This window comes from Rana temporaria, chromosome 2, assembly GCF_905171775.1.
Source record: "Rana temporaria chromosome 2, aRanTem1.1, whole genome shotgun sequence".
Classification (NCBI taxonomy): Eukaryota; Metazoa; Chordata; class Amphibia; order Anura; family Ranidae; genus Rana; species Rana temporaria.
In genome coordinates, this window is record NC_053490.1 from 292,813,004 (window position 1) to 292,920,898 (window position 107,895).

The 107,895-nt window shown below is 43.2% G+C and overlaps 1 protein-coding gene across 1 annotated transcript; it reads right to left on the reverse strand.

The window, feature by feature from the left end:
• Nucleotides 1–2,268: 2,268 nt before the first annotated feature.
• GNL2 (G protein nucleolar 2) lies at nt 2,269–70,623 on the reverse strand. Its single transcript, XM_040337219.1, has 16 exons — nt 70,437–70,623; nt 56,176–56,260; nt 45,427–45,521; nt 45,169–45,308; nt 40,843–41,027; nt 40,478–40,544; nt 34,131–34,289; nt 27,803–27,916; nt 25,944–26,072; nt 24,990–25,094; nt 22,210–22,368; nt 21,621–21,728; nt 20,068–20,498; nt 15,844–15,923; nt 9,281–9,360; nt 2,269–2,440 (listed from the first exon to the last, which is right to left on the reverse strand). Exons 1-16 carry the CDS (start codon nt 70,498–70,500, stop codon nt 2,303–2,305), a joined length of 2,139 nt encoding a protein of 712 aa, XP_040193153.1. The 5' UTR covers nt 70,501–70,623; the 3' UTR covers nt 2,269–2,302.
• Between the last annotated feature and the right edge of the window lie 37,272 nt (nt 70,624–107,895).

A 107,895-nucleotide genomic window follows, 5' to 3' on the forward strand; every position in this document is an offset into this window, starting at 1 on the left:
TCCTCTTCACTCTTGGGGTGTCTGCATTATAGGCTACCTGGAAAATGTGTTTTTTCACCCTCTGGAAAAGATCAGGTCCCTCTGCTCTCAAGCACAGATACTCATATCCAGACATCATGATGCACTTGGTGTGCTTTTGCACTGGAGTACTGGGACAGATGGTAGACTCAGCCATGGCCTATATCAACTATTAAGGATTCAACAGAGCAGCCAAGAACAAAGCAGAACCGATTCTGACCTGGACAGTGCGTTTCATGCCGACCACGACTGTAGTACACATTCCAGGTGTAGAAAATTAGCAGGTTGACTTCCTCCACCATCTATGTCTGGATTACGGGAAGTGGTCACTTCACCCAGAGGTGTTTCAGAACAAACTGGATAGGTTTGTTGTTATGTCCAACAGACTCATATGACGTTGTCCCAGAATGAGGTGATCCCACTCGACATAATTTTACTATACGGCGGGCGGGAGGCAGTTAACCAGGACATCATCCTATCATGTTTTTGTCCAGCTCCTATACACCAAAGAGATATCTCTTCATTGTTTGGATGTGGTTTGTGTTGTACGTGTTTACCCGTCAGCTACAGCCTCCTTTAGTCTTACAAATTTTCTCTCTTTGCTTTTCAAAGGCCCCCACAGGGGACATCCTGCTTCTCATTCCACCATTGCTAGGTGAACTAGGTCATTGTTTAGGCCTATACCCTATAGGATAATGTTCCTCCCTTTTCGGAAAAGGCCCACTCCACTAGGTCTGTGGACGTTTTTTGGGCCTTTCAGCAACAAGCATCGATTTTTCCAGATTTGTAAGGCTGCTAGTCTTCTAATCAGATGTTTACCAAGCTTTAGCAGGTGGATGTTCATGCCTTTTGTCTGTAAAGTGCTGCAAGCAGTTGTCTAGTTAGGGTCTTAAACCCTTGTTTGCTTTTGCTCTCATGGCCACCGCTTCTTTTTATGTATTGCTTTTTGGAAGTCACAGTCATCTAGGAAAATGCCTGTGTCCTGTGCTGTATGATCATGTGGAAGTTCCCTGACAATACAGACATATTTCTCAGTGGACACCATCCCCAACTGCTTTATAAACTAGGAAACCCATTACCTACCCATTAAAAGGGGTTGTAAACCTTTTGTGTTTTTTCACCTTAATGCATCCTATGCATTAAGGCGCAAAAAAACCCCTTGCAGTGTTTGGCCCCCCGGCTCCCCTATTTTACTCCCAAATTTCTGTGGGCACGATCCCACCGTCGCTCTCTTCGCAGGTTCTCAGCTCTTCATTGGATAGATTGATAGCAGCGCAGCCATTGGCTACCGGTGCTGTCAATCAAATGCAATAACGCAGGAGCCCGGTCTTGCATTCGGCGGCTATGGACGCCGAATGCTGGACACGGGAGCACGCCCGCAAGGTAACCCCCTTGGGAGAGCTCTTCCCAGAGGGGGTTATCTGATGCGGGAAGGAGCCAAGAGAGCTGCCATGTCAAAACAAGCTGCACAGTGGAGGTAAGCATGACATTTTTTTTAAACCTAGCAAAAGTATCACTTAAGGGCAGAAATAGTTGAATGGGACTTTATGTACCACCAAGAAAAATCACAACTTGAAATAAAATACATATTTATTTTATTGTTTCCATATTTAAAGTTCAAAAGATAAGAAACTTCATAAAAAAACAATAATCCTCAGTATTTAATCAATGTGTGGTCTCTGCAGGGCTATCTTAATGCAAGGCTCCACCAGGCACAGCCCAGGGGCGCCATGATAATCAGACCCAATACAAGCCATGTAGATCAGTAAAAACAATTAAGTTAAAACTAAATCACATACTTGCTTTTTTGCTTGCCTTCAGTCACTGGAAAAGTACTGAAGCCATTAGAATACTATTTTGTTGGTGCCCTTTGCCTTCTTTCAATTCTGGAGGATTTGTTTTCTTACAAATTTCTTGTTAGTAACCCCTTTCACGACCAGTGTTCTACAGTTTTGCCATTTTTCTTCACACCAACATATTCATGGTAAGCCACAATGCATTCCACACTGCTTTCTGAGCAAATAATATTTTTTTTTTAGTAGTAATTGTTGATAAAGGCTGAGATGTGAAATTTTAGACATCAAAAACCAAAACCATACCATACCACACAAAAGATATGATGGTGTTCTTTCAGGATCAGCAAGTTTGTGCACTAGGAGATCTAGAAAATATTTTCTCCTTTATCAGAACCAGTTTGTTGAGATATTTTTGCATATCATTTTCAAAGTAAAGAAAAAAATAAAACCACAGTTTGTAAAACTAGAGCATTTAATGAAACACAAAATCAATGTTTCTGCTTTGATTTCTTCTTTTGGGATTGGGGATCCGTCTTCTTGTCGCGATTTTTGTTTTTGACATTGTGAGTGTCGTAGTACCGTACCCCCACTTTTTTTGAATGTTGTTGCCGATCTAGCCGCCTCCTCTATTTGAAAAAATAAATAAAATAAAATCAGCATAACAAAAAGCATAAAATACCTTGAGGCTTCATAAACCATCATAAGTCACAAAAATTCATGCATTTTTTTTTGTTCATTTGCGCTTGGTAAGTAGATTGAAGCACTGAATGATGCCTCCTAACTTGCAGCATATAGGGGTTGTCTTCTTTTGCCAAAGAGTCCAGTTTTAGAGTATTATAGCAAATCATTAAAGAGGAACTTCAGATGCCGCCTCCACCCCCCCCCCCCCCAATATATTGTTCCTGCTTACCCTTTGCTGCCTTCTGCACAGTAAGCATAATCACCTAGCCAGTGGATCCAGCATTGAGCTGCTGGTATCCTCTCTGCAGCCGCTGCACGGTCCAGAGACAACATGTTGCCTGTGACAGCTGCTAGCCCTTCAGGTGCCGCTAGGCCCATGCCCTCCTTCTTAGTGAATGGGGAACCAACCAATATATAAACCCCACTGTGGTTGGGGGGGAGGGGGGTGTTGAGGATGAGAGTGATGTGGTAGGGTGAAGGTCCACTACTGGCATACTGTCTGATTTGGTTTACATTCTGCCTTGTTGTGAAGTCACCCAAGGCAAAGCAGGATGGAAACAGAGCCAATATACTTAAAATGGGCCCAACCCTCAGAAAAAGTAACACATTAAAACTGCTCTTTTGGGACAAGTAGAAATCCATAATTAACAGTGAAAAGTGCACTTAAAGTAACATCAGATGGCCACACCTGAAATACAGGATTTTGGTACCAACCGTTTAATACTTTCCTTTAAGTAAATTGAGGGACAAAGGAAATCATTACCTGCCACGTTATACTGCCACCTACAGAATTACAGCACTGGACACTGACTGGCAAACAAAAATAAAATAAAAAATACAGGCCCAGATAACACCTCCCAGTATGTTACAGTTTGCAGCAAAGCAGTATTAAGAACTTGAACATAACAGAGGGGTGGGATCTGTGTCCCTCACTGGAATCCAAGAAAAGTATTTTATGCAGAGTATACAAATCCAATTTTCTTTTCTTTCTCGTCTATTGAGGAACACAGGAAGTCATTAACTGTCAGGCTCAACTGACTGGTGGGCAATAGTCCCAAAAACAAAACTGTCTGCAGTTTAATAAGCCACCAGAATGATCTCATGTCCAAAACTTGCAGAAGTTCAGGCCTGAACATCCACCTTGGAAACCGTAAAACAGAAGACCAGGAAGCAGCCTTGCAAAACTTGAAAGCAGATTCCTCTGTACTGAAGAGCCCAAGTGGCAATCACAGAATTAGTAGTTTGTGCCTTGATGGGGAAAACTTTTTTAAAAGACCAAAAGCTAGGATAGTAATCTGTCTGAGCCACTGAGAAATGGTGGAATAAGAAGCTGGCTCACCTTTACGGGTACCATCCAATATTACGACAAGAGTCAGTCTTTATAAACAAAGCAGGGGGGGATGTCAACGCACAGTGCACATAAAAGCCTCACACCAAGCAAAGTATGCTTTCCATGTTCAATGCAAGGAGTAGACTGCCTACATTTTAGCAGAGTGGGAATAACCAAATTTAGAGAGAGGTTTGTCTCAGAAACTGGGCTTCAAGAGCGGTGTTATTAAAGTCAGTGAACGTGAAGCAAGATAGATCGTATTAGAAGACAGAAGATCCGGATGCTTCAAAGAGCCCACAGAACAGTCACCAGGAATCTTATCAGATCATAGTAGGACTTCTGCCTCAGGAGCTATAAAAATCAAGGGAGTGCTCTCCACCTCTATCCTGCCAAGACAAGGAAGGAGTTCCAGTGGAGCAAAAGCCTAGATCAGAATAGCAGTCCCACAGAGCACCCACTGCTTCAACTAGAAGATCCCTGTATATGAAGAAGAATCTGCCTGTCCCAGCTGTTGAACCTGGAGGTCCACATCCAGTGTCCCTCACCAATGGCAGGTCCTGGAACACCTCTGGGTGAAAGGATCACCCCTCTGGGGGCCAGGTGCTGCAGGCTAAAGAAGGCCGCTTGACATTTCATGTCTGTAGGGATAGCCAAATAGCCTGAAGCTCCAAAATGTTCATTCAAATCCTCTGCACCGACAAAGTGCCCAGGATTCCTCCCCAGCCAGACTGGCGACCGTCTGAGGATCTTCCAAAATATGAAAAGGAAAGACTTCAACTCCAAAGCTGGGTTTCTAAACCACCAAGCAAGCCAGGGACACCATGGTAGTGTCAGGTAAATCAGCCTGCCAAGAGACTTCTCCCATGATGATATAACACACCATTCTAGGGGTCTGGAGTGGAACTGCCTACAATATTACTACCATCAACCTCAGGAATCTAATGCAAAAGCAAAGAGGTGTGTAATTACTGAATTAGGAGCGGAGAGTTCAACATTTCTCTTGTCCAGGACTAGAGCCACATACTCCAAAACAATGAACTGGTTCCAGCACCAATTTCTGAAAGTTCAGGATTCAGCTAAACCTCTGCAGGGTTTGGACAGTCAAGGCTACATTGTCCACCAGAAAACCGCACAGATCACTCCCTCAATAAAAGGTTGGTTATGTTTTCCAAAATGGGAATACCTTTAAAAAGGAGATCTAAAGTCTTGTTTTTAAAAAACATACATTATACTTTCCTCCTCTGTGCAGTTGGTTTTGCACAGAGTAGCCCCAATCCTCTTCTGTAGTCCCTCAGCCGCTCTCCCTCGGGGCACACGTGCAGGAACGCTCCGTGTCCTGCTATCGACACAGACAGCAGGACTCGGCTCCACCCCCTGGCTCCCACGTAATTGGATCCAATTGACAGCAGCGGGAGCCAATGGCTGCACTGCTATCAACATACCCAATCCAGACCTCAGACCCCATCTGAATCTAGTGTGCGCGTCCCCGTTGCCGGAATGACTGAGTTCAGGTAATTAAAAAGGGGGGCTCCTGCATCACAGGAGGTTTTTCTCCTTCATGTATAGAATGCATGAAACCTTGAGGGTTTACAACCCCTTTAAGAACACAGTAAGGCTTCCAGGGATTCTGGAAACAGGTGGTGCTTTCCTTCATGACAACATGGGGTCTCCGCTAACTCTAGACCCCAAACCGTGCCTATTGGGTATTTTTCCCCAGACGCTGACAAATATATCAAAACCTTTATGCATGAGACTATTTTCTGCCCGAAAAACAATCGCTAAACTTTGGATGAGGCAGACTCCCCCCAGACTATCTGACTGGAAGACTAAATATAAACATCACCGAGAGATAGATAGATTATATATATTATATTCATCAGTTTAGGCCAATATGTATTCTACATATTTTTGGTAAAAAAAAAAAAAAGAAATAAATATCCCAATAAGCGTATATTGATTGGTTTGCGCAAAAGTTATAGCGCCTACAAAATAGGGGATAGCTTTATGGCATTTTTATAAATTATAATATATATTTGGATATGTATTATAACAAAGTAAAAAAAATAAAAAAAATAAAAATAATTTATATATAAAAAAAATCAAAATGTGCGGTCTTTTCTTTATAGCGCAAAAAATAAAAACAGAGGTAATCAACTACTGCCAAAAGAAAGCTCTATTTGTGGGAAAAACAGGACATTAACTTTGTACAACGTCGCTTTACAAAAAATAGCGTGTCATTAACCACTTATCCCACAAGGACGTCATACGACGTCTTCGACTTTGTGCAGGGATATCTGAATGATGCCTGCAGCTACAGGCATCATTCCGATATCACCGTCTTCTGCCGGCGATTCTGTGCATGATAAGAATGATCATAGCGGCAGTCCCGCTGCTTGATCGTTCTTATAGTCTTGATTGTTCTTATAGGGACATCCGCCCCTCTGGCAGCCATCCGGTGCTTCTCCGGGCTCTCCTGTGCCCGGAGAACGAATTGCCTGGCGCCAGCTCATGACGATAGAGATGACTGGTGACCAGATCTCTATGACTGACAGAGGCCCGGGCGCGATGTTGAGACGTCACGCCCAGGTACCCGGAAGTAAAGCCATAATCGCGGTTGCCGGCATGAGTTTGGTGAATTTTTTCACAAGCTAATGCTTTCAAGCCTAGAGGAGAGATGTGGGGTCTTATTGACCGGTGTCGGGTCTTATTGACCCCACATCTCTCCATAAAGAGGACCTGTCACAGTGATTCCTATTACAAGGGATGTTTACATTCTTTGTAATAGGAATAAAAGTGATAAAAAAATAAATAAAAAAAAAAGTGTAAAAATAAAAATTATTTTCTTTATTTTTAAACGCCCCGGTAGCTCGTGCTCAGAAGCGAACACGCATGTAAGTTCCGCCCACATATGTAAACGCCGTTCAAACCCCACGTGATTTATTTTCAAAGCATCACCTATCGAAGTTTGACGCCATTCCATGAGTGTGCGTGACAGGTTAGGTGTCCATTCACTCGGCGTAACATCTTTCACATTATACAAAAAAATTGGGCTAACTTTACTGTTTTGTCATTTTTTAATTCATGAAACTGAGAAAAAAAAAAAAAAATGTATGTATGTATGTATGTATGTATGTATGTATGTATGTATGTATGTATGTATATATATATATATATATATATATATATATATAAAAACATAAATAAATAATGTTTGGGGGACAAGTGGTTACATTTTTCTGGGGCTGAAGTGGTTTAAGAGCAAACCCCCCCCCCCCCCCCCTTAAGATAGAGTAGGTGAGAATTATAACCTCAGTACATTCTAATTTTGCCATCTGTGTTCCATTGGAGGATTTCTCTTCACTTCCTGTCCCATCACCAAAACAGCAAGTCAGAGGAAATCCCAGTGTGTCACCAGACCTAGAGTTCCCAGATGCCCTCTCTATTACTGTTCTGATCGCAACCCAAAATATTTGATTTACTTTCAAAGAAAACGGAAAAGAAAGAACAAAGAAGGTGAATATGGGATACTGACAGCAAAAAAACAGACAGGCGTTCAATGCCTCTCTACTCTGTCCAAAACTGTGTGCAATTACACTTTAACCACTTCAATACCATGAACTTACACACCTTCCTGCCCAAGCCAATTTTCAGTTGTTGCAATTTGAATGACATTTGCGTGGTCATGCTACATTGTAGCCAAACACTTTTTTTTTTTAAATTGTTCTTACAAATAGAGCTGTCTTTTGGTGGTATTTGATCACCTCTGTGATTTTTATTTTTTGCGCAACAAATAAAGGCTAAATACGTTTTCTTCAATGATGGGGACTGATAAGGCGGCATTGCTGGGGATCACTTGACCTTGACTGATTAATATTGCCATTTGTGGGCACTGATTGGCATGTATTGGGCATATTTTTTTATATGTGGATGTCAAACGTGAGTGAGGAAAAGCCGATCAATGGCTCTTCCTGCTTACATCGTGATCAGCCATGATTATACATGGCTAATCAGGTGGTAAAGAGCCCGAGGTTCTTTACCGAGATCAGTATAGCGGTGTGTTAGACCGACACACCATTGATCGTCGCGATGCGCACCCCACAGGCGCGCGACGGCTGTTATCCTGCTGGACATCGTAGGACGTCCAGTCAGCATAATGCAACAATCGCCCGGCCATCATTTTGCTATAGGCCGGACAGTAAGTGGTTAAACAGACGCTCACCACGTTCTTAAAACTCATTAAAATGCCATCAACAATGAAAACTTCCACAGAAAAAGTGAGCACCACTGTTTGAAAGAGAAAACACTGTTCAAAAGGACCCCCCACCCTCATCTTTTGCTAGATTTTAAATTATGCATGGACTAAAAAATACACAGGTATGCAAAAGGAGGTCAATACAGAGACTCAATCTGCGCTTACACAAGTGTCTCTTTATCCAGTGCCTTGAAAACGTATTCATGCCCCTTGAAATTTTCCATTTTTTGTCATGTTCCAACCAAAAACATAAATGTCTTTTATTGGGATTTTATGTGATAGACCAACACAAAGTGGCACATATATTGTGTAGTGGAACATAAATGGTTTTCAACATTTACAAATATGTGAAAAGTGTGGCGTACATTTGTATTCAGCATCCTTTACTCTGATAGCCCTAACTAAAATCTAGTAGTAACTGGAGGAGCTGCAGAGATCCACAGCTCAGGTGGGAGAATCTGTCCACACAACTATTAGTCGTGCACTACACAAATCTGGCCTTTATGAAAGAGGCAAGAAGAATGCAAACAGGTGGTGGAAAACGAACACTGCACATCACCCTGGACACACCATCCCTGAAACATGGTGGTGGCAGCATCACGTTGTGGGGATGCTTTTCTTAAGCAGGGACAGGGAAGTTGGTCAGAGTTGATGGGAAGATGGATGGAGCCAAACACAGGGCAATCTTGGAAGAAAACCCAAAAAGACTTGCAGCTGTAATTGCAGAGAAAGGTGGTTCTACAAAGTATTAAATGAATACAAATGCACGCTACACTTTTCACATTTGTAAGAACATTTTTTGAAAACCATTTATCATTCTTTCCACTGCCACTTTGTGTTGGTCTATCACAAGAAACCCCAATAAAGTACCCTTACGTTTTTGGTTGCAACATGACAAATTGTGCAAAATGTCAAGGGGTATGAATACTTTTTCAAGGCACTGCAACTACCATCCAAGATCTAACTTCATCAAACCAGGAGTAAGCACAAATGAAAATAGTAGAAGACCTATGGTGGCAAGTGGCAACAAAGTTCAAAAAGGTTAGATTGTTTACAGCACATATATTGTTAGTCTCTATAAAAAATAAAAAAAAATACAGAAACAAAAAGGATTTTTTTTTTTTTTTTACACTGAAATGGGTTTAATCTACAAAACCAATTCAATGCATACCCAATATTTCTACTGACCAAGCATATACATACCTCTTTTGATGTTAGTTTTTTCTGTGGCTTTTCATCCTCCTCTTCAAATCGTTTCCTTTTCTTACCCGCTTTATTCTTCCCTGTGAAAAATAGTTTATTAGTGTAAAGCTTTATGCTCTGCTACCGAGTAGTGTGACAAATAATTTAGGATCCTTTGCTATCCCTCACAGAATAACAAATATTACCAGCAAGAAAAAAAGTACAGTACAGGACTAGCAAGTCAGACAGAGGGTTTTATGCTGTTCTCTTCAGGTGATTGGTCACGGACAAAAGCTTTCCTTGGCTACACCCCCCCAGTGGATCTCATAACCCCATCAACTCTGTGTGACTTCAGTTATGTAGCAAGCAATAAAGAAGAAGCAGATGATGACAGAGGGGGAGGGACCTTTGCCCTGTACTCCAAAATATAGAATTTACATTCAAATTTTAAATGTACAGTAGAAGACAGGACATAAAGTTAGACAGACGAATGTCCACAATATTAAACTGATGGGTGGACAACATAGCAAACAGGCCCACATAAGGAAGGGTCAAGGGACCCTAAACAAAAAAAAGCATGAAGAGAAGACTAGGTGGCAGCATTGCAAATTGGTGTTTGATGCAAAAAACTAGAAAGGCCTATAGAATTGCATAGCGGGGGTCCTAAAAGGGAAAGGAGGAACCCTTTCCTTGAGGGTGTTAGCCTTAGAAATTAGCAACCTGAACCACCTAGCAGTGGTGGAAGTGTATGAAGGATGACCCTTCTTGGGGCCTTTAAGTTGCACAACAGGGATAAAGTTTTTCTGAGGGAAGATGTTGCAGACAGGTAGACCCTAACCACTCTGATTATGCCCAGGCAGCAGGGCTTGACAAATTTGCTTGGAATCTAGGAGCCAGCTAAAAAAGTTAGGAGCCAGGAACGTGCCCTGTCCCGCCGAGCTTGCGTGCAGAAGCGAACTCATACGTGAGTAGCGTCCGCATATGAAAGCGGTGTTCAAACCACACTTGGGAGGTATCGCCGTGATTGGTAGAGCGAGAGCAATAATTCTAGCCCTAGACCTCCAACGCAAAACATGCAACCTGTAGAATAATAAAAAAAAAGAAGTGTATTTTTTCCCCCAAAAAATTGCGCTTGTAAGACAGCTGCGCAAATACGGTGTGACAAAGTATTGCAACGACTGACATTTTATTCTCTAGGGTGTTAGAATAAAAAATATATAATAATGTTTGGGGGTTCTAAGAGGAGATAGTTGGACAATGCAAACAGGCAGGGAAGCTCCATTAGCATTGCTGGTTGTCTTGTAATACCAACAGCCACCACAAGAGGGCGCCAGATTCCAGAAACCAGCATAGGCCTGCAGAAGGCCGCGCCCACAGAGACAGGTTACACGAGCTGTGCCGCGCCAGGTCGCTTGTTCTAGTTGCCATTTGCGACCTGGCACCCGGGTTTGTCGAGCCCTGACTTAGAGTATATCCACATGTGACTCTCACTATAGCAAACAAAACAGTGTAGCACAACCATAAAACAGGTCCAAATATAAACAAAATTCCACCGTTGTGAAACTTTCAGTGACAGTTCATAAAAGTCCAGTTACTTAAGCGACCACCACCTCTAGCTAGAATGCCTGCTCACTTCCAAAAGGTGACCCCCAGTACAGAGTCAAACACACTGGTTATATCCCTTAGGATGCCTTGGGAAAACTCCTCCTCCTCCTGGTGTTCCTGGACAAGACAGACCTCTTCTCGGATTCTCACTATGTAGACCCCTCAGTCATGTGTGGCCATATAAAAACAAAGACAAACCATAGTGCTCTCTGCTAATAACATTTATTTTATAACATGCATCTGAGCTTCTTCAGCAAGTCGAGGCCGCATCGAGGCCTTCTGGTAATGACTGCGCTCCCAATAAGCATTTTAATAAATAAATAAGTGACACTTGCTGAAGAAGCTCAGAGCGCAACACGTACAGATGTGAGGTGTCACCATTCAGGACGTTTTCTCTGTTTACATCATGATATGCATGTTATTCACATGTTGTATGTGAGCATTTTATCACCAAGTTACAGTTTTAATAAATTTTATTAGCGCTGCATCAAAAAGTAAGCTTGCAGTAGAAAGCATATGGTGTGAAGCCTTAGCTTGCTCCATAAAAGGGAGACAAACAATTCTAGCAGGGTAGAGAGAAGTCAGACATAGTTGCAGCGAAACCCGCTTTTCTCCCATAGGCCACCTGTTGCGTGCCAAGAGGCAGCTAGAATTAGTGGAAGAAATCTGTCAGTATAGGACCTTACTCCAATACAGGGCAACAACTATTGCCCTGAGCATTTTGCTAATTTTCCGCAGCATTAGGCTTTTTTTTATATCAGCTCCTCTGCACCTTGTCTGCCATTGTTAAATGAGGGGGATGCCTTTTGGGGTACTCACAAATGGATAAGGAATTCTTATTCCACATCTTCTTGTCCAGAAAGGGAACCCCTACATGTAAAAACAGGGAAGCCCTCTTTATCCACACTGCAGATACTGTATGGGACCAAACTTCACCTGTCACAGCAAGCATACCCCCCCCCCCCCAAGCCAAGGGGTTTTCAGTGTCTGGGTGCGATAGGAATGAACTATGTATAGCACCCTGCAACTAACTACAACCCCAATTCCCAAAAAGTTGGGACTGTGTAAAATCTACAGAAAATCAAAATACAATAATTTGCAATTCTCATAAATCCATATTTTATTCACAATAGAAAACATCAAATCTTTAAACTGATAAAATTTGCCATTTTAAAGCGGAGCTCCACCCTAAAGTGGAACTCCCACTGATCGGAACCCTCCCGCCCTCCGGTGTCACATTTGACACCTTTCAGGGGGGGAGGGGGGGTGCAGATACCTGTCTAAAGACAGGTATTTGCACCCACTTCCGGCCACAGTCTGCGGGAAGACTGCTGGCAGGACGTCACCTCCCGTCCCCCCCCCCCGTTGTGCTCTGGGAACACTCAGCTCCCAGAGCACAGCGGGAGCCAATCAGCAGGCGCAGCGCAACTCGCGCATGCGCCGCAGGGAACCGGGCAGTGAAGCCGGAGCGCTTCACTTCCTGGCTCCCTCACCGAAGATGGCGGGGGGGCAGCAGAGTGACGAGCGATCGCTTGTCCTCTGCTGCGGACGGCGCTGGACTCCAGGACAGGCAAGTGTGCCGATATTAAAAGTCAGCAGCTGCAGAATTTGTAGCTGCTGACTTTAATTTTTTTTATTTCAGCTGACATCCTCTTTATTTATAAAAAAAAAAAAACACACACACCAACAAGGCAAGTTTGATATTCGCATACTGCATCTATGACAACCACAAGGTTTTGTAGTAGAAAAGTCTGGGTACTCAACTGGCCTGCCTGTAGTCCAGACCTTTCACCAACTGAAAATATTTGGCACACCTTGAAATAAAAAATACAACAAAGACGACCCAGAACTGTTGAGCAGTTAGAATCCTATATATTAGACAAGATAATTTACTCTCCCAAAACTACAAAAAACGGGTCTCCTCAGTTCCTATATGTTTAAAGCGTTATTAAAAGAAACATGGCCCTGTCCCAACTTTGAGACTTGTTGCGGTCATTAATGTCAAAATGATCTTACATTTTTTTCTTAAAATGGTACAATTTCTCAGTTTAAACATTCACTATATTGTCTACTGCGAATAAAATATGGGTTTATGAGATTTACAAATCATTGTATTCTGCTTTTATGTAGATTTTACACAGCATCCCTAAGCTTTTGGAATTGGGGTTGTACACTCATTGCACCATATGCCAAGGATCCAGTGCCTGAAGCAAACATTACAGTACAGCCCCATGGTTTTGGGGTCCGGTTCCCAAGATATACAGTACAGACCAAAAGTTTGGACACACCCTCTCATTCAAAGACTTTTCTTTATTTTCATGACTATGAAAATTGTAGATTCACACTGAAGGCATCAACACTATGAATTAACACACGTGGAATTATACAGAACAAAAAAGTGTGAAACAACTGAAAATATATTTCATATTCTAGGTTCTTCAAAGTAGCCACCTTTTGCAGAAGACACATCTCTAGAACTGTTAAGAGGAGACTGTGTGAATCAGGCCTTCATGGTAGAATATCTGCTAGGAAACCACTGCTAAAGAAAGGCAACAAGCAGAAGAGACTTGTTTGGGCTAAAGAACACAATGAATGGACATTAGACCAGTGGAAATCTGTGCTTTGGTCTGATGAGTCCAAACTTGAGATCTTTGGTTCCAACCCTTGTGTCTTTGTGCGACGCAGAAAAGGTGAACAGATGGACTCTACATGCCTGGTTACCACCGTGAAGCATGGAGGAGGAGGTGTGATGGTGTGGGGGTGCTTTGCTGGTGACACTGTTGAGGATTTATTCAAAATTAAAGGCATACTGAACCAGCATGACTACCACAGCATCTTGCAGTGGCATGCTATTCCATCCGGTTTGCGTTTAGTTGGACCATCATTTATTTTTCAGGACAATGACCCCAAACACACCTCCAGGCTGTGTAAGGGCTATTTGACCAAGAAGGAGAGTGATGGGGTGCTACATCTTGAAGCTCATCAAGAGAATGCCAAGAGTGTGCCAATCAGTAATCAAAGCAAAAAGGTGGCTACTTTGAAGAACCTAGAATATGAAATATATTTTCAGTTGTTACACTTTTTTGTTATGTATAATTCCACATGTGTTAATTCATAGTTTTGATGCCTTCAGTGTGAACCTACAATTTTCATAGTCATGAAAATAAAGAAAAAAACTCTTTGAATGAGAAGGTGTGTCCAAACTTTTGGTCTGTACTGTACATTGAGGGTAACCAATCGGAAAACTGCTAATGAGCCTTGAAGCAATCAGTAGTTGGATTGCGATTGAAGTATCAGTTAAAATGGTGAAGAAAAAATAAAAAAATGTTAGAGAATAAAATATCGACTAAACGACACTAGCAAAAAAATAAAAAATGGAGTCCCACTGAGTGGACATTGTTATGAGAGGCTGCAGTGGGGATATCGTTAGAAATGCTTTTGTCAGTGTTGAATCATCTGAAGTAAGTGGCATAAATGCATGGTCTACGATTTGCTATCTTGTGCCCTTGTACTGTACGATTAAGAAAAAAATTAACAGCAACATCTTTAAAATCTTCATTGATGTGCAAGCTGAAAATAATCACAAGGCAGATCTGTATAAATACCAGAGTCAGTTTCAAAGCAACAGTATACAGCATATATCTGGGTCCCTGGTGCATCCCTTGTGAGCATCCTATAGTTAGAGATTCTGAAGTTTCCAGCAACACCAAAATGGATAGCAAAGATCAAGATTAAAGCTCTGGCCAGAGAAATGTAATAGATTGCCATTACTGTTCTGCAACTGTGCAAGCATGGGGATCTTGATTTAGAAATAAAGTGTGTTGACAATGAAGTCAAGTGGACTCTCTTTGGATTATAAAGTAGCCTTAATGTGTTAAAATTATGCACAACTGTTAAAATTAGTTTGAAACAATTAAAACATTAAAGTGTGACTAAAGGCAAATCTTTTTTTAGTTTTGGATAGGGTGAAGAGGGATTAGAACACCTGTCATTTTGTATTGCTGCCTCCTTTAGGGAGATCCACTCTCTCTATGCCTTCTTTTTAGCATCATCATCGAAAGGGAAAGTAAATATTTTGGGTTGACATCAGAACACGAACAGAGGGGAAATCTTTCAATGGGGACCCTAGTTCTAGTTACACTTTAGGATGCATCTGTAGCAGAGCTTTTTTTCTCAGAAAATAGGTACAGGAACTCTACCACGACCTCGTTCAGATTTTACAAACAGTAGAAGGGTCTTGAAGGGGCATTAAATACCAGGATTGCATTACATACAGAATACAGAGTTCAGGGGGTTACACACAGAGTGCAGAGCTGTCACTTGTAAACATAGAAACCAGACTTCTGTGTTTACAAGTGATTGTGGTGAGCAGACACCAAAGGGTCTGAGCCAAAGGTGGTGGAACTGAGTTCCCCCAAGTTCCCCCTGAAAAAAAGCCCTGATCTGTAGGCATAAATATATAAAATTGGCAACACACTGTATAGCAAGCACCTACTGGTGTCTATGCCTTGGATTCTGACTTCTTATAGTGAGCAGTCAAACCTACGGCCCCCAGTTATTCAATTAGTGACCAGTGCCAGCGGGTTCTGGTCCATAGCTTACATTTTGTTTAGGTCACTCATCATAGCGATGGTTTGCGGAGCCTATTTTAGGGACACCCAACGCAATGAATGTGAAAGTTTGAAACGCATGCAAGGACAACAGGTTTTCTGCAAGTTGTACAGAGTTAGTTGTTTTTTCCCCATCCAAAAAGGAAAAATATACAGTAACATACAAAAAAAATGTGCTGTGCCAGTTTTTAGGTGGATGAATGGCAGGTGGTAATTGCATGGCTGAAATAGTTCAGAAAATAATTAACTTTAAGCAGTGAAGTGTAAAGGCCAGGTAATTAATGGGCATTAATAGTTAGAGAGCATGATAAATGTGGGTGGCAGCTCTAAGCAATCTGAGGAGATTACTAAATTAAGTGTAAAAATTACCTTCATTTTGTCGCTGTTCTTCAACTTCATCCTCCTTTTTGGGTTTTGCAAATAAGTGCTCACATAGATCTTTAGGAATTCTGAAAGTAACATTTGATTTTTTTTTTTTTAATAAAAAAATAATAACAACACATATCAATATTGCATTTAGTAGTAAATTGGCACCAATGTTATAATTTCATGTTGGGAAAGAAATCAAGTATATAAACTATTTGGTAACATTTATTGTTTTTCCCAAAAACTTAACAACCCTATCAAATTCCTCAATACCAACAATATTTGAAACACACTTTATTCAGAAACCACAACTTTCAACAGCATACAATAAGTCCCTAGGCACATACCACAGCCAATCTTCAGAAAATATGCACCTCAGCAAGCACAGGCTCCTGTTAAAAATTTCACCACACATACAAACTACCATTCTTAGTTAACCCTTTGCACACTGATAGATACTCGTATGCTCTTCTAGCTAAACCCTATTACTGGGATAAAAAAAACACAACACCTCCGTTATTAACCACTTACAGGCCAAGCGCAATTTACATGCACTGTCTCCTGCCAAAATTGGACACAGCAAGATTTTGTCAGCAGGTTTCAGCCAATGATTTATGACTGAGAGCTGCTGATCAGCTGTGTCCAATCACAGCTCAGAGCCCTGTTGGCAAACACAAAGGGCTCTGTACAGAGAGAATTGTTTCTTCTCACTGCAAAGCACCAAGAGGGAACAACCAGATTTTTTAGTAAATAGCAGCACATATTACACACATTAACACCTTGATTACCCTGAAATGGTAACCCCTTCCAAGCCAGTGTCATTAGTACAGCAACAGAGTATAGTATCACTGTATTTGTGTCACTGGTGTTGTCAGCGAGTTTGACTACCTCCCACCCGTTGTCAGGTAATGTTAGACTTTCTGCTGCACTATCACAGTCCCACTAGAAGATGCTGATCACTGCCATTACTAGCAAAAAATAAAATAATTGGAGTATACACACACACACACACACACACACACACACACACTAAATATATATATATACCGTATTTATCGGCGTATATCACGCACTTTTTTGCCCTGAAAATCAGGGCAAAAACGTGGGTGCGCGATATACGCCGATACCGCTGTGTTTGAATGCCTGCGCCGACATATACCGAGCGCAGTACACTTGGGTACATTCGGCCGAATATACCCGAGTGTACTGCGCTCGGTATACGTCGGCGGAGGCTTCAAACTGAGCGCGGGAAGCGGGGATTCGACATAAGGACAGCGCGGGAGAAGCCGGGAGGACACCACTGAGGCCGCAGACGGATGCTGGATCGGACGAGGCCGCCGGGCAAGACACCAAAACTGTAAGCAGTAAAACGGAATATAATTTTTTTTTTTTTTTTAACGGATTTTGGGGTCAAAATTAGGGGTGCGCGCAATACGCCGGAGCGCGCAATACCCCAATAAATACGAATATATATATATATATATATATATATATATATATATATATATATATATACACACATACACACACACACACACACACATATACACACACATATACATACATACATACACACACACACCTGTCAAAGAGCTATTCTAATATTTGCACCATTCAAGCGCTTTGGATAAGGTTAGCCCAATTTTATATAATGTGAAAGATGAGGTTACGTAGAGTAGATACCCAATATGTCACGCTTTAAATTTGCGCACTCGTGGAATGGCACCTGTGGCAGACATCAGCTGCTTTAAGGGATTAGTTAATAAGCTCATGTTAATTTATGTTTCTGGTTACAGGTGTATTGTTAGAGTAATATGAGTAGGGGGGGGGGGGGAACAACCCCCTCAACTGTATACAAGACTTGTATTGCGGTCCTAACAGTTCATGTTTCGCAAACAAACTTTAATCATTCTATTTGTTCAAGAATAAATGTAGATTCAAATTATAATGTATAGTTGCAAAATACAAATACTAATCTCCAAAATAGAATGGCATTTCTGTCACAGTAACATCTGTTTCATTCTGCAGGACTGGTTTCCAGGAACAGTAAATTGAATCAAACAACTGTGGAAAGCTCAATCTTTAGGAGAGTAAAAAAAAAAAAAAAAGTGTTTTTCTTCTCATTTATTGTTCCGTGCATATTACTATTTAACCAGCCCCAATGTCCTAATTATACGTATCCTTTTAGTATATCTTTAAAAAAAAAAAAAAAAAAAATGCCAACTTTTCATTAACCAATGTCTTGAAGCAGACCCAATGGCTCCTGTCCCAAGGCTTCCCAACATGTGGTTCTGGATATAGCCTCTTGCACAACAAGTGCTAACGAGAGAAAGGTTACTTATTTGAGAACTGGCAAGTCCTCAACTGAAAAAAAGCAGTGAATAAGAATATAAAAAAATTGGCGTTTTTAAATCCATTTTTTATACCTCTAAAATCATGTACATAGTCTACCCCCTTTTTCTTATGAATGCTAGGAATCAAAACTAACCATTTTCACCAACATCTGTGCCAGTCCAAAGCCCAATGTTCTACCCCATAATATAAAACAGTCAATAAAATCAAATGTAGTGGCTGTGTTAGTAATTCTACAGAACAAAACAGATGAACATGACAAAAAGTGATTTGTACCCAGGCAACAGAATGTTCTTCCTTAAGACACTTCTAAAGTTAAATGATAAAATGGTGTCACAGGCAGGGGAAGAGATGGGAAATTGCCTAATATATATTAGTACAAATTTAGACACGCCAAGGCTCCTTTCAAACTTGTTGGACTTGGAGCCTACTTGTGAGACCCAAAAATCGCAGGACATGTGAAATGCCATGTATCTCCATTACATTCCAATTGACACTGGTAAATGCAACTTCAGGTTCCTGCACTACTTTGACACTACTTTAATGCCAGAGTGTCCATGTCAGACTGCAAAGTTGCACTGAAAATTGTGCAACTTTGGACTCGGCTAGTGTGAAAAAAAGTCTAAAACTGTATTTAAAACCAAAAATCCAGTCCCAAGATGTAGTGGCTGTGTTAGCTTTCTTTAGGTTTTGTTATCTGGTAATCGTACCAGTAACACATTTCCTTCCCATCTATGTAATTTGGATAAAGGAAGGCCTGTCTAGATTTCATTTGACAGTACCAAGGTCATTTGGCATTAATGACATTGTATATACTTGGATAGAAAACAAATGTTAATAGTTTTGGGGGTCCTAGTAGATCTAACTCAGCGATAGCATGCAATGCAAGCAAGAAAAGACCGCAGAATAATTATCTTAGCATGCATTAAAAAGTGTATTTGCTCCAGAAATACAACCAATTCTACCACTTTACAAAATGCTGGTTCAGCCTAATCTTGTGTATGAGATCCAGTTTTGGTCACCTGTGCTCAAAAAGGAAGAGCTTGAAATGAAGAGGGTCCAAAGGAGGGCAGTTAAGCTAATGGGGGGGGGGGGGGGGGGGGAGGAGCGACCAGTAAGATTTGAAGTGCCATCTAAGAGAAATTTGGGGTATCGAAGTTTCAAGGGCGGCCTGACAGGTCTATCCATTCACTAGTCACAAAACCATCGTTTATATCTTACCAAAAAAAATTATATTGTGTTTGTGTGCCCTAAAACTTAAAGCGGTGTTCCTACTAACACAAAAAAAAAAAAACACATTAACTGCAGCTGCTGACTTAATAAAATCGGACACTTACCTGTCCCAGGGTCCAGCGATGCGGGGGGGGGGGGCAAAGCCCTGCTCGTCTCCCCCTCCTCTCCACGGCGCCGGCATTGACACTGTGGGTGCCCAGCTGTGGCTGCAGAGCCAAGCACGCACTACGCACCATGACTGGCCGAGCAATCATCTGGGACCTGCGACGTGTCCCAGATGATTGCCGAGAGCGAGGTGGAAGAGGAGAACTTCCTTCCAGCGCCCAGGGAGGAAGTGGGAGCTGAAACCCTCTAAAAAGAGGGCCCCCCCCCCCCACAAATGTGGAATGTCAGGGGGGTCACCTTCCCTTAAAGGAAAAAGTAAAATTTTGGGGTGGAACTCCACTTTAAGTGTATTTTTGCTGAAAAGTTTACTCTGTCAGAAAATATGTTTGGGGGCTGTGCAAACAATAGAATGTGCAAGCGCAAAAATAGAAAAATGGTTCTAGTAGCGAACAAGTTAATCCCATTTACCAGGTATGTAAAATATAGTATACAGAAATCCATCTAGCCACTGAAACCATTCTTTTCTGATTATGTTACCTTAAAGCAGAGAAGCGTTTTGCTTTGGCTTTATCCAGGAATTTCTTACACTTTGCTATTCTGTCATCCAACTCTTTCAACCGTGTTTTTGAACTTTGCTTTTCAGCCTGTTGATCAGTAAGCTCTGTACTGTTGTCTGTGTGTACAGGGTTAGTAACTTGATCTTCCTCTTCTTCCGATTGTTCTTCCAGCCCTGTAGAATCTAGGTCTGAAATGTCTGACATGCCATCCACTTCTATTGGCACCAGGTCTTCCTGTGAAAACTCAGGTGCCACATTGATCTTGCCAAAATTCTGTCTCACGTGTGAGATAATTTCCTTTATTTCTAGCTTTTCTGAAAGTGCAGCTTCCTGTGCATCTGAAACGGAGCTTTCATCCTCACATTTCTCATCATTTACAACATTCTCAATTGTTTGTGATGCTTGCAAAGCCTAGCAAATGGAAAAGACGTGGAAGTTAAGCTATAGTTATACAGTTATGTCAAGATAGAGAATATATACACACACAGTTATGTTGAGAACCTAAGCTAGTGTCAATTTACCTCTTGCTTGCCATATTTACTTGGTATGAATGTAAATATTGCTGCCCAGAGCAACTAGATTCCAACTGTTAGCCATTTAAAAAAAAATTAACCTATAAAGTGGCTCTGGTAATGCAGCTTCTCTGGTTATCCCCAAACCGTTATCCACATGATAAATTACAGCAAGCTGGCACTATATAAAAACTATTAACCGATTAAAACAAGGCAAAATGTTCTCCGTTTTTGCAGTCGAGTCAGGGTGGTTCATAGCAACAAAATAATTTTCTCATGGCCCATTCACAATGCTCAGGTGCGTTAAACGCTCACCTGTTAATTCAAGTTTAAGTACAAAGTAACAGACATTACATCCAATGAGACTCTGCAATAAGAGGTTTGAGTAATGCATGAATGGAATATTCACATATTTGAATAGCTTGACATGATTAGATGCAACCAAATGTTTACTATTCCATTTCTCATCTGTTTATACTGTTCTAGTTACCGAAATGTTTCTGCAAGAGTGATTAATCCTGCTCGACTGTCTTTGTACTTTGTGTATTGTTTATAAAAATGTGGAATAAAAAAAAAAAAAAAACCCTAGGACTAATTTCTTTAAATAGGCTGCCTAATGCACCACAATGAACCAAAAGTCACACATACACCATTTTCTCCATTGCGCAGCAATGCACGGTTTATTCCGAATGGCACCCCAAATGCACCAACATGTACTATGGTGATGTGCAAGTTACTGCAGTACATTGGTATGAGCGTGCCCTTATGTTTTTCATAAAGTTGCCTTAGCATCAAACTCCAATGTTTGGCAGTATGCTAGCAGTACGCCATGCTCTTACAGTACTGTAATCAAAAAGGGAGCAGGAGCTTTGCTGAATAAAAGGCGTGTTACAGCATTTTGTTTTCATAAAGGCTCCTGCACACAAACAGTAATAAACCATTTGTTATTTTCAGCCATGTGGGCTAGATTTTATTTTTAATTTTTATTACAACAATAAAAAACATTTATCAGAGATGTTACCTCAGGGGGCTGTTCAGCATTTGGTGGTTTCACAAAGAATGGTATTCTTCCCCTCTGCCAGTCATTAAGAACCATCTTTGACACAGTTTGTCTGTCTGGTTCTCCACCCTGCAAAAAGTAGACAAAATATCATGTGTATAAAACATATTCAAGGGGTTTATTTGCAACATGCTACTAGAAAAAACAGTGTATTTTAATGTAGGGTGAAAACCAGGTACCACTGCCTAGCAGGGAAAATAAGCAATCTTGTGTCTGCCTCAATTCCCTACAACTAGGAGGTGCAGCTGGCGTCCTTCGCTTTATATACAAATTTTGACTTTCTCAAAAGTTTAACAGCCATAAGCCATCATCCTTTTACTGCACTGGGGAGGCAGGAAGATGAGAGGTGTCAAGTGTTTGATGCGAGTTCCGCAGTGATGCAACAACCTAATTTACCATGACATGTCAAGATAAGAAGTCATTGTAAGGGGCTTACAAAAATATCAAGAATACCCTTGATGTTTTTCCTGCATTATTACAAGGTGGCAATATCCAGCAAGTGATAGACCATACATTTTTGTTTAACCTCTAACAAAGGAAGTATGCTAACCTTCAACAATTTTCCTGTTTTATAAGCTAGTTTCTCAAGGAAATCCTCATCATTTTCCCAGGAGTCTATCTTGTAGGCCTTGCTTATGTATTCCGTTTTGGCTCTCGCAAGAACAGCAGCTATGTGATCTTCTGGGCATTTAATCTTTTCCACTTGTACCTAAGTAGGGAAGAATAGAAAGAAAAACAACTTAATTTCCCCAAAATAATTTAATTAGAGGTTCTTGACCAACACAGGAGTAACAGCTGAAATGCAATCATATATTCTGGCAAATCCTTTCACAATATGTACGGTATTTAACGCCACAGTCCCCTCTGTATACCTGCTTATAACCACCCCTGCACCAACACACACACTTTTTTTCAGCGGTTTTGCGTCCAGTCAAGCAATGTAATTTTTCTTCAAGCATTGACAAATGCTACATACTGCAGATTGGCACCGCATATGATTCCACCCTCTGCAGATTTCTGCTAGAAATCCAGGGATTAACTTTAACGTCCTGGGCAAGTGCCTTTTAACCTGGGATTGGCATGGCACTGCATCTCTGAAAATGTGCCTGGAGAACTTAACTAAACTATAGTAGCTGGAGCCACTTTGTTTTCAGGAGCTGCCAGAGGACCCACTTTTTTCTTTAAAGTGGTATTAAACCCAAAACTAAAAAATGTAACATATTGCAGCTTACCAGTCATTAGACGTAGTCTCTGCATTAATTTATTTTTTGGTTTTCCCCCCGCTCCATTTTCCTCTGATAACATGGCCAGTAACACCTCCCGTCTTAGACACCACTCTGGATGTAGGAACACAGGGGGACATATTTGGCCAGCAGCACTATCAATCTGGGGGCAGGGGAGTGTTAGATGTACTAACAGATTTACATACAATAAAAAAAACTGAAGCCAAACTCCAGTTAATACCTTATAGTCAGTTACAGCAAACAGTTGTGTTCATTTGGGGATAAAAGGTTTTACATAAAATAAAAGCCGATCATTTTAAAAGCACCCTTGCCAGTATTAAATGGTTAACCTCATCCTTATAACTGCAAGAGAAATAAAGCAAAAAATTTAAATAAAAAATTCTGTTCCCTTAAAGCATGTTATACAGCACACTGCTTGTGCGGTCATTTGGCCCCCTGCATCACCTGAAATACCTGGCTAATCGTGCCCTCCCCCCTGGGGCTGGCAGATGGCATGCAGTGCAAGGTTACAAACACTTTAATGCAGCCATCACATCTAAGAATTGGTAGACTGCAATATAATAAAAGGTTTCCTTTTGGGTTCAATACTGATTAGGTAAAAAATGTTATGTCTGCAGCTCCCCCAGCCCCCCTGCTATTAACTTATCTGAGCCCCATCTCAATCCAACAATGTGCACAAGAGCAACTGCTCTCCTGGCCATCTCCCTCCTCATTGGCTCAGACACAGCAGTGGGATTCTTTGGCTCCCATGCTGTAATTTTTTTTCTTAAGCATCACTTTTTCTCCATCTTCCGCTGACAGACATTCAGAAACAGTTGGTTATAATGCTGCCTACAGGAGATCGGGACACTGAAACAGAAAAGGTTGTAAGCCAAACCCCATACGCTCTATCCTGTACCCAGCATACACCAGTTTTGTGCTAGTGTCCTAGGAGGTTAGACACCTTTAATTCAGCTCTGTTAAAAACTTTTTTTGTTCAACACACATTTTTGCTAGCATTCTCAATTTGTAATATTTTTTTTCTCTTTAATAATTATGCTACCAAAATTAGTGAGTGCTGTAAATTGCCTCCAGCATTGCTCATGTTTCCTCTTGTTGGAGACTGCCATTTTGTTGAAGCCCAGAGCCCCTGAACAAAACTAAACCCATCAATTTAACGGTTTCAAAAAAGTAAAAATTCCAGAATGCCCGGAAGTGCCAACTGCCACATTTGATGGAGTCCTCAACCAAACTGTCAAACTATCAAATGGCTGGTGTCACAATTTTTCACATGTGCTTCACCATGGCAGTTGCTGATAGAAACAGAAGTAGCTTCCATGGCTGTAAAGGACAGGAGGGTTTAATTCTGCTTTAAGGCTGTCAGCAGATTTGGCCTCTACAAACTCGGAAGTGCTTTAAAATAGAGAGCAGGGTGAGGCTGTGTATTACTGGATTGTAAACAGTAGTGGCTTTCCATTGCAAATGGTCAGGTTGGGCATAACAGTGGGAATGGCTTAAGGGGGGGGGGGGAGATGAAACAGAACCGACCCTAGTCCCTGTATACATATGCCAAACTACTTCTAATTATTGTGCCACAAGTGACAGTCTCAAACACGCATAAACCTCAGGACAAAGGATCATTTACAAAAAAAAAGTAAACTTAAATTTAGATACGCTTTTTATCCCAAGGAGGTGGCAAGAGGTGGAGTGCCCCTTAATTTGGGAGTGGATAGATGCGGTTGAAGAAACTTATAAAATGGAAGAACTGAAAGAGGGCATAGAGGGTAACAACATCTTACAAATCACGAAATGGGATAACTGGAGGACTTTCAAGCAATCATGGAGTTACGCGGAAAAGTTAAGGGAAGATACTTAAAAGATATCTTAGAAGAAAATTAGAGAGAATTAGGAGGTACAAGAGATTGTTTAAGGTGAGATAAGAGGGAGGGAGGGGAAGGATAAAGAGGGCGAATATGTAATTGTAAATTGTTGTGCTCCTTAAGCAAAAGGAGATATATTTAACAATATTAAAAAAAAAAAAAAAAAAAATATGATATGCGTTTTTTGCAAACACAAACATATAATTTATAATGATTGCTATACTTACCACTCCTTTCAGCACTATGTCGGTTTCGGAGTCTCCAGATGGATAAACTACACCAGGGCAATCAATTAGAAATATCCGACGCATAAGGGTGATATACTGCCAAACCTAAAAAAACAAAAACACATCACGTCAAAAAATGAAGCTCATACATGGCATGCAGATGTTCCTCATCTATCTATATAGCGCTCTCTCTCCTTTGATGTACTGCACGATGAAGGTATACATTATTGTTTGGTGTTGTGAGATCACTAAGTGTTCAGCTTGCAACCATAATTGTGAAATTGTGAGCTACTTATCTGAGCTATATAGTTTTTAGGTTCACATACATTGAGATAAATTGATTGCGCCGATTGTCAATATATACTAGATTTCTTTTTTTAAATACCGTATTTAAAAATCGGCATATAACCCGCACTTTTTCCCCCTGAAAATAGGGGCAAATCATGGCCTCCTGGCACAGCTCCTAGCATAGACATTGCATGTCCTGGCACTGGACCAGTGTTCTGTCTATCATAGGAGCCGAGGCAGGACTGTGAGTGACTGCGAGTACACATGAGATCCCAGCACTGTGTAATCCGGCAACGGTGAGGCTACAGACGGGCACTGAGCAGGCTGCATTGATGGGAACTGACCCTTATTTTGCTTCAAAGTTTCAATATTTAAAATTTAAGTTTTTTTCCCCAAAACGTACATCTTAAAATTAAGGTGCGTGTTATACGCCGATAAACCTGGTAATCAATTTTAAGAGTAGATAGTTAAAGCCTTGAAATTTCACTTTCAGTGTTAAATCACATAACAAAAAAAAAAAAAAAGACAGGTACCACAATCTCCTTGATATTTCAACAGCAACTTAATTGTGTGCCAGAAGTACGGATTTCCGTGGCACACCCAAATCACTATTTGGCAGGACATTTTTTTTTTTTTAAATGTGCTTGGTGTACTGAAGTTGCTTACCTTTGTTTCACCAGCAATTGGTGCCACATTGCAGACTTTCTTTGACCGTAGTGTGTTGATCACAGAGCTTTTTCCCACATTTGGATAACCAATGAATCCCACGCTGATTTGCTTTTTGTCCGTGTGCAGCTGTGACAAGGACAGGACAAATGAAAAATCAGACAACCTAATACAGGTCAAAACTACAATGAACTAAAGAGTCAGAAATTAGCGATCTGCGCTTACCATAAAACGCATTACATAACATGCCTAGATTCTGGCCATTTAAAAAGAGAAGACCACAACTGTTGACTGAAAATATAATGAATAGTTTGAACTGACAAAAAGATTAGCTATGAAAAGCACAATTTGCATTTTTGGCACAAAGAAAGGCTGGGACTTGGGAGCTTGAGCTTGGGATGCCAGTAGATTTTACACCAGTCACCAGATAATCACTAAGTGCCTGCTCCTTTGAAGATCATCTGTTTTCTGGTAAGCATTACAACAATTAAACTTGGATTGAAATTGCCAAAATGCAGTACAATAGTTAATACCTATGCTGTGTAATAATTGTAAAACACTTTTTTTTTTGCTTTATAGGGCATTTAGGGCTGCAGTCCATAAAAGAACTGTGGGGTTTATTTACGAATGCTGGAGTGCAAAATCTGGCACACTTCTGTGCATTAACCAATCAGCTTCCAGGCATTCTTGCCAAAGCTTAATTCAAACAGGCTGAAGCCAATTGGCTACCATGCATGCACAGGTGCACCAGATTCTAGTAAATCCACCCATGTGTTCAATGTCAAATGAGTTTTGTAAAGCCTGCCAATCACTGGACTGACATGTTAAGCGATTGTATGCATTGCATACTAGCATGTTATGCTAAACTTGCCTTAAAATGAAGCCCTTCCAGCGCCAAGATGTCAGAGCTGCATGTGCTCCCATCTTCACCCGTCTTTGTTTTGGGTTCGTAGACTCTAGGCTGTGTGAGAGGCCAGAGCCACGATGAGGTCACTCCCGCACATACGTGCACGGGTTGCCGCTCCTTCAGAGCACATGCACCAGTGAAGTCACTGGCTGCATGTAATGTAAATCTCTCCTAAGCAGTGCACATTTAGGAGATATTTACATTACCTATAGGCAAGTCTTTCTTTAGGCAAAAGTCAGAGATAGGCATTTACTCCCACTTTAAGCAAGCCATAGATGGGATGCCCCCATCAACAAAGTCAATTTTGATGGGGTAATCAAATTTCTATTTAGTTTTAATCATAGTCTTGACTAAATTGCCATTCTAATTTCAGTCGTATTTTAGTTGACTAACTTTGTGTTAATTTCCTCAACAAAAATATTTTAGCTGATCAAATGAACACTGCCAGCAGAGCCATTGAGTTCTCTTGTCGGGGGCAGGGAAGCCGCCCCTGCCAGAAGAACACAGCGATTATTGCTAGTGGCTATATCTGCTGGCAATAATCACATTTAAAAATCCCTTGTGCTGGTTGTACCAAAAGTTGATCAATGAATCACCTTGGGTACAATCAGCCTGCCCATAGATGGTCCAAATGGGGAGAGGGGATATAGAATCAGAAGTCTCTAAAAGTGTATGAGAGGAGCCTGGGAGAGGTGTAAACCCCACACAGGAGTTTTCCAGACTCCCTTTAAGACACTCTGCTACAATGTATTTTAAAAACAAACATTGTATATAGGGTGCACCTATTCCACCAGCATTTCTAAGAGCACAGGTTTTTCACAGAAATTTTTGTCCCATGAGAATAAAACAGGTAGGAAGAAATTGAAGGCAGGAGTTACTCTTTCTTACATACTAAAACATTACACATTCCAATTAAAAGTACAAGTGATGGTAAAACTCAGGATTGCATTACTTTTCCAAATTGCCTGAGAAGCTGGATGAAAGCACCTTTACCAAACGGATTGGTAAGGCTGGAGTGAAAGGCCAGTGTTGGATACTCCTCCGATAAATGGGCCACCCAGCGTTTCTGAAAGAGAACAGATATTCATCATATGTTATTTCATGGTCTATTCCAGAACCTCTAAGATTCTACCTAAGAGCCTGCATTATAATATTAGTGCAGATGTCCCAGAATGCTTTCAGAATGAATACAAAAACCCTACATTTAAAAGCAGAATAACTAAAGGCAATTTTAGTTTTGAGTAAAACGGAGAGGGATTAGAACCCCTGTCAAGTTTTCATTGCCATCTGTGCTCCCAGAACAAAAATAAACCTTACAGGTGTTAAATAACTCTCTTACTCTACCCAAATAGAAAAAATAAAAAGTTTTGCCTGTAGTTCTACTTTAAGCCCCCCCCTTTAAATATTCAAAATACAAAGAAATGGACTGGATCTACACTTCTAAAGAAAGCATGTTTGGACAGATTTAGCCTTAAAACAATAAAATCTTTTTTTGCAAGATGAACTGAGGATTTCCAATTATTTTCCTGTGCAGTGAGATCTAACCGCAAATTAAAAATATCTATAAAAATGTGGCCATTTAATAAATGCTATAACCTGGGGTTTGTTAATCCCATATTCACGTAAAGCAAGAGCATCAACCACAGTAAAAGCAAATTTTGCTAAAATGTCAAAGCCCTGCTGTGCTCTTAAAACAATCCAATTAATTTACACTAATACAAGACAGACATCCATTGACAGTCTTTCTGCATTAGAACTGTTAGTTCTATGTGTAATAAATAGTTTTGAAAAACAAATGTAAGGAAAAAATGTATGCAGACAGAAATGGGTGTTTTTACATGATAGTCATGGCAGACACATGAATCCCTTAGACACACACAATACACGTGCTGCACATAGCTTTCTTTACAATACAGCACTTCATAGGAGCCACAAACTTTAGAGACCTTACTATTCAAGTATCAAAATAACATGCTGCAATGTTTGGCATGACACTTCATTACTCAATGAAAAAAACACCACAGAATATCCACTATATAGCCAAACAGTTGGACACCTGACCATACCCTGCAAAGCATAATGGCACTAAAGCCTCGTACACACAATCGGATTTTCCGCAGACAAAGCGACAATTGTCGTCCAACAAACACGAATGTAGTGATGTACTAGACCAGTGGTTCTCAACCTTCTTGTGCCGTGACCCCTTGATAAAATTTCCCAAGTTGTAGGGACCCCCAACAGTAAAATGTCTTGCCATGGATGCTGAAAACCTACAAGTAATTTGCGCCCCTAAACCCACAGATATTTAGCGCTCCCTGAGTCCCTTTCACTCGTACAGTATTAAAACCCCTTATGGTACATTTTTTTCTCTTTTGATCTTCTTCTTTCTTTCCCTTTTATCTTTCTCTATCCTAATTTCTTGTTTTTTCCCCCCATACCTCGCCATTTTTCTTGTTCTTTCTCTCCCTTTCTCTTTGTTCCTCCCCCTCTTTTCCATGTATTCTCTATTTTTATTCCTTCTCTTACTCCTTGGTGGGGATGTGGGCGGAATGGGATGAGTGGCAGTGCTGGGGGGAGTTCTGATCAGCCAACTTGGATGCTCTTGATCAAGGTCGTCTGCTGATCTGAGAACTGTAGTGGGGACTTTTAATGGCAACTATAATAACAGGTAGCGTTACTCACAGTGTCTCCGACTTTGTGGTGTCTTGTAGCAGTGACACCTATGCTGAAATCAGGAGATAGGGTCTCCCCAGCCCCTCCCACTTCACATTCCTCACCAGTCTGCTGACCTCTAGTCTCTGCCTCCCGGCCATGCAGTGAACTGAATGGGCTGCTGCGAAGAGGCTTAGTTGGCGGCCATGGGTTCCAGGAACAGCCCAGCTGGGCGGCCATAAAAAGGCTGGAAGAGCAGTGCAGGCTTCAGGAACAGCCCAGGATTCAGTGACCCCTGGCAAATCATCATTTGACCCCCAGGTTGAGAATCACTGTACTAGACGTACTACATGGTTTTTCAGCTCTTTAGCGCTACCTGTAAAAAGGAAAAACGTTTTTTCCCTAAATAGCTTCCTTTACCTTAGTGCAGTCCTCCTTCACTTACCTCATCCTTCCATTTTGCTTTTAAATGTCCTTATTTCTTCTGAGAAATCCTCACTTCCTGTTCTTCTGTCTGTAACTACACACCGTAATGCAAGGCGTTCTCCCTGGTGTGAAGTATTGTGCTCGCCCCCTCCCTTGGGCTGCAGGAGAGTCAGGACACCCACTAACACACAGCTCCTTTATCTGCAACGTAGAGAACGTCCTGACTCTCCTGTAGTCCAAGTGAGGGGGCAAGCACGATACTCCACACCAGAGAGAAATCCTTGCATTACAGTGTGGAGTTACAGACAGAAGAACAGGATATGAGGATTTCTCAGAAGAAATAAGGACATTTAAAAGCAAAATGGAAGGATGAGGTAAGTGAAGGAGGACTGCACTAAGGTAAAGGAAGCTATTTAGGGGGAAAAAAAATTGTACCTTTACAACCCCTTTAAGGCACCTTCTGCTAATGTTGTGTTTAATGAGCATTGCTTCCAAGCATGCGTGTTTGTACTTTGGACTTTTGTCTGACGGACTTGTGTACACAAGATTGGAAAATCTGAAAACAGACTGGTGTCTGCGAAAAATTTTAAAGCCTGCCATCCAACATTTGTCCGATGGAGAGTACAAATGGTCAAATTTTCTGCCAACAGGCTGTCACACAATTCCGATCGGGTGTACGAGGCTTTAGGCCACTTTCACACAGGAGGCGCTTTACAGGCGCTATAGTGCTAAAAATAGTACCTGTAAAGTGCCTCTCCTCTGACTCCACTTTCAGGGCTTTCACACTGGAGCAGTGCACTGGCGCGACAGTAAAAAAAAGTCTTGCAAGCAGCATCTTTGCAGTGCTGTAGGAGCTCCCTAAAGTGCCACTGCAAATTGAATCAACCCCTTTTTGGTCAATAGCAGGGGTTAAAAGCGTCCCACTAGCAGCTAAAAAGCGCTGCAAAACTACGGTAAAGCGAAGCTAAAAAATAGAGGTGCTTTACCGCCGACACCCGCCCCAATATGAAAATGCCCTTATCCAAGTTATGGAGCCCAGTCATTAGGCCCCTTTCACATGTGCGGACCGTATGTCCACATTTTCATCCATCCGTTGCGGATGAAAACGGGACATACATTGGTCCCTATGTGATTACAGGTGTCAGCGGATGACCATCTGCTGACACCCGTAATCACCCGCCTCCGCTTTTGCGGACGGAAGAAAATCCTATTTTTCTTCCGTCTGGCGGATCAGATCGGGTGAACACGGGCATACGGTCCGTGTTCATCCGATCCCCCCAAAATCCCAGCTGAGCCGTTGGCTTACAGGGCGGTCCCCGCACACTGTGCAGGGACCGCCCTGTAAGCCAACAGCTCAGCTGGGATTTTACGGAGCGATACCCGCTGAGCTTTACGGACACACAGAGGCGGATCATTATTGATCCGCCCTGTGTGAAAGGGCCCCTACAGTGAAAGATACTATTAATTCTATAGCATACAAACAAGTTTTAGATAACTGTATGCTTGCAAACATTTGGCAACATGCACCTTTGAGTGGCCAGCATATAGCCCTGAACTCAAACACTTGAGATGAACCACATCACCAATTATAAGCCAGGTCTTTGTATCCAACATCAGTTCCAGATCTCAGAAATTCTCCCTTTGGGGAAATGTGCACAAATTCCCCAAAACACTAAAGGGAGGGGGAGTGCAACTCTATATTAAATACCCATGCCTTTAGATTAGGATGTATAACAAGCTCATGTTCAAAAACCTTTAGCCATAGTCTATAACTGAGGTCCCTTTCACACTTGTGCGACTTTTCCTGCAACTTTGGACATCAGTGTCACTTGACAAGTCGTACCCCATGATAACCATTTATATTTGTGCAACTTCAAGTCGCGCCGATGTCAAAGTAGACCCTGTACTATTTTTATGCGAGTTCAGGTCCATTAACAAATTTACACAGGTATTCCCTTAAATTGCGTCAAAAATCACGTAACTTTCAAGTGTGGCAGTGTGAAAGGGGCCTGAGGAAGGCAAGTGGAAGGGAAGGTGCTTCCATTTGAATACTGAACATAGGCAGTTAAGTTTGTGTGGAAGTGAGAAGTTTTGATATAAAAATGAGCAGCACAGTGGCTAAGTGGTTAACACTTGTGCCTAGCAGCACTATGGTTGCCGGTTTAAATTCCAACCACACAGCATTACCTGCCTGGAGTTTGCACGTTCTCCCTGTGTTGGTTTCCCCTGAACACTATGGTTTCCCCTCCCACACTTCAAAGACATACTCGTAGGTTAATTTGCTCCTGTCTAAAATTGTCCTTAGTATGTGTATGTATAAATGGTGATTTCAGGATCTTAAGACTAACGCTCCTTGAGGGCAGGGACTGATGTGAATGTATAATTTATATGTGAAGCACTGCGTAAATTAGTGGCACTCTACAAGTACCTTTTTTTGCAGTAAAAAAAAAAAAAAAAAAAAAAAAAAAAAAGGACACACAGTGCTTGCCTTCTAGGTCTCCTTCAAGCAGTTTAAATATGAGGGAACAAGTGGATCTTTGTGCAAACCCACTTCTCAGTGCATGTATTGGGGGGGCAAGGCAGAACAGCTCTGTGCCAGCTTATCTCTTATTCTTTCTGATGTCAGATCCTCTGTTGCGGTTGCCATGGTCTGCCTTAGCTATGTAGAAAGGTCAGCTTTAAAGACAGGCTTGGAAGTACTACTTAAAATTTGCAATCTTTAAGAGATGGTTTAAGATATTCGACCAAAATAGGATTTGGAAGAAAAAAAATATAAGAAATGAAAGAAAGCCACGCATCAAACAAATTCTGAGGTTTCACAGAGAGAAATTCAGGGGCAAATCTATTCTTATCTACCATGAAATTACAGGTTTTTATGACAATATCTATGTAAGCCACAAGGCTGGAAGAATAAAAATTGTCATTATAAAAACAGAAGCTTTCCGGGCCAACACTACTAATATATTTTAATCACAGGAAAAAAAAAAAAACTGCCAATGCAATATTCTCAAAAATCGCATTGTGTAAGAGGAAGAATTCAGCAAGCGGAGTACAGTGCATGTCACCAGCATTAACAATTAAGCTAGAGAATGTTAAAAGGTATTCCCTGGACTGCGTGCTGGCCAAAGCCCAATCCTTTTGAGGTCTGATTCACACTGCTGCAATGCCAGACATTGCATGTAATTCGCAGCGCACTGCTGTTCACATCACATGCAATGTCTGTGCGATGCGATTTCAGCCATACAGATAGTTTGACTGATATCGCACCGCATTCGGTCCAAACACAAACAGGGCCATTTTTTTGTTTGGACCAGAATCGGATTGCATGGATGTTCTCACATTTGCGATCCGATTCCTGTCCAAATTGTCAGTTCGCAGTGCAACATGCAAGCTGAACTGGGGGTGTCGTTACCATTGTATGACACTCCCCAGCAGTTTGAATATGGCAGTGTGAACTGCCGTGCGAGTCGGTGCAATGCGGGAACACGCAGTGGATTCGCAGGGTTCTCGCATCGCACCAGTGTGAATCGGCCCCGAGTACATCATAACTTCTACCCAACATCCCTAAATAAGGGTACTGAGCACCATGATACTAAACTGTCTAAAGCCACAACAAATTTGATATTTCCCTTCAAATCCTGTTCTGGGGTCAACTCACAATTTTGAGAATTTCCTCTCTTTCTTTTGACAATAAACAGAGGGAGTGAATCTGCCCAGCAAAGACAGATAAAAACAAAACCCCTTACCATGCTATACAAAATGAACCCAACAATAATGTGGCTTTACACACACACACACACACACACACACACTGCAAAAGATATACAATGTGTAAATTAACAGTTTGACACCCCTCCCCCAACTCAAATTCACAAATCCAAATAACAACATTTACCATAATAGCCAAGGATGCCCTAGCATGCATGGTTACGTTCCACCATTTTTTCACATGGTTTAAAGTGGTTGTAAACCCTTACACACTACCTTTACCTACAGGTAAGTCTATAATAAGGCTTACCTGTAGGTACTGGAAATATCTCCTAAACTTGCAAAAAAAAAATCTAAAGCCCATTATGCTTTCACTTTATTTCCCTGCATACACATTCTTAAGTGATTAAACCCTTTCTGCAACCCTTCCCTCCTCCTGCCTTTGTTTACTACTTTTTACATAAAACAGCAAGGGAAGTACACAAAGGTCCTACCGTAGCCCATGTTGGGATCAAATCACACTTATTGAGGACAAACAACAAATGCTTCCATGGTTTTTCTTTTTTGATGTAAGTCTCGATGCGAGGCGAGCGAGTTCCTATAGGATCTCTGGCATCCAGAACTTGTATTATCACATCAGAGGAATCAATTACCTGTAGGTGATAAGAAAAATACACTTTAACACAACATACTCGGCATCAGTCATTTCTAACCAACATGTGACAATCAATATGAAAAGTAACCAAAGCACAACTGTAGAGCCCTATGCTGGCAGTTTTCCAAACACACTATGCAACATGGCCGAAGTGTTGGGCAGCCACTGTGTCTGGAGCCCCTCAAAAGCGCAAATAGATTGCTTAGGTCCAAACCTGGATAATACCCGAATGACAACCACTCCCCCTATAATTTAGTTGGCCATTTATTTAAATAAAATTTTTTTCTCCCTCATAGCCAATGAACATACTAGATTTGTTATCACTACAGCTAAAAATAAAGTGTTACTAAACCCACATCAGTCTGTATATGCAGTAAAGCATGCTTGATATACTCACTGTGGAACCTAAGGGGTTAATCCTCTGCATTGTGTAAAAAGGCTGTTTCATCCTGTCTGCTCTCATCCTCCCAATCCATCTGCTGGTAGACCAGAGCCTTGGGGGCACTCTGCACCTGCTCAGTTTGGTGTGTACCCTTCTCGTGAGGGTGCATGTGATCGGCACAGGACCAATGAGCACTATCCAGACAGGGGGTCAGGAGTTATGCAGCCTCATAGTACAGCCAGAGGAGAAAGAAAACTACAAAGCTTTAACCAGTGTTCGGCCGGACACTGATAGAAGTCACAAGACTGCTATATAATGCTCATGAGCAAAGGCATTTAAAAGTTTATATTTACTAAAATAATTGCATTTCTGTGTACTGTGGGAGACCAAATATAGTGAATGCAGGGTCCTAAGTTTAGTAACATTTTAAAGCATGGGTCTTCAAACTATGGCCCTCCAGTTGTTCAGGAACTACAATTCCCATCATGCCTAGTCATGTCTGTGAATGTCAGAGTTTTACAATACCTCATGGGATGTGTAGTTCCGCAACAGCTGTAGAGCTGTAGTTTGAGGATCCCTGTTTTAAAGGAACAATGAAGCAATTAAGTTACCGGGCCTAGGAATAACACTTGCCCAACTCTTTTTCTCACTTACTTAGCACATGTCAGCCCTGCTATTAATCAGAAAAACACGAACAGGCAGTCTGACTTTCTAGCTGAACTTTTTCGCACCATTTTGAAATTAGTCCCTGCACACTATTTGCTTTGGAACAATTTATCAAAACAACGTCCATTTGTTTTACATTAGTTTTAATATGATCCACTCGGTACATTCATATTCTTTTCAAAAAGATCTGCATTTAGTTAACAATTTTATTTATTTTTACTTAACGCTTGCAGCCGAGCAATGTCTGATCAAATGGCTCTACATCCATTTCACTTCAAATGACACAGAATGACACAGAAAAGCTAAATCGGGAGCATTTAAAGACTGTGTAGCAAATATAAATGTAGCAAGTGCCAAGAATGTTTCTCATTAACCATATCCTTGTACTGTCAGTGGTACAAATGCCACATGTAAAATACTAATGCAAATCACATTTTTTTATTCTGGATCTAGTTAACCATTTAAAGATCACAAAGTAAAAGGTTTACCATGTTACATGGAACGTTTTAATATTGTCTAAGCAGCGTGAAAAAAAAAAAAGTGGGGGGGACGAAGATATTTGTCTTGGCTTTCATCCTGCAAAAAAAATAAAAATCGCATCTCCTGGTATGGGAAGGGTGCCTAAAGCCTGGTAACTTTATATCAATAGTGTGACACCTAAGGCACTACTGCCTCTTGACTGCTATTCTCAGGGAATTTGAAATGAGAATTGGTTATGTCACTACTTGCTCACAGTTCTGCTTGCTGGAGGCTGACATAAAAGGAGACAAGGCTTTGCTTCCTCAAGATGGCCACTTTTACACAGACAGTACAAAACAAGGTATGGTAGGTCAATAGTGGGGAAAGATCAGCTGCAGAAATTCTACAGGCAAAACTAGTCATTTGCCTTCTCCCTACCGTGTTGTCCACAGCTTTCGGAGTCCAGTTTATCTTTAAAGATGAACTTAAGATAAAAAAACAAAAACAAAAAAGAAAACCCATTTAAACTAGGTATGTGCTTATTTTAAAGTAGCATAGGTATCCGATTTGCCATCATCTACCTGTAATCTCCTGTAAAACAGCACTCATAATAAAAAAAACGTGAGGGGCAGCGCGCTTAGATAAATCACGGCTTAAAAAGCGACGCTCCACCCAGAAATGGAACTTCCACTGATCTTGTCCTCCCCCTCCGATGTCACATTTGGCACCTATCGGGGGAAGCAGATACCTGTCAAATCCAGGTATTTGCTCCCGTTTATGCGAAAGAGCGCGGCAGATTCTGTGGCCAACTACGCCATGTCTGCCCCCCCCCCCCCCCGCTGTCTTCTGGGAGGCACACAGGTACCAGAAGACAGCGACTTGCGCAGTAGGAAATAGGATGTGAACCCGCAAGGCTTCCTGTTTCCCTTACTAAAGACGCCAGCGCCTGCACCCGGAGCCGAGGGACGGGTCGGCTTCGGGTGAGGACATCGCATGCGCCCTGGACGGGCAAGTGTCCTTATTTAAAAAGTTAGCAGCTGCAGCATCTGTAGCTGCTGACTCTTAATTTTTATTTTATTTTTGCAGGCGTAACTCTGCTTTAAAAGACAGCAAAGTGAGATCTCATTAGTGTGCTGTGCTCTTTCAAAGTCCCATCACAGACATGGCTGTGTCCTAGATGGGTTACGCTGCTTATCTGTAGTCTGCAAAGAGGTTTTGGGACCCAATTATGTTGTCTGGCAGGATTGCAAGATTCTCTAAACAAAATTACACTCATTGGGTGGTAAAACAGTTCATGTACAGTATATCAACTATATTTAGCAGTCAGACAAATTCACCTTTAACAAAATCCTGAAAAATACACTTTAACCCTATCAGCTGTGCAATCCAGAACGTGGTACCCTCACAAAATGATAAGTCTGTGGCCAGCCTCAACAACCTCCGAGCAGCTATCTTGTCACATTCCACACTGCAGTACTTTGTGTACTGCATGGCCAGAAGCGCCCAGAACATCCCACATCCCTCCACAGGGGGATGCCAGAACATCCCACATACCTGCACAGACGGAAGTTACACTTACAAGCAGTGTTCCAACTTACGAACAAACCTATAGTCCTTAACGTGTTCGTAACTCAGGGACTGCCTGTACAAGATTATAAATTATTTTTTTTAAGCTTGTATCCCATGTACAGTGCCTTGAAAGTACTACATTTTCCACATTTTGTCATGTTACAACCAAAAAGGTAAAATACATTTTATTGGGATTTTATGTGATAGACCAACACAAAGTGGCACAAATTTGTGAAGTGAAATGAAAAATGCTAAAATGGTTGTCAACATTTTTTTTACAAATGAATGTCTGAAAAGTGTGGAGTGCATTTGTATTCAGCCCCTTTAATCCGATACCCCTAACTAAAATCTAGGGGAACTAATTGCCTTTAGAAGTCACCTAATTAGTAAATAGAGTCCACCTGTGTGTAATTTGATCTGTATAAATACAGCTGTTCTGTGAAACCCTCAGGAGGTTGGTTAGAGAACCTTAGTCAGGGATCCTCAAACTACGGCCCTCCAGCTGTTGTAGAACTACACATCCCATGAGGCAGTGTAACACACTGACATTCAGACATGACTAGGCATGCTGGGAACTGTAGTTCCTGAACAACTGGAGGGTCGTAGTTTGAAGACCTTAGTGAACAAACAATATCATGAAGGCCAAGGAACACATGAGACAGGTCAGGGATAAAAAGTTGTGGAAAAGTTTAAAGGCATGGTTAGGTTATATAAAAAAAAAATATACCCCAACTTTGAACAGAGCACCTGTTCAATTCATCATCTGAAATGGAAAGAGTATGGCACAACTGAAAACCTACCAAGACTTGGCCCACCACCTAAACTGACAGGCCGGGCAAGGAGAGCATTAATCAGAGGATCAGCAGGGACAGGGAAGCTGGTCAAAGTTGTTGGGAAGATGGATGGAGCCAAATACAGGGAAGTCTAAGGCCCCATACACACGACCGAGGAACTCGACATGCCAAACACATCCAGTTCCTCGTCGAGTTCAGTGTTGAAGCCGCCGAGGATCTCGGCGGGCCGACTTTTCCCATTGACGAACAAGAAAATAGAGAACATGTTCTCTTTTCGGCCCGACGAGTTCGACGGGTTCCTCGCTGAAAAGTGTACACACGGCCGGGTTTCTCGGCAGAATCCGGCTCCGACCGAGTTTCTCGCTGAATTCTGTCGAGAAACTCGGTCGTGTGTAAGGGGCCTTGGAAGAAAAACCTGTTAGAATCTGCAAAAGACTTGAGACTGGGGCGGAGGGTCACCTTCCAGCAGGACAACAACCCTAAAAATACGGCCAGAGATACAATGGAATGGTTTCGATCAAAAGCATATTCATGTGTTAGAATGACCCAGTCAAATTCCAGACCTAAATCCAATTGTCAATCTGTGGCAAGATTGCTGTTAACAGATGCTCTGTCCAATCTGACAGAGCTTGAGCCATTTTGGAAAGAACGGGCAAAAAATTCACTCTAAATGTGCAAAGCTGGTAGAGACATCACCAAAAATAACTGCAATTGCAAAGGTGGTTCTACAAAAGTATTGAATACAAATGAACGCCACACTTTTCAGATATTTGTAAATTTTGAAAACCATTTATAATTTTCCTTTTACATCACAATTATGTGCCACTTTGTGTTGGTCTATCACATAAAATTCCAATAAAACACATTTACGTTTTTGGTTGCAACGTGACAAAATGTGGAAAATTTCAAAGGGATATGAATACTTTTTCAGAGTACTGTATAATAATTGGAAGGTGAAGCCCTCTTACTATTATAGTTAATATCTATATACAGACTCAGATAGTAAACAGTCCAATATAGTTAAAATGGATTGATTGTAATGCATGCAAGGTCTATCTGTTTCGCCAATAATTTGGCTTCTTCAGGACCCAGACAAAACAGAGAGGGCGAACTATATAAAATGGCATACAACAGTAAAATATAGAATGTACACAGTTTATATCCTCACACCGATCACTCAACAAGGCAGAATGTCCTCCCATTAAAGTCTGGGGCAGGCATAGGGGCATGCATGGCCCAAAAACCTGGGAGGAATGACAAGTCCCATCACCAATGCAGGTGCCTTCCCTGGTGACGCTGCAGTGATATGGTTGCTATGGACACACCTATACCTTGCGTGCATGTCATGTAGTGATGCGGCGGCTGGCGGGGGTATAACGGGGATTACCGTAGTTATTGATGCACTGTTATCCACATATTAGGGCCCTATGCAAGGTTTGGAGCCCCTACTGTTGGCTGGGATTTTCTATGAATTTTTTATTTCAGGACTGTCATATCTATTAAAAACTGATCCTGTTCACATCTCTGGGTTTATTATGACAATCTTCAGGGATATCCCCAGCCACAGTGGATTCTGTCAATTCAACCATTGGGGTTCCCTCTAGGAGTTTACATCTCTAAATTAGTATAACATGGGAGCCAACACCCTAGATATTGGGGGCTAGTACCTGGTAGTGATACCGTGCAATACTCCACATATATACAATGTTGTTATTTTGTCCAGCTATAGAACGCCACACCATATTTCGGGGACTATTAACCCTTTTATAGCTTGAACCAAGGCAGGAGTCATGTACTTTTACTGCATCGTTGGTAATACATCTGGTCTGCTTATTTATACTCACGTGAGTTCTATTTACTTGGATTCTAGGAGAGACATACAAACTCTGTAATTCTATATATTGTTTAATGTTGTACAATATTTAAATTTGTTCCATGTACCAATGTATGTTATTTATATAGTTCGCCCTCTCCATTTTGTCTGGGTCCTGAAGAAGCACGTTTACCTTACAGGCATTACTATTCATCCATTTCACCTATATTGGACTGTTTACCATCCAAGTCTGTATATAGGTATTAACTGTAATAGCGAGAGGGCTTCACCTCCCAAACATACATGGGATACAATACAAGCTTATGGTTTTTACCTTGTCCATTTTTAATATTGTATAAAGAAAGACTATTTTATTGGTTGCTGTCTCGCTATACTCCTACTTTCATAGGCAACAGGAGACCACTCCTGTTTATACCCCTTCTCTCCAAATGCATTGCATATTTTTTTTAAGAGTCATATTTAATACAAATATTTTTGAATACCTTGTACAGTTCACCCCAGATTCTCTTGGACTGGCCCTTTTTATATATCTCTTCCCGGGCTTCTTCTCTAAATAAAAAGAAGAAAAATATTTCACAAATAGGCATTTAGTCTGAGTTTGCATGCACTGGTCTGTGCGGACGCGTTTTAGCCAACACAGCAAAGCAGCCCTTTCATGTGAATAGGCTGCGTGAAATTCGCACGGAAAGGTTTTTATTATAGTATTTTTCCCTGTTCGGTGCGATTTCCCTCACTTCGATAGGAACATAGAGAAAATCTCTTTAATAGGGCAGAAACCATAAATAAAAAAAAAAAAAAAAAAATTTTATAAAGAGAAAGGAAGATGAGATGATTTCTATTTTTATACCTGACTCCACTATCTTCAGTAACCAAGTCTCTGTCTTTCTCCTGGTCATAGGTCTCTGCTGAGGCCTCAGCATTCAGAAGAAGTTCGTGCATATCACCAGCAATAAGATTTGGCCTTTTTCGCTGAGACTTCGGACCAAATGTTGTTTCATAACCTTCTGTGTCCAGGATGTGAACTTTGGCGTTCTATAAAAACAAAGGAGATAGATAGAATAAATTAACCTTGATGAACATATTTTACATAGTGTGAAATAAAATAAAAATAAATGAATAATAAAATGTAATGAACCAACTTCAGGCCAAACAAAAACAAAAAACAAAAACTGAATTTTGACATACCTGTAGATTGCATATCTTGGAGTACAGGACACAGGTTGGGTATTCCTAAACCCTGGGTTATATGCTATCTGCGAGTAATTGGACACTGAAAGCTTTTGGACACACCCCCTTGGCGTGCCTCTGTAACCCTAACAGGCTCAGTGAGACTTTTTTTTTTAGCAAGTAATGCCAAGTCACAAAAAAAAAAAAAAATGGAGGGTGGCCTGTGATGTGTACCGTATTCCAAGATATGGAATTTACAAGTCAAAATTGCTTTCATCCCAATTATACCAGTACAGAACATACTGGATATTCACAGACCCTGGGACGCCCAAGCAATGAATCAGAGGGGTGGGCAACAAGGCATACTGAACTGTCATCAGGCCCATCAAAATAGACAATGGTCAAAGACCCAACTCAGGGTGCTGCTGAAAGAAGCTTGTGGCCAAAGGCTGCATCCACGTAGGCCAAGACATCCGACCAGTAGAACTTGGGAGAAGGTGAGCAACAGATGCTTGATGTCGGAATGCTCAGGAGATCCACACGGATCGGGTGAAGGGAGCACATATACAGAAGCAGTATCGAATCAATGCTGCATACAACTAGGTGAGTATAATTGTTTACCATTTAAATCCCAAACTTCCCTTTTAAAAATAGTTCTTAAAACCAATTTCTAGTCAAGTCTCAATCGTAGGAAGGCCAGAATACAAGGTACTATGTAATCTCTTGGGTTGAAATGCCTGAGTTCAAACAAGACAAATAAATAATGTATTAGGTCTGATGTCTTCTCCCTTATTTTGTGGAGCTGTTGAGGAACAGTCACAGTGGGAAGGCATATAGTAACCTGAGCCGGAGTCCAAGGAATTAATAGAGCATTTAGTACCAGTGCTAGAGGATCCTTAATTTGGCCACAAACAGGGGTAACATTGTTGAACCCGGAGGCCAGGATGTCCACATCTGAAGTTCCCCCATTTTTTTTACATAGGTGATTGAGGATGTCGGCATGAAGGAACCATTCGCCCTAGTCCAGGCAGTGACAACTGAGGCAAACGGCAGAGATTGCTGGACAATGCTTCTCCACTCATTTTCTCTTTCTGCCTGATGATTGCTATAGCCCAGTAGTACTGTCTGTCTGAAGCACCTCTTGTCCTAAGGTTACAATGCTCACCAACACTAATGTATTAAGAAAACAGAAACCTCCCCCTCTCCACTACAGCAAAGGGGTGGGGCTCTGCAGTCCTGAAGTAACTATGAACCATGTAAAGGATATGGAAAAAGAGAAAACCTTGCAATTATTTGACAGACCAAAAAGAGACCAGTTAGTGTGTTAGGGTTTACAATTACATACCATTTAACTTATTCCTACAGATAATGAAAGACATTCTGGTCAGAAACAATCCACCTAATCCATATATGCATTATTTAAACATTTATTTATGTAAGAAACCAAACGCTTGTCAAACCCTAGCAGCATGCATTGAGCTTCCTTGAAGTGTTCTTACACACTATTTTGGAAAGCGTTGGGACATTTGTACCTCAGACTATGCCTTTAGGGTTCGTCTTCGGTTCTTTGAGGATATTTTCCAAGGAAATAGAAGAAACAAAAAACATAAGGGAAAACCAAGGCCAATTTTACACACTTCCTTTGCCAGCATGGTAATTCTACAATGCCAGGGTTCTCCGATGAATTAAATGTTCACTAGAGAGAGCAAAGGCCAATAAAAACCATTGTGATTGAAGGGAGACTGCCACAGGTATGATATATTTAATTAGATACAACACATGTGCTAATTTATTCTTCAAAACATAAAACCCAAGAACATATTGCAACCTATGTTTCTGTGCAGTGTTTTACTCAGATAACATTTCCCTTTTGTATTTAATGGAACACATGTGCATTAGGCTAATGGAAAAAAAAAAAAAAAAAAAAAAAAAAAACATAAAACATTGCTTTAGACGTGCATGCACAATAGAACTTTATGTTCCTAAAAACTGAATGATGAATGTGAAGAGGTTCTGAATATTTGAAACAAGATGAAAGATCCCAGCTTGAGAACAGGGTTATGTCATATTATTAGACAGTATAATAATAATAATATTCTTGTCTAATAAATCTGAAAACATATGCGGTCTTGGGTTATAAAACCAAACATAAGCAGAAAGTCAAGTCGCTAAGCTTGCATAACTCATCTGCCATTTCAGAAGATGTTTCCTATTTATAAAGTAAAATCATTTGCTCAGGAGGCAGTTTAATTAACAAAGTAATAAAACTGACCAGGCAATGACGTCCATCGCTATATTTTAGACCCATTCTACAGATTTCATAGCTCGAATCAGCAATAGCTAATGGTGCATGAACAGGAAAACTCTCCCTCCAGCAGTTTTTGTCCCATAGTTTGTCATATTACAAATTATACATAGCCTAGAGCTGCATGATGTCGGCCGAAATGAGAATCATGATTTTTTTGCTTAGAATTAAGATCAAGATTCTCACGGTGTAACATCTTTCATATTATACAAAAAAATTAAAATAAATTGGGCTAACTTTCGTTTATTTTATATATTTTTTATTCATTAAAATGTAATGGTTTAAAAAAAAAAAAAAAATGTGTTTGAAAAGACTGCTGCACAAATACGGTGCAACATAAAATATTGCAACAACCACCATTTTATTCTCTAGGGTCTCTGCTGAAGAAAATAAAAAATAAAATAAAAAAAGTGGCATGTTTGGGTGTTCCAAGTAATTTTCTAGCAGAAAATGATTTTTACTTGTAAGCAACAAATGTCAGAAAAGGTTTGGTCTTTAAATGGTTAAACCTCTTTCATTTATACGCTAGAGTTCCTTCCTTTCATGAAAGAACGAAAAGATACTTTGTTTCTACTCTTTGTGATAAAACTTGGCAGGCTGCATGGATTTTTTTCTTCCCCCAGCTGTGAGAACTCTGCACTTGTTACAAAGAATTGTGACATGCTGTTTTGAAGATCAGGAAGGGAAAGATATTGCGATTTTGATTAACGATTGATTGTGCAGCTCTAACATAACCATTTGTGAAATTACAGAAAAAAACTATACCCTTTTCTCCAACTAATGTCCACTGCAGCAGCCTGGGACACGTGTCCCTTAAAGATTGTCATTAATTTAGAAGAGAGGCACTGTAAAAGCTACTTGCTATTAAACTTGAGGCCATTATTACCACACCTCTGAAAAGTGATCAATGGTGCTTAGCACCTACCTAGGGTCATCGGTTCAAATCCCAACAGCACTACCTGCCTGGAGTTTGCAGGCTCTCCTGTGCGAGTTTCCTCCGGGTACTCCGGTTTCTTCCAAAACTCCAAAGACATGCTAAGAGATGAATTGGCTCCTGTCTAAATTGGCCCTAGTATGTGTAAGAATGCGAGTTAGGAACTGTAGATTGTAAGCTCCTGGAGGGCAGGGACTGATGTGAAAGTACAATATATTATTTAAAGTGCTGCATAAACTGACCACGCTATACGAGTACATGTAATAAATAAATAAGCAAACATATGCCATGTAAGAAGGAGGTCTGAAAAGTCCATAGTGATGAACATTGTTCAGCTCCAGGTGATGTCTGCAGGCTTTTCATATATCCCTATGCAAACTAGGTTGTAAAGGTGAGCTGGAAGCAAGGCATTTATGTCGGTCACATTTCACATATGGACCAAAATATCACCACTACAAAACTAGAAAGACAGAGTTTAAACAAAATGTATTATGCTCAGATTTCTATGTGTAAATAACCCCACCATGCTAGCTAAAAAAAAAAATCTGTTTAAAGTATTAAAAGCACAACTTTAAATTACCATACAGACTAATGAAACTATTCATAAACTTGTGCGATTGGAATAGGGTTAAACCCTACAACAGCTACAAACAGGACAACCATAAAAAAATAAAAAATAATAATGAATTGTGGATTACAAAATCACTTTGAACTGAAAATATAATAAACATATTTTTTTCTTTTTTTTTAACTGCTCAATAACTTACATGAGGTTTCTTTCGATCATACAAGAGAGACATTGGTAGTTTAGTCTGCTTCATCACCACCTTATATGGATCTTTCATTACAGCATCCATCTCTTCCTGGAACCTTTGTAAAGATGACTGCTTAATCACACGGGTATTTCCTGATTAACAAAAATAAATATGAATATCTCTACTGGACAACAGATACACAAAACACAAAACAGATACACAGTCACAATAAAAGAAGGCTGTATGTGACTTACAATGAAAAAAACGTACCAAACCATTTGATGTTGGGCTCCACTCGAGCCACTGTGCCAGATGGGACTGAAGACTGATATTGTAGAGTCTTGATCACTTTCCCACGGTTGTTCCTGAAATACAAAAGTGAGCCAAACCAATGTTCATAAACAGATTGTTCTGTTCCTAATATTAATAAAATTAAAAAGAACTCCAGCTTTTTTTTTATTTGAATTACATGGAAAAGGTTAAGAATTCTGTCAGGCTTTCATTGCTAACTGTACACCCACTGCAGAGATCTTCAGCGACTTCCTGATGGGTCACCAAGACAGAAAGTGAGCAGAATTGCTTGTAAAAGATTCTGCTGCCAATAACTTTTGCAACAATCTTCCTAATGTGAAACACCTTGGCAAACCAACTAGGAATGATTCCTTAAAGGGGTGGTTCACCCTAAAAACGACTTTTTCTTATTACACTGGCCCCCCACATTACAATACGATTAAGGCTATTATTTTTTTGATGCTGTACATACCTTTGTACAGCATATTCACCCGTGGCATCCGGGTTGCGAGTCCCGCGGGAGTGGGCGTTCCTAACATGTCTGATTGACGTTTTGCCCAAAAACGAGCTCCCCCCCGTCGCGTAAGCCGCGTCACGATTGGCGAAAGGAGCCGAACGGCGATGCACATGTGCAGTATAGCGCCGACTCGCCGTTCGGCTCCTTTTGCCAACCGTGACGCGGCTTACGCGACGGGGGGGGGGGGGGGGAGCTCGTTTTTGGGCAAAACGTCAATCACAGACATGTTAGGAACGCCCACTCCCGCGGGACTCGCAACCCGGATGCCACGGGTGAATATGCTGTACAAAGGTATGTACAGCATCAAAAAAATAATAATAGCCTTAATCGTATTGTAATGTGGGGGGCCAGTGTAATAAAAAAAAGTAGTTTTTAGGGTGAACCTTTAATGAAAAAAAGTGCCTCCCTAATGCACTGCATAAGTGTTTACCAAAAACTATTTGGTTACCTTTTACTACTGTTATCTGGAAGAGAATAATCTGTGTGCGGTCATAAAAGATGTCCGGAAAGTGTCAAGTGGTATCCTAGGCTTCTCTGTTTACCTATAATCTGGTCATGTAATCCTGTTACTCCAGCATCCCAATGTCAGAAGAGAAGGGAGTGGCGACAACAGCTTGAGTCTAAAGCCTCGTACACACGACAGGTCTTCCCTGCAGGAAAACTGCCAGGAGAGCATTTGGCCGGGAATCCCGTCCGTGTGTATGCTCCCTAGCAGTTTTCCCGACAGGAAAACAGCCGGGAATCCCGATGGGAAAATAGAGACCCCTGCTCTCTAATTTTCCATCGGTATTCCCGGCAGAGTGTTTCCTGCCAAGAAATCCGATGGTCTGTATGCTTACCTGAGTGTAGAAAAACCATACAAAACTAGTGTGGGGGTGAAGCAAGAACGGAATCAAATGCGACGAGACGCCGGGTCGTCACAGTCGATGACATCACCGCGTTCTTGCCATTCAAAAGAACCGCGGTTCTTTTGAGTGGCCGTCTTTAAATGGCTTTGCAAGGCAAGCTTGCCAGGAATCCCGTCAGGAAAACCAAAGTTTTTTTTCCTGACGGGATTCCCGGCTGTGTGTATAGGGCTTAACGGTGTCAACACAGCTCCTGCAATTCACAGCCATTGTGGAGAGTTCCCTTACACAGGGGACCGGGAGTTACATGATCAGACTGAACTGAAAAAAAAAAAAAAAAAAAACGAAGTTACTTAATGGTAACGTTCTTTCCCGGAGTCTTTCAGGACAGCCACCTGAGAGACCTTGGCTCCTCCCCTCTGTAGGAAACACCGCGCCAGCCTCCTATAAATTTCGTCCTCCCCTGCTGGCTCCTCAGTTCTTTCAAGAGCACCTCCAGTTGCTGGGGAGACACAAAAATATATGATACACATAGTTAACTATATCGCATTTCCTGTAAGGAAATCTCATGTTCTTTTAATACACATTCGGGTGGGTACCCGGCTGTCCTGAAAGAATTCGGGAAAGAACGTTACCAGTAAGTAACTTCGTTTTTCCCCTAATCGTCTTTCAGGATAGCCACCTGAAAGAATAACCGAGCACTTACCCTTAGGGTGGGACCACAGCTTGTAAGAACTTGCGTCCAAAGGTCTGATCTTTAGCTGACCAAAGATCCACCCTATAGTGTCTTTACAAATGTGGCAAAGCTGGACCATGTCGCCGCTTTACAAATCTGTTCCGGCATTGCTCCAGCTCTTTCTGCCTGCAAGGCTTCCATTGATCTTGTGGAGTGCGCTCTGATACCCTCTGGAATCTGTATGCCTCCTAACTTGTAAGGCTTCCCTTAGCCATCTCGCTATGGTGCATCTAGTGGCTCTGTGCCCTTTTCTAAGCTCCGGAATGTAAAATAAGGAATCCATCTTCCGTAGTGTCTTTGTTACCTCTAAATAATGCAAGACGCATCTCCTGACGTCTAAATGATGAAACTTTACTTCTTGTTCTTTAGAAGGGTTCGAACAGAATGAAGGCAACACGACCTCTTGTTCCCTATGAAACCTCGAGATTAAAATGGACTCGGGATTCCTGCCGAAAGTAAAAATGATGCGATGTGCAAAGATCTGACAAAAGGGGGGCCCGATTGATAAGGCCTCTATCTCACAAACACGCTTTGATGTGTTGATTGCTACCAGGAAGACTGCTTTAAGCGTCAGCGTCTTTAGGCTGCAATTCTCCAGTGGTTCAAAGGGGTCTGCTGTCAAAGTTTGCAGCACTAGTGACAGGTCCCACTTTGGAAAGACTATTCTGTATAGGTTTTTGCCTGCTCAGGGATCTGAAGAGCCCGATTATCCATAGATCAGATGCTAATCTTTTTTCTTGAAAAAACAAAAGTGCCGACACTTGACTCTTTAAAGTGCTAAGGCTTGGCCCTTTCTCTACACCACTCTGCAGAAACTCTAGGACGGCCACTGAACTCTGTGTGTTAAGTGTTTTCTGTGCACCAATTGTTAAAGCACTTCCACACTTTGATAGATCTTACGTGTCTCCACTTTCCTGCTCTTTAGCAGAGTCGCGACTAAGCGGCTCGAGAACCCCTTTGCTTTCAGCAGCTGCCCCTTAGATACCAGGCGGCCAAGTTCCACCTTTTCACTTGGGGGCAGTATATTGGGCCCTGGGAGAGTAGATCTTCCCGGACTAGAAGTAACTAAGGGGCTCTATAGCGAGTTCTTTCAACAGAGAGAACCACGGTCTCCTGGGCCAGTGAGGTGCTATGAGAATCAAAGTTGTGTTCTCTATGCCGAGTTTTCTTATCACTGCTGGTATTAGCACTGGAGGAAAGGCATAACATATTTTGAATGTCCACCTCTGTGCCAACGCATCCACCCCTAGCGCCCCATCCTCTCTTTTTAGGGTAAAGAAAGCCGACTTTGTTTTCTCTTGAGGCAAATAAGTCCACCTGAGGTGTTCCCCATCTTTGTGTAATTTGTATGAACACCTCTTGGTTTAACGCCCAGTCGCCTTCTTTCACTTGCTTCCTGCTGAGAAAATCTGCCACTCTGTTTAAATCCTCTTTTAGGTGGGCTGCTGATAGAGAGAGTATGTGATGCGTTGTCGGACTCGATTTGCAAGTGATGTCCTTTTAACTCTTTCTGGAAGGATTTAAGCGCAAGCCCTACTGCTTTCAATTCCTTCCAGTTGGATGATCTTATCCTCTCTTCCTTTGCCCACATCCCTTGTGTTATCTGGGAGCCTAGATGCGCTCCCCATCCTATGTCTGTGGTAAGGGTCTGGGAAATGTCCAGCCGACCTTTGGTTACATTCAAATGTCCTCCACCACCATAGGGTTCTTTTTACCTTTGCTGGTATTAGAACCTGAGTGTCCAAGGACCCCTGCTTGTGATGCCATATTTTTAATAGGAACATTCGCAGTGGCCGAAAATGTAGGGCTGCCCATTGTACTGCTGGGATTGCAGACGTTGGTAACCCCAGTGTTGACATAGCCTTTCTGATGGTGCATGGTAAGTTTGCCTGTATTGCGCTTATTTTTGGACTTTCTATTTTCTCCTTGGGCAGGAATATTTTTTGTTGGACCAAATCTATTACATATCCCCAGTATGTTTTCTGTTGAGTGGGTTGTAGGTTGGATTTTTCTATATTTATTAGCCATTATTTAGAAACGTCTGCGTGATCAAGGTTTTTTTGTAACCTTTCTGGAGATTCTGCAAAAAGAAGCAAATCGTCTAAATAGGCGATGGATATGCCTTGGACTCGCAATGGTGCCAGGGCTTCCGCCAGAATCTTTGTGAAGATTCTGGGTGAAGAGGAAAGGCCGAAGGGTAAGGCTCGGAATTGTAGGTGCATGGTTTTGTTTTTTGTTTCTATTGCTAACCTTAGAAATTTTTGAAAATGTTTGTGTATTGGGATGTGTAGGTATGCGTCCTTTAAGTCTAGGGAAACTAGAAAACAGTTTGGGGGTAGTAAGGCCTTGACTGAATATATGGAGTCCATCCTGAATCTTTTGTAGGTTATGGACACGTTCAGGGGTTTGAGGTTTAGGATTGGTCTGACCTTTCCCGTGGGTTTTTGTACTCTGAATATGTGGGAGTAAAATCCTTGTCCTCTTTCTTCCTTTGGCACCTCTGTGATTACTTCCCGTTTCCTGAGATCCTCTATGGCTCTCATTAACCCTTCGGCTTTTCCTTTGTTTTTTGGAAGTTTGGTTAAGTACAATCTGTTTGGGGGGTGGTTTTGAGAACTCCAGGTGATATTCATCCCTTATTGTTCTTAAAATAAATTGATTGGAGGTTATCTTTTCCCATTGCGGGAGGAAGGCCCCCAGTCTTCCTCCTACTGTGACCAATTTGTCATTTATTTTCGTAGGTTTGCTCAGGACGATGAAAAATCGCTCCTCCTTTGCCTTTCCCCTTCGCGACCCAAGGTCTTTTCTGGTTGTCTGCCTTGGGTGTTGTATAACGGGGACCTTTTGGGACCCAAGTTGCACTTTTTTGCCTCCTTTGTTCTGTTGCGGCTGACTCCAGGGCGCTTTGAGTTTCAGCGGAAATGCTTTCTTTTTATCCGCTGTACGATCTAGCACTTTCTCAAAACCTGGCCCAAAAAGCAAGTCCCCTAAAAATGGGATGCCACATAATTTGGTTTAAGATGCGCAGTCCCCCTGCCATGTCTTTAACCATAGGGACGTCTTGTGGAGTTGGCTAGTGTGGATGATCTAGCTGCCATCCGTACTAGTTCAGCTGAGGCATCTGTGATATAGGCTATGCCTCGCAGCAGTGTGGGAGAGGAGGATAGGATTTGCTCTTCAACAGTTCCTTCCTCAATGTGTGCCTGGATCTGGTTTAACCAGAACTCCATATATTTTTGGCCACCACCGTGACTGCCATCGCTGGCTTTAAACTTCCCAGTGTGGAGTCCCATGAGTCCAGTGTGGAGTCCATCCTTTCATCCATTGCCTCGGATAAGATGCCCATATCCTCAAATGCTAAATCCGTATGCCTTGATACTTGTGAGAAGGCGGCATCTAGCTTTGGAGTTTTGTTCTATATTGAGGATGGGTCATCTGAGAATGGAAATCGTCTTTTTAAAGCTTTAGAAAAAAAATGGTTTTCTTTCTGGTTCCTGCCACTCTTTAATTGCTTCTATTAACATCTCGTGAACTGGAAAAATTCCTCTTTTCCTGTTCTCCCAATCCCTCATACATCTGGTCATGCAGGGATAGGGGCTTTTTCTCTGTCTGTATACCCAGTGTGGTATATATGGCTCCCAAGAGGTGATCGACATCCTCTAATGAGAGCTTATAACGGGATGGCTTTCTGGAATCACCTTCCTGAGCCTCCTCGTCCGATTCTTGGGAACCGGACACTGCGCTGTCAGATTCCTCTTCTGCCTCCTCTCTAGGAGTTACTGAAGTGCCTGCAATGGTGGAAGGTATTCATTCCGGTATTATAACCGTCTGTACTGGAGGAGAAGCCGACTGAAGCTGTGGGATCTGAAATCCTTCAAAAAAGGTTTTAAAGGATTTAAAAAGTGTTGGATAATTCTTTAACAGATGATGCTAGCTCACTCTGTTCTGAAGTATGTTCCTGTACTAGCTTGCTAATACAATCACTACAAATCGCTTTCCTTCATGAATCTCTAAGTGTGACTTTGCAGGATGGACACTTCCTCTGAGCTGTGGGTAGGCCTATCTCAAAGACATAAGGGAAAAAGACACCCCACAGTTAGTACCGTAACCTTCCTCCTGCCCACGGCAGTGTACGCAGTGCCTTCATGTGGGCTTACCTCACTAGGGGCCCCATGAACCACCCTCTGACACTGAGGGCTTTGACTCACCCCCCCTCCCTTTTTTCCTTGGGGGAGGGGTGGTGGGTTGAGGATAGGGGAGGTTCACCCTAGGTTCCCCTAACCTTAGGATGGCTGGAGCTGGTCTCTGCTGGAGCAGTATCCCTTCCTTCTGCCTCCGACATGTCTGTCACCAGCGATGCTTGTGCTGTCTCTACAGCAATTGCAGCTCCCTCCAGCCTCTGCCTTACTCCGCTTTTCAAAATTTGCGTCCGGAACCGGAAGCCGTGAACCCGGAAGTGCACACCCCCGTCTGCTGGACAGGACGTCACCCGCCGTCGGCTCCTTGTGGTCCCGATACCTGGCGTGGCTGCGCTCTGAAATCTCCTTCCTGCTGCTGCCACACACGCTGCTGAAGCATGGGACGCTGGCTGTGCACACCTCTCCACCGCACTCGGTGCTGCAAACGGAGCCCCCCCGACCTACACCTGCACTCAGGGATATGAGGGCGGCAATTTTAACCAGGTTAGTGACCTGGCCTGTCCCAGGAGCCCTCGCTCCCTTTCTGGATGTGACTGCCTGAGCCTCCCATGGCTCTCCTAGCTGGTTCCTAATGGCGTTTCCCCTCTGGAGGAAACACAAATAACTGAGGAGCCAGCAGGGGAGGAGGAAATTTATAGGAGGCTGGCGCGGTGTTTCCTACAAAGGGGAGGGGCCAAGGTCTCAGGTGGCTGTCCTGAAAGACGATTAGGGGGAAAAAGGCACCGCCCCCCCCCCCCACGCAGGGTATGCATGAGGAGGGGGAAGGGAAAGTTTTCAAGGATAGTTAGCATTAGACCCCCCCCCCCCCCCCCCACACACACACACACACACACTTTTAAACTACACGTCATGAAAGAAGGCAAGGCATGGCAAAGCTAGTTGTTTGGCTGTGTCTGCCTTCAGTACTTTTCACATACCTATACATGATAAAGAAGGTCAGGATTCCATATCTAGATCTGTTTGAGTCTTCGTCAAACTGATAAAGCCAATACAGCAACACGACAGCCAAAAACAAACAACATTCTCATAAGGAGAGGTCAACACTAGCAACCTACATCATTTCACTCCTGGTTGTAAACATTTTTTTTTTTTTTTTTTTTAGGTTAACGAAGAAGGATCCTGTTCCTTTAAAGCATAATCACCACCACAGTGCACTGCTTGTGCTGTGTCATTTTCCCCCCTGTAACACCTGGTTGATCCTGCCTAGTTCTGCCCTCCCATTTGTAAACAGACCATGGTGTGTCATGGCTGCGGAGCCCCGTCACCGTGGTCAGTTTACGTGCCTTCTTCATCTGCTGTCTCCTCTGTCCTCCCCCCAGCTCTGTGTCCATACCTGCCCCTCCCCTCCTGCTGTTCAAATTACTATACATTTTTTACAGGATCCTTTTTATTCATGCAATCTGCCCTGTGTCTTATAAAACTAATGCAGCTATATACCTAATTTGAGAGCACCAATCGCCTCTCTCCCCCTGACAGCGGGGGATCCGAGAGGGGAGACAGGCAGCGGGTCATGTGAGCGGTGCTCTGAAACGAGGTATATAGCTGCATTAATTTTTATAAAGCACAGACACAGGGCAGTTTACATGAACAAACAGAGGATACTGTAATTTTCACTTGGTGGGCTAACAACTTTAATTGTTCATGTTACCCTAAATCACAGAGAGCCTCATTGAGGCATTTATTTTGGACATTCTTAAGAAAAAGAACCTACGAATGTCGCCAATTATCGTCCAATTTCTCTTCTCAAAGTGGACGACCAGTTCTCCAAGATCATGGCGACACGTTTGTCCTACCATGTTCCAGCATGGGTGGGTTGGATGAAGTGGGGTTAGTCACTGGCAGAGAAACCAGGGACAATAACACTCAAAGCCCTGAATTTGCATCATTGGCTTACTTCTAGCAAGAGTGTTTCTTTCTTGCAATGGACGCTGAGAAGACATTCGACAGAGTAACCTGGGATATTATGGAGGCAGTTCTGGGTGCTTTGTGGATCAGGACATCAGAGCTAGAGTTGGGGTTAATGGCCACCAGTCAGACACCTTCTCTAGCCATAATGGGACCAGACAAGGAAGCCCTCTTCCCCCCCTGCTTTACATTCTTACGCTGTAACCCCTCCTGCACTACATTTGATCCCACCCCAATATTAAGGGCATACGTGTACACATTTGGGATTATAAGATTGCAGCATATGCAGACGCTGTTCTTTTTCTTCCGTCTCCGTTGATGTCCCTTTATAACCTTATGAAAGTCCTTGATCATTTTAAGCTCTTGTCAAATCTGAAAATTAAACTACTCCAAGTCTTTTGCACTGAATCTCTCACTCCCAAAAGGAACTAGCCAAGCAATGTCAGACTAGCTTCCCTTTTCAGTGGAAGCCAGATGCCATCACCTATTTGGGTATACAACTTTCGGTAGACCTCTCAGAAGTCTATAGCAGAAACTTTTTAGCAGAACTGCGTCGTGACCTACAAAGATGGGATGCTCCCACTAGCTCCTGGTTTGGGCATGCGTCCATCACAAAAACGACAGTTCTTCCACACTTGCTCTATAAGCTATAGACTATACCAATTCGCTTACCTCCTTCGCATCATACAAATCCAGGTATATAGCTTTTCTATGGTGTAACAAATCTGCACGGATAAGTTGGTCGAAACTTGCGATTCTGAAGTCTTGTGTGGTGGTATTGGCCTTCCGGACTTGCAACGTTACTACTGAGCGGTCCACCTTGCCTGAGTGGTCGATTGGCAGGTTAATGCCCAATGTAAAGGCTAGGTGAACCTGAAACATCTTGCTTCAAAAGCTGAATTGCGGGAGACTCCTTGGCTCCCTAAAGACAATACTTTGGTAAAGCTATACTCTCACCCCGATAGGAGCTACCCTACATGCCTTTGCTAGAGCATGCGCCAAGCATGCAGTGTCTGCCAAAGATTGCCCAATCACTCCTGTGCACAACAATCCAGACTTTACTCCAGGCCTATCTGGGACCTTTCTAGCGGCAGAATGGCCTGTATACAGGGATGGTGCCTAAACATTATTTCCGTAGAGGCAGATTCAAGAACCTTAATGAGCTTGCCGAGGTATCCAACACGGATTCCTTTCTCTTCTGGGCATATATTTAACTCTGACATTACATGGACTGCCCATCTCGTAGAGTGGGCTTTACACAGTGGTGGAGTCACTCTGCTTCTGATCGTCCCCCCAAACTCATATGATTTCCGTGCTTTATGCTGCAATGTTCAAGAGTCCATCTGGTTCCATTCTGGGAGAATGGACTGGGAACCAAGTTAAATTAATCTAGCTGGGAGCGCATTCATTTATATATTCACAAAGGATCCTTGAACGTCTTGACTCAAGAAAATGGTTATAAACTGAAGATGCGGTGGGATAGAACTCCAGATCCGATTAAAAAATGTGCCCTCTTGGTGCCTGATTGCTGTTGAAGGTGTGGCAAAGAGACAGGAACCTTCCTCCATACTTGGTGGGAGTGGCCAATAATCCAATCTTATTGGCGTAAGGATCATGATACAACATTGGCTGTTTCTTCGCTTCCATTGGAATTCTCTCCAGCACAGTACCTTACCTTCTGCATCAGTCCAAGATATCTAAAAATCGCTGCTACAAATCGGTTATACATATGATCAATGCTGCTAGGTTATGTGTCCCAGTGCATCGATGAAGGAGTGGCTCCGGCATATTGATCGTATACCCGAGATGGAGGCGCTGATCCATATCACTCTTGATAAAGTTTCTGCAATATATGGACGCCCTGGACAACCTTTTGAGGTTTGCATTCATATCAAGAACTACAACTTGTCAATTGATATCCAACTACACCAACACGATTGAGTATTGTGATAGGCTTACTTACATGTCATTTATGACTCTGCATCCCTCAGTACACTTGGCAAAGATAGATGGAGTTGAGAGGGACCCAAGATGGCTACAAATTTTTATCCAGGTAGGCAGTGGTCATTCCTGGCTATATCTGGTATTGTTCTCAGGTAGCATAGGTAAAATGCTTGTTAGAAATTGTATTTGTTTGCCATATTCTTACGGGGGGGGGGGGGGGGGGGGGGGGGGGGCTTTTGTCTTCATGGTATGAGACCCTACTCTCATCCTATGGTAGATATTGTTAATTTCTTGCCTTATCTGGTTTATCATTCTCCACATACAGGACTGTATAATGTATGTGGCATATTATTTTTGTTTTATTTCTTTTAAAAACATTTGATAAAATGTTTATGAAAAAAAAAAGCGAACAAGAGAAAATTACTAAATATAAAAAGCATTGTGTAGATGAGAAAAAAAAGCAGCCTCATTAAGAGGAAGATGATAGTGCCCTTTAGATAAAAGCTGGATAAAAAGGTACTTTAAATATGAGTTGGCAAGAGAGATTTACTTAAGAATATGGTAAAAAAAGAAAAAACTTACCGCCGTTCTTTCTGGCGATACATGTTTAGGCGCTTGATGGTTGCCCGGTCTCTCATATTGGTGCCTCCAGCACCCTTCACGCGATCTGTTCACAGAAACACGTATAATTGTTACCGCCATTCCACAAAACCGATGCATGCCTTTTACACTCTAGTGGCATTTTACAAGTATTTTGTTGAAAATTATTAGGTGGAAATACCTGAAAACATTTACCACAGTGCCAAAAAGAGATTTTTAATACAGCTTACCTGTAAAATCTTTTTCTTGGAGTACATCACGGGACACAGAGCGGCATTCATTACTATATGGGTTATATGGAGTACCTTCAGGTGTAGACACTGGCAATCTTCAAACAGGAAATGCCCCTCCCTATATAACCCCCTCCCATAGGAGGAGTACCTCAGTTTTGTAGCAAGCAGTATGCCTCCCAAAATGGTCCTCAAAAAGAGGGGTGGGAGCTCTGTGTCCCGTGATGTACTCCAAGAAAAAGATTTTACAGGTAAGCTGTATTAAAAATCTCTTTTTCTTTATCGTTACATCACGGGACACAGAGCGGCATTCATTACTATATGGGATGTCCCAAAGCAATGCTTACAATGAGGGGAGGGAGAACATCTCCAAGACAAAAGGATTTAATTTAGAGATATACTCAAATCATAATAAATCCAACTTATTTGAGAAAAATAATCTTAAATTTTAAATTTAACTCAAAAAAAAAGAGGAGCCCCCGGAATCCGAGGGTCTCAAACTGCAGCTTGCAGCACTGCCTGCCCGAAGGCAGTATCAGTATTCCTTCTTACGTCCAACTTGTAGAATTTTGTAAATGTGTGGACAGAAGACCAGGTTGCCGCCTTGCAAACTTGAGCCATAGAGATCTGGTGGTGTGCTGCCCAGGAGGCGCCCATGGCTCTAGTAGAATGAGCCTTTAATGATACTGGAGGAGGCAACCCTTTCAAGCCGTAGGCCTGAGTGATCAATTGCTTAATCCACCTAGAAATGGTGGACTTTGCAGCTGCCTGCCCCTTCTTGGGCCCATCCGGTAGAATAAACAGCACATCTGTCTTCCGGATTTTCTCTGTAGCTTTAAGATAGGCCTTCATGGCCCTGACAATATCCAAGGTATGCAGCAACCCTTCCTTTCTGGAAGTAGGTTTAGGGAAGAAGGATGGTAATACCAAATCCTGGTTCAAATGAAAACTGGATATGACCTTCGGTAGGAAGGAAGGATGAGGGCGGAGAACGACCTTGTCCTTATGAAATATAAGATATGGTTCCTTACAGGATAAGGCTGCCAGCTCCGAAACTCTTCTTGCGGAAACTATGGCAACCAAAAATACCAACTTCCTTGTCAGTAGAACCAAAGGAACTTCAGCCAACGGCTCAAACGGTTGTTTCTGTAAACTCGACAGAACAAGATTTAAATCCCACGGACAAAGCGGGGATTTAACTGGAGGTTTAATACGTAAGACCCCTTGAAGGAAGGTCTTAACCAGCGAGTGGGTGGCCAGCGGCCGCTGAAACCACACTGACAGGGCAGAAATCTGTCCTTTGATTGTGCTTAATGCCAATCCTTTATCCACTCCTAGCTGGAGAAAACTTAAAACTCTATCTATGGTGAACTTGCGAGGAAGCCATAGCTTGGACTCGCACCAGCCTATATAGGCCTTCCAGACCCTGTGATAAATCACCCTAGAGACCGGTTTCCTGGCTCTGATTAGGGTAGAGATTACTTTCTGAGACAGACCTCTACCCCTGAGAATCAAGGATTCAGCTTCCAGGCCGTCAAATTTAGATGCCGTAAGGCAGGGTGGAGGATCGGACCTTGCGATAGCAGGTCTGGCCTTAGAGGCAGAGTCCAAGGGTTTCCCACTACCATCCTTAGGATTAGTGAGTACCATGCCCTTCTGGGCCATGCTGGAGCTACCAGGATGACTGGTATGTGCTCCACCCTGATCCTGCGCAGCAGGCGGGGTAGTAACTGGAGCGGGGGAAACGCATAAAGAAGTTTGAACTGATGCCAAGGGCAAACCAGAGCATCGGTTCCGCAGGCCATCGGATCCCTTGAGCGGGACATGAACCTGTCTAGCTTCTTGTTGAGTCTCGATGCCATGATATCCACGTCCGGCACTCCCCATCTTTGGCAGAGTGTTTGAAAGACTTGTGGATGCAGAGACCATTCCCCCGGCCATAGAGTCTGGCGGCTTAAGAAGTCCGCCTGAAAGTTGTCCACTCCGGGAATGAATATTGCCGATATGCAGGGCACATGAGCCTCTGCCCCTAGGAGAATCAAGCTCACTTCTCTCTGAGCGGCCTGACTCCTGGTTCCCCCTTGGTGATTTATGTATGCCACTGCCGTGGCATTGTCTGATTGAATTCTCACCGGGAACCCCTGCAATTTCGACGTCCAAGCCCTGAGGGCTAGTCGAACCGCTCTGAGCTCCAAGATGTTGATGGGTAAAAGCTTCTCTGGCCTTGCCCAAATACCTTGGCGAGTGGAACCATCCACAATCGCTCCCCAGCCCGTCAGGCTGGCGTCTGTGGTCACTATCTTCCAAGCCACTGGGTTGAAAGACTTTCCCTTCAGTAGATTCTGAGGGTCTAACCACCAACACAGACTTTGCCGGACTCTTGATGAGAGTGGCAACGGGATATCCAAGGCCTGTGGCCTTCTGCTCCATGCTGACAGGATGGCTGCCTGCAGGATGCGAGTGTGGCTCTGGGCGTATGGCACCGCCTCGAATGTAGCCCCCATCTTGCCTAGTAGTCTCATACATAGGCGAATAGTCGGTTCTTTCTTGCTTAGAACCAGTAGGATTAATTCCTTGATGGCTTTGACCTTCCTCAGAGGTAGGAACACCCTTTGTTGTTCTGTGTCTAATCTCATGCCGAGATATTCCAACTGCCTTGTGGGCTGGAATGCTGACTTTTCTCGATTTAGGACCCAGCCGAACCTCTCGAGGTATTGGACCGTGAGGGCCACTGCTCGCTCCAAGCCGGGAGACGAGTGGTCTATGACTAGGAGGTCGTCCAGGTATGCTAGGATCGTGACCCCTTGGATCCTTAGCCTGGCTAGGATTGGAGCTAGAACCTTCGTGAACACCCGGGGGGCCGTAGCCTCCATTAGGTTGGAGTAGAAACCCAGCCCCTGTTCCAGGACTGGTACCTCTACTATTACTCCCTGGGAAAGTAGATGATCTAGAGCCGATCTTAATGCGGCTCCTTTCTCCAGATCGTTTGGAATCCTCGACTCCTGGAAATGAGGAGGAGGAAACCTTAGGAACTCTAGCTTGTAGCCTGTGGCCACGGAAGACCGTACCCACTCGTCGGGAATGCTGGCTTCCCAAATCTCCGAAAAGAGTCGCAGCCTTCCCCCCACCTTCGTGGGTGGGGGCGCCCCTTCATGAGGTAGACTTGGGGGCTGGTTTTGCTGGCTTGCGAAACCACTGCCTCTTGCCTCTAACAGCCTGTCCTTCTGATCTGCTGTTGAAGCCGAAGTTTGCTCTTGCAGGAGGCCGTCGATACTGCTTGGCATTAGAGGGCCCCTGCCCAGGGGAGGACTGTCGTTTAAACGCAGGCCCCTGAACCTTCTTCTTAGTTGGCAAGAGTGTACTCTTGCCGCTTGAAATGGTCTGAATGTATTTATCTAGGTCCTCTCCGAAGAGCCGTCCTCCATGGAAGGGGAACCCTACCAGGAACTTCTTGCATGGGGGCTCAGCCTCCCAGCTTTTCAACCATAAGAGTCTTCTCATATGGATAAGGGATAACGATAAACGTGACGCTTGCTGGATGGAATCCTTGATTGCGTCTACCGTAAAACATATGGCCTTAGGGACATCCGAAAATTCTTCTGCCTGCTCGGCAGGAATAAGTTCAAGCATTTGCTTAAATTGATCTGATAAAGCTTGAGCGACTCCAATCGCAGCCACGGCTGGCTGTACTACTGCCCCTGCAGAAGTGAAGGAGTTCTTAAGTAGTGCTTCCAAGCGCTTATCAACTGGATCTTTGAAAACCTGTACGTTCTCTACAGGGCATGTTAACGATTTGTTAACACATGAGATGGCTGCGTCTACTGCAGGAGAAGCCCATCTCTTGGAAAACTTTTCTTCCATAGGATATAAGACAGAAAATTTCTTAGGTGGTAAGAACACCTTGTCTGGTTTGTTCCACTCTTGGAACAAGACTCCCTCCAATAGAGGATGGATCGGAAACACAGCACTGCTTTGAGGCGCCCTCAGTGAGCCCAAAGCTGAAATCGTCGATACCTGGAGATCTGGTACAGGCAGGTTGAATGCCTTATGGACCAAGTCCGTCAAGCCTTGAATCCACCAGCTCTCCCTCAGGGAGACTGCCCCAGACTCCTCTGTATCCGGATCTTCGATCCCTGAACCTACTTGGTCTTTGTCCAAGAGGTCGTCCAATTCCCCAGAGGAAAGGACCTCCTCTTCCGAGGGTCCGCGCACGGGTGACGGAGATCTATTCCGCTTACTACCCCGCATAGCTGCGGCTATCATTTCTCCCATGCTTCTCCGCATCTCATTTAAAGAGGTGAGCAACACCTCCTCCGTGACCATCTTAGGGTTGGGTTGACTCGCGTCAGCTCCAGCCCCAGATCCCGATGGCCCAAAGGCTCCCTGTGGGGAAAGCAGCGGCATAGCTCTGTCCGAGACCTCAGACTCTGTGGGGGAATCCCCACCTTTTGTACCCTCTGACTTGTTCTTTGATGCCATGGTACAATACCGAGGTACACCTGCTACTTATTGGTACCTGGGACTTATAAATAGTTAAATGCCCAAACACCTGTTTGGGGAATAAAAAATGTTTCCTCTACCCCAGATGACACTTTTTTTTTTTTTTTTTCAAAAGAAAAAACTTTTCTTCTTTTTTTATTTTTTTTTCAATCTAGGCAAGAAAAAACATTCTATCCCCCTGAGTAGTATTGCCAAAGAAAAGACTATGAGATAGAAAAGAAAAAACAGCCTATTCCTAGGCTAAACCACAATCTTCTGAAGACTGTAGTATTCTTTCTGGCCACTGTGTGTCCTCAGCGCCCCGTGCTTCACTCCAGTCCTTCCTCCCTCAAGCCAAAGTATTGAATGAGCTGTGGCACTAAGGAAGGGCCGCCCCTTCCTTAAACCACTGACCCGCCCTTCCCCCCCCAGCTAAAACGGCGCCAAATGCGCCTATAACACGTGCACGCGCACCGCGCCCGCCGACGGGGGGGGGGGGGTTGGGAGGAAGGGCCTCTCTGTTCCTGCAGCCGCAGGCCTGGAACACACGAGGAGGTCAGCGTTTTTGCCTGCCTTGCAGGCATGAGGAAGAGGACTGGATAGAGCATCGCCTGGAGGCTTGCAGGTAAGCATAGCTCTCTGACACACACATACATTTGTACACAAAAGGCCCCACTCACAGCTTTTCCAACACTACCAGGGAGGTCACTTTTTATGGGGAATGATAACATATAGAGCCATCCTATCTTCATGATATGTGACTGGTTTGCCAGATGCAATGCATAACCTTAGGCATGTCCCCTGTGACCTCCCAGAAAAAACTTGCTAAGAGCCAAGTTCCGCAAGTTTTCCCCTTACTTACCTGCTCCATGCCGCAGGACTTTGCCAAGCAAGAGGCCCAATCTTCCCCCATCTCCGTGGGGATGTCTAGACCTTCAGGCCCTGGGAACCTTCTTCTTCCATGAAGGATCCACTGTCCTGGACCCATACAGCACCCTGGCAAACAGAAAACATTAGGCGCCCAAAGGTTTTCTAAGTTCTGGGCCCAGGGTCCAGCTCTCTTAAAAAGAAAGCATTATGGGCTATACCCCAAGGGTTTGGGGTCCGGTTACTGACCACTTTAGCGCTCAGGCTTTTTTGGACAGAACCGGTAGCTCACCTAATCCCAAGGATGCGGAGGCAAGCTAAACCATGACTAACACCTAAGACACTGGCGTAAAAACTGAGGTACTCCTCCTATGGGAGGGGGTTATATAGGGAGGGGCATTTCCTGTTTGAAGATTGCCAGTGTCTACACCTGAAGGTACTCCATATAACCCATATAGTAATGAATGCCGCTCTGTGTCCCGTGATGCAACGATAAAGAAATACTATTTTGTCCATCTTTAAAGAAAAAGCATCATCAGTTATCAAATTTTTGTCGAATTCCCCAGGGGCCCAAATGCACTGTGCAGGAAAAGGTCACCTTATTTTCTGTTTGTGTTGACTATAGCTCCACCCCAGGTGGATTTATGGGTGCTCCTACAAGGAGAGGTACAAAACAGCACTGTAGCAACAGTGCCCTCTTTATTCCTACTGGGCTGGATTCTGTATATTGTATGTCAACTCCAAAAGTCAGTATCTGTTTTTATATAGCATGCGTATCATATAGCCCGTACACACGATCAGAATATCGTACAAAAAATGTCGTCCGAGGAAGAATCGTCCCATAATCGGATCGTTAGTACAGGGCTTTCCGTGACATTATTTCATCGGACATGCACGAAAATTTTCCTCGTACGATACCAGATCGTAAATACAATACAAATACATTACAACACGACACCACTTTCCGATTTTTCTTTCTGTCGTACGAGAATGTGACTTTTTATAACCTGTTCAATTTCTACTTGACTATTCAGCGAAAAAAAATTGTACGATCTGTCGTACGATATTCAGATCGTGTGTACGGGCATTAGAGTGCTCTAGGCAGCTGGTATTAAATTAGGCTGGCAGCCTGTGTTGTGAATGACAGAGAAGAGCACCATCATTCAAAATAACACAAGCTACTACTCTAATCTCTCAAATGAGTCCAGACCTGACTGCTATATTTGGCAGAGAAACTAGAGTAGTACTGATATTGTGGGCTTATGTGGTTGTGAATGATGGCTCTTCTCTCCAGCACACCGTCATTCACAACACAAGCCTCCAGCCAGTACTGTAATCTCTCTAGATCAGCAGGTCTCTGTGCCATGTTGTCTCTCCACTGCTGTATAAGGCCTGGCAGAGCTTGCCCTCCTCCAAGGCACCACAGGGCTGGAAAGTAAAACTGCCTCCGCTCTTCTGTGCCTGTCATCTGAGACAAAAAAAAAGGAAGACGGAAGTTGACTACTTGTGAGCTTTGCAACTAGCAACTAATGATCACATCAGCAAGTGCTCCACATACTTTGTCCCCTGGGGGAATTCCATAAGCATTTAAAAACTAACACTCCATTAGGGGCAATCCACTTTGGCATAATGGGTATGGCAAAACTGGCAAGATTGGTTTCCAATACAGCAGAGATATGCAATTAGCGGACCTCCAGCTGTTGCAGAACTACGATTCCCATGAGGCATAGCAAGACTCTGACAGCCAAAAGCATGACACCCAGAGGCAGAGGCATGATGGGACTTGTAGTTTTGCAACAGCTGGAGGTCCGCTAATTGCTTATCCCTGCAATACAGCGACCAAGCGCCATATTCTGTGGTTATTAGCCACACAGTGAGTAAACATTTTTTACTGTGGGGCGAATGTAAGAAAAAAAAAAAAAGCTTTTAAACCACTTCCAGACTACACGCTGTGGATTTACTTGGCTACTTTGACGTTAAATACCGTTGTTATGGCCAGATAGCTGCTATAACCCCCAGTATTTTCTTCAACAGCGGTCCGCTTTACGATAAAAGTGGTCTATACGAGATCACTTATCGGTGGCGGGAGAGGTGCCCATCCCCCCTCCCAGTCGTCTCAGCTTAGAGGATTGGTCGGTAGTGGCAGAGATGATCCGATCTACTCCTCTGCTAGGCAGGAAGTCAAGTGAGAGAATGATGGCCCCCACTTGAGACTATGCCATTGGATGAGGGGGAGCGACTTCAAAACATCACTACCACCCAACGGCCTTAAAAGGGCCAATTTTGTATTTTTTTTTTTTTGCTTTTAAGTGTAAATGTGAGATATGAGTTTTTTTTACCCTAGATCTCACATTAACCACTTAGTAACCGCCCTATAGCCGAAATACGGCTACAAGGCGGTTCCCCAACTCTGGGAGGGCGTCAATATACGTCCTCCCGGAGAATCAGACCTGCGCGGTCGCGCACACACGATCACCGGCGCTCGCCGAGTCCACGGGACCCGCAGCAACAAGGATCGCGGTAAGGAGCCAATGGAAGCGGTTTCTTACCACGTGATCGCGCCTACAAATGTAAACAAACACGGGCGGATGGGTCACCTGCAGGTCATCTCTCTCCTCTCCTCACACCATTGCAGCGTGAGAGAAGAGGAGAGAGATTAGTGACACAACGTAAGTGCCCACCAGCGCCATCTGTGCCCCACCAGCGCCATCTGTGCCCCACCAGCGCCACACCAGTGCCGCACCAGTGTCATCTGAGCCACACCAGTGCCGCACCAGTGTCGCCTGTGCCAATCAGTGCCACCTTTGCCAATCAGTGCCACCTTTGCCAATCAGTGCCACCTTTGCCAATCAGTGCCACCTTTGCCAATCAGTGCCACCTTTGCCAATCAGTGCCACCTTTGCCAATCAGTGCCACCTTTGCCAATCAGTGCCACCTTTGCCAATCAGTGCAAGAAAAATTCATTTTTTTACAAAATTTTCGTTCTTTTTTCATTAATAGCGAAAAAAATAAAAACCGCAGAGGTGATCAAATACCACCAAAAGAAAGCTCTATTTGTGGGAAAAAAAGGACAAAAATGTCATTTGGCTACAGTGTTGTATGACTGAGTTATTGTCATTCAAAATGTGAGAGCACCGAAAGCTGAAAATTGGTCTGGCTATTAAGGGGGTTTAAGTGCCCAGTGGTCAAGTGGTTAAAGAGGTCTTGTCATGCTTTTTTTTCTGGTAAGTGAATAAGTGATAAAACATTGAATTCCTCCACTAAGACCAATAAGTATAAATCAAAAACTAACATTAAAGGTTGCTGCTCTTAAAAGTGCATCTGCCTTTATATGCAAGTTCCACAGGCCGGAAATGATGTCCCCACATCCACTTGACATTAATTGTAACGTGCTTTTTTTTTTATGTGAGAGAAAACCTGGACATTTCTTGTTTTTTTACACAATAAACCAAAACGGAATTACACTATATTGCCTTTCTCGCCGTTTGTATTTATCCCTGGAGGTTTGTTGAGGGCAACAATAATCGTAGCTGGAGATTAGGGGTGCAACGGATCAAAAAACTCACGGATCGGATCGATCCTCGGATCAGGAGTCACGGATCGGATCATTTTCGGATCAGCAAAAAAAAAAAAAGGGTCCGTTTTTTTCATTGGTCCAAAAAAAAAATATATATATATATATATTAAAATAATATATATTTTTTTTTTTGCTGATCCGAAAAAAGAGCACAATAGCAATTCACAGGGGTGGATTAAAGAGGAAGCAGGTGAGGCTGTTTGGGACTTAAAGTACAATCTTGATGTTTTTACAGCAAAAAAAAAAAAAAAATATAATATATATATATATATATATATATATATATATATATATATATATATATATATATATATATATATATATATATATATATAATTTTTTTTTGCTGTAAAAACATCAAGATTGTACTTTAAGTCCCAAACAGCCTCACCTGCTTCCTCTTTAATCCACCCCTGTGAATTGCTATTGTGCTCTTTTTTCCCCCCTTTCCCCCCCCTCCTCTCACACCAGTGCTTCACTGCCAACATTCCCATTCAGCTTGCTAGAGCCCAGTGCACAGCGTGACACGCCTCCCCGGGGAGGCGTGTCACGCTGGGCTCTGGCAAGCAGACTGGCCGCCGCTCCGGAGCTAGGCCGAAGCCGGGGACTTGCCTAGGCTCCGGAGCGCTCCGCGGATCGCAGGGTGTGCCGATCCGAACGGGGTGGCCCGTTCGGATCACGGATCGGTGACGATCCGTTACACCCCTACTGGAGATAAAGCACGTGGGACCACGGAGCCCAGCAGTCCCTACATTATTTTCAAGTGAATCCTGGACCTCTGTAGGCTCTCTGTAGAGCAACTTAAGCCACAATTGGAGTTACAGCTTGTGGGACTACCAAGTCCAGCCACCCTCTCAAATCGCATACGAATTCTGTCACGTGAGGCTTGGATCTCTGCTGAGTAAGAGGGGGCGCACGGATTGCACTGATGTTTTACTCTGGTACTTTAAATCGCACGTTTGATTAACCTAAAGTCACACAGCAAGGTTTTTGAAGCACATGAACTTACCAGTATATATTAATTTGAATCTATGAACTTTGTCACCATCTTTTATGAATTTATTATGATTGATTCTGTGTATATGTTAGTTTAGGGAGGGGGCTGGAATCAGTTTAGGCCGATATATATTCTCCTACATATTTTTGGTAAAATAAAAACGCAATAGGCGTATCTTGATTGATTTGCGCAAAAGGTCTAAAAATCTACAAACTATGGGAAAGATTTCAGGACTTTCTTTATTGTTTTAAAATGGAGGTCCCGCGAAAAAAAAATTAAAAGCCAGCAGCTACAAATACTGCAGCTCCTGACTTTTAATAAATGGACACTTTACCTGTCCAGTGCTCCCGCGATGTCGGCAGCAGAAGACGAGCAAACGCTCGTCTCTCTGCTGCCATCCTCGGTGAGGGAATCAGGAAATGAAGCCTTGCGGCTTCACTCCCTGGTTCCCTACTTCCTTGCGGCTTCACTGCCCGGTTACCTACAGCGCATGCGCGAGTAGCACGGCTCGTTCCCAGTGGTCCCTGCTGTATCCTAGGACCAGTGTGTTTCCCAAAAGGCAGTAGGGGACGGACGGGTAGTGGAGTGACTCCCGTGGGAGTCTCTCCTGGAAGTGGGTGTAAATACCTGTATTTTACAGGTATCTGCACCCCCAGTCCCCCCCCCCCCCGAAAGGTGCCAAATGTAACACCGGAAGGGGAGGATTCCAAAAGGCAGAAGTTCAATTTTTAGGTGGAACTCCACTTTAACTAGTAGTGGCGGTGAGCTTAGATTTTTAGCGGGACTGTGACATGGCGGCAGACAAATCTGACCCCAAATTACACTTTTTGGGGACCAGTGGCATTATTACATTGATCAGTGCTATAAAAATGCAATGATCAATATAAAAATGACACTGGCAGGGAAGGGGTGCTCAAGGGGTTAAATGTGTTTCCTCAGCGTGTTCTAACTGTAAAGGGGGGCTGCCAGGGACTTGACAGATATCACTATTCCTGATGACTGGGAACAGGAGATCACTTTCATGTCTCCTGTCAGAACAGGGATTCACCTTGTTTACAAAGGCAGATTTCCGATCCCTTCAGCGATTACGGGTCATTGAGTGCGCCCGACCCGCGGCGTGCACCCGCAACTACACCTGCACAAGCCACTGTAGAGCTACAGCAATTCACACAGGAGAAATAACCTGTCGCTGTATATCGACGGTGGCTGGACGGCAAGTGGTTAAGTTATGTCCCTTGTATTTATTTTGGTCATACTCAGGCTTTAGTCAGAGGGTGTCAAAACTTAATTTCATCATGGGCCACATCAGAATTATGGCTGCCCACAAAAAGCCAGTTGTATCTGTGTAGCAGGTAGTGCAAGTCTGAAAAGGAGGGTCACCACCATCATAAGAATCTTTACTGAAGATTGCTCAGACAGAACAAGGTTCTACCATGGTGTTCTGTCAGAATCTGTGACCAGGGCAGGACTTAGGGTGGTGGGGGCCCCTGGGCTTGAGTGTTGAAGGGGCCCCCTGGAGCCGAGAATTGGGGGGATCGAAGTTGTTGAGCGGGGGGGGGGGCGAATTTAAGTTGTTGAGCGGGGGGGAGCGCATTAAAGTTGTTGAGCGGGGGGGATTTTGCAGTTGTTGAGGGGGGGAGTGCCTCTCACCTGTGCCAACTGCCACAGACTGTCATTAGCCCGGCTGTCGGCTTTCTTCCCTTCAGCAGCCACAGTCCTCCACACACCACTCCGGTTCCTCCTGCTTCCGTGCTGCCTCCTCCTCTTGCAGTGCGGGAAAATTAACCCTTTTGCGGGACTGCGGGAAGAAGCTGTCTGTGCGGGAAAGTCCCACAGAATCCGTGCGTGTTGGGAGGTATGCGCAGGGCCGCCATCAGGAATTTTGGGGCCCCTTGCACAGCTTAAAGCATGGGCCCCCTGAAGCAGAGAACCTAGGGGGGGTGGGGACAGGGCTGGACTGGGACAAAAATTTGGCCCTGGACTTCATCCAGACCGGCCCACTGGGGCGCTGCCAGGGCGTTAAAAAAAGTCCTCCAAGTAGCATCTTTGGGGCGGTGTACAAACTGCTCCTGCCCATTGAAATGAATGGCTACCGCAGCTGAAGCGCCTGCAAAGCACTTCGGCAGCAGCGCTACATGGGCGCATTTAACTTTGAATTCGGCTGCTAGTGGGGGTTAAAAGCGCCTGCTAGACGCCGAATAGTGCAGCTAAAATAACAGTAAAGTGCTGCTAAAACTAGCAGTGTTTTACCGACAATGCCTGCCCCAGTGTGAAAGCAGCCTAAGAGTCAGGGAGTGAATGAGACAGAGGGGGGGGGAGCTGAGAGACAGAGGGGGGGGAGCTGAGAGACAGAGAGGGGGGGAGATGAGAGACAGAGAGGGGGGAGCTGAGAGACAGAGGGAGGGAGCTGAGAGACAGAGGGGGGGGGGCTGAGAGACAGAGGGGGGGGGGAGCTGAGAGACAGAGAGGGGGGGAGCTGAGAGACCGAGGGAGGGAGCTGAGAGACAGAGGGGGTGGTCTGAGAGATAGAGGGGGCTGAGAGACAGAGGAGGGGGCTAAAAGAGAATGGGAATGAGAGACACGGGGACTGAGAGACAGAGGGGGGGACTGAGAGACAGTGGGGTCTGAGAGAGGCTCTGTTTTTAAAAACGGCCCACTGAGTCATCGGCCCACCGGGAAACTCCCTGTAGTCCCTATGGCCAGTCCATCCCTGGGTGGGGGTGCTGCCGCCTGAAATTGAGAAGCGTGGGGGCTGCCGCAAATTGAGAAGCGGGGGGGCCTTTACAAAAAAAAGAAGAAATAAAGAAGAAAACAAATATATATAAATCTATGTAGCCATCCGGGGCCCTGGGGACCTCTGGGCCTTTTAATAAAAAGAAAAAATAAACCTCTGGGCCCTTTAATAATAATAAAAAAAAAAAACATTTATAAAAAAATACATAAAAAAAGGGAGGTTGCCAAACCCGGGGGCCCTGGGGACCTCTGGGCCCCTGGAAACCTCTGGGCCTTTTAATAAAAAATAAAAAAATAAACAAAAATAAAAAAATAAACATTTATAAAAAAAATAAAAAAATAAACATTTATAAAAAAAATAAAAAAAGGGGGGGTTGCCACATGGGGCCCTGGGGACCTCTGAGCCCTTTAATAAAAAATATATATATATATATATATATATATATAAAAAAAAATGAAATTTTTTTTATAAAAAAATAAAAAAGGTGGGTTGCCATCCGGGGGCCCTGGAGACCCCTGGGCCCTTTAATAATAATATATATATATATATATATATATATATATATATATATATATATATATATATATATATATATATATATATTATATATATATAAAAATAAATATATAAAAAAAACATTTTTTTACAAAAAATAAATAAAAAAAAGGGGGGTTGCCGTCCGGGGCCCTGGAGACCCCTGGGCCCTTTAATAATAATAATAATAAAAAATATATATATATATATATATATATATATATATATATATATATATTATATTATATTATATATATAAAAATAAAAAATATATAAAAAAAACATTTTTTTACAAAAAATAAATAAAAAAAAGGGGGGTTGCCGTCCGGGGCCCTGGGGGCCTCCGGGCCCCTGGGGACCTCCGGACCCCTAAAAAAAAAAAAAAAAAAAAAAAAAAATTTTTTTTTTTTTTTTTTTAAAGGGGGCCCCCTATTGGGTGGGGCCCCTGGGCTTGAGCCCAGTCAAGGCCAATGGTAAGTCCGGCCCTGTCTGTGACTGATACCAGCAGTGGGTGACCCTCTTTTTCAACTGGCATAGAACTATATTCTTCTCATAAGAATTATAAGCAGATGTCCAGCGCCTGTGTCTGAAGTGTTTCCACATAATATAGACTTCACCCTCCGAGGTCAGTTCACATATGTTCATATCCCCCCAATCTAGCTTCTTCTGGGCTCTCTCACAATATATCAATGCCTAGAACCATGGTCAGCAGGATGTGAGCTCAGTGACCATAGTAGTGAGGTGTACTACGAAGAGGGCTAAGCCATCATGTCTGCTCCCAGTATCACAACACGTTTCCTTCTCCCTCCCCCCGGACTCACACACCTGGGTTAGAGCTGGAGGTGGACGGGTTGATGGTGCTCCGTCCCTTAAACTGTGGCTTCACCATCTTGGCGGTTCTCTCCGGTCCCACACACAGGTACTAAGGCTTCGAACCTGAGGGTAGTTCACACGCGGACACGGAGGAGCAGCCTCAGCTGTTTACAGGCCGCACTAAAGAGACTGAGCTGCCACAATGCATTCTGGGTAATCACATGCTAACTTCGGCCGCCATGTTTGATTTGGGCAAGTTGCCCTTCCGCAATGTGAACGGGAGATACAATTGAAGAGTTGGAACGCACCTCAGTAGTGTGTTTTTTCCTCGGGGACAAGTTTTCCCTTCCCTAGATTGCAATATAGATATATATCATACTTCCTGCCCAGGCCATTTTCAGCTTTCAGCGTTGTCACATTTGAATGACAATTGCGCAGTTATGCAATGCTGTACCCAAATTAAATTTTTATCATTGATTTTCCACAAAAATAGAGCTTTATTTTGGCGGTATTTAATTACCACTGGGTTTTTATTTTTTGCAAAAAAATACCAACATTTCTTAAAAAAAAACAGTTTCATAGTTATAAAATTTTGCAAAGAGGTAATTTTTCTCCTTCATTGATGTGCGCTGATGAGGTGGCACTGATAGGCTGCACTGATAGGGCAGCACTGATGGGCACTGATAGATGGTACTGATAGATGGCACTGATAAGGCAGCACTGATGGGCACTGATAAGGGGACACTGATGGGCACTGATAGGTGGCACTGATAAGGTGACACTGATGGGCACTGATAGGTGACACTGATAGGTGGCAGTGGTGGGCACTAATGAGGTGGCAATGGTGGGCACTCAAGGACACTGATAGGTGGCACTGGTAGGTCACACTGATTGGCAGCACTGATGATGACGACGCACTGATGAGCACTGATTGGCAGAACTGATGGGCACTGAAAGGTGGCACTGGTGGGCATTGATAGATGGGCACTGGTAGGCACTGATAGTGGCATTGGTGGGCACAGATGAGGTGGCAGTGGCTCTAGCTGTTCGGGACCGATGTCACTTTTTTTTCTCCTCACGCTGTCAGGGGGAGAAAAAAAAAAGCTGATTACCGATCTTCTGTTTACATTGCGTGATCAGCTGCCATTGGCTGACAGCTGATCACGTGGTGAGGGGTCGAGATGGGCCCCTTACTCCAATGTGTGATCAGCTGAGTCTCATTGAGTTGGCGATCACAGAGCTCACCACACGCACCCAGCAGGGGGTGCGCAGGCGGATCATGCACGGCAATTAAGGCCCGCACTGTAGCTGTCTTTCGGCTATAGCGCATGCCGGAGGTGGTTAAATATACAGCGCCTTGAAAAAGTATTCACACCCCTTGGAATTTTCCACATTTTGTCATGTTACAACCAAAAATGTAAATGTATTTTTTGGGATTTTATGTGATAGACCAACACAAAGTGACACATATATATATAGTATAGACTCACCAGACAGTTTATTAGGTACATCTTTCTAGTACCAGGTTGGGCCCCTTTTGCCTTCAGAACTGCCTTAATTCTTCATGGCATAGTTTTAACAAGGTAGAATCACACAGTTGCTGCAGATTTGTCGGCTGCACTTCCATGTTGCGAATCTCTCGTTCCACCACATCCCAAAGGTGCTCTATTGGATTGAGATCTGGTGACTGTGGAGGCCATTGGAGTACAGTGACCTCATTGTCATGTTCTAGAAGCCAGTGGTGAGATGATTTGAGCTTTGTGACATGGTGCATTATCCTGCTGGAAGGAGCCATCAGAAGATGGGTACAGTGTAGTCATAAATGGGTCAGCAACAATACTCAGGTAGGCCGTGGCGTTTAAACAATGCTCAATTGGTACCAAGGGGTCCAAAGTGTGGTAAGAAAATATCCCCACACCATTACACCACCACCACCACCAGCCTGAACCGTTGATACAAGGCAGGATGGATCCAAGCTTTCATGTTGTTCACGCCAAATCCTGACCCCAACATCTGAATGTCGCAGCTGAATTCAAGACTCATCAGACCAGAACCATTTTTCCAATCTTCTATTCTCCAATTTTGGTGAGCCTGTGCAAACTTTAGCCTCAGTTTCCTGTTCTTAGCTGATAGGAGTGGCACCCAATGTAGTCTTCTGCTGCTGTAGCCCATCTGCTTCAAGGTTCGATGTGTTGTTTGTTCAGAGATGGTATACTTCATACCTTGGTTCTAACAAGTGGTTATTTGAGTTACTATTGCCTTTCTATCATCTTGAACCAGTCTGACCATTTACCTCTGACCCCTGACATCATCAAGAAATTTTTCTCCACACAACTGCCACTCACTGGATATTTTCTCTTTTCCAGACCATTCTCTGTAAACCCTAGAGATGGTTGTGCATAAAAATTCCAGTAGATCAGCAATTTTTGAAATGCTCAGACCAGCCCGTCTGGCACCAACAACCATACCACAGTTAAAGTTACTTATAGTGGAAGTAAAGCCTTTTTTGGAACTTGTACCTACAGGTAACCCTATAATAAGGCTCACCTGTAGGTACTGTGAATATCTCCTCAACCTGCAGGGTTTAGGAGATATTCACACTGCATGCAGCCGGTGACGTCACCAGTGCATGCTTTCTGAAGGGACAACATACCTGTGCCGTCCTGTGCACTGCGGTCTGTGACTCCCACGCGTATCTGTGGGAGTGACGTCATCGCGATGACCCGCTACTTTGAAATTGTGCTATTTCAAGTGAAGTAGCACAATTTCAAAGTAGCATCAATGTGAACCAGGGCTTCTTCCCCATTTTGATGCTCACTTTAAACTTCAGCAAGTCATCTTCACCATGTCTAGATGCCTAAATGCATTGAGTTGCTGCCATGTGATTGGCTGATTATCATTTTGTGTTGCCAAGCAATTGAACAGGTGTACCTAATACAGTGGCTGGTGAGTGTATAATCTATAGTGGGCTGCATGTCTAAACCCCAAAACACAATTATAAATTATGGGGCAGATCCACAAAGATTTGCACCGGCGCAGCGTATCTAAGATACGCTACGCCGCGGTAACTTACTTGGCTTTTGTTTGAATCCACAACGAAGTGGCGCCGTAAGTTACGGCGGCGTAGTGTATCCCTCGCGGCGTAAGGGCGCGTAATTCAAATGTTTCATTTAAATGAAGCGCGTCCCCGCGCCGAACGAACTTGCGCATGCGCTGTCCCTAAAATTTCCCGCCGTGCATTGCGCTAAATGACGTCGCAAGGACGTCATTGGTTTAGACGTGAACGTAAATGGCGTCCAGCCCCATTCACGGACGACTTACGCAAACGACGTAAAAAATTCAAAATTGTACGCGGGAAGGACGGCCATACTTAACATTGAGTACGCCTCAGTATAGCAGCTTTAACTATACGCCGGAAAAAGCCGAACAGAAACTACGTAAAAAAATGCGACGGCCACGCGTACGTTCGTGGATCGTCGAAAATAGCTAATTTGCATACTCAACGCGGATTACGACGGGAACGCCACCTAGCGGACGCCGAAAAATTGCATCTAAGATCCGAAGGCGTACGAAGACGTACGCCTGTCGGATCTAGCCGAGATGCCGTTGTATCTTGTTTTGAGGATTCAAAACAAAGATACGACGCGGGAATTTTGAAATTACCTAGGCGTATCAGTAGATACGCCGGCGTACTCTCTTTGTGTATCTACCCCTATGAATATATTGCAGCTTACCAAGCATTAGATATGGTGGCTGCGTTAGTTTTCTTTTTTTTTTCTCTCTGTTATCATATGGTGATCTGGCTCAGTAACGCACCTCCTGTATTAGAGTGCCCCCACTCTGGATGAATGAGCACATGGGCACATGTGGGCAGAAGCATTATCAGTCCAAGGGGAGGGAGCACTTGATGTTTTAGCTGATTTAAATACACTAATAAGTTGAAGCCAAACTCCAGTTAATACTTTATAAGCATGTAGGCAAGTTCAGTGTATTTTCTCCACTGAAGGTGGTGCTCGACCACAGCGGCATTGCAGTTGGAGGGAAAGTCAAGAGGAACATGGTTTCTCTATGGTTTCCTGGGTCACTGGGGAAGATATCTAATTGGATGCTGTCGCCCCATGTGACTCTGGCAGCCATCTTGGTTCAGGCAGAGCTTATTTGAGGCCCTGGCTCCCAGGCTTAGCGTGCAGACGCCATTTTTTTGTTTTCTGTAATTTTGAAAGTGTAAATGATGGAAATCTAACTTTTTTTGACATATTATAAGAATGTCTAATCTGTAATTTGACAACTTTTGGAGATTTTTCCATCTTTCCTTGGCTTCGTTATGCACATTAACCACTTAAGCCCCTGACCAAAATGCAGCTAAAAGCCCAGGCCAGGTTTTGCGATTCAGCACTGCGTCGCTTTAACAGACAATTGCGCGGTCGTGCAACGTGGCTCCCAAACAAAATTGACGTCCTTTTTTTCCCACAAATAGAGCTTTCTTTTGGTGGTATTTGATCACCTCTTTTATTTTTTGCGCTATATACAAAAATAGAGCGACAGTTTTGAAAAAAATGCAATATTTTTTACTTTTTTTCTATAATAAATATCCCCCAAAAATATATAAAAAAACATTTTTTTCCTCAGTTTAGGCCGATATGTATTCTTCTTCCTATTTTTGGTAAAAAAAATCGCAATAAGCGTTTATCGATTGGTTTGCACAAAATTTATAGCGTTTACAAAAAAGGGGATAGTTTTATTGCATTTATTAATTTTTTTTTTTTTACTACTAATGGCGGCGATCAGCGATTTTTTTCATGACTGCGCCATTATGACGGACACATCGGACAATTTTGACACATTTTTGGAACCACTGTCATTTTCACAGCAAAAAATGCATTTAAATTGCATTGTTTATTGTGAAAATGACAGTTGCAGTTTGGGAGTTAATCACAGGGGGCGCTGAAGGAGTTATGTTTCACCTAGTGTGTGTTTACAACTGTAGGGGGGTGTGGCTGTAGGTCTGACGTCATCGATTGTGTCTCCCTATAAAAGGGATGACACGATCGATACGCCGACCACAGTGAAGCACGGGGAAGCCGTGTTTACATACGGCTCTCCCCGTTCTTCAGCTCCGGGGAGTGATCGCGAGGGGGCGGCTAGAAACAATTAGCCGCCCGCTCATCCCGGATCGCTCCCACGGAAGAACCGACTGCCACATGTACCGGGGGTGGTCCCGATCGGACCCCCGACCCGCGGAAAGGCAGGGACGTACATATACACCCATCTGCCTGTACGTGCCATTCTGTGGACGTACATATACATGCGGCGGTCGTTAAGCGGTTAATACACATTTTTACCTGGGGTGCCCAAACTTTCGATCCCCACTGTAAGTATAACATGTTTGTTATATTAAAAAAATGTAAAAAAATTCTTTACAACCCCTTTAACCTTAATTTTCAAATAAAAAAAAAACGAGACTGGCACCTACCCTGACATTGGCTATTTCAATGGAAGTCTGTAGGCCAAGATTAAAAGTGTCAAGGCCAAGTACACAAAAGTGAACAGCATCAGATCTGTAAAGGCCTAGCAAACCCTTTTCCAAATCAACAGTAAGAAATGCTGTTAATTGTAGAAATAAACTTTGAAATAGGGCAATTTAGTCTTTTTCTAATTCTCTTCTCTAGGGGGCAGATTCACAGACGAAGTACGCCGGCGTATCTACTGATACGCCGGCGTACTTTCAAATTTCCCGCGTCGTATCTTTAGTTTGAATCCTCAAACCAAGATACGACGGCATCTGGGTAAGATCCGACAGGCGTACGGCTTCTTACACCTTTGGATCTTAGATGCAATACTTCGGCGTCCGCTGGGTGGAGTTTGCGTCGTTTTCCGCGTCGGGTATGCAAATTAGCTTTTTCCGACGATCCACGAACGTACGCGCGGCCGTCGCATTCTCTTACGTCGTCTCTCGTCGGCTATTTCCGGCGTATAGTTAAAGCTGCTATTTTGCGGCGCATAGATAGACTTGCCATGTTAAAGTATGGCTGTCATTCCCGCGTCGAAATTTGAATTTTTTTATTTTTCGCGTAAGTCGTCTGTGAATAGGGATGGACGTAAGTCACGTCTAAGTTCAAAAAATGACGTTGTTGCGACGTCATTTCGCGCAAAGCACGGCGGGAAATTTCGAAACGGAGCATGCGCATTTCAATCGGCGCGGGGACGCGCTTCATTTAAATGAATCACGCCCCCTACCCGCCGATTTGAATTCCGCCGCCAGAAATACACTACGCCACCGTAACTTACGGCGCAAATTCGTCCTGGATTTGACTTAAAGCCAGGTAAGATACGGGGGCGTAGCGTATCTCTGATACGCTGCGCCTGTCCATTTGTATGTGAATCTGGCCCTGTATGTTTAAATGAAGAAGTTTAAATCCAGAGCAAATGAGGGAATGATTCCAAAAAAAAAAAAGGATCACCAGATCTGGATAAAGATGATTCAAGCTGATAAATATAATTTTTAATAGAAAATAAAATATCCAGAGTCTCATGTTTGCCCAAATCGTTTCCACCCAAATTAATAACAAGTATATGAGGGGTTTGCCAGATTCGCAATCAACGAAACACAGAAAATAATAATTTATTCCAGCACATTCCCCTTTTGCCAAACCAGAAAATGTTACAATGATGATAGATGGTCAAAGCCCAAGTTCTATGTTTATAAGTCCACTTGTTAGCCCATTTTATAAATCGGGTTGTTTGCCATTATTTTATAGCTTGTTTGCTTGATCTGGCCACCTTCAGCTGCCATTGTAATTTTGCTGGGCTTCTTATGTGTCCCTGTGCCTTTTAAGAGGAGTGGGCTCCCTCCAGGAAAACCTGCCCTTAACCACTTGTCCACTGGGCACTAAAACCCCCTTCCCAACTAGTCCAATTTTCAGCTTTCGGTGCTCTTACATTTTGAATGGCAATTACTCAGTCATGCAACATTGTACCCAAATGAAATTGTTGTCCTTTTTATCACACAGAGCTTTCTTTCGGTGGTATTTAATCACCTCTGGGTTTTTTATTTTTTGAGTGATAAATAAAAAAAAAAAGACTGAAGAATTGGTAAACAAAAAGGCTGTTTTCTTAATATCTGTTATAAAATTTAGCAAATTAGTAATTTTTCTTCCAAAAATTTGGCCAAAATTTATACTGCTACATATCTTTGGTAAAAATAACCCAGATCAGTGTAACTTATTTGGTCTTTGTGAAAGTTATATAGCCAGATTCACGTAGATTGGCGTATGTTTAAGCGGGCGTAGCGCAGCTCATTTGCGCTACGCTGATGTAAAATAAAGAGGCAAGGCCAGTATTCACAAAGTACTTGCTCCCTAAGTTACGTCGGCGTAGCGCAAATGGCCCGGCGTAACCCCCGCCTAATTCAAATTAGGCAGGTAGTGGGCGTGCTACATGTAAAGTAACCGTGACCCCATGTAAATGAGGGCCGTTGGTACGGCGCATGCGCGCATGCTCAAAATCACGTCACAAATACTCAATGCTTTTGACGTGAACGTAACCTACGCCCAGCCCCATTCACGTACGCTTACGCAAACGACGTAAAATACGACGGCTGTTCCGTCGTCCATACCTTGCATGGGCTGCGCCACCTATAGAGGTGTTTTATCTTTACGCCGGCGTATGTCTTACGTAAACGGCGTAGCTTACTGCGACTGGCGTACGTACGTTCGTGAATCAGCGTATCTTGCTCAATTACATATTCGACGCGTAAATCCACTTACACGCCCCTCTAGCGGCCAGCGTAAATATGCAGCCAAGATACGACGGCGTAGGAGACTTACATTGGTCGTATCTTGGCAACAGTGAGGCGTATCTCAGTTTAATAATGCGCGCAAAGATACGACGGCTCTCATTCGGACTTACGACGACGTATCTACTGATACGCCGTCGTAAGTCTCTCTGAATCTGGCTAATAGAGTCTAAAAGCTATGGTGCCAATCATTGAAAATTAATCACACCTGATGTAGATGGCCATTCTCATTTCTTGAGACCATAACAAGCCAGGAAAGTACATATACCCCCCAAATGACACCTTTTTAGAAAGTAGACAGTCCAAGGTATTTAGCAAGAGGCATGTTGAGTTTTTTGAAGTTGTCATTTTTTACCACATATCTTTGCAAAATTAAGATAATACTTGATACCACATGTGTGAGACTTTTACACAGCCTGGCCACATACAGAGGCCCAACATGCAGGGAGCGCCATCAGACATTCTAGGAGCAAAAATGGCACATCTAATTTCTAGACTACCTCTTATGCCTCGTACACACGACTAGTTTTCTGCCAGGAAAACCGACCGTGTGTAGGAGGAAAAAGCTGCTGAGCAGGTTCCCAGCTTTCCCCTCAGGTTTCCCGGCGGGAAAAAGTCTGCCAGGGAAACCCGTACTAAATGAAACAAATATTTCCAATTGTGCACATCTCTAGTGCCTCCCCTCATTGGTGATTAGTGTTGAGCAGAATACGCCATATTCGATTTCGCGATATATCTCGAATATATATTCGAATATTCGAGATATATTCGCTAAATTCGAATATTCGTGATATTTTATCGAAATTAAATGATTGCGATTTTTCGCTATTGCGAATGCGAAAATAATTGCGATTTTTTGATAACTGCGGTAGGAGCACTCTGATTGGCTCAGAATATTCGTGATATTTTATCGAAATATCGCAACATGCGAATGCGATATTTATTGCGCAATTTCGACAAATGCTGTAGGAGCACTCTGATTGGCTCAGAATATTCGTGATATTTTACAATACAAAATAATTGCGAATATTCGGCAAATGCGGAAGGAGCACTCTGATTGGCTCAGAATATTCGTGATATTTTATCGAAATATCGCAACATGCGAATGCGATATTTATTGCGCAATTTCGACAAATGCTGTAGGAGCACTCTGATTGGCTCAGAATATTCGTGATATTTTACAATACAAAATAATTGCGAATATTCGGCAAATGCGGAAGGAGCACTCTGATTGGCTCAGAATATTCTTGATATTTTACAATACAAAATAATTGCGAATATTCGGCAAATGCGGAAGGAGCACTCTGATTGGCTCAGAATATTCTTGATATTTTACAATACAAAATAATTGCGAATATTCGGCAAATGCGGAAGGAGCACTCTGATTGGCTCAGAATATTCTTGATATTTTACAATACAAAATAATTGCGAATATTCGGCAAATGCAGAAGGAGCACTCTGATTGGCTCAGAATATTCTTGATATTTTACAATACAAAATAATTGCGAATATTCGGCATATGCGGAAGGAGCACTCTGATTGGCTCAGAATATTCGTGATATTTTACAATAGAAAATAAAAAGTGTTTTGCATTGGTGGTGATTCTTTACTCTATCCATCTGTCACAGCCGTTTGTCAATCAAACACCTTGAAGATTGAACACGTTCATGCTGCATGCTTTGGACTTTTTTTCACTTCACATATCAAAGACATTTTTATGAAAGATTATTTTTCTATTATTGGGACTATATTTCTTTATATATTTGTTTCACTGTGTATTTCACAAGTTATTTGCGCTTGCTTATTTTATAATTTGCCCACATGTCTTGTCACTAGACATATTTTTTATTCTTGTAGAGCGACTCCATTTTCTGTCTTGTATTAATTTATGTTGTATAACATTTTTGAGTTGCTGCTGTATTCTCCCCTTTTTTTAAGGTATGCGCAATTTTTTCCTTCTTACAAAAAAAAAATAATATCAAACATACAAATATTCATAACAGAAACATACACAAAGCCCCCCCCTTTTGCATCAGAGACAATCAGAGTTCTCCTACCACAGTTATCGAAAATTCGCAATCATTTTCGCATTCGCAATAGCGAAAAATCGCAATTTTTTTTTTCCAATTTGGCAACATAAAAGGATCGCCTCAGCTTAGCTACTCGGCCCAGGGTCTCTAATCATACCAGCAATGCTTTTAAACGTCGATAGGATGTGATCTGTTTTAAAAATCAAATTGAAAAAATGCGAATATTCGGAATTGCGAATATTCACCGCGAAATTCGAAATATAGCGCGATTTCTCGAATATGCTATATTCGAGTCGAATATTCGCAATGCGAATATTCGTGAGCAACACTATTGGTGATCACTGGAAGCAGTGTTATTTACAGAACTGATCAGGGCAGAGGTGGAAAGGGAGGACTGAGTTGAGTTTTTTTTTGTTTAAACAGCATTTGTGATTGCTGTGATTGGTTCGCAGTGATCATAAGGCACATTGCCAATCTAATTGACTGTTTGAATTATGCTTGTGATCTGGAGACAGAGTGAGTAACACTACCTGGGATTATTTTTGCCATTAAAAGTCCCCACTACAGTTCTCAGATCAGCACATGACCTTGGTCAAGAGCACCTAAGTTGGCTGATCAGAACTCCCCACAGCACTGTCACTGATTCCAACTCCCCTCCAGCACTGCCACTCATCCCCCACCACCAAGGTGTAAGAGAAGGAATAAAAATAGAGTATACGTCCGATGATGACAATGAGAATACATGGAAGTGAGAGGAAAAGAAGGGGAGGAACAAAGAAAAATGAAGAGAAAGAATAAGAGAAAGAACAATAAAGATGGCTAGGGAGAGGGATGGGGAAAAAACAAGATATTAGGATAGAGAGAAATAAAAGAGAGAACAAAGAGAAAGAGCGGTACATCCAAAAATGTACCATAAGGCCCCGTACACACCATAGAATCCATCCGCTGAAAAATCCCAGTAGATGGGTTTCAGCGGATAGATCCTATGGTGTGTACACGCCAGCGGATCTGTTTCCGTGGATATTTCTCCCCTGGGATGGATTCCAGCAGATCGAATATTTGCTGACATGCCAAGCAAATCCATCTGCTGGAATCCATCCCAACGGATGGATCCGCTGGTCTGTATAGACTCACCGGATCCATCCGTCCGAAGGGATCCCCCGCATGCGTCGTAATGATTCGACGCATGCGTGGAATTCCTTATATGACAGCGTCGCGCACGTCGCCGCGTCATAATCGCGGCGACGGCGCGACACGTCATCGCCAGAGGATTTCGGCGCGGATTTCAATGCGATGGTGTGTACACTCCATCGCATGAAAATCCGCCGAAATCCTCGAGAGGATTTATCCGCGGAAACGGTCCGCTGGACCGTATTCGCGGATAAATTCACTCGTGTGTATGGGGCCTAAGGGTTTTTATTACTATACAATTGGAAGGGACTCAGGGAGCGCTAAATGGCTGTAAGTTAAGGGCGCAAATAACTTGCCTTGCCTTGGGTGCTGACAACCCACGCTACGAAAATAATTTTACTGTTAGGGGTCCCCACAACTTGGGACATTTTATCAAGGGGTCACGGCACTAAAGAGGTTGAGAACCACTGATTTAAGGAGATCTATGTTCACATTGATATATTTGTGAAGTATATTGCGCTAACTTATATAAACATTTTACCACGACTGATCCTGTGAACTTGTTACTCAAAAAACAAAAAGTATGTACATGTGTCTATGATTATTATGTTTTTTGAGTAACAAGTTCACAGGATCAGTCGTGGTAAAATGTTTATATAAGTTAGCGCAATACACTTCACAAATACACAAATCTAAATCCAACCTTTGAGGTTGCACTTTTTATTGCAGCAAGACTTAATAAGAATATTGATATTATCTTGGCGCCGGTAACACACACAATTTTTTCTAATACACATTGATATACATGTGTTGTAAGAGTAATAATTTTGACAATATATTTGACAATCCAATACATTTTACTTGAACAATCTTTTGTGTTGTGATTGATGCTTGTCTGTTTCTTTCCTCAACGTCCTGGATTTCCTGCATGCTTTGCAGGATCACCTTTAAATTTCTAAGGACTATATATCCAATGGTACCTTGCTGCCTGCAAGCTGGGATTCCTGTACTGATTCCACCTCATGAAATTCCTCCTCTTATCACCTCTGTAGTTCAGAAGGTAGTGTCTACTCACATTGCATAGTGAAAGGGTCGACACTACCTATAGTAAAATGAGGTTTCGCCTAGGGCAGTGGTCATCAACCCTGTACTCAGGGCCCACTAACAGGCCAGGTTTGCAAGATAACTGAAAGGCCCCGTACACACGTCCGAGAAACTCGACGGGCAAAACACATCGTTTTGCTCGTCGAGATCCTTGTGAAGCCGCCAAGGATCTTGGCGAGCCAAAGTTTCCCATTGACCAACGAGGAAATAGAGAACATGTTCTCTATTTGGCTCGACGAGTTCCTCGGCGGGTTTCTCGGCGAAAAGTGTACACACGGCCGGTTTTCTCGGCAGAATTCGTCTCCCATTGAGTTTCTTGCTGAATTCTGACGAGAAACCCGGTCGTGTGTACGGGGCCAAATACATCACAGGTGATATCATTTGCTGCTCAACCATTGCAGTATTATAGTTTGCATCTCCCCAAGGTAATACATAAAACCTGGCCTGTTAGTGGTCCCCGAGGACAGGGTTGATGACTACTGGCCTAGGGTATTGAGAATTCTTGCACCAGCCCTGCATAGTAAATATGTACCATATAATTTAAGGAAGTAAATGTGTGGGGATCTTCACAAAGTACGTTTACAGACTTCAAAATCAATCAGATTCATAGAACTGGGATAATATTAATCGAAAAACAATGTTAAAATGACTTTGCATATGCTTCAATACATCATGAAATGCAGCAGTAAAAGTAAATAATGCCACGTACACACGACCGTTATTCATGTCATGAAAAAAAATGAAGTTTTTCTCGACGTGATTTGTTGTGATTCCTCTCAAGCCTGCCTTGCATACACACGTTCATTAAAAAAAAATGCTCGAGCAAAGCGCGGTGACGTACAACACATACGACGGCACTATAAGGGGAAAGTTCCATTCGAATGGCGCCACCCTTTGGGCTGCTTTTGCTAATTTCCCCGTCTCATAACTTGCTTCTGAGCATGCACGTTTTCCCCCCCTCGTTAAAGCGTACACACGACCGTTTTAGAGCAGGTTCTACATTTTTATTGGCCATTCTGCTCTGGAGCATACACACTCTTCTCGTCATGAAAAATGGTCGTGTGTACGTGGCATAAGAACTTGACAATGCCAGCTGACTCCAGTCAGCATTTGCAGAGATATTTCTGGCAGGATCAACAAGTATTTTAGTGCATTTATCAAACAGACATACAGTAAAACACTTTTCACCATAGCTGGAGTGCCAAGATTGCCTATCCCTGCGTTCAGTGGCCCATATTCTCTCTAAAAATCCACGGGCTGCGCTTAAGGCACTTACACTCCGCTGTCCCAACTTACAGGAGCAAGTGTTGTATTCCCCAAACACTTGCTCCGTAAGTTGGGACGGCGGAGTGTAAATGCCCCGGCGTAGCCTGGCGGATCTCCAAGGGGGCGGCTTGTATTCAAATTAAGCGCGCCCCCGATTCTAATGAACTGCGCATGCGCCGGGCTTCAAAAAGCCCAGTGCGCATGCTCCAGTTCTCGGCGGAAAACGTCAATGACGCTGATGTGTGCGTCATTGACGTAAAGTCGTATTCAAGAACGACTTACGTAAACGACGTACCCGACGAAAAAACACGACGCGGACCCGACGCCATCCGTAACATGGCCTACGTGGGACTTGCGGAAACGTACCCCTCATATAGCAGGAGTAAGTTTCCGCTTACGCAAACGACGTTAGCGACGGTTACGCGACGCGAAATCGTTCGGGAATCGGCGTAGAAGGCTCATTTGCATAAGCAAATGAGTCCTTCACGTAAATGCCATCTAGCGGCGGCCGGCGTCATTACATTTAAGATCCGCCAGTGTAAGTGACTTACAGATGGCGGATCTTAAGTGTATCTATGCGAAAATGATTCTAAGAATCAGTCGCATAGATACACTGGCCAAAAAAGGGAGTTACGATGGAGTATCCTGAGATACTCCATCGTAACTTCACTAAGAATATGGGCCACTGTAACTACAAAAATGCAAAGATCTCTCTTCACACAGCTAGGTTTGTGTGGGCATAAACTGCAGTTAATTTGATTACCAGCAGAGGTCAGCAACACTATGTTTCTACCTAAAGAACACTATCATGGTGCAGCATCTGAAAAAAAAAATGTTTCAATGAAGAAAATAGAAAAGCGAAGGAGAGTTTTGTGGAACCTTTGACCATTGGACCTATAGAAGATTTACCCCCCATTCATAAGCAGGCCATTTTTTGCGATACAGCACTGCGTTAATTTAACTGGTAATTTACCATTTTTTCCCCATAAATAGAACTTTCTGTTGGTGGTATTCGATCACCTCTGTGACAATTTAAATAAATAAATAAATATATATATATATATATATATATATATATATATATATATATATATATATATATATATATATATATATATATATTTTACTTTCTACTATAAAACATACCCCATAAAATTATTGAAAAAAATCAAATCTCTTCATAAATTTAGGCCAATATGATCCGGCCCAGAGGTGCCAACCTGTAGCAGTAAAACTGCTATAGGACGGACCTTAAGTGGTTAAAATAGCATGTACACGGCCGGGATTCTCACCGCAATTTTCTAGATGGGAAAACCTCTGGTGTGTACACGGGGAAAGTGACCGAGCAGGTTTCCGGTCTCCCCCCCGAGATTCCCGGAAGGACTTTTTACCACCGGGAATCCCGATCGTGTGTACGGGGCATAAGAGTGAAATCACAGCAGCTAAAATAGACCACATAGGGCACACAGCGGAGATTTAAAACTAAAACCTCAAGAAATTGTTTTAATATATAAGCAGTAAGAAAGTGAGGCCAGAACATTTTGGTCCCATAAAGGATGATGAAGGGAATTTGGTTACGAAAGACAAAGAGAAGGCAAAAGTTATAAATGCAATCTTATTTTATATATAACAGGGGGATATAGTAACCAAGACTGTAAAGTTAATAGCATGTCACAGAATGTACCCTCATGGCTAACAGAAGACAGTATCAGAAACAGACTTGAAAAACGTAGCGAAAATTAGTCATTGGGACCAGATGGCTTACACCCGAGGGTCCTTAACCACTTGCCGACCAGCTCCTATACATATATGGCGGCAATGTGGCACCCTCTCACAAATCGCCGTATATGTACGGCGGCTCCTTTAACCACTTAAGGACCGCCGCACGACTATATACGTCGGCAGAATGGCACGGCTGGGCACATGGACGTATATATACGTCCTCTTTAAGAGCCCAGCCGTGGGTCGCAAGCACGCCGCTGGTGGCGCGCTCGTGACCCGGTTCGAAGCTCTGTGACCGCAGCCGTGGGACCTGCGGACCCGATCGTCGCCGGTGTCCCGCGATTGGTCACAGGAGCTAAAGAACGGGGAGAGGTGTGTGTAAACACACCTTCCCCGTTCTTCTGTGTGGCAGTGTCACTGATCGTCTGTTCCCTGTTATAGGGAATGACGATCAGTGACGTCACACCTACAGCCACGCCCCCTACAGTAAGAATCACTCCCTTAGGGCACACTTAACCCCTTAGCGCCCCCTAGTGGTTAACTCCATTCACTGCCAGTGTCATTTTCACAGTAATCAGTGCATTTTTATAGCACTTTTTGCTGTGAAAATGACAATGGTCCCAAAAATGTGTCAAAAGTGTCCGATATAATGTCACAGTCACAAAAAAAATCACTGATCGCCTCCATTAGTAGTAAAAAAAAAAAAATATTAATAAACATGCCATAAAACTATCCCCAATTCCTTGTTCTGACAGGGGAGAAGAGGCAGATCTGCTGTTGTAATTGCGAACAGCGATATGTCTTCACCCCCAGTCAGTCCCATCCCCCACAGTTAACACTAGTTAAAAACACTAGGGAACACATTTAACCCTTTGATCGCCCTCTAGTGTTAACCCCTTCCCTGCTAGTGACATTTACACAGTAATCAGTGCATTTTATAGCACTGATCGCTGTATAAGTGTCAATGGTCCCAAAAAAATTCAAAAGGGTCCAATCTGTCCGCCGCAATGTCACAGTCCTGCTAAAAATCGCAGATTACCGCCATTACTAGTAAAAAAAAAATGCCATAAATCTATTCCCTATTTTGTAGATGCTATAACTTTTGCGCAAACCAATCAATATACGCTTATTGTGATTTTTTTTTTACCAAAAATATGTAGAAGAATATATATTGGCCTAAACTGATGAAGAAATTTGTTTTTTAAAATGTTTTTTTTTTTGGATATTTATTATAGCAAAAAAAAAAAAAGTCTATTTTTTTTCCAAATTGTCGCAATTTTTTTGTTTATGGCGCAACAAATAAAAACCGCAGAGACAAGCAAATACCACCAAAAGAAAGCTCTATTTGTGTTTGGGTACAATGTCGCATCACCACGCAATTGTCAATTAAAGCAACGCAGTGCCGTATTGCACATAATGGCCTAGTCATTAAGGGGGAAAATCCTTCCGTAGCTGAAGTGGTTAAATAATTCAGTCAGGTGATAGCTAGACAACCGTTCCTAATTTTTGTGGACAGTTTACTGACTGGAATGGTACCAGCTGATTGGAGAAAGGCCAATGTGGTACCAATATTATAAAAAGGGCCGAGATATATTTCTGGGAACTACAGGATAGTTAGCCTAACATCAATAGTCTGCAAGCTATTGGAGGGAATGATAAGAGACTATGTGCAAGATTTTAGTAATAAAAATTGTATCATTAGTGGTAATCAGCATGGATTCATGCTGAATCATTCTTGCCAAACCAATCTATTAACATTCTATGAAGAAGTGAGCTGCCATCTACTGTAGATAATGGAGGGCCTGTGGTTGTGTATCTGGATTTTGCAAAGGCATTTGATACAGTTCCTCACAAATGTTTACTGTACAAACTCTGTTTTGGGAGAGGAATGTTGTCTCATTTTTGCCTGTTATAGTATTTTAGCCGATCATCAGTCCTGGGTTTTCTGTGTCATATTTTTTTGTTTCAAATGTTTACAGTTGGTGAAAGATCTGGACTACAGGCAGGCCAGTCCAGTTAAGCATCTGGACTCTTCTACCATAAAGCCATGCCGTTGTCATAGATGCAGTATGCCTTTTAGCATTGTCCTGCTGAAATATGTAAGACCTTCCCTAAAAATTACATTGTCTGGACAGGAGCATATGCAGCTATAAAACCTTGATATATCTTTTACCTTTTATGGTACCTTTCCAGATGTGCAAGGCACCCATTCCATACACACTAATGCGCCCTCATACCATCACAGATGCAATCTTATGAACTGAATGCTGATAACAAGGTGGAATTATTCAACAATTTTTAGATGCAGTTTTTCACCTTTGCCCATCTTTACTTTTGAGACACTCTGACTCCCTTAGATGTTTTTTTTAACATCCAATTATGTTACTGACCTGTTGCTTGACATGTGCACTGACGAAAAATTCATTTGTTTTAATTTCATTTTTTTTTTCGGGTCATTCGTCATGATTGCAATTCATAAATTCGTAAATAAGAAAGAAAATACGAAAATAAAGAATAATTAACTAATAATAACTAACTATTAAATTATAGGTATTGAAATTTCCTTTCAAATGTGGCTATTAGTGAACGTAACAAATACAAATTCATCCAAAGTTACGAATTATCCGAAATAACGAATAACAAACTAATAATAAATAAGCAGGCCAGTATGGTGGGCTGAATTTATGGAAGGAGCCCAGGGGGTATTATAGCAGCCCACTCGCCCATGCTCCTTGTCGGTTCCAGTGTGCATTTCGTTATGTCACCCGGCCGACTCTTCAGCTCACTTTGCATTCATGAGTCTGTTGTTTCCGGAATTCAGTGTGTTTCAGTTGCTTTATTCGTGGTTTTCAATGAAGTCTTGCTCACTGTCGCAAGTAGGATTCGTAACTATGTTTTTGTGTCATGTTTAGGTAATTGCCATTCATTATGTCCCCCATTTCGTATGTTCAGTTCCAGCAGCGGAACTTACAAATCATTCGTAAATCTCCAAAACGCTGTCCTTATCCCATCTACATGCCAAACCCAGAGTTATTTCCCATGTACGTCATGCACGGCGTTACATCACACTTCTACTGACTCGTATCGAATACTTTGCACACTCACTACAGTCCGATTTGGAAACCTAGTCGCGTTGGCGGAACAACGGTTTTGCATCGGATGCTTTGCACACCGATTTGTATCAGTTTGTGTCTTTTCCCCTACCTACCTTTCTCATCGGTCTGTCTTATTTACCCTGCTTAGGTCATTTACCCTTACTACCGTTCTACCCTACAACCGATTCGTATCGGATCTGTTTTTTGTTCACCATAGTCTGATTTGAATCTAGTCGTAACAGCGGGAACAATGATTCGTATCACTTGCACTACACACACCTATTCGTAACGGTTTCATGTCCTACCCGTGTTCGCCCTTGTGGGATCAGGAAGGAATTTTTTTCCACGGTCACGGCAGATTGGCATAGCACGGCCAGGGTTTTTTCACCTTCCTCTGGATCAAACGGGGAGGAAGATTTGCCGAATGATTTGCAATTTGGAAATCGTCCTTCCCATCATTATTGAATACCTCCCCTATCAATTATCACTTTCCCCGGCGTTTTTCTGCGATCATGTCTAATCTGAGATACTCTGCAGAAATCATCTGGGGTCTAAAGCCATTCGCCTCAATATTACCAGCCGTCACCAAAAAAGCTCTAAGGAATGAGCAACTGTTAAGAAAAGATCGACAGTCAAAAATTACACGCATTTACCCCAACCTAAGCACATATCATGCGCTTTGGTCAATACAAGGTCGGCAGTAAAACACGACAAGAAATCCATGATTTCAGTCTACAAAACGATTTAGACTGCCTCTTCATCACAGAAAGCTGTCTCACCGCTGACTGTAACACCATTCTGGGAGAATTGGTGCCAGAGAATTATCGCATTCTAACAGAAAACAGAGTGGGGCAAAGAGGAGGAGGCCTGGCGGTGATCCACAAGACTCACCTCTTGATCACTAAACCAGGCCTTCAGTACTCACTTCCATTTATGGAAACCCTCACTCTGTAACTGCAAACAAATCCCCAGGACACTGTTCACATACTCCTGTGCTATAGACCACCGGGTCCAAAAACGCACCTGCTCATGTCATTGACAGAGTTCATCTCCACCTATACCCTAAACACCAAACATCTCCTGCTGCTCGGGGATTTTAACCTCTGGGCCAACTCCTCACTGGACCCCGTCGCTGACTCCTGCATTGACCACTTGGAAGGATTAGGTCTGCAGCAACTAGTACATGCTTCAGGTCACACGCTCGATCTCATTTTCAGACAAGATCTGGAAATCAATATTCTGGAAAATTAGCCGCAACCATGGACAGATCACCATGCCATTAAATTCACAATCAACATAAACGCCCCCTCAAAAAAAAATGTAAAACCGGTGACAACACACTGGATTAGATCTCAGAAGAAGCTCCACTCGGAACTCTTCAAAACTACATTAGGGAACAAAATAAAAACAATCCAACTACATCAAACAGCCACAGAAACTCTTGATGCTATAAACAAGGCTCTGCTACAGTCAGACGACTTAGTAGCGCCAAAACGCACAACGTGCATCCGGAAAAACAACTCCAGCTGGTTTAACGACCAGCTGTCGTTGCTAAAGCAAGAACGCAGAAGAGCAGAAGCAGCCTATGAAAGAAGCTCTTCGGAGGAAAACCACACCATTTATAAGATAATAACCAAAAAATACCATAAAGAAATCTTTATTTCCCAAAAAAATCATTTTCCCAATATTATCACCAATGCCCTAAACCGCCCCCGTGAACTCTTCAATCTAGTTACCAAGACCATGAACCCAATCTATCTAGAAGCCCCTAATTCTGATTCACAAGAATTTTGCAACAAATTATCGGATTATTTCATCAACAAAATTGAAAGAATCCGTGAAAGTATTCAGCAAAATAGTACCTCCACCCACCCCCCCCCTAAATCACAGACCTAATATCCACATAATTCAGCCACAATCACCTAACTTCACTCTAAAACCCATTTAGATCGATGCCGCTATAAATATCATCAGGACTCTGCGAAATAGCACAGCGCCTAATGATATCATCCCCACTAAACTGCTGAAAGAATGTGCTGATATTTTGGCTCCAGCTATCATACAGCTAATAAACCAGTCATTCAAGGAGGGCATGGTGCCACCCTTGCTGAAACAAGGTATAATCAAACCAATTCTAAAAAAAAAACACCCTCATACCCAAAGACCCTAACCACCGTCGCCCCATAACAGGCCTGAATGTCTTCTCCAAGGTAATGGAGATAAAAGCTGTACAACAGCTACAACATCACTTGGACACCCATAAATTACTTGACCCATTCCAGTCCGGTTTCCGTCCGGGTCACGGGACAGAAACAGCACTGCTCAAAATATGGGATGACGCTCTAGAGGCCGCAGACGAAGGAGAATCTTGTCTTCTAGTACTGCTGGACCTAAGCGCAGCTTTTGATACGGCAGACCATGAATTATTGCTGACACGGCTAGTTGAAGTAGCCGGAGTTGCGGAATGTGATTTACCGTGGTTCTCCTCCTTCTTGGAAAACCGATCACAAATAGTGAAATTGGGCCCTTTCACTTCTGAAAAACGCACGGTGTCATGCGGAGTCCCCCAGGGATCCCCTCTGTCGCCTGTTCTTTTCAATATCTATCTCCGCCCGCTTTTTGAAATCGTCAGCAACCAGAAGTTACTTTACCACTCTTATGCAGATGACACACAACTGTATTTTTCGCATCTGCAACAAAAGGGATCATTATCTCGGACTAGAGAAATGCCTTTCTTTGATAGAAAAGTGGATGACAAAGAGTTACCTTAAACTCAATGGCTCAAAAACAGAACTTCTCTTTTTTCAGGCCAATCGGAAGATTCATCCCGCAAAACAACATGGACGCCCCCGCCCATTCTGGGTCAATCAATCACCCCCAGCACCAAAGTCAAAAGTCTCGGAGTCATCTTCGACACCTACATGACAATGGATGCACAAATAGGGTCAGTAGTCAGCGGATCGCACCATCTGCTGTGCCTTCTACGCAGACTCACTCCCTTTATCCCAAAACAAGACATAGCAGTCGTGGTGGGGACACTTATCAACTCCAGACTTGACTATGCAAATGCCCTCTATCTTGGACTCCCAAAATACAAAATCACTCATCTGCAAGTCGTTCAAAATACGGCCGCTCGACTTGTGACTGGGAAAAAACCATGGGAATCAATCTCACCTTTGTTGAGATTCCTTCATTGGTTGCCCGTAAAAGATAGAATCACTTTCAAAGCTCTCTGTCTAACGCATAAGTGTATTCTGGGAAATGCCCCCCAATATCTATGCGAGAAACTAAAAGCTCACAACACCAATTGCATTCTGCGATCCACCAACCAAAATCTACTCCAGATACCCAAAGAAGATTTGCGGTCCAAGGACCCAGACTATGGAACGCTCTACCAACCATCATCCGATTGGAGGTAAACCACCTGACCTTCAGGAGAAAGATCAAGACCCATCTCTTCTGAGGGCCCAGGGAATGGATACCAAGCACGCAGAGGCGATTCAGTTGGCATGTATTGCGCTATATAAGTTTCTCACTCACTCACTCACCCTACATCCGATTCGTATCTGGTCCATTTTTCGATATCTGTTACAGACCGATTTGAGTCTAGCCGCAGTACTACGATTAGTATCTGATCCATTTTCTCACACCATAAAGCAGAGCTACAACCGGTTAGGGTCACAGTTTTATTCCTACACATTCAAATTTCTGTTATCCTTTTTTTTCTTCCTTCGTCTGCCAATAAAGCCACCTTTCTTTCTCCCAGACACTTGTATCCCATTGCAACCACATCTCCTGTAGCTCAGACACTTGCAGTCTTTGCAACCCCATCTCCTGCAGAACAGACACTTGCAATTGTTGCAACCAAGTCTCCAGCAATCCAGACACTTGTAACCCATTGCAACGAGGTCTCCTGCAGCACAGACACTTGCAGTCGTTGCAACCACGTCTCCTGCAGCACAGACACTAGCAACTCATTGAGACACTTACAATCGTTGCAACCATGTCTCCTGCAGCACAAACATCTTACTGTATGCATCTTAGTGCAAGCACGCATATGAGCATAACTTCTTGCAAACATGGCAAACACGCATTTCAGCATAGACTTCTTGCAAAGATTGTAAGCACAGTCCCAGTGGCACACAATAATTTTTTAGTGGAACTTAATCGGCCATTCATCTCCAGTGGTATTTTCATGCGAGCCACTCATCGTTTTCTCTGTCATTTCTCCCTTAGTTCAGTAGAGTTCAGGTTCCATCCTGCACCAAGTTGGATGTTATCTGCCTAGGTAAAAAAAAAAAAAAGGGGTAATCAGTTTGTTTAAAAAGCATAAAAACTCAATATAATTATAAAGATGTATATTGGTTGATATACTGTATTTTCTTTTTTACGTTTGTTTTACCACCCAGCCATCAATCATGTGTTACAAATGCCACATATACACATCCCCCATGTCCAAACATCTCCACTATGGCAAACTAATCCCAAGTGCACACAATGTTCCCCTGAAAGCATGCTGCGACTGACTTGCTTGACCAGAGTCCAGAGCTGGATCACAGTCAGGGTAAATGTGGGCCTGTACATTTTGTAATTTTGTGGCTTTACAGTTATGTTTTTTTTATGTTAGCAGAAGTGACTCTTGCAGATACAAAGCTAACTGATCACTCATACCAGCATTTAGTATGAACCCCTACCTTAAGCACAAACAGTAACTAAGCTTTTTTGTGCGCCTGGGATCTCTGTAGGCAAGTTTAAGATGAAAAGAATGGTGAGTAATCTCTTCAGCTTAGACTGAACCCAGAAGCACGTAGCTTTGAGCACTTCTGGGTTCAGGGCCTCAGAATCCCAGAGGCAGAAGCTTGGTAAGCTTTAGATTGGGGACTTTATGTGAGACACAGTAGTGGGAGTCAATAACTCCTGCTGCTGTCTATGAGGAGTGCCCTCATAAGAAGAGGCTTCCTATGGGGGCACTTGGAAGAGAGGGGTTCAGGGCTGCTCTGTGCAAATCCATTACACAGAGCAGGTAAATATAACATGTTTGTTGAAAAAAGGGGAACCATTACAATTGCGTTAAGATACTGTAGAGCAGTGTAAATTGGCCAGTAGCCAAAACTGTTTTATTCAGGGATAAAGGCCTGATAAGTTATTTTTTTCATTGGTGGTAAGTAGGGGCAGTGAAAAACAAGTGATTTATGGTGTGGTGGTGTGAAAGGACGAGAAGAAAACTGGCCAGGGAGGCTACCAAGAGGCCTATAGAAACATTAAAGGAGGTGCAGGAAAATCTGTCAAGTACAGGCTGTGTGGTACATGTGACAACAATCTCCCTTATTCTTCATATGTCTGGGCTATGTGGCTAGAGTGGCACGACGGAAGCCTTTTCTTAAGAAGGAAAACACCTAAGCCTGGTTAAATTTTGCAAATACACATGTGAAGTCTCCTAAAAGCATGTGTTATGGTCTGATGAAGCCAAGGTTGAACTTTTTGGCCATAATTCCAAAAGATATGTTTGGTGCAAAAACAACACTGCACATCCCCAAAAGAACACCGTACCCACAGTAAAGCATGGTGGTGGCAGCATGTTTTGGGGCTTAGGTCCCTTTCACGCTTGTGCGACTTGTCCTGAGACTTGGGACTGCAAAGTTGCATAACAAGTCGTAGCCCATAATTTCCAATGAGTACCATTGATATCTGTGTGACTTGAAGTCACAGCTACTTCAAAGTAGTCCCTGCACTGCTTTGGTCTGACTTTGATGCTACTTGAGGTCCATAGACCTCAAGATTACACACATGTGCACAAGTGTGAAAGGGACATAAGTCAAGGTAGAGGGAATGATGAACAATTCCAAATACCAGTCAATATTGGCACAAAACCTTCAGTCTTCTGCTAGAAAGCTGAACATTAAGAGGAACTTCATCTTTCTGCATGACAATGACCCAAAGCATACATTCAAATCAACAAAGTAATGGCTTTACCAGAAGAATGTTTTTGAATGGCCCAGTCAGAGCCCAGACCTGAATCTGATTGAAAATCTGTGGGGTGTTTTGAAGAGGGCTGTACATAGAAGATGCCTTCGCAATCTGACAGATTTTGAGTGTTTTTTCAAAGAAGAGTGGGCAAATATTTAATTTAACCTCCCTGGCGGTATGATTATTTCAGATTTTAGGTGCTAAAAGCGGTACCATTATTTGCAAGGAAATTTGGTGTTTTACATTGTAGGCCTGTAATTTTTAGGAATAACTCACTTAAATCTAACCAAACAAGAGTCTTGTAGGCATCCCGGGTATGACATTTTTTTTAAAAAACAAAATTATAAATTATAATATAATAATTATAAATAATTATAACCAATAATAATATTATAATAAAAATGATTCAATAATGTAATCAACTCAAAATCACTGAAATTTGCTCAGTTGCAGAATTGTCGCTGTCATTACTTTTTTTTTTTTATGATAAATTTCCCCACAAATCGCTATCGCACAATTCTGCAAGTGATTATAATTTATTATCGCTGTTTTCTAGCTGCTCTAAAACCATTTTTGACATAAAGGGACACTTTTGGTTGCTATGGACAATCTACAGTTTGCAGGCAGAAAGAACAGTTTTTATTATATAAAAGAACATGTAGGACACTGGGCAGACCACTAGGGACAAGGGGTGTGTGTTTTTTTTACATACAGTACTGTAATCTATAAGATTACGGTATACTGTATGTAAGGTGTTTGTTTACCTTTTTGAATTTGGTGCCGTTCTCCGCCCCGTGCGTCATAACGTCGCAGGGAACAGAGATCGGCGGCACACAGAGGCACTATGTGAATCGAGCGAGCACCCGTTCGCTCACACAGCGCGGTGGCATCGCTGGATCCAGGGACAAGGAAAGTAAACACTGCCTGTGGATTCAGCGAGGCGAGCCCGAGTCTGACTCGGGGTTACCGATCGCAGCATGAAAATGTAACCCCAAGTCAGACTCGGGAATACCACCAGGGGGGGTTAAGGGTGTGTACACTTATGCAACCATATTATTTAAAACATTTAATTTGTACTTCCCTCCAACTAAAAGTGTTCAGTTTGTTGTTCAACTGAGTTGTACAGTTTATAGGTCACAATAAACGTGGAAAAAGTTCTGAAATGATTTATCTTTGTCTCAATGTTTAACATCACAGACACCTAACATTTTAACAGGAGTGTGTAGACTTTTTATAACCACTGTATCACCACAATGTTACCTGATAAAAAAAAATTATGACAAAACCTGGAAAACTAACAGCCGTATCACATTTTTTTGAAAATATCATAAAATCACCTATTATCATTTAAAATAAACAATACTGTAACAATGTAGACACGATGGAGTCTATTTATAAATGTTTTATACATTTTTTAAAATTGTATTTCATATATTTTTTTTTAGCAAATCTTTAGTTTAAAGAAGGACGGGATTTAAAAAGAAATACACAATCATATTTACCTAGCTGCACATGTCCTGGCCGCCTCCAAGACAGAGCACTGAGCAACTAAACACCGCTGATCACTCAGCTCTCGGTCTTCTGAGAGCAGAGGGCCGGTGAATGTCAGTGGGATACCAAGCTATAGAGGGGCTGGGAGTGTCTGGCTCAGGCTCAAAGCAACATGCTGAGAGGTGGATCTAGCTCGCGGTCAGGCATCTGGATGGATCCTGACTTTAAAGTCCAGTTCCATCCAGAGTCTATACCGGCTGAGTAATGTCAGCTGACTTTAGCCCTCTGTTGGCTGAATATGGGTCACAGGAGTGCAGAACTAAGTGCATTCCTGTGACCTACCAAAATGGCTTTGGTCCTACTTCTCCTTCAAGGATAAGTTCAGCTTTAGGAACATGTTACATGTTTCACCCATTTTTAGGGTGGAACATAAAACATGTTCCCAATGCTGCAGCTGAAGATGCTGCCTGATTTCCCCTCTCGCTGTGACAGCAGTATGGGGAGAAGTTCCCTGTACTAGCTGTCACTTTTTTAAATCATCACGACCACACATGTCCTCTTCATTCATTCACTCAGCTCTGTGTTGACTTGTAGTTCTCGGTAAACTACCATGGCTGTGGAGTGCTGTGGTAGTTCATTGATTGTGAACCGTTCTGCCTCTGTATGACATGATTGTGGGTTGCCGGCGGACCTTGAGTCCGACGGTCACCTGTAGGCACACTCCCGTGGTAGGCGGCAGGCGCGTGCCCGTTATCTCCTGTGCAAAGACCAACGTACACCTACGGAGGTTTGCGCAGGAGTGCCAACCTGCCGCAGTATAATGATGGTGGCTGGTCGGCAATCGGTTAGTGTGAACGTTTGAAGATAGATTCCCCACATTTTACTCTAAAAAGATCTTCTGAAAAACTTCAAAGGTTAGGTTTACAGGGTAGCTCAGGCTAAAAGCATAAATGAGTCCACATCAGCACATATGCATTGCAAACTAATGCTATCTTTGGGCCAGATTCACAAAAGAGATACCACGGTTACGACGGTTTTAGGGCCGTTCTAACTATGCGACTGATTCATAGAATCAGTAACGCATAGATAGCCCTAAGATCCGACAGGTGTAATTGAATTACACCGTCGGATCCTAGGATGCAATACTTTGGCCGCCGCTGGGGGGAGTTTGCATCGTAAACCAGCGTCGGGTATGCAAATTAGCAGTTACGACGATCCACAAAGGTTTTTCCCGTCGTTACATCGTCGCAAGTTTTAGAATCCCGTCGCAAAGATAGGGCTGCTATTAACATGGTGTAAAATTACTCCACCATGTTAAAGTATGCCGTCTTTCCCGCGTCGCTTTTGAATTTTTTGTTTTCCCGGCGTAAGTATGTTACGCACGTCGCGATTCTCAACACGTCGGCGCGTCGTAATTTCGCGCAAAGCACGTCGGGAAACTTGCGACCGGAGCATGCGCAGTACGTCCGGCGCAGGAGCGCGCCTAATTTAAATGGTACTCGCCCCATTTGAATTGGGCCGCCTTGCGCCGGACGTGTTTACGATACACTGCCGCAAGTTTCCAGGTAAGTGCTTTGTGGATCGGGCACTTAGACTGAAAACTTGCGGTGGTGTAACGTAAACGGGTTACGTTACGCTGCGCCGCAGGTACGAGAATCTGGCCCTTTGTTTTTAAATTTTAACAACATTGGGTGCAATGTGGGCGGGACTTGATGTTACATTATCTGAATTTGAATTACAATATCTCAAAAATGGAACCAGCTGAAACATTTATTTTTGTGGCACAAAATAGTTTTTAAGCTTAACAGCTCGCGGTCCCTCACCCTGCATCTTGGTTCTGCAAAATGCAGTAAGTGCAAACCTTGTGTGCACAGTGAGTTATGTCAATAGGTGTCTACAGCGGATGTATGTCCATTTATTATAAATATATTAATTTGCAAATAAAATAAACATTTTGGATGGTATATTAAGCAACATTTAAAGCATGTGAACAAAAAAAAAAAAAAAAAAAAGCATGTGAACGATAATTTTTCAATGTGCATTCTTACCTTTCAATGGCATTGCATTGCTTTGTAGTGTCTTGGAAAAATTCTTGTCACTGGTCGTGCTCTTTTGTCCTGATGGGCCTCAAACGTATCGGAACTGCCTTGTGCAGGCTTTCAAAAGACGTCAAACTCTTTAACATATACAGCATCAAAACTCATGCAGTTGCACGTTTGGTAAACATGCGTTTCGCAATTTCAGTCAAATTAAAAGATTATTTTTGAAGTACATGTAACTCAATTAGAATATGGAAATGCAAATACCTTAACAGTTTTGTCTAGATTACTCAATATTATACATTATGGGCTAGATTCACAAAGACTTACGACGGCGTATCAGTAGATACGCCGTCGTAAATCTGAATGCGGCGCCGTCGTATCTATAAGCGTATTCTCAATCTGAGATCGCTTATCTGTTGTTAAGATACGACCGGCGTAAGTCTCCTACGCCGTCGTATCTTAGCTGCATATTTACGCTGGCCGCTAGGCGCGTGTACGTCGATTTACGCCGAGAATATGCAAATGATCAAGATACGCCGAATTCACGAACGTACTTGCGCCCGCTACACCGTTTATGTAAGGCTTACGTCCGGCGTAACGTTACTCCTGCTATATGAGGCGCAGCTAATGTTAAGGTATGGACGTCGGAACATCCGTCAAAATTTACGTAGTTTACGTAATGGCACCCTGGAAGTGCAATGCATAAACATACGTCAGCCATCTTATTTGGATAAAGTTCAGAGAACTTGTTGCTGTAAATTGGTCTTCTGACGAGGTCATCCTTCATCAACGAGTGATTTACGCTCTGCCAGTATGGGAAAGGACCATCATTCATAAACAAGCGATTTACGCTGTGCCAGTATGGCAAAGGATCATCCTTCATGAACGAGCGATTTACGCTCTGCCAGTATGGGAAAAGACCATCCTTCATGAACGAGCGATTTACGCTCTGCCAGTATGGGAAAAGACCATCCTTCATGAACGAGCAATTTTCGCTCTGCCAGTATGGGAAAAGACCATTCTTCATGAACGAGCGGTTTACGCTCTGCCAGTATGGGAAAAGACCATCCTTAATGAAAGAGCGATTTACGCTCTGCCAGTATGGGGAAAAGTCCATCCTTCGTGAACGAGCGATTTACGCTCTGCCATTATGGGAAAGGACCATCCTTCATGAATGAGCGATTTACGCTCGATCGTTAGGGGTGTTGCTTGAAGTGTGGATATTTGGCAGCATACGTTCTGTTATAGCTGCCTTAATAGGCCTTAGAATTTTGCACAACCACATACTTGTGAGGTAACCTGTGCGATTTAATTTCTCTGCCACTGCAGACTGCATGCAGGACCAAAATGCACCCTGAGCTTGGCAAGGCATCTTCTATCATGCTGGTATAAACGCATGGGCCAATCTCCATTAACTGGCAGGACTGCACAGGGAGAGAAGCCTTCCCAACTGCAGACCTCCAAGATCATTCACCTCATTGCATGGGGCCTGGCAATTCATGGTACGGGAAGACCATTTCCAATTCAAATGTCTACCCTTCAGGATCAGAACAGCACCTCGAGTCTCTCCAAGATCTTGCCAGCTATCATCGCCGTTATACGTTTGAGGGGCATAAAGATCTTCCACTACCTAGATGATGTTTTGGTAGTGGCCCATGCAAGCGAGGAGTGGACAGCACAACGCAAGGTGGTGCGGAAGATTCTATCCGAGTTTGGCTGGATTGTCAACAAGTCCCTCACAGCAGATGAAATACCTAGGGCTTGTTTTCGATACAAGCAAAAGGCCATGTGTCGCTACTAAGACGCAAAATAGCCAAGCTAGTAGCCCGTGTAAACAGCTTGAGGGAGTCATCATCGCTGTCAGCAAGGGACTGTATGACGCTTCTGGGAATGTTCACCGCAGCGATCCCAGCTGTTCCCTGGGGAAGATTCCATACAAGGGCATTCCAGGCGACTTTTCTGAGCCAGTGGGATGGCGTATCACTTCACCAGAAAGTCTGCATACCAAGAAGGATCCGCCAGGGCTTAGCATGGTTGACAGCACCAGAAAATCTGTCGCGGGGCATGCCCCTCAGCCCCGGAGGCTGGATTTAGATAACCTCGGGTGCCAGTCTCCGGGGCTGGGGCGCTCACTGCCTCGGCAGACAGGTACAAGGTGTATGGGGCAAGATGGAAACCAGACACTCCAACCTCTTAGAATTGCAAGCAGAATATCTGGCCCTGCGGGCCTTTGAGGATCTGGCTCAAGGGGCCCGGGTCAAACTGATGTTAGACAACAGAACGGCGGTGGCATATATAGCCAAACAAGGCGGAACCAAGAGCTTGCCGCTATTGCAAGTGGCGACCAAGATATTTGTCTGGGCCGAAGCACATTGGGAGGCCCTGACAGCAGCCTACATTCCAGGAAGCCAAAATTGCATTGCAGATCGTCTGAGTTGGGAGTTCCTCAACAAGAACGAGTGGGCACTGAGTGAAAAGGTCCTGGAAACAATCTTTTGCAAATAGGGGACACACTCGGTGGATCTAATGGCGACCCCAGACAATGCGAAGACACCCCAGTTTGTCTCAAGGTTCCACTGCAACGAAGCGATAGCCCAAGAGGCCTTCTCTATTCCGTGGGATTTTGCCTTGTCTACCTTTTTTCCACCGGTACCGCTAGTAATGGTCTCCTATGCTCCTACAGATGGCGGCAGTTCCCCCAATATGTCTGCCACTGCAGCAGGGCCAGTGGTATCATCCCAATCCGGGCAGGTTGCAATTGCCGGCCTGGTTGCTGAATCAGCCAGACTACAGGTGCAAGACATCTCAGAAGAAGTAATCTCAACTTTACTGAAATCTAGGAAGGCCACGACCAATGTTACTTACAGAATTTGGAGAAAATTCACATTTCCTTTACAACAAAATTTCTCCCCATTGGACCCAAATGTCGCACAAGTGCTGGACTTTTTACAAACGGCTCTAAAAATGGGCTTAGCCTATAACACAATAAAAGTACAAGTGTCAGCCTTAACATGCTTCACAGGGCACAGATCGGCAGACGAACCACTAATAAGACAATTTTTTAAAGGCGGCCATAAAGTTGAATCCACCAAGAAAATCTCTGTTCCCAGCCTGGGACCTAGGCACGGTACTAAAAGCTCTTCTCCTACATCCATTCGTGCCAGCGCAGACATGTCCTGTCATGTCATGTCAGCTCTTTTCCCTCCCTATAAGCCTGTCTTCCGCCAGTTAAGTGGAACAAGGGCAAGGGAGGAGGGGCCCCCTATTTATCAGCTAAGAAGAAGGTGGTATTGAAGGACCGGAGGAGGGATTAACCCATGGTGTGCTGACGTGAGGACAGGCCAGGAAAGGAAAATTACTGTAGGTATTAATAACAATTTTCCGTTATACTAAAAACCTGTCAACACATTTCAAGGGGTCAGAGAAAATTGCCCCTTCATCAGGGCTTCAGTTGGCAGTTTTTTGTGAAAATTATTAAAATCATTTAGACTCCTTTATCCTTCGGTCTGCAGTTTCTTACATTGGTGCATATTTTTTACTGGTAACCTGCTGGGTAACCCACTGGAGGGTAGTCTTGTCTGTTGTAAAAAGCCTAGCTTGAGCCAGTGAGGTCTCCGAATGTTTTTGTCCTCTCACTACCTTGCATGAACTTACCTGAAAGCCTTGGCGCCTCTTAGATATTTCTTTCTTCATTAGTGCCTGAATTTGATGGGAGAAATGACAATAGGGGGAATAAATGTGTGGTGCTTTGGTCTACAATACTTTTCTGCCCACATATGTGGTGAAGTGATGCAAACAAAGCAAAGCTTTGCCTGTGCCAGCAGCAAGTGTATGCTCTAGATCCCCCCCCCCCACCAAAAAAAGCCATAGCAAAGGAAATATATCTCACCAAAAGAAACTAATTCTGAAACACTAAACCCCAACCAATTTTTTAAACCCAGCAGAAAATAAAAAAACTGTCAAATGTTAAATAAAATAAAAAAAGATTGCAATGGGGTGTAAGCTCAACAGCTAAAAAGCAACTACAGTTTACACTCTTATGTTCACTCTGAAAAGTGAACATAAGAGTATGTACAAAAGTAAATGTAGCCCACCACACTGCAATCCAGAGTAATTTAGCTTAATATAGCGCACAGTATAACTCTGTAAGTGAATCTAAACAACACTGAAAATGGCTACTGGGAACTGGGGCTGTCAAATGATAAAAAATCCCATTACTGGCCCTTCTAAACCAACTGACCCAAATTCACCATCATTTGCTCAAACCCAAACCTATGGTAGTAGCAAACCTGAACTAATTTTCTAAGCCTATAGGGCCAGATTCTCGTACAATTGCGGCGGCGCAACGTAACCCGTGTAAGTGCCTGATCCACAAAGCACTTACCTGTAAACTTGCGGGGGTGTATCGTAAACACGTCCGGCGCAAGCCAGCCCAATTCAAATGGGGCGTGTACCATTTAAATTAGGCGCGCTCCCGCGCCGGACGTACTGCGCATGCTCAGTTTAGAAATTCCCGCTGTGCTTCGCGCGATGTGACGTCATTTTTTAGAATGGCGACGTGCGTAGCGTCCATTCATATTCCCGGACGTCTTACGCCAAAACCAAAAAAAATTGAAATTCGACCCGGGAACGACGATCATACTTTAACATGGCTCGACTAAAGTTAAGCCATGTTAAAGCAGGTGTAAATTTGCGACGGGAAAAAATTACTAGCGACGACGTAACGAACGCAAAAACCGTCGTGGATAGCCGTAAATGCTCATTAGCATACCCGACGCAGGAAAACGACGCAATCTCCACCCAGCGGCGGCCGAGGTACTGCATCCTAAGATCCGACGGTGTAAGTCAATTACACCTGTCGGATCTTAGGGCTATCTATGCGGAACTGATTCTATGAATCAGTCGCATAGATACTCTGAGAGATACGACGGCGTATCAGAGATACGCCGTCGTATCTCTTCTGTGAATCTGGCCCATAGTTTCTAACTTACAGATTAACCATGTGTAAAAAAGCATGTCTAATGCATTAGTAAAGTCTAAAGGTGCTATATGCACAGTCCCCACAGTTTCTGTCTAATTCCACATAAAGAGAAATTAGATTGCCTCTCCCTTTCATAGCCATGTTGTTATTATTATTTTCTATGAATTAATAATGTATGTGGTCCTTTATCCACCCTTGGAATATCGGGCCAGATCCACAAAAGAGATACGCCGACTTAACTCGATTTTTCTAATTCTACACGGCGTGTATCTTGGCTGGGCAGGGGCACGGGCAGAGGCACGGGCAGGGGCACGGGCAGGGGCACGGCCACGGGCACGGCCACGGCCATGCCGTCGCGGAGGATGTCCATTGGGGGGGTGTGAGCTGGGGAAGGAGGAGCCTCCTGGGGGGGGTGAGCTGGGGAAGGAGGAGCCTCCTGGGGGGGGTGAGCTGGGGAAGGAGGAGCTGCCCCTGCTGGCCTGCCCTCCATGGCCCCTGCAATTCGAGTGAGACAGGCAGTGAGGGCAGCACAGCCTGGGTCAGGGCACTCAGCTCATGGGCCACGCGTGTTGTGGCGGTCTGTATGTCGTTCAAACATGTAATGACCGCCGTTGAGTTGGTGGCCACATCACCGAGTGCCTCCATCATTTCACCCTGGCTGTGCTCCATCTGGGTAATTTTTTCAAGTATTTTCCCAAGAGTGCGGGTCTGCCGGGCATTGTCCTTCACCACACTGGCCGACAGACGCTCGCCCACAGCCACGGTCTCCTGGGTTGGCCCCCTGGCTGCCGCTGAGTCTTGCGGGCCTGGAGGAGGGGAGAGAGTGACCCTTGTGACTGGAGGCCTGTTGGGGGAGAAGTGGGAGGGGCTACCCCTGATGGTGGCCTGACTGGTGCCAGCCTCAGGGGTAGCCTCAGGGGAAGACTCAAAGGTCATCATATCAGTGGCCAGGAGGACTTCCCGGCCAATCTGCATATTTTCGTCCTCCTCCCCCTCATCATCCTCCTCCCACTCATCCTCCTCCCCCTCAACCTCCTCATGAGGGGAGGTTTGGCCAATCCCCTCCCCTGGGGAATCCTGCCCTTCTTGGGACTCATCATCAGCCTGTCTTGGGGGTGGTGCAGCAGCCTGGCCCGATGGGCCTGCAACCTCCTGGCCTGCAACCTCCTGGCCTGCAACCTCCTGGCCTGCAACCTCCTGGCCATCTGTGGAGGACACAAAACAATCACATGTTTGAGGAACCACACACTTGGCACATCTTCCCTTCCCCCACCCACACATGCTAATCAACAGAGATTCAAAAAAAAAACGTACCTGTCCTCCTCGGAACATCTGACGTATAGCCAGGCAGGCCCACCACCTGCTGTGGGTGGAAACACTGGGCCACTGCCCATTCCTCCTCCGTCAGTCTGACTGGGCAGGGTCCCCCTCCTCCAGTGCCCCTGGTATGGGCGTCGATCCTGGTCTCCCCCCCCCCCGCCGCATTGATCTGGTCCGTGATCTTTTTAATAAGATGCCTCCTCCTGGCCGGGGTGGTGTTCTGGCTCTCAGGGCCATGCAGAAATCGCCCATATTTCACAATGCCCCGAGCAAGAATTTGCTTCTCTCCCAGGGTGAAATTAAGCTTCCTGCGTTTGGGGGCCATCACATACACCACCCAGCAACAACAAACACACCCGACAAACAATCTAGAATACACACCCAAAAACCAGACAAAAATATACACCACAAAAAACTAAAACAAATATAAACACACAAGGACACAGCTAATATAAATTCAAAAACAAACAAACACGCACAAACAAAAAAACAAAAAACAAACACCAAAAAACAATCAGCAAAAACACTAACAAACAAATTAAATAAAGACACTTCGCAAAAACAAACAACAACTAGACTCTCCAACTCCTCAAACACTTTTCTCACAAACACAACTTACCAACACACAAACAAACAGAGCAGAAGCAAATTGCTCATGGAAGGGGAACAATGGGATATACTTTTGCAAAGAGAGGGCCAGATTCACAAAGGTTAGCGGATCTTTAGATCCGTGTAACCTATGTGTTTTAAGATCCGCCCTCGCAAGTTTGTGAGGAAAGTGTCAAATTCACAACACACTTACCTCCAAACTTGCGACGGCGGATCCTAAATCCCCCAGCGGAATTCAAATTCCGCGGCTAGGGGAGTGTCATATTTAAATCAGGCGCGTTTCCGCGCCGATTTAAATACGCATGCGGCGTCCGGGGAATTTCCCGGCGTGCATTGCTCCCACTGACGTCAATAGGACGTCAGTGGTTGCGACGTGTGCGGGACTTGCGACGCGCGTGTTCGTGAATCGGCGTACGCAAACGACGTAGGAAATTTCAAATTCGACGCGGGAACGACGGCCATACTTAACAATACTTACCCCTGCTTTTAGCAGGGGTAAGTATACGACGGGTACCGCGCTACGGAAACGACGTAAGAACACAGCGTCGGGTCCGCGTACGTTCGTGAATTTCGCGTATCTCGCTGATTTACATATTATTCAGTGTAAATCAGCGGGAACGCCCCCGGCGCCATTTTTAAATCCAAAAAAAGATCAGACAGTGTAACACAGTGTGACACTGTCGGATCTCAGCCCTATCTATGCGTATCTGATTCTATGAATCAGGTGCATAGATAGGACCAGTAAAAATCAGAGATACGATGGTGTATCTGAGATACTCCATCGTATCTCTTCTGTGAATCTGGCCCGAAGTGTGTGTGTGTGGGCCTTTTTAGACACAGGGCGATCCTCAAACTAAGTACACTAGGCCTTTTACCTATCTCACTGATTGCGCCGAGACCAGTTCTGCACATGCCCAGTGAGGTCCCGATTCGTGCGCGCATGCGCAGTACGGCCGGCGCCTCATTTGCATGGGGTCACGGCTCATTACAATGAAGCACGCCCACTTCCTTCCCACTTGCAAAAACCCCGCCTTACGCCTCTGAATTTAAGTTACGCTGGCGCAAATTTAGACGCAAATGCGCTGTGGATACGGCACTTACGACACCAACTTAGGGCAACGTAACTTAAATGACATAAGTTAGGACAAACTAAATTTGCACCGCTGGCTGAGGATCTGGCCCAATATTCTTTTATTTGTGTGTTCACCTTTCACATATTTGTTACAAAGGTTTTGCAAGACTACTTATTACTTTTTAATCATAATACCTATTACTGCTGTACTCTTTAATGCATGATGAATAGTAATATTACATTTCCATTGCCCTGTGTGCTATATGAAGGAATGCAGGATTAGAAAGGCTATCATATTCCTCTGAATGGAATGTAGTTCATTTGTCAGTTGTCTGCAGAATTATAACCTCTTCTTGCTAAAACATATTAAACAGTAACTGTTTATATAACAAAAGTGCTCCTAATAGCAGATCTCAGGATACCAGGAAAAAAGGGTCTGGAATTGCAGAATAGGATAAAATGTCCTTTTGCTCATATAAGTGGCAACATAGTTAAAACCAAGACATAATAAACATTTTAGGAGGTATTGTAGTTACTGTTGAAATTTAAATTCAAGTAGAGCCTGGAATCATTTAAACTACACATAGATGAAAATGCTCTGAGCTCTTCCATGTCCTGATCATGGATCATTGAGTTGTCACAGCTACTTTCCCCATTTTAGGCAATATCTAAATGCAACAAGTGTGTGTGGTGGTGAAATAAATATTTCCTTTTCCATAGAGAAAATTAAATGATCACTCATCTGGTATAACTATTTATTGAATTACTGACCCAGAACAAGCATGTAGGTCAGGAATCCTATTTTCAATTGTTGAAGTTTAAACTCAACAGATAATTAAAGGGGTTGTAAAGCCTATTTTTTTCCACCTTAATGCATTCTATGCATTAAGGTGCAAAATCTTCTGTGCTGCAGCCCCCTCCAGACCCCCCCTTTTTCTTATCTGAGCCCAATCCGATCCAGTGATGTGCACGAGTACAGTGGCTTCAGCCGCTGTCTCTGTCTTCATTGGACAGATTAATAGCAGCATTGGCTCCCGCTGCTGTCAATTAAAGCCAGTGACACAGGAGCAGGGGGTGGGTGTGTCAATGGACACAGCAACGGGACTCGGGAACAAGCTTACACGGTTCTCTTTGTAAGCAAATGTAGCCATGCCCCGTAGGGGTTGCTGAATGTAGCGGTTCACCTGTCACCCTGTCAAGCCAGATATCAAGCTCTCAGTCAATCAGAAACATAGAACAGTCCATAAGGTTTGTTTTTGTTTTGTTTTTTATTGAGGGGATTGAACTTGGATGGGAAAACTCCAGCACAAACTCTTGCTTAAAACTTCACTTGCTGCAGACTGTTACTCCAACAGCACTTAATAGTTTCATATAGTTACATAGTAGGTGAGGTTGAACAAAGACACTAGTCCATCAAGTCCAACCTATCTGTGTGATTATATGTCAGTATTACATTGTATATCCCTGTATGTTGTGGCCGTTCAGGTGCTCGTGTAATTTTTTTTTTTAAAACTATGGATACTCCCCGATGAGACCACCGCCTGGGGAAGGGAATTCCACATCCTTGACGTTCTTACAGTAAAGAACCCTCTATGTAGTTTAAGGTTAAACATCTTTTCTTCTAATTCTAATGAATGGCCATGTGTCTTTCATGAAAAAGTTTTATTCCTATTGTGGAGTCACCAGTCTGGTATTTGTAAATTTAAATCATATGCCCTCTCAAACGTCTCTTCTCCAGAGAGAATAAGTTCAGTGCTCGCAACCTTCACTCATAACTAATATCCTACAGACCCTTTATTAGCTTTGTTGCCCTTCTTTGTACTCGCTCCATTTCCAGTACATCCTT

Bases quoted from the DNA above. Each gene is read 5' to 3' on its own strand.
- GNL2 (XM_040337219.1), bottom strand. From the start codon at position 70,500: ATGGTGAAGCCACAGTTTAAGGGACGGAGCACCATCAACCCGTCCACC. The intron at 40,545-40,842 runs GTATAAAAATAG...CTTTTTATTTAG, and splicing joins ACTGAAGATAGTGGAGTCAG to AGAAGAAGCCCGGGAAGAGA. The intron at 20,499-21,620 runs GTAACATCTCTG...TCCATTTGCTAG, and splicing joins ATGCTGAACAGCCCCCTGAG to GCTTTGCAAGCATCACAAAC.